The sequence below is a fragment of the Sciurus carolinensis genome, chromosome 3 (assembly GCF_902686445.1).
Source record: "Sciurus carolinensis chromosome 3, mSciCar1.2, whole genome shotgun sequence".
Classification (NCBI taxonomy): Eukaryota; Metazoa; Chordata; class Mammalia; order Rodentia; family Sciuridae; genus Sciurus; species Sciurus carolinensis.
The window spans coordinates 31,624,276-31,761,248 of NC_062215.1; the positions used below are offsets into that span (position 1 = coordinate 31,624,276).

A 136,973-nucleotide genomic window follows, 5' to 3' on the forward strand; every position below is an offset into this window, starting at 1 on the left:
ACTTAGCTCAGCTGGTAGAGTGCTTGCCTCACATGCACAAGGCCCTGGGTTCAATCCCCAGCACCAAAAAAAAAAAAAAAAAAAAAAAAAAAAAAAAAAAATCCACTCACTCCATCCCCAAGACACACCAAAGATCTTATCCAATCCTGTGCTGAGCTACAAATCCAGGATCCCATGATCTGCATCAGACCTTGCTGATGCTTTTCTTGATTGGATAAGGACGTAAAGTTGAAAAGACAAGTTGTTTTCTCATCTATGCCCGGCAATGTTGGCACACGGACAGATCGCTGCAAAAACACTCCTATCTGAAAAGGGGAAAGAACAGGAAGCAAGTCGCACTTGCTGACTCGCTGGCTGGCAGCAGTTTTGATCTTCTGCTGGGGATTTTTCCAGGTCCCTAACCTGGTAGTGGAGGCTGTCCCTGAGGTGGTCCCTGTGCTGCACCCTGAGAGTAGCTCCCCCATCGCTCTTCCCAGGGCTCTTGGCTCTGCCCCCTGGGAAGCCTTTCCTTCCCATCAGCCTCGGCCACTTTGGAAGAGCACATGGAGATGACAATGGCATCCACGTCCTGCTTGCAGAAAGGTGGGAACCCAGGAATATGTCTACATGCCCAAAAGCCTCATTTTCTTTACTTTTTGGGGTTTTTTAGGGGTTTTTTGGGGGGTTGTTGTTTCCTTTAAGACAGGTCTCACTAAGCTGCTGAGGATGGCCTTGTACTTGCAATCCTCCTGTGTTGGCCTCCGGAGCTGGGATGCCAAACCCAAGCAGCCTCATTTTCTTTTAGATCAGTCTCATGGAAGTTCTGACAATGAGCTCTCTCAAAAATTCTGTTGATTTTCTGTGAATCTGGTTCCATTCAACTCCATGCACTGCCGCCATATACACAATTCCTTTGGAGATTTCTCTCTCTCTCTCTCTCCAGAATCACACCCTTAATTTTTCTGGGAGTCCTTTTGTTCAGCTGAAAGGATGCACCAGACTCTCCCTACCCACAGGGGAGCTGCAGATTGGTGGAGGTCAGAATCAAAAGGCTTAAACTAAGGAAAACTAATAAAACCGAGCAAAAATAAAAAGTTCCACAGAGTTTCCTGGTGCCCAAGGCAGAAAAATATAATGAGGTATACAACAAAAAGATGTTATGTTAGTTCGTTAGAGGAGTTATCTTCTTTCCTATGGAGCATCCCACAAAATAAGCAGGGTAAAATTCAGATGGAGGAAACGTCCTATGGTAATACAACTTCCCACAGGCCCAAGAACTCAAATAATGACCTTGGGGTTAAAAAGAAAGGGCTGTGAGAGCTCATGTGGACCTCCAACTGGAAGATACCCTATCCCAAAGGCAGCTTCCTGTTTCCTGGGAGAGAAAGGAAGTCAGGGTGCTGAACAGACGGAAGGTGTTTAAAGCAACTTCCGAGAGAAAGAAACTCAGGATTGATCCAACTCTATTTTAGTTTGTCTTTCAAGTTGCAGAAAACTGATGGGAATCGAAATTAATTCTCTCCTTTAACTGGAGAGCCACAGGGAAATGCATTATTTCAGAGGTTTCTTGACCTTTTCATCTGCCTGTTTCCTTATCTGTACTCTGGTGATTTGGGGGTGGTGTTTGGTCCGCGAGCTGAAGGCCAAGGTGGGACCTTGTTTTTTTTGTTTGGTTTGGCTTGGGTTTTGTTGTTGTTGTTGTTTTGTTTGTTTGTTTGTTTTTTTAGTGTGGGGGGGAGCTGAGATCCCGGGTGCTCCCATTTGAGTTTAGGGGAAGGTCCTCCACTGCAGCCCACGGGCTCTATGAGCAAGAGGCTGTCTTGGCCCCTCTGGTGTGGAGAGACAGGGCGAAGCCACAGAAAGAGAGCTGTGTTGTTAATAAGAGAGTGTAAAGAGAGAGACTTCTCGTGTTGAAAATCTCTTTTACCATATGGAGTGAGATTTGGTTCCTGCGACAATCCATTTCTATATTCATTGGTTATTCATGGCCTGTGTAAAACAGTGTCGACCCCCCCCGCCCCCCGGGCCAGTAGTTTAGATCATTACGTTTTGTTCTAGAAGCCAGGCTTTGAAGCTCTGCAGCCTGCTGTCAGAGGAGAACAGAGAGAGGCAGACAGGGTATTTCTAGTGTATCCCTCATTAGGAATTCCAGGAAAGCAAGCTGTCCTCTGGGTTCAGAGCTACTTGAATTCAACACCACTCTCCTCAATTTGGCCTGTGGGGCTTGAGGTAGAAGTAGGGGCTTAGGGAAAGGAAAACAGAACGGCTTACTGGATCCCCAAGGTGGAACTGTAAAAGCACCTTGGAGCTGACACCACCAATACAAGAGGCCGTTTTGTCTCCTCAGCCTGTGACCTGGTCTGCTTCGTGGCCCAGTGCCGAAGCCAAAATTTGGTCAAACTCTTTCCCGGATTCCCAGCTGGGTCTCTCCTGTCCGGAGTTACTGGCATCTCCTCTACTTACTAAATGTGCTTTGCAATCTCGGTTAGTGGGAGGCAGAAAACCCATGGCTAAACAGGGAAGCAACTGGAAACCCAAAATGCCCACATGGCTAGTCTGGTACGCGGCAATGCGCGGTCCCATTCATCTGTCCATCTCTCCATTCACAGGTAGGTATGGTCTGTCCACTCCAGAGCCAGGGCTTTCAGGATCAAGAGTTTCATTCCAAACTGGAAAGGATAACCAACGGTGGTCAGAGTGGTGGGAATGGGGGATATATCTTGGGTCTCCGATGTTCCACTGAGCACAGCCTGGAGACAGAGTCTCTGATCCGAGATCCCTCTCCAGCTGGGGTGAACTGAAGAGCGGCGTGAGACATGAGGAGCCTGGTGGGTTCGTAAAGCAATTAAAAAACAAAATGAAGCCCACTCTCAGCACCGGCCCTGAGGAGGGTTAACGTTTGGGATGTAGCGCAGCGAGCCTCAGCTGAACCTGGCCTCAGAGACCATGCCGGCCATGCTGCGGAACTCCAGCGGCCTCCCTGCTGGGGGGCAAGCATCCTTGGCAAGCAAGGAAATCATCAAAGGCTCCAGCAGCAGGAATGTTCCAGCTATTAGACAGGGGAAGACAGATTCCCTCTCAAATGTGCCTTTAAAGGCAGCTCATTTGCCCTCCTGGGCCCCAGGAAAGCCTGAGATAGGTGTCATCCAGGAAACCCCAACACTTTAAGATCAACACGGTTTAATGCAGCACAAGAGCCTTAGGTCAGACCCAGAAACGACTTCCTGACTGTAAGGGCTTATTGGACCATGAAAGAGGACTCCTAGAGAGACTGTGAAATGGCCTTCGCGCCAGGAGTTTAGATTACCTTTCTTTGGGGCAGTGGATGGAGGCCCAGCCCTGGGGGGGTGCGGGCGGCAGAGGGAGTTGATGAACCTTCAAGCCCCTTCCTCCCACCCCAGGGGGCCGTTCCAGCCAAAGAACCAGATTTTTTACCCCCATTCTGGGTGGAAAATCGGGTCCAGAAAATGGAGGAGGGCAGTAAATACTCAATTCTGCCTCGATTGCTCCCAGGTATGTGAAGGCGAGGGGCCAGAACACAACCTTCTAGTTTCTCTCCTTCATTTCACTTTCCAGAGAGGGACTGGCTGGGTAGCAGGCGCCAGAGTTTTTCAAACACCGAATAAGAAATAGTCTCAGCCTGGAAGCCATTTGCCTATTTTTAATATGTGGGGTTTCTCCAGCTTTGCGACACGGACGGCCGTAGGATGTGAGATAAAATGCATTTCTCTCCTCTCCCTGGGCAACTCTAAAGCACCAAATGGGTAGTGGGAGGTGGGAACCCAGGTGGGGCGTGGGGGCGAGGGTGGGCCCTGGAGGGCGTTTTCTTTGTGTTAAAGCACCTTTTTTCTTTAAATATCAAATCTGAGCCCTCAGAGTTCCTGGGGAGCTTTAGATTTTCAATCTGCAGAGTGTTTGAGAGCTTTGGAAACGATCCCCCGAAATTTGAATACAAACTCCCTAGGTGACACGGTCAGATGCCAACAGGTTACGTAGCCCAGCAGCTGGACACTGACATACCCTGGTTCCAAGAAGGAAGAAGGGGTGGAAGCGTTGGGGCACGAGGGAGCCCTTCCATCTGAGCCTCTCGAGGCTGATTCTTCCTGGGCGTGCAAGCACAATAGTCACCAAGGGCAGCAGCCGCAAGCCTACGTGGTTAAATGAGTTCACGTATTTAATGGATGTTTACTGGGCCCTCACATGGCTCCAGGAATTGGCTGTGATGTTGGTGCTGGGTCCTGATGATGGATTGTCACAGTGGCCCTGACCTTGCCTGACCTTCGCTCCCTGCTTGATTCTTATCCTCAGAACTTTTGAGTACAGACGTATCCACTCCCAGGTGTCCATTCGTTCCTCAGCCAACACATCCAACAAATGCTCACCGCGCTCTTCCCCCAAAACTTAAAACTCACCGGGCACCGTGGCACACGACTGTAATCCCAGCGACTCAGGAGGCTGAGGCAGGAGGATCTCGAGTTCAAAGCCAGCCTCAGCAATTCATTGAGGCCTTAAGCAACTCAGAGAGACCCTGTCTCTAATAAAATACAAAATAGGGCTGGGGATGTGGCTCAGTGGTTGAGTGCCCCTGAGTTCAATCCTCAGTACAAAAAAAAAAAAACCTTAAAACTCAGCAACAAATAAAGCAGCCACCGCTACACTCCCATGCAGGCCTCGTATTCTGGTGATGGGAGACCCAGGCTCCATTCACGGTGATTGATGATGGAGAGAGACAGACAGATGATAGAATGCTTACCTTCATTATCGATGGAAAGATTTTAAATTTATTTAAATCGTATAAGTTTTCTAAATATAATTTTGAATGTTGATGAGTGCCGTGAAGGAAATTTACCAGGCCTCAATGACAGAGACTGGGGCGGGACTCAGCGTTTGCTCAGGTGGACAGGAAAGTCCTCTCTGTGACACTTCAACTGAAACTACATGACAGGAGTCTGCCTACCCCCTGAAAATCAGGGTGAGATATTCAGGCAGAGGGCCAAGGCCCTGGGGCACTGAGAAGCTTAGTTTAAGGGACAGAAAGGAGGGCAGAGCAGCCGGGGTATGAGGAAGGCCAGAGCCCCAGAGAACTACACAGACCCAGTGGGACTTACCTCAGAATGAACAGCAGGTAGAACTGTACCCGTGGTGGGGTTGGATTCCTTATTTATGGTTGGAAACTCTGAGGCCCTCAGAGAAAACCTGACACATACAGAGTAACGCAGCAACGGAAAGAAGCCAGTGTCCCTGTGCCTGGACCCTCTTAACCTGTGTTGGACCTGCTGTGTCAGAGCTGACCTGTGTGCAGCTCAGACCCTGCGGAAGGTGCCTGCACATCTAGTGCTAGAGAGACCAACGTGGCTCTTTGGGGAGGGGGGAAAAGAACAACAGGGGGTGGTAAAAAAGAGCCACAAGAGAAGCCCAGATTTTAGGGTTAGCCAGTGCTGGCCGCAAGTTCAGCTGGCTCCTCACCAGAGCTCTGACTTTGCGGATGCCATTTAATGACTCTGAGTCTCAACCCTGCCATCTACAAAGTGAGACAACACAATCCCATCCCAGGGGACGGCGTGCCATGGTGCACTTAGGGGACAGGCACATACAAGGAACTCCCATTACATGTTCATTGTTATGTGATGATCACACCGTCTTGGACCTGGAGGCGCATCTCTCATTGTGATGGAGAGGACAGCCATGCACAGACACTGCCCACACCGCATCCTTGTTCATACACATATTTGTGGAGCAACTATTCCGTGACAGGCACTTCTCTCATTCCTGGGAATCCCACAGGGTCCTGCTAATGCAGGAGACAGGCAACCCCACCAAGCCGTGCGAAGTTGCAGTTGCAAGGAATTCTAGACCAAGGAGGTCTGCAGGACTTCGAGAGACCATCGGGGACAGGGTGGCCTGGCTGAGGAGGTCAGCATGGACCTCCCCGAGGAAGTCAAGCTTGGGAGGCAACGTGAACCATATGCTGAGGGGAACGCAGGCCTTCACAAGAGGGAGGAACCAGCAAGTGCCAACCAAGCCCTAGGGTGGCAGGGCCAAGGTGGAAGTGAGTGACTGAAAGAAGCCAGAGGGACTGCTGGAGGATGAGGGCTCCTCAGGAGAAAAGGACAGAGTAGGACAGAGTGGGACCACTGAGGGCCGTGCACTGAGCTGAGAAGTTTGAGAGTAGAAAGTATTAGAGGAGGTGTATGCAGGGATGCTGGGAACCCAATCTTATCAGGCTCTCAAAGGTGACGATTCGGGCTGGGACTATAAGGGAATATAGCTCAGTCAGTAGAGCGCTTGCCTCACATGCACAAGGCCCTAGGTTCAATCCCCAGCACCACAAAAAAAAAAAAAAAGGTGAGGATTCATTCAACAAACATTTACTGGGTGCCTTGTGTGTGCAGAATGCTTTTCCTGGTACTGTAAAGATAGGAAAGTTGCCCCAACCTCCAAGGCTGTTGTAGAACAGTGAGCAGACAGACATATTAGCAATCGTTTATGGTAGAAGACAGAACCCTGGACTTGAAGGCCTGGATTCAAGTTCCAGCTCTGCCCTTTACTGAGCAACCCAGAGCCCCTCCTGATCAGCGATGGAGCTGATCATCTCTGGGTCTCTGCATTCGGCATACAGAGACCCTGACACATTTACAGTGGTCATGTAACCTTGGGTAAATCAGTAAGACCTCATAGTTGTGTAGTGCTTTATCATTTTAAAGACCTTTCTCTGGTTTATTTTTTTCTTGTACATTATTTTATCCTCACAACATCCCTATCAGGTGGATTCAGGACTGGCAAGGTAATTTGTGGAGCCTGGTCCAAAATGAAAAATGGAGCTCTTGTTCAAATATTAACAAGAATTTCAAGACGGCAACAGCGGAGCATTAAGCCAAGTGCAGCATGCCTGTAAGCAAGGGGTCCTGTGTCACTGCATAGGCAGCAAGATCGGGAGGCCAAGCCCGAGCCAGAGAAAATTGAAGCACCAGGTAAATGGCTACCAGGGTCCCTCAGCTTGCAACGGAAAGAAAGAGGCTTCACAATAAGTCCAGGTCTTCTGCATCCAGGGCCAGGGCTCTTCCTGCCAACACAGAGCTGGCCTGCTTTCTGCTCTGCCTTGTGGTGTTGCTGGCAGGGCAGTTCTAAGCATCTGTTCACAAAGCCACATAGACAGAGACATGGAAGGCAAATGTTCCAGGATTTTGCCCTGCATGAAACCTTTCTCCAGTTCCCTTTGCTCACGGAACAAAATCCAAAGGCTTAGAGTGATGCACGGACTCCTTTTGTGGTCTGACCCCAGATTAAAATTCTCCAGCTGCACTGCCTACTTCTTCCCCCGCCCTCGAAATGTCCTTTCCAACCACACACATCTTCTTGCCATTTCCCACTGGGTCTTGCTCCTTCTGGCCTCCAGGCCCTTGCTTGTTCTGCTCCCTCTGTCTCCCATGATGTGTGATGAAGGGAACTACAAGTTATGCAGCCGAAGAAGAGGGCAGGATGGGGAGGCAGAGGGAAAATCATGACCAAGGTCTCAGAATTCCCATCCACCCTTCCATTCACTCATCCTTCCAACCACTCTTCATTCTTCCATCTATCCTTCCTCCCATCCATCTACCCTTCCATCCATCTGTCCATCCACCCATCGACCTATCCAGTTATCCATCCATCCATCCAACAGGAATACCCTGAGCCCCACAAGCTTTATGCCAGGTACTCTTAGGTGCTGGGGATCCATAGATGATAACCCCAGGACAGCAGTGGTCCCCAGAATCTGTTGGCTATAACGGTTCACACTAGGTCCACATATAAGGAGAGGACTACATCACTGGGGGTGGTGAGCACTCCAACAGAAGCAGTGCAAAGGTTGGGACATCCACACAGAGTGGCATAGGAAAGAGGAACCTGACCTAGCCCAGCATTCACAGAAGGACCTCTGGGAAGGGTTCCCAGATAAAGAGGGGAGGCAGGAAGAGAGTAGAATAAATGACAAGGTAGGGGAGTCAGAGAGGACTTATTGCACAAGGGGGTATGAAGGTGTGCTCCAGTCTAACTGGAGACCCCCAGGAGGAGGAGCAGCAAGAGAGGGAGTCAGGGTCTAAGTCATGGGACATCAGGCAGGCCATGCCAAGGACTAGAGACTTCAAGCTATAGCAGCAGAGCAGCTACAGAGCAGTCTTTTTTTATATATATGTTTATTAGCTGTTGATGAACCTTTATTTATTTGTATGCAGTGCTGAGAATCAAACCCAGTGCCTCACACATGCTAGGCAAGCACTCTACCACTGAGCCACAATCCCAGCCCTACAAAGTAGTCTTAAACCTAGACGTGACATGATCACAAGATTTTAGGAAGATTGTAGGAGCTGGGATATGAGGTCCCTCAACCCTAACCTCAAGGCTGTGGATGTCTCAAGTTTAGGACCAAAACTATTGTAAGGCAGGAGACAGTTCCCTTCCCAGGAAGTAGGTATGAGGCAGAGCAATCCTGGAGGTTAAGGCCCTGTGATACAGACAGCCAGCCAGAGCACCAGGGTGGCTGTCCTTGTTTCTAGGGAGGTGACCTGATGCCCACTCATCTCCAACAACTTTTCTTGACTGTTTATCAGACTGAAAACTAAGGCTGCAAGATTCAGGGACATCAGGACCTGGTAGAAGAATACATAGTCATTTTCAAATGTCTGCAGGTCAGCAAAACCTCAAATGCACTTTTTCCAGAGCTCTTTCCTCCTCTCCACACCCTCGCTACCACCCTGCCGCTGCTTAATTCTAAAAGCCACAGGGATTTCAAAGGAAATGGAATCAGTCTGGTCCTGGTTCGTTCACACTTGAATCCTCAAACAGGCTGTTTTGTAAGAGCCCGTGGACTTGCAAGACACCCTCGCAGGCGCCCTTAGACAGCGTCTTGTTTTGAATCAGGAAGTTGTAATTTGCCAGAACTTTATGTTCAAGCTCCATATTAATGTCAGAACCCACGAAATGTGAGTGGGTTCTAAATTTGGAAAAACAAGTTCCCCAATCTCTCCCCAAAGCATTCCTTCAGCTATTGACTTTGGAAGCGACTTCTCTATACCGTGTGGTTGTCGGTTGTTTGCTGGGAATGACACACAGCGCCTTCAAAGGGGTGAGGTGCCTACTCAGCAGATCAATATATCACCATCCCCAGCGATCTGCTTTGGTGGTGCTCCGCAGAGGGAGCCCAAGAGATACGCAGCTTCCTCTCTTGGCAAAGTGGCTGGGTCAAGTCTTGTTTCCACGCAACCCGACTGCCCTCACGTAAACTTTGACTTGCTACCAGTGTCCTTTCTGAGCTATTTGCACTGTGAACATAGCGCCTAAGAGGATTTATTAAAAAAATAAAATAAAATAAAATAAAAAAAGAGTCCGAGTGTCATTTTTAGAAAGGCGAGACACCCAGCACATCCTACCCTGAGTAGATTTCTTTGACAGCTTGTGATGTTGCCTGAATGGTAAATATACCCTCAGACTCCAAGTAAATAGTCCATGGCATGTAACCTGGGTATGAAAGAGGAAATTTTACACAACATGGCCACAGACGCCTTGTCATTTCCCAGAAAATTAAAGGGTCTTCCAGTGACCCCGTAAATTTATCACATGAGTATTCTGCCACGACTTCAGCAATAGATGGAGTCTGTTTTGATAGGGTTTTCGGATTCCCTTAGATAACATGCTTGGGGTGGAGGGAGCAGGGGAGAGGCGTAGGACAGCCCACCACGGCTCGCAGAAACGGAGACCAGAGTTCCCGGCCTCTGAGCATCTGAAAGACACTTTGTTAGCACTGAGCATATCTCTGGTTGCTGAAGGGGATTAGCAAGGAGACTGGATGAATGCTAATTTCTTTACTGGGTGGCCCTCTGACTAAGGCATGAAGATATTAAAGGATTGGCTGAAAATACAAACGCTCACATCCCAGAGGATGCTGGAATCATAGGCAGGCTGAAAGGGGTATCCTTCCGCCCGCACCTCTACCACCAGGGTACCACCCATACCCGCCTTAGCAACTCTTTCTAGCATCTAGGCAGAAATGAAGAAATACAGATCAATTTCGTCCCCGTAGTAGCTACTGGTTCACTTGAAACCAGGTCCTTCCACCACTAATAATAATAGCTAATAGAGACTGAGTCTTGATCACCTGACGCATTAAATGAAAGACAGCATTTAATCCGCATCCCCCAATCCCCCCACACACACTCCGCAGAATGTCAATGAAGCTCATTCAGAGGATTCACAGGCTCACCCAGAGGTAGCAGCTGGTAAGGACAGGGCTGGGGTAGTGGCCCAAGCCAGGCTCAGCCTCTAGGGCTCTCTATACCTTGGTCTTCTCATCTGTAAAGTGAACAGAATAGCAGCGGAATGACGGACATTTGTTTGCTTGCTCTTTGGACAGAGTTGGCACGCTTTATGTCAGCATTTCCAACTCTTATCACTTATTTGTCTACTCAATAAATGTTACTGAGCATTTACAGCTCATGTCACTGCCACTTTATTAGGGTCTTTTTGGTTAGTCAATCCACCACCTTGTCACAGCAGGATTTACACTTCTTATTGTGCCTTCCACAGCATCTCTTTAACACCAGTCTGTTTTGCAAAAGCATCTGTTTTGTACTTTGTGATTCACAAAATCCTTTTATATAGACTTAGGCAGTGTGATCCTTTGACAACCTGGCCAAAAAAGGGAGAAAAGAAAACAGACATGATGTTATTATTTATTGTGAAGATTATTGTCTTCCCATTTTACACATGACTAAAGTGAAGCCCAGGCATTTTAAGGGAGTCAGAATTCAAACTCAGGTCTTGGGATGATTTTTAGTCAACTTTTTCACTACTCTGACCAAAAGACCTGATGAGAACAATTTTAGAGGAGGAAAAGTTCATATGGCTCATGGTTTCAGAGGTCTCAGTTGATAGATGGCCAACTCCATTGCTCAAGTGAGGCAGCACATCATGATGGAAGGGTGTGGTGGAGGAAAGCAGTTCAGGATACCTCAATGAGGAAGCAGAGAGAGCGCTGCTCACTGGGGACAACATATAAACCCCAAAGGCACACCCGAGTGATCTGCTTCTTCTAGTCACCATCTCCCTGCCTGTAGTTACCACCTAGTTAATCCATTCAGGTGGATTAATGCATTGATTAGGTTAAGGTTCTCACTACCTAATCATTTCACCTCTAAACTTTGTTGCATTTTCTCACATATGAGTTTTGGGGTACTCTCATATCTAAACCATAAAGGATGCCTAAATCCAATCCTTCTCACTACAACACAGGACCTTCATGTAGACAGCACCCTCAGGAGCTCTATCCAACTGGTAGAAGGTTATCAGCACAGAGGCAGGGTCGCCTGGTGATTAGACCCACAGACCCCTAAGCCAGACGGTGTAGGTTCTAAATATTGCCTCTGCCACCAACAAGCAGGATGACCTTGGAAGTGGCTCTACCTCTTGTTGCCTCAATTTCCATATAGAAGATAATAATAAAAGTGTCTATCTTGTAGGATTGTTGTGAAGATCGATAATTAGTGTATACAAAGTTCTTAGGACAGGGTCTTGACTTAATAAATGCCATCTAATTATCAATTGCTTTGACATTACAGAGACCCTGAAAGCAACCAGAGACTGTGAAGGGAAGGACAGAAGGTGCAAAATTCCTAGCTGGAGATCCAGGAGGAAGAAAATTAACTGGAATTAACAGGAGAGATGGCAGGCTCCCATTCTGCTGCTTACGCTCTGTGTGACCTTGATCAGATCTCCGCTTCCCTTGCCCTTTGGTTTGTTTCCTCGTGGGTCAGGTGAGGAGTTCAACCAGACTGAGCTGGGACACTGGGCAAAGACCAGGGACCCCCCACCCCTTATATGGACTAATGCCCCTGGAGACTCAGAAGTCACCCAGCAACACAACCTGGACTAAGGCTGGTGAAGATAACCAGTTAGTTTCACTTAGGACAGGGCTGACCAGCTCATCCCAGATTGCCTGGGGCTTCCCGCATTCTAAGCTTGTAAGTTCTACATTCCCAGATCACAATTGCAGGACAACCAGGATGGTATATCACCTTGATCAGGCCAACCCCTTTCAAAAATTCTATAATCTAGTTCATCATTTTCCAAGCTTTGCTGTTCACATTATCATCTTCATATATTTTGCCACAGCTGTGTGGAACTGTAAAATTACTCAAATACATCTTTTTCAAAAGAATATTTTGCATCATTAGTGAAACAATCAGGACAAGTCAGGTCAGCTGAGGTAACGAGTAATCCCATAAAACAGATAGCTGGACTACACACGGAACAGCACTACAACTATAAAAGCCAATCAGCACCTCTGGTCATAAAGAGAAGAAAATCAATGAAAAACAAATAATTGTTACTAGATAGAGGTGCTGGTTGAGGACATCTGGTCTTGGGAGGACTTTTGCTCACTCTTTGTTGAAAGGGGAGATTAGTAAGTATTAAAATCACCAGGAAATGTTTTTCTTTCCATAGAAGGACTGAAAATGTAGTAAGTTTATCACTCTGTGATTTCAGGTAATTTAATGTCACGTCCGTCTACTATGTAGAATCATCTCCCCAGTATCCTCAGGGTACATGACACACATTCCAAAAGACCAAATCAGGACAAGGTCAAGGTGAGAGGGCAAAGGCCAGTTTGTGCATTTAAATTATCAGCTCTTAGAGGGCACCACTCCCTCTAGGACCGCTCTGACCACTAGTTGATCCCCAATCAGACAGACCACCAGCTGTGATGTCCCTCCTGCAGCCATGCTGTCTTCAAGAATCCCCACCTTGTCACAAAGGCTATTCTACAATAGACCAAGAGGCAGAGCAGAACACCCAAGAGAGGTCTTTGTTCCAACAGGATCAGGTGGGCAGAATTTCAGGAGAGCAACAGCAAAGGACCTGTGACTTTTGGACCTCAACAGCAATCCACCAGCACCCCAAAGCAGGTTAGGAATGACTGAGAAGATCCCTTGTGTGGCTGAAATTTCAAGGGCCTTTGTCAGCACTATTTCTTCCAAAAACTTAAAAGTGCAAAAAAATGGTTTGCCACCTGAGATTGGCTACCCAGACAAAGGCCAATCTGTCTTGCAGGAGAGCCGGCCACTGGTCTTTCATCTTCCCTTATCCAACTCCCCACTTTCTCCACTCTGGGGCTCAGCTGCTCCCTGTCAGGCCACCTCATCCCCTCCATGGCCATCTGTGAGCCAGTGACTCCTAATCTATACCACCAGCCCAGCCTGTCTGTCGCCCTCCAGATCCCGCCCAATTTGGACGTCAAGTCGGCACATTTGAAGTTGAACACAGGCTCTGTCCCAAAGCCACACCTCTTCCACTCTCCACTTCTTTGTTCAAACCCAAACCTGTGAGTCCTTGGTGACTCCGCTTCCTCCTTTATCCCCACATTCAACCCTATCAGCTCTATCACTTAAAGGTCTGCAGAATCTAGCCATGGGCCCCTCCCACCTCCTCCAGACCACCCTCATCTTTCCCGGCCTTCGACAGAGGTTTCCAATCGATCCCTCGCGGCCACCTTTGCTTCTTCCTAATCCTCTCCAATTCATGGTGCAGATGCCACAAGTGATGTGCTTTTTAATATAAATTTCATTTTACCTTCTTGGACGTCCTCCAGCTGCATCCTGTTACCTGATCCTCAAGTCCTTACCACAGCCACCAAGGCTCTGGATGACCCACCACCCCCTGCCTCTGCATGCCCACCTCAACTGGATATCTCTCTCTCTCTCTCTCTCTCTCTCTCTCTCTCTCTCTCTGTCTCTCTGTCCTGTTTGTTCTCTCCCTTCCAACCCTACAGATCAGACTTTTCTCAAATCTTCCATGGCTTCAAGTTCAGGGTCTTGTACATGACTGAACAGGCTCTCTCCTCCCTTCGCCAAGCTAGCTCCTGGTCATTCCTCAGCACTCAGCTTAGACAGCACTCCACTAATCCCCAGGACAAGATAGGACCCCCTGGTCCCCATACCAACTCCATCACACCCTGAACACTCCAGCCTTTTCCTTCACAACAGTCAGCTCCATGATGGCTCCTGTCCATTAGCCGTACCCCATCAGGCTGCGTGAAATTGGGGACCCACTCAATCCTTCACCTCGTATCGTGCCCAAGGGAATAGCAAGCACCCCATAAAGATTCAGAGATAAACTAAAAACAGTAACTATGAGAATCACTCCCAAGCCATCTGAGTCCACTACACACATGCACACAAAGAGAGCTGCCTCCTTCTCTCCACCCACCTTCTGAAGAAAATGCAATAGCATTCATTCTGGCTGTAGACAACGAGGTATCTGGTAACACCACTGGGAACACTGACAAAAATGTGGCCATGGTGGGTTCACCCAGCTCTCAGGAAGGGATAAGTGTCAGTCACGCTGCATCACACACAGGAAGCGCCTGAGCTGGTGCGACCGCGGCGCGGGATGGCCCAAGTCTTTGGTCTTGGGTTTCTCTTCCTAGTGTATTTATATCCATCCGGAGAAGCCGGCTGGCTTCATTAATGGTGAGGGTATGTCCACCCAAAACAGCCATGCCCTGAATGTATTGAATACCAGGCCTTATATGGGCATCCCCTGCTGCTTTACATGTTGTTGATAAGTGACATACAATGACGGACCGGGGTGAAATGCCCAGTGTTTGTGTTTAAGGGAATGACTACTGTTCGAATGAAAAGGAGGGAGGATGAGGCCCATGGTCATTTTGGTGAAATGTGCAGAGACCATTCAGACGTGGTAGCCAAGAATGTAGATTCTCTGTCCAGTGCCTCAAAATAAGAGCCACTCACACATGATAAGTCTTTGTCCCGTGCACCCTTCCAAGCAAATGCATTAACTCATTTCCTCCTCAAGACAGCTCTATGAAGTGGCTGCTATTATCACCATTTTGCAAATGAAGAGGTTAAATGACTGGCCCAGGCAGAGAGTAGCAGAGCTGAAATGGGAGCCAGGCATCCCTGCTCCAGAGCCCAGGAGGAGTTGGGTCCTATGGAGCATCCTTTCAGGCTATCCCAAAGCCAGACCTAGGGCTTGCTGCCAGAAAACCCAGGCCCTGGCCCTGCTTTGATCCTTTCTCTCTTGAGAGTTACAAAGAGGTTGGAGCCACAACCCTGGCCTCAAGGAGCTTATCTACATCTTTGCAGGGAGATGGCACAAATGGAGCATGAGATGCTGTGAGAGGGACCTAGGTGCAATGGGGTTGGCTATCGGTGAAGGGAGAGTCCTGACACATCAGTGGTCAGATCTGCACCCCTGCCCTGTGCTCACCAGGTTCTGCAGCTGTGGGTGCATCAGCGACCCCCACAGAATCTCATCTTCCCAGTCTATAAAATGAGAATGGGGATGACAACCCGCTCACTCCTATCTCAGGGGTGGCGTAAGGATTAAATGGGAGAAAGCGCGCAGGACACTTAGGGGGTGTGTTCGGTGTTCTTTGGCCATTATCACTTCCAGCAAAGGAGCTCAGGATATCACCCTGTGTTCATTCACAAACACACATCGGGCACCTACTAATAATGTACCAGGCACTGTGCCAGGCGCTAGGGATACAAAGAAGAACGAGACATGGACCGAACTCAAAGAGCTCATTGTTCAGAGAAAGGCTGCCATACAGGTTCAGAAAAAGGGGCGGCGTGGGAGGGGTGCCGCCAGGCAGGTGGGGGTCTTTTGTCCTGGTAGAAGGAATCAGAGAAGGTGTATGGAGGAGGACGAGGATGAGGGAACGAGTGAGCGCACTGCTGGCAAGTGCAAAGTGACTTCCAGGAGGCAGCTTCTGGGCGTCCCATCTGCCGGCTGCGTGGGTTTCAGGAAAGCGGGATGCGCAGATGGGACTCAGGTCTGGATTCCAGGCAGACAGGTCGCTCCGCCGTTGTGAAATCTGCCTCCAGCTCCTGAAGTCTTCTTTATCGCCAGAGTTGACTCCTGACAAGAGAATTAGTGAACACTGAAGCAGGAATCAAAGCAAAGTGGATAATTTGCTATTCATTTTTTATGCAGATTGGGGCTAAAATGGAATTTATGCCTCACCAAAGAGGCACCCAAAAATGAAGTGAAAGAGGGACAATTATGCAAGTTTTTTTTTTTTTTTTTTTTTTTTTTTTTTCTTCCTTCCAAGTGTCTCCTCTGTAGAATCCTCCAGATCTGCCTCCCTGGAGCGGTTCACTCTCCAGAAAATATGACACTATATTTCCTGCTCTTGTTTGTTAACACACCCCATTTCCAATCCATCTCAGTTTCATGTAACTGCCAGCCGGCATTAACGCCCTCCTCCTCGCTGAGGCAGAAAATAGAAAAGGAAGAATTCAGCAGAATTTCCCCGGTGGCACCCTCAGCGGCACCAAGATAACCAGAGCAGAAACCACAATTGGATCCTTATTCCTTCAGCCCAGGAACGCGAAGGACCAGACGGTTTAACCACCTTCTACATTTTCCTGCAAAGAGAGTTGACTTGTTATTTCGGTTGTCTGGGCTCCCTTCTCTGCTACGGAGAAAAATACATTAATTAATTTTTTTTTTTTTTTTTTTTTTTTTTAATGTCAGGCAGGAGATGTCGCAGACTTGGGAACTGTCAGTGGGAGCCTGTGGCAATCAGGTAAGCCGCCCGCGGGTGGCTGCGACGGAGACACACTGACCCCTAGTGGCCGGTCGAGACCTCGCAGCTCTGAGCCCTCTTGGCTCCCGCCGCAGCCGCTCCACAAAATCGCTCCTGCCACAGAGCTGAGTGTGTGCGGGCCGGCGCGGTGTGGCCAACGCCGTGTCTCCACCGCCCGCCCTGGCACACGCACGTCCAGGCAGGGATCTCTTACATGAGGAGTTCGTAGGAAAAGCTGGCAGTGCCCAGCATGACACGGCTGAGGGGGAGGAAGGCAGCTGACATTCGCAAGGACGGCCCTCGCCCCAGGGGCTGCACGCAGTTACCCCACCGGAGCCTCAGAGTAGCCCTGATGGACGGATTTACAAACTGAGGCTCAACTGCTGAATGGCTTGCCCACGTCACCCGCCTAGTGTTTGTTTTGATTTTAATAAACAAATATTTTCATAGGACTTACCTGTCAGGCATTCTTGGAGCATTTGACCCACCTTAAAATGACTTGTGTGCAAACTTCATCACCACCCTATGCGGTAAGAATTACTATGACCTCCATTTCACAGATGAGGCAATTGAGAAGAGGGGGCCATGATTCCAGTTGTCACCCAAGGAGGGAACTCCTTGAAGACCCCGCTGACCTTCAGAACCTGGTGCCTGACACTGGGTGCCCAGCGCAAGCTCAGCTGGATGGGCCTCAAAGAGGGGATCCTCCTGGAGCACCCCCCTGAGTGCCAACACACAGGTCATATTCTCCATGAGCACCAGGGGAAAGCGATTTTCAAACACACCTGTGCTGGACCTTCAGGTGAACCTGAAACTGAGCATCCTTTACCCCACCTGGATGTAATGAGTACCATCTGAAATGTGTGCACCCCTCTTCATTTTATCTGATTTGAGTTCCATGGTACCCCCACGAAGTAGGTTTAACCAGCCTTCATTTTAACATGAGAAAACAGAGGCCTTTTCCAAAGGGGATAAGGGACTTGTCTCAAGTTTCCCAACACATGGGCAGAGACCCACGCCCGGTGGCTTCCTGGCTCCGAAGCTGCTGCCTTCCCACGCTGTCACCAGGACCCTCACACAGGGTAAGCCCAGCCCCTGCCGTCCCCCGCCCCTTCCCTCAGCAGTGCCAGCTGACTGGGCTGGCTCCTGCCCGCAGGCCTTGGCCCGAGCCAGCCCCCTCAGCCCGAAATGCCCTTCCTGTACATGGATCTTCACGCGGTTGGCTCCTTCCTGTCATTCCGGTGTCAGCTCAAGTGTCACCTCCTCCGAAAAGCCTTCCCTGTCCACTCAGCCCAAAATAGCCTTCCAGTCACTCTCTGTTGCCTCACCGTCTTATTTACTTCCCAGCAGTTATTCCTCCCTGGTGAGGTCTTGGTTGGTTACCATTGTTACCTGCCGCCCGTGCATAACAACAACTCAGGCCTACTGGGTGCCAGGCCGAGTTTCCAGTCTCACCCACCCTAAGTCATTTCCTCTTCATGACCACCTTTCACCGCAGACTCTTCGGCTGTCCCTGCTGTACAGAAGAGGAAACTGAGGCAGGACACGTGGGGTGACTTGGTAAGCTGTACTCTGGTCACCACCAAAATATCAGCCCTTCAACTACAAAAAGACAACAAAATTCACATGGGCAAAGGACTTAAGTGGATAGTTCTCCAAAAAAGTTATAGAAGGGGCCAATGTGCACACGCAAAGATGCTCAAACTTGTTCGTTGCAGGAAAATGCAAATGAAAATCACAGGAAGATACCCTTTCCTGTCCACTAGAATGGCTTAATTTCTTTTTTCTTTTTTTTTTTTCCTTGTCTTTTTTCTTTTTTCTTTTTTTAGTGGTTTTGATTTTTTTGTTTGTTAGTTTGGTCCTCAGGAAAAAAAGGTAACAAGAATTGCAGGCATGTACCCTAACAACACATTGGCAAGGATATAAGCGATTGTAACCTTCATGTATTGCTGGTGGGAATGTGACATGGGGCAGCTGCTGTGGGAAACAGTTTAACAGTTCCTCAAAAAGTTAAATAGAGAATTACCATCTGATCCAACAGTTCTTGTCTTGGTCTATACCCAAAGGAACCGAAAACAAGTACTCAAATAAAAACTTGTGCCTATGTGTTCACAGTCATACTACTCTCAAGAGCTAAATGTGGAAACAACCAAAAAGCCCTTCAGCCAAAAAACTGATGAACAAAATATAGTATGTCCACTCAAAGGAATATTAAACAGTCATGAAAATGACTGTAATACTGATACATGCTGCAACTTAATACCCTTACAGACAGAGGCTAAGGGAAAGAAGCCAGATGTAAACAGATAGACACATAGTGTTTCAATTTATATGAAATATCCAAAACAGGCCAATCCACAGACAGAGAAAGTAGATTGGTGTTTCCCAGGGACTATAGAGAGAGGAACGTGGGGAGTAACTAAACCACACACAAAAATGAATTGTCTGTTTTATCAACTGAAAAATCTCTGGAGCAGAGGTTTGCATTGTGTCAGGTGAGTTCGCAGGTGTGGGGGGAGGATCACTGGGCTTTGTGAGCTCCATGGAGTTAGACCTGTGTTCTGATTTGAAGTTGATTTCCCGCCTCCACCCCCATCTGTTTCCCTGGGTCCAAACTCCTTCCCAAGGTCTGCGAGGCCTGTAGAGCTGGCACCTTTCCCCCAGCAGTGACTAGTATTCAGGTGAGGCCATGCTGGCCTTCTAGAAGCTCCTGGAACAAACCAGCTCCTTCCCGCCCCTGGGCCTTTGCTGCCTCAGGGCCTTTGCACTTGCCGCTGCCTCTACCCACAGCAGCTCTTACCAGTGCGTCCTGCACCACCCGGCCTGCGCTCACCCTTGCCTACCCTTCACTCCCAGCCCAGCTCCCTCGTTGAGCTAGCCCCTTCGCACTCACTGGAAATGCCCCTCTAGGAAGTTGTCCCCGGGGAGCCACACAAGGAGGTGTGCTAATGTCCCACCCATCCGTTGTGCTTCCTGACATCCTCCACACAATGTGTCCTTCCACCGCTGGCCCTGCTTCCAGTGGACGTCCCACCAGGGAGGACTGTCCATCTGGTTCACACTGGGTTCCCAGTGCCTGGCCCTCAGGGAGTTAACGCGAGAAAGGACAGATGTCTCCATGAGCTGGACCCAGAAACCAAGACCCCAAATGCCCAGCGTGCGGCATGGGGCACTGTCCCTGATGGAAAGCTGCAGGAGGAGGGTGAGCAGAGGGCTAGACCCAAGTCCAGGTGGCTTGCTAAAGGTCACAGAGCTTCTCCCTGGGCCCCCAGGGCCTTCCCACCTCTCTTCTGCCTGGCAGGCTGCTACCAAACCTCCCCCTCCCCTGGTCAAATGGCACTTCCCCTCCAAGCCTCTCTTCATTAAGCATTTCTTTTTTTTTTTTTTTTTTTTTTTTTTTTTTTTTTTTTTCCTTTGCAGTGCTGGGGATTTGAACCCAGGGCCTTGTGCTTGCAGGTCAAGCACTCTACCAACTGAGCTATCTCCCCAGCCCCCAAGCCTCTCTTCAGAAAAGGAGTTCAGAACTTCCTCTGTGACATCAGGCACCACGCTGCACTTGGAGGCTGGTGCGCGGAATCAGGAGAGAATCCACAGTTCAACAACGTAGATATTCATCGAGTGCCTCCTGTGTGCCTCCTCCAGAGCTGGGCCTGAAGGTTCGATGCCCAGAGGTCATCCAGGCCCAGGCTGCTGCCCCAGCAGAGGAATGCCCCCTGACCAACTCCTGAATGCCAGCCTCTGAGATGGGCATTTTCTCTGAACCCTAGGGAAGCAACACAGCTCCGGGTTAATACCAGGAGTGCTAAGTCAAATCACTTCCTAATTTGGTGACTTTGTGACTCTGGATATGTTACTACACCTCAAGGGGTCCCATCTGTGAAATGGGCTAATAATGATATCTACCATTCAAGGTTATTGTGCAGCTTAAATGAATTAACACAGTGAAGTCCTTTGGTGAGATGCCGGGCACATTTTAAGTGCTCAGTAAAGTGCCAGCAGTTATGTAATAACCCTCACAGTCTGGAGGCCAATATTATTATCACAATAAAGATGGGAAGGTCAACAGACTCAGAGGTTAAGTGACTCACCTAGTCACGTGGCTCAGTACAAGGTTAGGTTGTAATTAGAATCTGAACCTTTCCCCAAAACTCAGTCCTTAAACTACAGCCCACCGGCCAAACCCAGTCACAGACATATGTCTGCTTGCCGTCTGTGACTGCTTTACAGAGACAGCAGCAGAGTGTCAACCACAGAGCCCTGGGGCCTGCGAGACAAAGATACTTACTACCAGGGGTTCCGGGTTCCTGAATCATCAATAAACTGCTTCAAATTCAAGAATCTTGCTGCCCGTTTGTCTCCCGCGCCAAATTGACTCCGCTGGACGGTGTCAAGGACGGTGTCAAGTGGTGGCCGGTATGGGGAACTCTGCATTCGTCTCCCCTCCCGAGAACCCAGACGATTGCTCACTGTCAGGCGCCTATCATCCGCCACTTGCCTGCCTCTCACCTGTCCATCGCCTGCCTTACACCTATCCATCACCCAACGCACGAGATTCACCTCCTGATCGTCCGACAACAGTCAACAAACTGATCGCCAACCGCCAGTGGAGCACCAGCTGCCAGCTGCTGCCTGGAAGTTCACTGTCACAGTACCTGCAGGTTTGACTACACGTGGCTGCCGCCATTTTGAGACAACAGCCAGGCCCCGTAGGACCCCTGGCTGGACTGACTGAGCCCCATCTCCAGGATCCCTCAGCCCGACCTATCACTCCCTGCCTCTGGGACCCTCACATCGACTGACTGCTCCCTGCCGCCAGGACCCCCAGACCAATTGACTGCGCCCTATCACCAGGACCCCAGACAGACTGATACATACTACCAGGGCCTTTGCAGAAACCAGCTGCCAACCCTGACCTGCAATGCAGGCACCCGTTCACACACTTACTCCACAATGAGTTCATGTGAACTGGGGGCTTAGTCATCTTCCAATCCCTGCAAAGAGCAAACACGCTTCCGTGCATGGGACTCAGTGCTGGTTAAACGAAGTAGGAAATGCAATTCCCCCCAAGTCCTCACATCCATCCTTTCTGATCCCAAACCCAGGCCATCAGAGCCAATGGTCTCTGCCGGTTTCCGAAAGCACATGTCAATCAGTCAGGGCTCCAGGGGCCCAGATCCTTCTCCTTCATGTGGCTGAAGACCTGAGGCCCGCCTCCCACTGGAGACGCCTTGGAGAAACTGTTTCTGTTGCACCACAGAAACTTCCCAAGAGGGACACCTCTGGATACAATTGAAATACAAAAAAATAAATAAATAAATAATGGTGTTCCTAAACAGACCAGGATAACCAACGAGAAACATAATTTTTCAAGTCCACCTATAATTTTTAAAATCCTGTAAGGCATGTAGGACTAATGTTAATAAAAGATATGTATCATCTTTATAAAGAAAATTATAAAATGCTAGCTCTGGACATTAGAAATGGCCTACATAAGTGGATAGGCCATGTTCATAGACAGGAAGATTCAATAATGAAAAGGCAAAAACTTCTTTTAAGTAGGGAGGCAAACGCACTTCTCCTCTCTCCTAAATGAAAAGTTTCTAAAAAATAAAAGGAGAGCTGGGCCCAGCAGTGCACACCTGTAATCCTAGAGGCTGAGACAGGAGGAGTTCAAGTTTAAAACCAGGTTCAGCAACTTAGCGAGAACCTGTCTCAAAATATAAAATAAAAAATGGTTGGGGATGTGTCTCGGTGGTTAAGTGCCCCTGGGTTCAATCCCTGGTACCAATCAATCAATGGAGAGAGACAGGCTTTTTCTTGATTCATTAAAAAATGCCCAAGATTTTTTAAATAGTAATAACTAGTTTCATGGAGTCCTTCCTAAATAAAGTAATTTTTATAACATCTATTATTCCGTTTTATAAAAAAAGGGAACTGAGGCCCAGAGAGGTTACTCAGCTTGCCCAAGGACACACAGTGAGTCTGTGGTGGAACCAGGACAGGTATGCAGGATGGTCCTTAACACCATTGCTCTGTCTCCTGCCTTCTGAGAAGCTGCTGTGAGTTAGAGGAAGGTGGGGTTGCAACAAGCACATGGTCAGGGAACTGCAAGGTGCTCCGGGAAGGCACATCTTGTGTCCCCAGGGGAAGGCAGCTGAGAACCAGGTTCCATCCATGTGGCTGGTCAGGGTTCCCCTCTATTCCTCTGGGGAACTTACACCCTGATGCACGAGCCACACCCAGGCTCCCTAGAACCTCAAGGAAGCTTCTTTCTTGGCCTGCATGCTGGTCCCTGGCTCCCTCTCTCCTCTCTTTTGGAATCTGTCTCAATCCTTGCATTCTGACCCACATGCACAATATTCGACCCTTGGTTTTGTAAAACACTATGAGACACAGGCAAGGAGGTGTCCTGAGCCTTCTGTCTGTTGCTGCTTCCTGTACCCTAGCAAGTCCCCGTGTCACATGTCAGAGCCCATGGAGCATGTCTGGCACCCAGCTGATGTTCCTGCTAGGTGAGGGGTGCAGGGAGCCCAGCGAAGACACATCCTCAGTCCTCAGGAGCTTGGCTCGAGAAAAGCACTTAATCAGTGCAGAAAGATCCCAGACTCAGGGCAGAGGCACAGAGAGCTGGAGACAGGGGCGGCTCAGAGGAGGGAAAGGCTTCTTAGGTTCACATTCGAGCTCCAGCACCCTCCAGCTGAATGAACTGTAACAAGCTACTTAACGATAATGACCTCCCCAAAGACATCCATGTCCTAAAGCTGGAACCTGTGAATATGTCACCTTATGGGGCAATGGGAAATGAGAGGTGCAGGTGGAACTGAGGAGTTAGTCGCCCACCCGAAGATGGAGAGATTATCCCGGGCTACCCAAAGGGCCAAATGTGATCACAGTGGTCCTTGAAAGTGGAAGAGGAAGGCAGAAGAGGAAGTCAGAGTGACTCACCTCACCACCGCGGGCCTGGAGCTAAGAAACACAGCCTCTGGAAGCTGGGAAGGCCAGGAAACATTCACCCCCAGAACCTCCAGAAAGGATCATAGCCCACAGACACCCTGATCTTAACCCAGTGATACACACGTTGAACTTCTGACATACAGAATGCAAAATAATGAATTTGTATTGTTTTAAGCCTCTAAGTAATTTGGTCCGATTGAGATAGAAAAACTAATATGCTACCTAAACCTCGGTTTCCTCATCTGTAAATTGGGGATAATAACCCTATCTGGTGCATAGAAAAAGTATGATGTCAAATGAGGTGATGTGTTTTTAAAAATAGATTTTGTTTCCTAGTAAGCGTAAAATAACTGTTGATATGATTCTCGTCAACCTAAATATCAGAGAGAGGTTCTCCAAAGAACAGTGTTATTTATTTGGGAAATGCATGACAAGGGGAATACACATGCCCATGCCCAAGTAAACTCAGCCCTGTTGGGAGAAGTCCAGGCAAGGGAGAGTGTTTAAAGACAAAAAATGAGGAGGGTTACAACAGATATTTTGGAACAGCAACCCTCGGTCACAATGATTAATAACAAGAGTGGTATCCGTCCAAGGTTGAACAGTTTCTGGGTGAATGTTCTTTTTTTTTTTTTAATTGTCAATAGACATTTATAAATTTATTTATTCATTCATTCATTTATATGTGGTGCTGAGATCAAACCTAGTGCCTCACATGTGCTAGGCAAGTGCTCTACCACTGAGCTACAACCCCAGCCTTGCAGAAGTACTTTTTATATAAGCTTTGGTGGCCTCTATGCAAGCTCATGGTCTGGTGGTCTTTTGTGATAATTACTAGCAGGCAACCCTTCCTTCATAACCTCCCAGCTTCATTTACATTTTTTTTTTTTTTTGGCTAGGGTTGACACAAGCAACTCCATCTTTATTCTGACAACTTTCATATTCCTTTCACGTTATTATTAGAGGGTCAGCAACTTTCTCCCTCAACGAACCCACCCAACCTCCCTGTGGACAGGCCCTCCTCTGTGGGCAGGCATCCCTCCTTACCTTTTTCTGAGACTGCCAGATTCTACGTTCCCTGGAACCATTCAGCCCACCTTTCATTGGTCTTTGATTGTCCCTTCCCTGGTCCTGAGGGGGTGAGGTGATGGGACCCAGGAGCAGCACCCCAACTTTCTAAAGGAAATGCCTCCTTTGCTAAAAGACTAGGGTGTGTACCTGGTATTGAGATATGGTCCTATTTTTCAGAGTTGACCTTGAACACATTTTCTCTTTTATTAAAAAAAAAAAATTTTGCAAAATTGTTAGGTGTTCATATATTCATCCATCCCTTCATGTATTCAAATACCAGGAAGTTTTCCAATTCTGTATGTATGAAAATAAACAAGGCAAAATTTTTTTTTAATTTTTTAAAATAAAAATAAAAATAGATACACAAGGGGGGAAATCTCCACTCCTCTTCTTATAGAGAAAGAAAAGTGGCATCCCAGAGAGCAGATTTAACACCGAGGTTTATTAGCACAGAAAAGAGAGGGAGGAAAGGCGACCAAAACCTCAGTGGCCCCCTGTGGTGTGGTCCACTTCTCTGCCCCGGCTCCCCCTCCACAGGACCCACCGGTCGCTCCAGGGACGACCCTGGCTCTGCCCACACTTAAGAACAGACAGGAAGGCCTGCAGAGGCTCTGCACCTCGCGCTGTCAGTTCTGATGGTCTCTGCAGGTTAGTACGGTGAAGCGGGATAGGCACTCGGCGTTCACCCCCAAAGCAACCCTTGGCTTAGCCATGAGGGCCCCGAGTCCATGAGGCGCGAAGACAACCATCTCTGTCGTTCAAAATCAAATGGAAGAGGAGCTTTGCCCAGTTGCAGTCTTATCTAGGTCACTGCTTATCAAAACGCTGGCTGGAGAAGAAGAAAATGATGTTAGGATGATGGTGGTGGAGGAGGGGAGGAGAAGGCTAGGCAGCTGTCACTTCCGGAGCACCTCATCATGGGCCCCGGGCAGCTCAGGTTTGACTTGCACTGACTTTTCTTTTTCTTTTTCTTTCTGGCAGTACTTGGGATTGAACTCAGGAGTGCTCCACCACTGAGCCACATCCCCAGCCCTTTTAATTTTTTACTTTGAGACAATTATCTCTAGGCTGCCCAGGCCAGCCTTGAACTTGCGATCCTCCTGCCTCTGCCTCCCCAATCGCTGGGATTACAGGTGTGCATCACCGGGGTTCATTGACTTTTTATTCTCAGAATCACCACCTGTCCTCACTTTGTAGATGGGGAAACAGAGAGACGCAGGCATTTTTTTCCATTCAGTCAGTGACAAGGGGACTCAAGATCTGAAAACTGTTTGACCCCAGATTGTAAGCTGCCCTCTGCCTCCAGCCACGGCCTCCTCATCTTCCTGTATGTGGTACCTATGTGTGCAGGAGCCAGGACCCTGGCTCCCAGCAGGCTCTGTCCTGCTGAGAGAGGCCTCACTGGCCCTGGGAGGGGCTTCCATGGGTTCACACAGTTCAGAAATCTCTCCCTTCACCTGCCTCACACAACGGAAATAAGTGCTTCCATTTAAAGAGACCCTCACTGAGCACTGGGCTCCATAGGCATCCTTATCCCAATTTACAGAAGCAGAAACGGAGACTCAGAGAAGCGAGGCAACTTGCCCAAGGCCACAGAGCTGGGACACAGGAAGGGGAATCCCACTCTGGCCAGGGCCAGAGTCTGAGCCTCTAACTTTTCCACTCTTCTGATCTGTTTTCTGGAAAAAGCCAAAAGAGAGCTTCCTACGATGGAAGACAAAGGTCCTTGGTGCAGGAGAAGCAGCACCTGGGTGTCAGGAGACATCCCAGGGACACAAGGATGCCCACCCCAGAACAGCTCCCAAGGGTGGGAGGACTGGAAGAGGGATGTCCGCGCAACCCCAACCTCCAAACACGCAGCCTCTATCCCACTCTGAGCAGAGGATCCGCTCCCCTCAAGGATACTTTCCAGGCAGGACCAAGCATTAAGGTCCACGTATGGCTCGCAGGACTTGGAGTTGTCAGAAGACATGGGCCTGCCAGTCCCTGCCTGGCCTGGGACCCTCATCTGCTCAGTTAGCTCCTCCATCCCTACACTGACACCTGGGCTGGGGTGGGGCTAAGAGGGGCAAATGAGAGGACCTTTGTGAGAGCATACTAGAAGTTACAGAGTGGTCCTCTGAGGGAACTGTCCCTGTCCTGATTCACAGTCCCACAAAGTAAACAACAAAGAAACAAGATTGCTCTTAACCACAACCTACCCAGTTACATCCTGTCCTGCTCGGTCCATGAAAATGGCAGAAAGAACAGAATTCTCTGGGCTTCACCTCTGATGGGATTTTGTGATCTCATCTAACAGGATTTGGAAAAGCGGGGGAGGATCTGGGGACAGAAGGACAGTCCAGGAGAAGCAACCTGCCTCATCCAGGACCAGGGGAACAGAGGCGGGGTGCACGGGGCGTGCTGGGAACGCCGCAGGTGGCCTGGGAGAGCCGGCCAGGGGAGAAGGGAGGTGGAGGGCGGCCTGCTGTGGGTAGGCAGCGGGGGCTGGGAGAGTGACCACGGAAGAAGTACTGGTCCTGGCGATGGCAGGAATGGACGTGGTGGAGGCCACAGGTCAAGCCCACAGATGCTGACCCCACCTGGAGACCCCACCTGGAGACACCCGAGTCACAACAGTCCAGACGTGGATTTCAGGATCTCATCCCTCCCACTTTGGGATCTCTTGGTGGCTGAGCAGCCTCCCCTACGTTCCCCAGGGCTCCTCTCGCCTGGCTCCCGCCTATCTCTCCGGCCTAGTTCTGCTTCCCTACAACCCAGAAGCAGCTCCCAGGCTGTTCCATGCTGTCCACAGCCACCCCTCTCCTACAGAAGCCAGGGACATACCAGGCTGGCCTGCGCCCCTTACACGGGGTGGACCCTGTTCCTGTCGCAGTGGGGCTTGCAGTGAGGGTTCAGCCAGTGCTCCAGAAACTGCTCCTCGGCTCGGTGCTCCAGGGCCAGCAGGTGGTGCATGTGCTCCTGGGGGGACACACAGCAGTGAAGGGAGGCGACACCCACAGCATCCATGACCGCTGAACTGCCTGTGTGCACCCGATGGCCGTGCTTCCCGAGGGCACAGCTGGGCCAGGGGAGGGTAGGAGGACAGACAGGGAGGAAAATCCACCTGCCAGACCCACGTCTCTCAGTAGGGAAGACCAGTCAGGCCCACCAACAAAGGGGATGCAATAAAGAAGGTCCCCATTGCTAAGAGGTGCGTCCGCAGGGGACCCAAGCTGGTAGGTGGAGTGCAACCGGGAGCCACCATTCTGGAAGATGCTTGGTGGCCTGCAGTCCAGAAACTTCACTCCTGGTTGGTTACAACTCTACTAGGCATACACAAACTTTTTTCTTGTCATTATTCCCTAAACAACACAAATTTATACAACAGCATTTACATTGTATTAGGGATTGTGAGTAACCTAAGGATAATATAGAATATACCAAAAGACGCACAATAGCTTATATGAAAAGCATAAGCTATTTGACATAAGGGACTTGAGCATCCTCAAATTTTGGTATGTACATGAGATTCTGGAACCAAGCCCTCAGGGATACCTAGAGATGACAGTACTTGTAAGCCAGCAGGTAGGGGCAGCTCCTTGTAGATCTGCCACCTCCCCTCTTTCCTCACATCAGGGAAGCCCCCTCCTTCCCTGTCCATAGCTGTCATTTAGTCTTTGTTAACCTCTGAGTCTCTCTGGAATCACAATTTCTCCCTCAGATGGTTCACATGAAGAAACTGCAAAGAAGGGACCACTCGCAGCCATGTAAGCTGGGTTACCGGTGCCACTGTAGACCATTCCAGCACCCAAGGACCAGCAATAGAGAGAGCCAGGACCACACCTAGACCTGCAGGGCCCAGGATGCAGAAGGGCTAGAGGATCCCAGGAGAGCTGGAGCCATGACCCAGGAGGTGGGTGGCTCTGGTCTTAGAGGGATTCAGTGTCTGCCCAGCAGGGCACAGCAGGGAACAAATACCCCAACCTCTCTCATCTCTTGCCCTCAGGCTTCTACAGAACCCAATCAGAAGCCAGCCAGCTAGGGAACCGGGTGACACCTGCAGCATTCTGGGTGCTTAAATTGTGGGAATCAAGCCATTGCAAAGTATAAATGAAACAGAGCCACATAAACATTATTTAGGTACCCAAAACAGCAAGCCACTAATCAGGAAAGTGACATTCACCTTGGGAGAAAGCAGACACCTGGGTAATATGGTATTTACGACACGATTAAATTATTTTGGTAAGTTTCTACAGCAGAAAAAAATCTTAAATCATGGAAACCCTCCTATGGTTCTGAAAAAGCTTTAAGAAAGGGTCAAATTTAGAACTTTGAGTTTGTGTGTTTCTAGAATGTTCTCAAGGAACTCTGCATTCTCTATTAAATATAGTCATAAGAAAAGAAAAAAGAATGGGCAGCGGAATGAATTAGGAAGTCTCCAACTTTCCTGAGTTTTTTTCTTTCTCCCACGCAGTTTGAATTTGGTTTGGTTATCGTGTTGTTTGTATTTATCTCATCAAAATACACTGGGGGTCTTGGCAGGGAGTCTCTGGGTCAGCTGGGGTGGAGGGCAGATGGTGAGAGAGCTCCTCGTGGGACCCCACAGTGATTCCCCAGCTGATTGCAGGACGTCTGTGAATTTGGGGCTGAGTTCCCACCTGACAAAGACTTGGAAGAGATGAAAGGCAACATGGGTCTTGAGAGGAAAGACTGCCCGGCACTCAACTCTAGTTGTTCAGCTACTCCGTGGACCCAGCACACTGCAGGAAGCCCTGTTCTCTTCTCCTTGCCTGCCCGTTTGCCTGGCGATGTGGTATAGACACTTCGGGGTCTGGGTCTCCTTCAGAAACAAACCCTGCCAATATTGTTTTACCTCTCCAGCCTCAATTTGCCCATCTGCAGAATGGGGGTAGAGTAATGCATTGCTCTATTGGGATTAAATGATTAAATCAGATTAAATGAGAGGACACAAATAAAGTTCAGTGCCAAGTAAATAGCCTGCATTCACCCCTCCAGATCCATTCTCTCTCCCTGTTCAGCTGGCCCTGTGACCTAGATGAATTATCACCAGAGATGGCCTTGTCTTGTGGCTTCCAATTGGATTTGATCAGTGGGAGGCACCAGCAGGAAGCTGGAGGACAGAGGCCGAGGTATTTAATGCTCTGGTCCCTCCAGAGGAGCCACAGCGGTCAGCTGCGTCACTCTCCTCAAGGTCACCACTCCTGGAAACTGCCTTCTCTAGCTCCAGGAACCATCCCCAGTCCTTACCTAGGGGTTCTTAGCCCCAGATCCTTTATCATTCTTGTTGGTTTCCCTGAATGCTATCCACATCTCTGTAAATATCTCTTTATTTAATTTTCCTAAGTTCCCCGGTTTCCTGATTGGGGATCTGATGTTACAGGGCTTTGACACATTCCTGGTGCATAGTTGGAATCCAATACACGTTAGCCATTCGTTTTAGTTACCATCAGATAAGGAAGATCTGAGTCCACTTTGAGGAGAGCATCTTTTTCAGGAAATGGTTTACAGGCAAATTTCAGTCATGGCTTATTGAATTAAAGACAGAGCAGCCTTCCTCACAGTGTGATCTATACTCCCCTGAGGATTCATGAGGCCTAAACTATTTTTAGAATAATACTCAGACCTAATTTGCCTTCTTGCTGTATCAGATCTGAACTGATGTGCCAAAGTAGCGTTGTGTGAAATGCCACAGGAATCTCAGCAATGGTACCTACAGTGCTAATGGCCATTGGATTCTTCGACACCACATCCTGAAAGCACGAGTTCCCCAGAAGAAAGTGACCCATGGAACTAGCTCTGTTGGTGACACCTTGAAAATGAGCCAGCAGTCTGTTACTCAAGGAAAATGATTGACAGTATTTGCTGAGATATAATATAATTTGAGCTCTCTTGAGGAAATGAGAATTTTGAAAACTTGCATCCGCTAACATAAGCTTGATGGTTTCCCAATCTTAATGATCTTACTGATGAGATCACCAGGGATACTAACAAGATCACCAGTAATACACAGACCCTTTTGCAATTAGATGCTCATGTGCATCCTTCTTCATTTAATCCCGTTCTCCTCAGCCAAATATCCAGTGTTTTGTTCTGTTTTGTTTTGATTTGTTTCATATTTTAAGAGATAGGGGTCTTGCTATATTACCTAGACTGGTCTTGAAGTCCTGATCTCAAGTGATCATCACACCTCAGCCACCTGAGTAGCTGGGACTATAGGTGCGTGCCACCTCTTCTGGCCCAGAAATTTTTTTGACGGCAGTAATTGGGGTACACCTAGTGCACGTCTTAGTGACTGACACCAAGTAGGACCTCAGTACAACTCATTAGAGAAATATAGAAGTGAGCAAATTAATAAAAGAAGTGGTTTTTTCTCTGTAGTCTTACTAAATCGCAATTTCCTCAACACCTGTACGAATCTGCTTATTGTACTGGCCCCCACCATAGGTACATAAACAGCATCCAAAAGGAATATCTCTCTCACACTACTAAACAGCAGCCAAAATCATCATTGAAGAAAAACAACCAAAACAGACACACGCAGAGAAAAAGAAAGAAACCAGCATTGGTTTCCATGACATTTCACTATTTATTTAAAATGTTAGGAAAAAGAATATGCCAGAAAGGCCTAAAAGCAGTCATTAGTCAAAAACGAAAAGCCAAACTGCAAATCTGCTAAAAACCACAAATTCAACAATTGCATTGGCTGGGTTAGAAATGACCCAGCATTAATGATAATCTCAAATGTTCCTGGACTGAGAAAGAAAGGGTAGATGGAAAATGGATTTTAATTTCTTCAGATTCCTTTCTGGGGGGGGGGGGCGGTATTAAATGAAACAAAAACCAATATTTGTGTTTCATGTCAAATGCCAATTGTAATAATTTAAGTAAATAATTCCCCAGTAAATTAGAATGGAAATTAGAAGTAGACCCTTGTTATGGCGCTGGAGAACTACGATAATGAAATTAAACACTCGCCGAAACTGGATCTAAGCCGAGAATCATAAAGTGGATAATCTATCAAGGCAGAAATTTTTTCCAAAAGGCAAAATCCTTCCTGTGACATTTGGGCAGAATTAGAAAAGTCCATCAACATTTGGAAAAACTATTTTGCTCATTAGTAAAAGCAAGGTAAGCACAGAGCTGCAGGGTGGCTTGGAACTGAACTGCATGGGACCCACCCCCCCAAGACTCCGCCCACCCTCCCTGCAGGCAGGTCAGGGCAGTGCATTTTACATCCCTGTCACTGCGACCCATCTTTGAGATCATGGGGAACAAAAGGGTAACGGGTTACTCCAAACATTTGTCAAGGGGCTGAACACGAAGGCATATTTTACAAAGACTACTTCTATCAAAGCTCATATGATTTATATTTGCCCAACAAGTACATTCCTTAAAGGAACAGAGGCTGAAATGGCAAGCTTCCTAGGAAGCCGTAACCCCAGAGTATGCAAGTTCTTATGAACGCCATCACAAAAGACATCTCTTTAAAGAATCTTCATGGTTCACCCCAATGACGGGCAGATACTCTCTTCCCTAAAATCTGGGAAGAGTAGGAGAGGTTTAATGAGTTTAAGTGAGGCAATAGAAAAGACTTCTTTGAAATAACCTCCAGGTTCTAGGGGGAGAATCGTGTCCCACAAACACTCCCCCTGGAGAGAAGCAGAGAAAGTGAAAAATAAATAAATAAGTAAATAAGTACTAAGCATTTAGTACTGAGAGTTTGGTGCTGGGGACCCACCCAGAAGTGAAACAAATGGTCCGTCTCTTGGAGCAATTTAGAGCAGTGTATTAGGGGGAGACATAAAATAGTCAAAAAGAGCAATCTTGTGCTGCAAGTGCTTTGCCAGAGTGGTGTTCTGACTCACTGGGGGGAAGACAGGCAGAAGGAATCCCCCTCATTTAAAGTGAGCCCCTCTGGCTGACAAGGGTTAACCAGCGGAGGCGAGCAGGTGCCATGAGAGAGGACTCAGAAACACACCAAAGAGCTGCATCTCTTCCCAGCTGCCCTGGGTCAGTGAATGCACTGTGCTGTCCACACGGAGGAACCCTGCAAGTCTTTTTTCTTCCTGCCCTCCCTCTCTGCACCCTCTACTCCTGCCCCAGCTAGAGCCACTGGTCTCCAATTCAGCACCATGATCTTGTGCCCATCATAGCTTCACCCTAAAATCCCTGCTAGAACATTCTACTGGAGGACAGGAATATAAAGTGTCAGAACTCTTTTGCAAAGTCATTTGATAATAGATACTAAAACCTTTTTGAAGCATCCGTATCCTTGGACTTAACAACCTATCCCCTAGAAATTTATTCATAGCAAAGCATTTTATGTTAAAAAAAAAAAAATGAAGTGTTGTTTATGGTAGAAAAATATTGACAATGAGGGAGTAATAAATGGGAATAAATCAGCAAAATTATGGTTATACATATTCTATAAAAATATGAAGAAATGTGTGTATTAGAGTATTAAGAGAAAAATCAGGAAACAAAACTATAGATGCTCTTCTTAAAAAATATACAAAGAAATACAGACACACACACACACACACACACACACACGTAGAAATATGTTCTCAAGTGCCAATGCCCTTTAGGGAAAGAAAGTAGAACTATAACTGATTTTCCTTTCTTCTTTTGGCTCTTTTCAAATTCCATTTTTCTACAATAAATGTGAGTATTTCAATTTTTTAAATTATACAAATAATACCCAAGCACACTGTTGTTTAAAATTCCCACACCAGATGTGAAGTTCACTAGACCACCACCAGCAGTCCTTCTCAGTGAGGTGATAAGGTTACCAGTCACCTGATCATCTCTCTGGACCTTTTTCTAGAAATATACATGCATGTGAATGCTCCCATATAAATAGTGAATAGCATTGTTTTGAGGCTTAGTACAACACTCCCTCCTTCTCCATGGGAGATACAGTCCAAAACCCAGAGTGGATACCTGAAAACTGTGACTAGTGCTGAGCCCTATATATATTGTTTTTTCCTATACATTCATACCCATGATAAATTTTTAAAAATATTTTTGTTAATGCATTACAGTTATACATAAGAGTGGAGTTCATTTTGATATAATCATATATGCATGGAATATTATTTGTTCCATTTTGGTCCCCAGTACTTCCTCTTCCCCTCCCCTCCCCCCACTCCATTCCCTTCCTCTACTCTGTTGAACTTTCTTCTATTTATTTATTGTCTTTTAATTGGTGCTTTATAGATATACATAAAGGTAGAATTCACTGGATGCATTCACATATGTATATAGCATAATTTGGTCAATTTCATTCTGCAGTTCCTGTGATAAAATTAATTTAATAAAATAAAATTTAATCTGGACCCAGTAGAAAATTAGTTAGTAATAACTAGCAAGTAATTAGTTAGTAATTAGTAATAGATAACAATAAAATAGAACAATTACAATACACAGTAATGAAAGTTAGGTGAAAGTGATCTTTTTCCCTCTCTCAAAAAAAAAAATATTTTTTTTTTACAGTGCTGGGGATGGAACCCAGAGGCTCAGGTATGCCAGGCCACATCCCCATCTCCCAAAATGTGTTATTGTACTGAATTCACCCTTCTTCTTGCTTGTTTTGTTTTTTTTCTGCCCTTTTTTGTGGTGCTGGGGATCAAATCCAGGGCCTCCCACTGCCCTAGCCCTACCCTTCTGGTGATGAGGAAACAAAACTCTAGATGATCCAATGCCTACCTGAGGAGATGAGGGAGGGAAAGGACATAGCATGGTGACATAACGCTAGGCTACTACCTAAGTCTTAGGTGAAGACCAACGAGCACTGCGCACCACAGCCGCGTCTGCGGTCCTTTGTTACAGCAGCTTTAGGAAACTAATACCCTGAGTGATAGATGTGGAAAATGAAAAATCCCCAGGATACTACGGCCTGGGAAAGGGGAGCGAAATGAAGGCCCTGGACTGACAGCCTTCATCTCCCAAGATGCCCCCTGTAGTCAGGGAGGTGTTTTATCACCCCTGGAGTAACCCCTCTAGGAGGTGGCATCTCCTTCAAAGCAAATCCTCTCCAGACCCTGCCCACGGACCCCCACACCCAAAAAAGTTCAGATTCCCAGGTACCCAAGGAAACTGATATGCTCACTAGACCACCCCTCAAAATAACCTGTATAAACCCAGTTCCTTTCTTTATCTGCTGGCTCACTTTCCACCAGGAAAGTGGGTCCACAGGCACCATTTCATCCCTGCATCCCCTGATCCAGTGTAAAACCTTGTTCCTGAGTAAACAGCTGAGATGACCCATGAGGTTTGCGTCCAGCCCGGACTTTCTGTGCTAACAGTAAATGTCTTAGACTACCTTGTAGGCGCTACTATTTATGGGGCACCTACTGTGTCTATTCTCTCCTAAAATCCTTATAAACCTACAAGACAGTGTCATTAGGTCCATTCTACAGAGGAGGGTTACATACTTTTGCAAAGCAGGGCTGGGATCCTAGGTCAGGACTGCTGAGCTCAACACTCTTAACTGCTGGTTCCACTGATTCTTGTCATGTAGGCTCCTACAGCACCCTTACCCCACTTACTCTTTTTTTTTTTTTTAGTTGTAGATGGACACCATACCTTAATTTTATTATTCATATGTGGTGCTGTAGATGGAACCCAGTGCCTCACACATGGTTGGCAAGCGCTTCACCACTGAGCCACAACCCCAGCCCCCTCTTACTCTTGATCATACTTGATCTTGTCTGCATGCAGAAGAGGAAGATAGGAGACCAGCCTGGTCCACAGAGACACTTCCCAGGCATCCTGACCTGGCTGAGTCACTGCGACTTACCTTCTGGGACAGAAATACCAAGATTGTCTGGACTGCTTCATCCAGGGGAGGCACCCAGCCAGGCCAGAACTGGACTGGGAAGAGCAAGACAGAGCCTAACAGTAGTCACTAAATTCACAAAAGAAAGCAAGAAAGCGTGGACCAGAAAGCCTAGGCAGGTGGACACTGTGAAGCCACAGAGAAGAGCTGAGGCCGAAGACCAAAATCAGAGGGACAGGTCAGGGCAGAATCCCACGGACAGCTGTGACTCGGATTCTGCCTGCCTGGACAGACCATCATGGGCCAAGGATGCTGGTCCAGTCTGCCTGGGGCCCATGAAGAAGAAGGTGCCGTTGGAGTCAGTGAAAAGGAAGAGTTCCTAGCAACACGTCGGGGTAACACTCCACAGCCCACTCAGCTTCCCGGGGCTCCGCGGTCAGCCCCTCCATCTCTATTTCAAATGCCCTGTTCACAATAGGCAAGTGGAGCGGGCACCTCGTAAAAGATTGAGAATGCACCTGTACTATACTTGGGACGGTAACAGAAATTCCACCCTGCAGGCCACACCAGGACCAGCACCCCGTTTAGTTTCCGAGGGAATGAGCATCCAGCAGATAGCATTTTCTTCAAAATTAACCAGGGCCAACACTCACCCGCATGGGCTCATCAGGGAATCCAGGTTTGCTTGGCCTGTCCTGTCGCCGGGATCTCAGGAGCTGCTTGGCCTGTTTTTCAGTCAGAATCGGGGAGGCCTCTGAAAATGTCAAGAAGGTGCCTGAGGGACTCTCAGGAGTTCATGCTCCAGGTCCACAGTCCCAGGCAAAGTGTTTGCAAGTTTAACTTTGGTTAAAATACAAAACTTCTCTCTGAGGAACCTGTCCCAAAGGACATGGTGTTCCAGAAGGCCCAGAAAAGAATTTTAAATTGTTTCTCATTAACGATTTAAGTCAGAGAAAAAGCTGGACGATTTGAAACTACCTATTTCAATGGTCCATTCCTTTAAAAATGAGTATTAACTGAATAAATATATTTTAAGACATTTTTTAAAGACATTTTCTCCAGTTCTCTGGTCTGTGTTTCTCTTAAGTTCCTTCTGGTAGAATTTTCTTTTTTTAAATCCTTAATAGACAAAAATCAAGTTGAAAGTTGTTACTGAACAATTCCCAGTGACAATAAGACTATGTTAAACTCAGTCATCACACATGCCCCTCAAAGATACTGTGTTAAAAAAAAAAAAAATCATATTGTCTGGGTAATCACATGCAAGCAGGAAAAGATATTACCAGAATCCAAGTGTATCAGATTTGGATGCTCTCATGTGAATTCTCAAAGAATTTAAAAATTTATCAGCATTTTCTGAGAATGAATTCTCAAATACATGAAGACTTTAGAAAATATCTTTTTGTTATGAAAGTGATTCTAGAAGCCTGATCTTATAGGAAAAAGAGGAAAGAAAGAGAAGAGAAGAGAAAGAAAGAAAGAAGAGAAAGAAAGAGAAAGAGAGAAAGAAAGAGAGAGAGAGAGAAAGAAAGAAAGAAAGAAAGAAAGAAAGAAAGAAAGAAAGAAAGAAAGAAAGAAAGAAAGAAAGAAAGAAAGAAAGAAAAGAGGGAGGGAGGGAGGGAGGAGGGAGGGAAAGAATTGAAATATCTATACCATGTACACTAATATACTACTTGAAATGAAACAATATTTCAAAAGTACCCAAACACACTGTTATTCCAGGTTATTATGGTGTGCCCACCTGCCAAGAAAGCCAGTATGGTGATTGCAAGCAGGAACACTGCTGGGTTCCTCATCCTGCCGGACTTCTCTCCTGCGGCTGAATGAATCCTCCTGAGCCGGGTCAGCCTACTTGTAGGCTCAAGTCAGTCGGTCTCAATGCTTGTTGATGCTCCCACTAATAAGACTTGCCACGTGACGCTAAATGGGTCTGACTCTCAGTTTGTAAAACCAACCGACCGCTAAAATGTTTTCCTCTGAATTCCGGTGATTTTTCATCCTGAGGAAGGAAATTATCCCTCTGTCATGTGACTTCCAGACCTTGTCCCGTAGAAGAAGTTACCCACGATATTCATTTCAACAAACTGTCCAGTACGTTCTATAGTCGTTTACGATTATTTATCTGTAGATTTGGTATGTGTTCATGTTTCCCTGAGTATTAATCACCTCTTACATTTGCATATTTTAGGATATTTTTCCAAAGTCCATTTACCAATCTGAAAAGTTGTTTTGTTTTCTTTTTTCAACTGATTTTGGAACCAGAGAGTCCAGGGCTCAAGTCCTGGCTTCAGCTCTTTCTAGCACTGTCACTTTAGGTAAGCCACATCCCCTCTCTGAACTTCTGTTTTCTCCTCTGTAAAAAGGAGATGACAGTCACTTCCTTGTGGGCTGTGGTGAAGGGTGAGGGATAAGCTGGGACTATACCCATCTCCTGTCACCCATCTCCTTTTTACAAATGGGGAAAGTGAGTTCCAGAGATGGAAAATCAAGTCCAGGTTCACCCATTAAGATACGGTCCAAGTCTTCTGTCCTCAAAACTGCGATGTGTGTTCTTGCCATCCTGCCCCATGCTATGGTTTGAAAGTTAAATGTCCCCTGAGACCCATGTGTTAAAGGCCTTTAGTCCCCAGGTGGCTCTGTCAGAGACAGAGGAACCTTTAAGAGGTGGGACCCAGTGGGAAGCCCTAAAGTCATTCCAGGCATGCTCTCCAAGGGGATTGGAGAGCCCCTTCCTCCTCTTTTCTTCTGGGCTCCTGATGTAATTAGTTTTGCCCCACCCAGGGCTCCCGCTGTGATGTGCTTCCTCGCCACAAGCCCAAAACAATGGCGCCAATTGATCACAGACTGGGACCTCCAAAACAGTGAACTAAAATAAATCTTTTCTCTCTTTTTTTATTATATATATTATGGGTTCATTATAATTATACATAATAATGGAATTCATTATGCTATATCTGTACATGCATGTAACATAATTTGATCAGTCTCATTCCCTAGTATCTTTCTTTTCCCTTCCCTCCTTCCTCCTTCATTAGTTGTATTCAACTAATCTAACTTTTTCTCTTTATAAGTTAATTGTCTCAGGTTTTTTCACTATAGTAATAGAAAGTTGACTCTCACATCCCATGATCGCAGGGGTGGCCCTTCATCTTTTACAGGGCCTTATACAATATGCCATCAGTAAGACCTTAAGCAGTCTTACACCAGAATCAAGGTATTTTCTCTTTTTTTAAAATATTTTTTAGTAGTTGATGGACCTTTTATTTTATTTATTTATTTATTTATTTATTTATTTATTTATTTTATTTATATGCAGTGCTGAGAATCAAACCCAGTGCCTCACACATGCTAGGCAAGTGCTCTACCACTGAGCCACACAACCCCAACCCATCAGGGTTATTTTCATAAAGATAAGAAAATCTCAGTATGCTGAAGTTCTCTTATATTCATTTATAAATATCACATGAAGAAATTATTAAATATATTACAAAATATTCTAGACAGGATGTGTCATCTTTTTGGATAAAAGTCTCTATTCAGAGAAATAGTCTGATGTTTCTGCGGTCACTTTGCCAGTTCAAAAGAAAACAAAACCTGTTCTGTAGTTGTCAGAGTTTATGCTAATCTGTGTAACTGATATTAAACCAAAATATTCTGCCCACTTGGTTGGCATAATGACATTCTGAGCAGATTGTAAACAAGAAAAAAAAATCATGCAAGCATTGTTAGCAAAGTTGCCTCATATAACAATTTGCTCAAAAGTTGGTATTTGGTTTTGTGTACTCTGCAACTATTAACATCCTTCTGTTTTCATACAATTTCCAAAACTTCAGGAATTTTATGAGCATTATTTCAGAAATATACATATTTGTCACATTAAATATCTTGGATCTTTTATATGCATATTCAAACGCTTCATTCTTTTTACTCTTTGTGGTTGAAGAGAATACTAACCATGCTGTTTTGTTATATTAAATAAACATCTTCCGTGGACCAGAAAATAAATTATACCCAGCTAGAAATTTCTAATGTGCACATGATAAATATAATCAAAGCATTTTTTAAATTTAGTACTCTTTGTCTATATCAGAGCTATGCAATAAAAACCATAATGTGAGTCCCAGAGACAGGCCACATAGACAATTCAAATTTCCTAGTGGGCACAGTTTGTTTGTTTTGTTTAGTTTTGGTTTGGTTTGGTTTTATTACTGGGGATTGAACCCAAGGGCACTTTACCTCTGAACTGCATTCCCTTTTTATAATTTATTTTGGGACAGTGTCTCACTAAGTTGCTCAGGCTGACCTAGAACTCACAATCCTCCTGCCTCAACCATCAGCGTTACTGGGTCGACAGACACAAGCCACCAGGCCCAGCATAGCCACCATTTTTGAAGGTAAAATACAAGTTAAATTTTAATATTTTATTTAACACAATGAAATATTTAAAATATCATTTCAACATATAATCAACATATACAATTTGTTAATGGGATATTTTAACCTCCATGTGGCTAAACAACCACTGTACTGGACAGCCTGGGTCTAAATTCTTCCATCTCCGTCACCACTACACAAGTCTAGGCCACCAATACCTCTCGACCAGTTTTTGCACCAGGTTCCCTCCTGTTCCCTTCCATTCATCCCCACGAAGCAAGAATGATGATCTTCACAAAATGGAAACAGAGAATAGAAGTTGGACCTCATCATTCCCCTACAGGGGACGCTTCATGGTAAGCTGGGTATGGTGGTGCACACCTATAGTCCCAGTAACTGGGGAACCTGAAGCAGCAGAATCACAAGTTCAAGGTCAGCTTGAGAAAGTTAACAAGACCCTGTCTCAAAATTTTTAAAATTATTTAAAGGACTATGGATGTAACTTAGTGGCAGAGCCCCTTGGGTTCAATATCCCCAGTACAAAAAAAAAAAAAAATTATATTCCCACTGGAATCAGAACAAAATCAGAGTCCTTACTATGCACTATAGGACCCAGGTTATCTATACATACTGTTTTTTCCAACTCCACTCCCTAAAGTTCACTGCAATCACTGCAAGTTACTTTCAACTTAACAAGTTCTTTGCCACCTCAGGACATTTGCACATGCTGTTTTCACAAACACATTTTTCTAATCATTTGGGCTTCAAATTGAAATTTCTCCTGCTCAGGCAAGCCTGCCCTTACTAGTCTACTTAATAAAATCCCCTGTCGCCCCCCACCACCATTACTGTTCATCTCCAAGTACTTACCAGAATTTACAAGTATTTACTTTTAAAATCTGTCTCCTCCCCTGGGTCGTAAGTCTAAGTAAACTTGTATTGTTTTTATAAGGAACTAAAGAGGTGATTCCAGAGAGTCAGGCCTGTATCACACCCTGGGATGCTGGTACAAGGTCTCAGATGGAGAGAGAGCTGGTCAGGAATGATTCTGGCAGGGCCATTCAAATGCTCTTCAGCTGGCCTCTGGGGATATTGCCCCAAAGGGGGGAGGTGCTACAGGAAGACTGTAAGAGCAAGGTCCCTGTTGTGAGTGTCACTGAGGTGAGGGGAATTCTCTTCTACTCCTCTATCCTGATCCTGTGAAAGCAAAAGTCAGATACCTGAATCAGGTTCTCCAGAGAAGGTGCAATTCCCAATAAATCCACAAGGTGGCAGAGTAGAGAGGGGGATTAGGAACGACCAAGGTCAAGGGAAAGAAACTCAAGGCCACCAAGGTTAACTACTCAAGAGGTCGCCAGTGGCCCAGCATATCACCAGAGGTGGAGAGAGATGGTGCTACAGTGCCCAAGACTATTTCCCTACTATCTTAGCTAATGCACTAATTGAAAATCTTCATCAGATTACGAGGGCTAAAACAGCTATATTTCCAAGATGATAATATTTAACAATATATGAAGAAGGCTACCACCCATATTCACAGCACCCTAACATAACTAATAGTTTCATTTGTGTAGGTTTCCTATTACTTTCTTGAAAGGACTCCTAAGTTAAACCGATATCTAAGGATCAATAATAAAGTAAATACCATAGAATTCTCAACATTGTCATGCTAAATACAGTTTTAATAGGAAGAAACCATGATTTCAAATTCTATTAGCTAAAGAAATTTCTGAGATATGGGAACATCATATATATCTATGTCTTAACACAGAGAATTATGATTTTTTTTTTTTTTTTGGTGCCAGGGATTGAACCTAGGGATGCTTTACACATCCCCAGTCCTTTCTTATATTTGATTTAGAGACAGGGTCTTGCTGAGTTGCTTAAGGCCTCACTAAGATGCTGAGGCTGACTTTGAACTCACAACCCTCCTACCTTGGCTTCCAGAGTCGCTGGGATTAGTGTTTTCATCTTTTTATTGTCTACCTTGGCAACCAGACTATAGGCTCTTTATTTTTACAATATGCACATAATTCTTTCATAATTTTTAAGTAGTCATCGTAACTCCATAAGGGACACGTGCATACCTAACAAGCACAGTAATTGGGAGGTAGGCAATGCGGGCAGATGTTAGTTTGGGGCAGGTATGGTAGATGGAATTATTAGCATCAATCCTTCACCATCTCCTACCTATTTTGGGCTCGACCAAGTAACTTGCTTCAGGGCAACAGGATGATAGCAGACATGACAGGAACAAAGAAATGTAATTTGCTGCTGAAGGTCACCCACCCAAGCCAACTGACCCAGCTCAGCCTGGCACCACAGCCTGAAGCAGAATCACCATCAGGCTGCAGACCTTGAGAATGAATGGTGGTTACTGAAAGCCACTGAGTCTTGGAACGGTTTGTTATGCAGCATTATCCTGACAGTAGCTAACAGACACAGGAGATTTTAATGGGATGGGTTAGCATTTCTGAATCTTGGTGCTCCTGGACCTAAGGTATTTAAAACAATGGAATCCTTCCAGAATGTCCATTCAAAAGCAAATAAATACCTACCGTGAAAGCAGTGTGGTGAAATGGTGGAGACTGTGGACTGGAGAGGCATTGATAGACCTGGGCTGGAATCTGGCTTTGACACTTACTGCCTGTGGTACTGCTCAATCTTGGGCAAAGTTCTAAGCTTTCCAACTCACTGCTCCCTCGTTTATTCAAACCAAGAAGAATTATAAAAAGTTTACCTCACAAAGTTGTCTTGAGATTTGAAAGAGGCGGTACACATAGAGGTCTCTACTTGGAGCCTAATACTTGAAAACCGTTATCAGGATAATTGCTCCCATCATGGCTGTTACACCTAGAAATCATTCTGACCATCGTTGCTATCGCTGCTCCTCCTCCGTGGGAATCGCCCCGATTTCTATCTTCATACTGGCCCCCTTCTCCAGACACAAGATCTAGAATGTCTGTAAGAACATTCTGAAGTGCTCGCACAGAAAGACCCGGCAGGACGCACACCTCACGAATCATCTCAGCCATTTATTCAGGAACGAAGTTTCACACAGGAACAGGGGAGGCAGGGGTGAAAGGGCATTGGTGGACCCCTTTTCCTGGTGGAAAATGAGCCACTGATCAAAGAAAGGGACTGGGTTTACATAGGTTATTTTTGAGGGGTGGTCTAGTGAGCATATCAGTTTGGGCACTCAGGAAATGGGTTTGTGAGAATTTAAAAATTAGTTTTTACGGGGCAATAGTTTTACTTGAAGAAGAATGGAGTGTCTGGGGTCAATGTTCAGTGTTTATCCCCTTCCCTTTAGGGTCCCATTGCGCTGTCACTGGGAAAGGATGTATTTGGGGAAGGGTCGATGCTTTGGCTTCCTTCCTAGGGATTGTTCCATCATTGGGAAGGAAGGCACTGGGAAAGCTACCAATGGCTTCCTTTTTCCGCTCCCTTTTCTCAGACTTCACTGTTTGGGGGTTTTTCATTTTCCATATCTAATATGAAGGACCAAAGATTCAGAGATTTATCACACTTTCAGAGATTAATACCAAACTTTATATACTACTGAATTTTTAAAAATATATGTCTTTATTAGAAAAGAAAACCTGGCCCTTTCTCACTGCGTGCCCCCAGGCCGCCCTTCCCTTCTCCTCAGGACTCGGCACACACACCCCTTCCTGTTTGGAGCAGCAGCACAATGTGAGCTGCTTTGGCCTTGGACAGCCTTTCCAGCCTGCCACCACCGGCTTCCACAAATAGGCCTAATTCCTCCTCTGCATCCAGGATCGGCTTCCCCTGGGGTCCGGCCACAGGTGAGGACAGCTAAGGTCAGCACTGGGTTCCTGACAGCCAGAGCCAGGTTGCCGTCCAACCTAAACAGGAATGGGAGGAGGGCCAGCAGAGAGGCAGGAATGTAGGACGGGGACAGATGATCCCAGGAGGGGAGCAGAGCCTGAGCGGAATAGTTGGTGGAGCCACCTGGAAGGTTGCTGTCCTATTCCATTTCAGTCAGGAAAAGCACTCGGGCCTGTAACTGGAAGAGAAAGAGCTCGTTCTGGGGGAAAATACTGAAATGCAAGTTGTTTTCCTCTGCGGGATCTCAGTTGGACTGATAATCAAACCTGCGTGATCACCTGGAGGGAGGATCACCAGACATCTGAGAAGCTTCTGACGTGGAAGATAAAACATAAGAAAACAAAGCAAAACAAAGCAGAACTGAGAGGCCGTCAGAGTCTATGAAAGGAGAGAAAAATAAATAATATTAACATTTTTCTAAGACATCAGAGAAACGTTTTGCCTCCATGAAATATGAACAGGATGCTTGGGGGGGGCGCGAATATTTGGAAAATAAATCAATGAAAAATAAATTCTGAGCCAGGTGTAGTGGCACATGCTTGTAGTCCCAGCCCTCAGGAAGCTGGGGTAGGAAGCTGACTGGAGCCCAGGAGTTCAAGGGCCACCCTGGACAAAATAGCAAGACCCTGTCTCAAAAGAAATCATTGGAAACCAAAGCGCCAACAGGGAAAAATACAAAACTCAATAAATAGATTTAAGGACAAAACTAAAAATTTTTTAGCAAAATAAAGCAAGAATGAGAGATTGTAAAAAAAAAAAAAAAAGAAAGAAAGAAAAAAAAAATTTAAAAGAAGACATTTACCCAAATGAGTTGAAAACCTATGTCCACATGAAAACCCCCACACAGATCTCATAGAAACTTTATTCACAATTGCCAAAACTTGGAAGCAACCAAGATATCCTTCCAGGGGTGAAAAGAGAAATGGCAGCACATTCAGACAATGGAATACTATTCAGCACTGAAAAGAAATGAGCTATCAAGACTTAGAAAGAGCTCTCTCTGCTTCCTGACTGCCATGTCCTGAGCTGCTTTCCTCCAGCACACCCTTCCACCATGATGTTCTGCCTCACTTGAGCCCAGAGCTTTGGGGTCAGCCAACCATGGACTGAACTTCTGAAACTGTAAGCCAAAATAAACTTTTCCTCCATTAAAAAAATAAAGACATAAAGAGATACCAAATCATGCTATGTCCGTGTATGAAAATACATAATGAATCCTGCTTATATATAATTATAATGCATTAATTAAAATAATAATAATAATAATAAAAGGCAGATCAGTGGAGTATAGAAAGCAGATCAAAGCAGTGGAGGGAGAAGAGGGGAAGGGAAGGCACTGAGGAGGAAGACTGATCTGGTTATGGTATATGCATATGTGAATAGGACATAATGAACCCCCTACTTCATATAATTATAATGCATCAATAACTTTTTTTAAAAAAAGAGAGAGAGACATGGGAAAACCAGAAGAGGCTTAAATGCTTATTAGAAAGTGAAAGAGTCAGGCACAGTCACGAACACCTATAATCCCAGTGACTTGGGAGGCTCAGAAGGGAGGATCACAAGTTTGAGGCCAGCTTCAGTGATTTAGCAAGATCCTGTCTCACAAATAGATAGTAGGGGCTGGGGATATAGCTCAGTTGGTAGAGTGCTGGTCTCGCAAGCACAAGGCCCTGGGTTCAATCCCTAGCACCGAAAAAAAAAAAAAATAGATAGTAAAAAGGGCTGGAAAAGGGGTTCTGTGATAAAATGCTCCAGGGTTCAATCCCTAGGACCAGTGGGGGGAAAAAGTGAAAGAAGACAGTCTGAAAGAATAATAAAATTATGGCATTTGCAGGCAAATGGATGAAATTGGAGAATATCATGTGAAGTGAGATAAGCCAATCTCAAAAAACTAAAGGGTGAATGATCTCGCTGATAAGCCGATGATGATACATAATGGGGGGTGGGAGGGGGGCAAGAATGGAGGAAGGAGGGACTGTATAGAGGGAAAAGAGGGGTGGGAGGGCTGGGGGGGAGGGAAAAATAACAGAATGAATCAAACACCATTACCCTATGTAAACGTATGATTACGCAAATGGTACGCCTCTACTTCATGTTCAAACAGAGAAACAAGTTGTATCCCATATGTTTACAATAAAAAAAAAAATAAAAATAAATAAATAAATAAATAAGACAGTCTGAAGCCAGATTGCCTGGTGGGCCTCCTCCACATGCATATTTGATCTTTGTTTCTCTTAAAGACCAGCAGCTGGTAAGGTCCCCGCTCTCCTACTTCCTGTCCCCACATCCTATTACCTGGATCTGTGGAAGTCCCTCATTTCTCTCTGAGAATGTTCACATTACCTTCTGAGACACTGACCGAGGCCCTAATGAGATGAAATGCAAACCTGGAAAGCAGCCTCTTCCCTCTTCAGCCGTATTTTTGCCAGCTGTTCAAATGATAGCCCTGCTCAGATGTCCCCTCTCTGATGAGCAATCTTCCTGAGACCTAGTCCACTGACTTCCCCAGGTGGGATCTTCTCAGGGAAACGGAATCCACTCTGTTCCTGAGATGCTCGGCTTAAGTTCTCCCGGGAACCTTCACATATCCATGGCTTCCTGGTTTGGGCGTGCTGATGGGTCTTTAGAGACAAAACTGCTCACAAGTCTGTTGCAACTGAGGAAACTAAGACCACAGACATTAGGACGGAGGTTTCCTCAGATGGGGGAAGAGGGGTAGCAATCAGACCAGCCACAGGAGAGCTCCCAATGTTTAATATGTCGCCTGGGCGGTGGGTACACAGGTGTTTTATCATTCTTTTTTTTAAAGTGTGTATGTATTTTGTAAACTCTTGTGTAGATGATGCATTTCACAATTTCAACCAAAAAGAGTTTGAACAAATAGAAGAACAACCTGGGGACCTTGGGAAGAAGACTGATTCCTGGCTCCACTGCAATTTTGATTCAGGAGAGCCGATCAGGACCTGGGAGGCCATGTTTTTAAATGCCACTGATGCAGGTGGTCCAAAACCACACCTGAGACACCCTACCTGGGTTAACAGCATCACAACCTGGCATGACACAAACCTGGGGTCAAAGCCCCCATTCAGTTGACCCAGGGTTGCGTAATGCCCACCAAGCTTTCTTCATATGTAAAATATGGATGATAAATTTAGCACAGCATCTAGTACCTACAAAGCAGTCAACACAGGTGGACTGTAATAATAACAATCAGGAAGTGGAAGTGTAGCTCAGTGGTAGAGAGTGTGCTCAGCAGGCTGAGCCCCAGCACCAAGCTATTATTATTCCACCTTCAGTGGAATAAGAGTTCCTTTCTTTCTTTCTTTCTTTCTTTCTTTCTTTCTTTCTTTCTTTCTTTCTTTCTTTCTTTTTTTCTTTCTTTCCTTCCTTCCTTCCTTCCTTCTTTTGTTCCTTCCTCCCTTCCTTCCTTCCTTTCTTCCTTTTAGTCAAGGCCTCCTGCTAAGCACACACTTTACCACTGAGCTACACCCCCAACCCAGAGGTGGTAATTTCTATGACTCTGTCCCTACACAGGTAATTCTTCCATATGATTTTCAGTTAGCAAACGAAGACTGTTATTATCAAAAACTTTTTCATAGGCCTTAAACTTTTCATATCTTTTAGCTAAATGTGAGAATCTAAGGAAATCATCCTCATCAGAGGAGCTGTTTATGACAGCAAAATACTAGAAGAAACTTAAAAAGCCAAAGAGGTAAGTTTACGTAAATTGTAATTTGCATTCTTCCTTCCTAGAATGGAATATTATACAGCCACTACACATGATTTTTAAAAACAAATAAGAGTTACTTTGTAATACTAAAATAACCAGATAGAAAATATGTCTACCACATAATCATGGATGTATACAAAAAAGCAAACCATGGTTTCCTTTAAAAATAATGGAAGAAAATAGAATAAGAAGTTCAAACACAGGTTGTCTTTGAGATAACGGGTTTGTGATTATTTTTTTTCTTCCCTTCTACTCTTCTATGTATTTTTCAAATATTCTACAATAGGGATTTTTTAAAGTCAGTTTGGGTTTTTTTCGGCGGGGGTGTGGTATCAGGGATTGAACTCAGGGTGACTTGACCACTGAGTTACATCCCCAGCCCTGTTGTGTATTTTATTTAGAGGCAGGGTCTTACTGAGTTGCTTGGGGCCTTGCTTCGCTGAGGCTGGCTTCTCCTGAGTCGCTGGGATTATAGGCATGCACCATGGCACCCACAAAAGTCAGTTTTCAAAAGCATATTTTGTTAACTTTCAAATCTAAACTATTTGAAGGGCTCTGCATCCAGTGGGATTTATAAAAGAGGATGACATTTGCACACCCAGTGCCTGTGCTTTCCCTATACAGGCCACAAGAAAGAAGAGGGTGAGGAGGAGGAAAAGGAGGAGGAGCAAGAGCAGGAGGAGGGGGAGAGGGAGAGGGAGGCGATGCTTTAGCAATCTCACCCAACACTGTCTGTTATAGATGAGGCATCTAAGGCCCAGAGAGGTGAACTGACAAGCCCAGGACATAGATCCAGGTGTGAGAGCTGGAATCTATTCCCACTCTACCCTGCCCCTCACGGTCTTCTTAATCCAAACTGTTAAACACTTCAGCTTCCATACGCATAGTGTGGTCCTGGTACAAGTCACATGAAAAATGCAGGCTTTCTGCCCAGTTTGGTGGCAAACGCTACTGGAGACGCTGAGGCAGGAGGATCCCAAGTTCAAAACCAGCCTCAGCAATTCAGTGAGGCCCTAAGCAACTTAGCAAGACCCTGTCATAAAATAAAAAATGTAATGGGCTAAGGATGTGGCTCAGTGGTTAAGCACCCCTGAATTCAATCTCCAGTACAAAAAAAAAAAAAAAAAAAAAGCAGTTTCTCAGGCCTCTTCCCAGAGAAAAGGAATCATAATGCATTCTAGCAAGAGCCCCAGGATAAAGTCCTCCCGCAAGTAACAATATAAGAGAATCTCTCTCTGATCGTTCAATTTGGACCTGACCTGAAAAGTGATCTCAGTCCCAACATAAGCTGCATGACATGAAGCATGTCACAACTTCTCAGTGCCTCTGTTTTCCTCGCAATAAAATGGGTATGATAAAACTAGCATGGCACCTGGAGAGCATAGAGGAAGCAGCTGGGGTGCAGTTGAGCCATTATAAATGGGGAGGGGGCGCATAAACACGGCTTCTCATTGGGCCTGCTTCAACAGGCCAGGCACTCTGTGAGAGTTGGGAGTTCCTGTGGAGTGCTGGACACACAGCAGCCAGCCTGTGTTCAACAGACACGAGCACAGGTGGCATTTACCAATATTTGACTTGGACTGTCCCATTCTCTAATATTTAGCACTCTCAAGAACTGCCAGTTTTCACTGGGCATGGAGGCACAGCCCTGTCATCCCAGCTACTGGGAAGGCTGAGGCCGGAGGATTATGAGTTCCAGGTCATTCTGTGCCATTCAACCAGACACTGCCTCAAATTTTTGAAAAGACTTAATACCATTCCTATTAAAATTCCAATGACATTGTTCATAGAAATAGAAAACGCAGTAGAATTTCATTAATTCATTTGGAAAAATGAGAGACCCAGAGTAGTCAAAGCGATCCTTAGCAAGAAAAATGAAACAGAAGGTATCACGCTACCAGAGCTTATTATACTACAAAGCAATAGTAACAAAAACAGCATGGTATTGGCACCAAAACAGACATGAAGACCAATAGTACAGAATAGAAGACACAGAGACAAACCCACATAAATACAGTTATCTCATACTGGACTAAGACGCCATAAACATACATTGGAGAAAAGAGTCTCTTCAACAAATGGTGCTGGGAAAACTGGAAATCCATATGTAGCAAAAGGAAATTAAACCTCTATCTCTCACCCTGCACAAAACTCAACTCAAAGTGGATCAAGAACCTAAGCATTAGACCAGAGAGCCTGCACTGACTAGAAGCAAAAGTAGGCCCAAATCTCCATCATGTCGGCTTAGGAATGGAATTCCTCAGCAAGACTCCTAAAGGGCAAGAAGTAAAAATCAAAAATCAATAAATGGGGGCTGGGGTTGTGGCTCAATGGTAAAAGTGTTCATCTAGCAACCGGTGAGGCCCTGAGTTCAATCCTCAGCATCACATGAAAATAAATAAAGGTAATTGTGTTCACCTACAACTAAAAAAAAAAAAAGATTAAAAAAGAATAAATAAATGGGATGGTATTAAACTAAAAAGCTTCTTCACAGCAAATGAAACAACAAAGAACATGAACAGAAAGCCTACAGAATGGGAGAAAATCTTTGTCACCTGCACCTCAGATACAGCACTAATCTCCAGGATATATAAAGAACTCGAAAACAACCAAAAAAAAAAAAAAAAAAAAAAAATCAAAAAAACTAATCAATAAATAAGCAAAGGAATGAACAAACACCTCACAGAAGAAATACAATCCGTCAAAAAATATAGGAAAAATGTTCAACACCTCTAGCAATTAGAGAAAAGCAAATGCAAATTAAGACTACACAGTCTGGCACCATGGAGCATGCCTGTAATCCCTGCAGGCTGAGGCAAGAGGATCACAAATTCAAAGCCAGACTCAGCAATTTAGCGAGGCCCTAAGCAACTCAGCAAGACCCTGTTTCTAGATAAAACATATTAAAAAGGGCTGGGAATGTGACTCAGTGGTTAAGTTCCCCTGGGTTCAATTCCTGGTACCAAAAAATTTTTTAAATAAAAAAAGACTACACTGAGATATCATCTCACTTGAGTCAGAATGGCAATTATCAAGAATACAAGCAACGTGCAGGGTGCGATGGCCCACGTCTGTAATCCCAGCAGCTGGGGAGGCTGAGGCAGGAGGACTGTGAATTCAAAGTCAGCCTCAGCAACTTAGCAAGGCTCTAAGCAACTTATGGAGACCCTGTCTCTAAATAAAATATAAAAAGGACTGGGAATTTGGCTCAGTGCTTGAATGACCCCAGGTTCAATTTCCAGTACCAAAAAAAAAAAAAAAGAAAGAAAGAAAGAAAACAATAAATGTTGGCGAGGATGTCGGGGAAAAGATATGCTCATGCATTGCTGTTAGGACTGCAAATTGAAAATTGGTGCAGCCACTCTGGAAGGCAGTGTGGAGATTCCTCAGAAAACTTGGAATGGAACCACCATTTGACCCAGTTATCCCACTCCTTGGTCTATACCCAAAGGACTTAAAATCAGCATACCACAGTGTTATAGTTTGGATGCGAGGTGTCCCCCAAAAGCTCACATGTGAGAAAATGCAAGAAGATTCAGAGGAGAAATCGGCTGTGGGAGTCTTAACCTGATCAGTGATTTAATCCCTAATGGGGATCCCTAACTGTGTGATAACTGGAGGCAGATAGGGTGTGGCTGGAGGGAGTGGTTCATTGGGGCATGGCTATAAGGTACACATTTTGTATCTGGAGAGTGGAGTCTCTCTCTCTCTCTCTTTCTGCTTCCTGATGATGTGAGCCGCCTCCCTCTGCCACTCTTCTCCGCCATGATGTCCTGCCTCACCTAGAGCCCCGAGGAATGGAGCTTGCTGTCTTTGGATTGAGACCTCTGAAACCGTGAGTCCTCAAATAAACCTTTTCTTCTCTACAGTTTTGCTGGTCAGATCCTTTTAGTCACAGCAGCGAAAAAGATGACTAAAACATAGTGACACAGCCACAACAATGTTTATAGCAGCTCAATTCACAATAGCTAAGTTATGGAACCAACCTAGATGCCCTTCAACAGAGGGGTGGATAAAGAAAATGTGGTATATATACACAATGGAATATTACTCAGTCATAAAGAAGAATGAGATTATGGCATTTGCTGGTAAATGGTTGGAGCTAGAGACTAATGTGCTAAGTGAAATAAGCCATTCCCAAAAAACTAAAGGCCACATGTTCTCTCTGATATGCAGATGTTAATACACAATAAGGGGGGAAGGGCAGAATAGAAGTTCATTGGCATAGACAAAAGGGAATGAAGGAAAGGGAGGGGGATAGAAATAGGAAGGACGGTAGAATGAATCAGATGCAACATTTCTATATGCATACATGAATACACGACCAGTGTGACTCCACATCATGTACAAAAATACATTCTACTGTCATATACATCTAAGAACAACACATTTTTTTAAATATTTTAAATTTTTTTAAAAATAATTATTTTTTTTTTTTTATTTTTTAGAGCTGGAGATGCAGCTCAGTGGTAAAGCACCCTTGGATTCAATTTCCAATAGGGCAAAAAATAAAAACTGTCCCCTCCATTCTAATAGTGCCAGCTCTCACTTCTGCCAATGAGAAGTTGGGCAAGTTGAAGGTCATTATTCATAAAAAATTTACACTAACGTTTTCTGTAATTACCAATGTGTAGCACACCACCCATCCTAACGCCTCCCGTTGTAACTCCGCCCCATTTCCCCTAAGCCACGCCCCGATTCCGCGCTGCCCCGCCCCTACCATGGTCTCCGCCCTCTTCTGTGGCTCTCAAGCCTATCCGCCTCCCCCACCCACCTCAAGCCTCCGCCCCGCCTCCCAGCTCTGGCCCCGCCCAGTCTCGGGGCGCGCCGCCGCTGGCTCCGCCCAGTCCGCGCCGGGGCCGCCGCCGGCGTGCGTGCCCGCAGCGCTGGTGCGCTTGGCGCGCGGCCTCCTACCCACTTGGAGGCCCTGCGTTTGCCCCGGCATCGCGAGCGCAGGACAGCGACCGGAGTCCTGGGCTGGAGGTAGGGGGCCGGGGATGGCACGGGAGGAGGCGAGGGTCTCCGGAAGCCTAGCGAGAGGGGCGAGGGCGGTGGGGTCGGCCGGGCCCTGAAGAAGGCCGCGCGCCGGCACCGAACGGCTGGGTGCGAGGGGAGCGCGGTGCCAGGTCCGGCGGTTACCGACGCGGTCAGCAGCCCCGCTTGCCAGTGAAGGGAACCTGTGAATGCGTATCGCGCCCCCTGGGGAGCCTGGCCTGCGCTAGGCATGGCGAGGTGAGGCGTCCTCGGCGCCAGGCTTCCGACTCCAGAAACAGGCCGGGCGCAGAGGGCTGGACGCGACTGCCGGCGGCCGGCGGGCGAGCCCGCCTTCGCCCGGGAGAAGCCCGACGAGGACTGGGAGGGGAAGGCGACCCCCCACCGACCCCGCCTGCTCTCTTCTAGTCAGACTCCGGCCTTGGAGAAGATGGAAGGGGAGAGAAGGCCGGTGCCGGGCCCGCCCGCCGAGGGCCTACTTGCAGACGGGCACCTGATCCTGTGGACGCTGTGCTCGGTGCTGCTGCCGGTGTTCATCACCTTCTGGTGTAGCCTGCAGAGGTCGCGCCGGCAACTGCACCGCCGGGACATCTTCCGCAAGAGCAAGCACGGGTGGCGCGACACGGACCTGTTCAGCCAGCCCACCTACTGCTGCGTGTGCGCTCAGCACATTCTGCAGGGTGCCTTCTGCGACTGCTGCGGGCTCCGAGTGGACGAGGGCTGCCTCAAGAAGGCCGACAAACGCTTCCAGTGCAAGGAGATCATGCTCAAGAATGAGGGCAAGGCCTCGGACGCCATGCCCCACCACTGGATCCGAGGCAACGTCCCCCTATGCAGTTACTGTGTGATTTGCAAGCAGCAGTGCGGCAATCAGCCCAAGCTCTGCGACTACAGGTATGGCCTTTGTGGGAACTGTCCATGCCAGAGGGTCCTGTAGGTTTTCTTGAGAGTGTGTAGAGGCCTCCTTTAATCACAGCAGCTGGCCCGCCCGAACTGCTCAGTACAAACACCTCTGATGTGGAAAACAGCCTTTGTAGTAGTACTAACTGAGATGAGGTGTCTCGCCTCCTCTCCTTTGTCAGCCTGCCCTTTCAGGTAATAAAACTTGACTCTTATCTTTCATCCAGAAGTCTCTAAGTGCTGCCTGCATCTTGACCACTGGATGTTTCCCCATTTTGCATAAGGTAAAGTGAAGTATGGTCACATTTTTTCCTTTCAGTCACAAAACTGAGTCATCCTCAGTTTTGCATAACAAGTGTCATTCCAAGGCAGCACTCTATCTTTTGCTGTTGATGCCGTAGTGAAATACATTTTTTAAAAAACCAACACTGAAATGAAAATTGCTCTTGACAGATTGTCTTTCAAGACTGTAGTATCTTAGATACATGACCTTGATTAAGCCAAGAATATTTTAATGGCTTTACATACAACCTGGACAACATTTGTGTTGTTAAATATTGTCTGAAACATATGAAAGTATAGTTTCTCATGTTTGAGATTGGTAGAAGGGAGTGGTGCCTTGCAGGTCATCTGTTTAACTTATTTCACAGTTGAGAAAATTAAAGGTAAATAGGACTGGCTTACAAAGGATTTCTAACCCCCAGAACAGGATTAGGAATGCTGATACCTAGCCTCTCATGAGCCTTAAGTCTGGACATCTTCATTGTAATGGGTTTTTATTTCTGATAGTATAAAGGCCCCTGAACATACTTACAAGCTGAAGTAGAAAGCTGGGACTAAATAGGATAAGCCACTTTTTTATTTTTTGTAGAAAACTTTTTTCGTTTTGTTTTTTGGCATGAGCACTGGTATGGCAATACCTGTTTTTAAATCTTACCCTAAATAATTTTACACATTATCAGACTTAGACTTAATAAATTTTCAAGATAATATATTTTAGACAACCTCAGAGTTTTTTAATTGCTCATTTGTATTTTGTATCTTTAGAATTTAGATGTTGTTCTATCTATCCTGTCTTTTGTCCTAATCAGTGAGTGCCAAGTTACCAGTGACTTAAAATAAATTTCACAGTGAAATGAGTTTTGTTGTGCTTCCTCCCATTCTCTGTGCACAAAATTAAATCTCCTGTTTTTGCCTCTACAAACCCTCGCCTGATTTACTGCACTTCCGCTTCACTAATTTTTCCTTTTTTTTTTTTTTTTTGGTGCTGAGTTGAACCCAGGTCATTGTGCATGCGAGGCAAGCACTCTACCTCCTGAGCTATATCTCCAGCCCAAATTATTCCTTCTTGATTATGACATATCCTTTATCTCAGGGTTCTCAAGTAAGGTCCCTAAACCAGCAGCATCAGTATCACTTCAAAATCTATTATAATGCAAATACTAGATTGCCAGGTTTGACAAAAATGTAATATTTGGGAATTATACCAAAAACATTGTAGTTTATCTGAAATTATCATTTACCTGAACATCTTCTGTTTTTTATCTGGCAACCCTAGCCCCACCCAGACCTACTGAATTGGAAACCTGTGCTGGGGATCAGCAGTCTTTGTTTGAATAGCCCCTACAGGTAATTCTGAAGTTGGAGAATCACAACTAAGTTTTTTTGTTTTGTTTTGGTACCGGGAATTAAACTGAGGGGCATTTGACCACTGAGCCACATCCCCAGCCCTATTTTGTATTTTATTTAGAGACAGGGTCTCACCGAGTTGCTTAGCACCTGGCTTTTGCTGAGGCTGGCTTTGAACTCATGATCCTTCTGCCTCAGCCTCCCAAGCCGCTGGGAGTAGCTCTTAAAACATGAGCCTCTGTGCTTAATTTTGTGTCCCTAATGAGTGCAGTGAGTGTTTGTAATAATAGATCTCCTTCTCATTAGCTTATTCCTAGGCTTACCGAGCAGTCTGTTCACAGAATGCTGTACCCCTCACCCATGGTAGAAATGGTCTCTATGTAATTTAGGAAGTATTATTCTTAGAAGGAAAAAGCAGTATCCTGAAGTTGTATGGATTCTACAATGTTCTCAAGTGATTTATTTTAGCCAATAATTTTATGCAGGATTACAGTCCGCTGTGACCTGTAGGAATGAGAGATTTTGGAAGGAGAAACAAACATCCCTATTAAAACATTCAGACACAAACCAGGTCCCTCCCTGGATCTTATCCATCCTTGGAGGGGCCTGCTTTCCTTTCTGCATCACATTCTTAGAGAAACTGGTGAGCTGAGACTGATCATGTGAAAGGGGGTAATAACAGGTACTGACTGATTTTAAACCTGCAGCCCTGTTGAACTCTGCAAAATAAGTGAAAGGACCTTTAATGTATACTCCTTTAAGTCTTTATCCATATTTATTTATCTATTTTGTGCCAAGTACTGTGCTAGAATCTGTTTTCCCTATAGACTTTTTTTCTTTTCGTGTATTCCTGCCTCTACCCCAACCACTACAATGTATGTCTGCACCTGGTCTCTTAATATCACTGCTTCTCTATCCTTTCGTTCTTCTCAGTTCTGACCAAATTAGGGAATTAGGTTATATTTAAGTGTTCGTTGTATTCATTAACTAAACCTTTGTTCCCTTTAATATTCTCTCTCAAGAAAAAAGGAACTTAGTGGGTTTTTTTATAAGGCTTTTTTTCTTCATTATTCTCTCTCTTCTCTTCCCACATACTATGATTAGTAAAACAAAGCTTCTGACTCTTACATCACCCACTTTAGTCACAGCTTTGATTTTAAATTTTATATTTCTGTTTCTATTTGTATGTGTTTTGTTTCATTAATTATCTGAAACAATAAAAGATACCAAGCCATCTTCTAAGGCGGAGGTGAAACTGGATACGGTGGTACACACCTGTAATCTTAACAAGTTCAAGTTCAGCCTGGGCAACTTAGGGATCTCCTATCTCAAAATAAAAAATAAAAAGGACCAGAAATAGCTTGGTGGTAGAGCGCCCCATGGTTCAATCCCCAGTACTACCAAAACAAAGCAGATGAGTGTATGTATATTACGATACATAAGGAGCCAAAACTAAACAATTTAGGCTTTGGGAAGCATTTGGTCTGTTGTAATTACTTAACTCTGCCTAGTACAAAACCAGCAATGGACCATATGTAAATGAATAGGCATAGCTGTGTTCCATTAAAACTTTATCCACAAGATCAGATAGCAGACATAGTTTGCCAAACCCTGTTCTAGTATGAGTCTCATAAATGACCATCACAACTTCAAGTGTAATGCAGCTGCCTCCTCCAGCATACCAAAAAGCTACTGGGAACAAGTAACTATTTTTAAAGAAAGCAATAAACAATTTTGTCAGCAGAATTTTTTCCTTGCTAAACTTAAAAAGAACAAAGGCATCATGGTGTGTGTCTGTAGTCCCAGACACTCAAGAGGTTGAGGCAGGAGGATGGCATGAACCCATGAGTTAGAGGTCCGCGTGGGTGCTCTGCCTGAAGTCCCAGCTACAGGAGAGGCTGAGGCTAGAAGACTGCAAGTTAGAAGCCAGCCTCAGTAACTTAGCAAGACCCTGTTTCAAAGTAAATTTTAAAAGTGCTGGGGATATAGCTCAGTGGCAGAGTGACCCTGAGTTCGATCTCTGGTACCACCAAAAAAAATAAAGGTCAGCTTGGGCAATATAACAAAACTGTGTCTCTAAAATAATTTGATTTAACAGAAGTAAAGCAGTTATACTCCTGAACAAAAATAATGCAAATTTGTAAAACATTCCATATTTTCTTATGAAGGAATAGTGTATATAATGTTCTGTGTCTTGATATGGGCTTTAGTATGAAAGTGTACATTTCTCCAATTTTAGTAAATGTAGCTATTTTGTACATTTCGTTGTATATAAATTTTATATCAAAAGAGAAATACCTGGACTAGGGCTATAGCTCAGTGGTAGAGCACTTGCCTCACACATGTGAGGCACTGGGTTTAATCCTCAGCACCACATAAAAACAAACACATAAAAATATACTGTGTCCACTTACAACTAAAAAAAATTTTTTTTAAAAAAAGAAAAACCTATAAACAAATAATTAACTCTAGAAAATGATAAACCTACTGGCTGAGTTATTTAGGAGGTATTGTTATATTTGCCATTTATTTGAAATGCACCAAAAATAGGAGAATCAATGGACGCATGGAAGTGTTTCAAAGCAATTAACAGTAAGATGTTTAATGTTAGAATGCTAGGCATACCAGTGTTTAATGTAAAAAAAAATTAAAAAGCAAAATATTTTACCTTTTTTAAATTTTTCTTTTCTTTTTGCAGTGCTGAGGATTGAACCCAGGACCTTGTGAATGCTAGGCAAGTGCAAAAAAGAGTAAAACATTTTAAAAACAAGTTATTCTTGTTTTTAGGAAATACTTGTGGAAATATTGAAGAGTGGAATTTCAATGTTTGAAATGTATTTTGAGATGATTCAGCATTGTACGAGTTTGTATTCAAAGAGAGAAAGCAAATCATAGGAAAAATGTTAAGACTTAAATCAGGATTTGAGGGGTGTGACTCAGTGACAGAGCACTTGCCTGGCATTCCAGAGGACTTCTGTTCCATCCCCATCACTGCAAAAAGGAGGAGAGAGGGGAAGGATGAGAGTGAAGGGTGAGCCTGTGGGTGTTCATTTTGCTATCCTTCTGATTTCTCTGAAAGTTTAAAATTTCAAAGTAAAAAGAGGAAAAAAAAATAACCTCATAAGCAATTATCCAGTGACATTGTGCTTAAACTAAGATACCAGGATAGTATTAATGTTGTATTTTTCCCATTGGCTTTGAAATCCAGGCTAGGGTAAAATAAGGTACAAGAGGCTGAGGCAAGAGGATTTCAAGTTCAAAGCCAGGCTCAGCAAAGCAAGTGTCAGGTCCTATGTTCAATCCTCAGCACTTCAATAACAACCACAGAATCTTTTCTGAAATTAATTGGAATTTAGTAAATGATAAATGTGACAAATCAGTGGAACTAGAAAATGAATTGTGCTAGGACAAGTGCTTATTGGGGAGAAAATAGCTATAGATGAATATATAATTTGGAAATGGTAAAAGATTTTAAGCATAACAGTATTTAAACAAATTACAAAGACAAATACAAATCTGTAAGACAGTTTAGTGGGGAGAAAGTCAGTCTGCTTTGCCTTTTGACCTTGCATACATACAGCAAACCAGCTCATTTATTGATTTTTTTTCTTTTATAAGGAGATTATCTTGATGCAGTGTTATGTGTCTCAGTTTTCATTTTGTAATAGTTACTAGGGGAAAAGAAAAAAATAAAATAAAAATGAAAAACAACAGAAGTACTTTAAAAAAGTAAATTTAAGAGGAAATTAGCCTGGATCAGTGGCACACACCTATATCCCAACAACTTGGGAGCCTGAGGCAGGAGAATCACAAATTTGAGCCCAGCCTGGGCACTTTAGCAAGACCCTGTCTCAAAATGTTAAAAGGGGCTTGGGAAGATAGAGTGGTAGAGCATTTGCCTGACACACGTGAGGCACTAGGTTCTATTCTTATCACCACACAAAAATAAATAAAATAAAAGTACTAAAAAATAATAAATAAAACCTAGTGAAAGATGAATATAGGACATAAATGAATTCACAAAGCAAAAGACAGTTCAATTTCACCTAGTGACGAGAGACCTTCAAATAAAACCTTGATAACGTTTGCCCTTTGATTCAGAAACTTCTAGATTATAAGGAAATTATCCCATTTATGTTTGAGGTTGTTCAGCACATGGTGTATACTTACAAGAACAAACTAATGTTCTTCAAAGAACAGGTAAGGGTTTAAATAAATTGTTATATCCTCATGATTCATTAATATTATATATCGTTTACAAACCATGTTTTTAAAAGATATTTAATAACATATAAAATTACTCATGATACAACAGAAGAAAAGCAGTATCCATAGATTGATCGATAGAGATATCATGTTCCTAACCTATAAAACAAATATATATGCATTGTAAAACTGAAAATAAGTATGTCAAAGGAATTAGGAATATGGGTAGATAATTTTTATTTTATACCTTTCTGTAAATAAATTCTCAAGCATAAGCTAGTATTATGAAATAATTCCGTGGGCATTCTTTTTAGATTAATATACAACAAAACCATTCATGTAGATGAAAAATTTTACATATTTGTAACCTTTCCAGTTTCTTTGAATTATACTACCCTGTTTTTAGAGCACAATCCCCTTTCCTGAGGCCACCATCATGTAGCCCATGGGAGGGGGCTAGAGCAGTGCTCTGCGTTGGTTCTCCTGAGCACTGGTTTTCTGATAACTAGGGCAGCACTTCCTGAGTGGGAAGCCACGTCACTCCTCAGAAGTGTCCCTCTGCCTGATGCTCACTGTGTGATCCTCACATGCATGTCTGGTTACCCATGCAGTTATGAATTCCCAGAAGTTAGCAGATCATTGTTTCTGTCCTACCCAGTTTTAAAGTTCATGGTAAGATTTGACCCTGTCTCCCACAAATGAGTGTATTGATGTTGATTTGGGAAAATCAACAAAAAATATTACTATTTTTAAATTGATGAGAAACCAATAGATAGGGGTATCATACTTTAGCTGTGTATCCATCTATTATAGTTTTATAGATTGCATGTAACTGTTTTTAGCAGTCAATAGGACTCTTGGGTAAATAGCAGTAATTGTTTGACAAATCCGAACATCTAAAGGGAAAAGACACCCTTAAAATAGAATACAAGAGAATTGACATATGACAGAAAATTGTTTACCCTCTTTTTTATTATTAATTTAACTGTAACCATTCTTTTCTGGTGGCCTCCTTTGTCCAGCCCAATCTACTTTATCTGTGAATGGATTAAATGCTTAGCAGATTAAAAATAGAAACCTGAGACCTTACCAGCATTGGTGCCTGCCTGTTGGCATACATTAGTACTGAACACAGAGGCAAATCTGAATACACATGTTCTGTATGTATTTCAAAAGCAAACATAACTTGTGTATCAGTTGCCAAAAAGAAATTGACTATTTTCCTTACATTTACAAGTTTAAATTTCCAAGTTAGACCTGAGAACGTCTTTATAGCTCAGTCAGTGGCATATCTAGGCAACAAAAACTATAGTCCTCTTGAACCTATTTCAAAAGCACAAATAACTAACATAATAGTTGCTGTTCTGGATTGACTTTTGTTTATGTGGATTATAGCTATTCATTTTTACCATGTTATAAATTAGAATTAAGAAATCACTAAAATATGTGTTTATTTTTAAAATAATGACAACAATGTATTTTTATGAAAATGTTTGTATTCAGTCTGTTGTTGTAGCACATTGTATATCTTTTGGAAAACTACACTTTTTTTTTTTTGCTGTGCTGGGGATTGAACCCAGGGCCTTGTGCTTGCGAGGCAGGCACTCTACCAACTGAGCTATCTCCCCAACCCAACTCTACACTTTTGAGAAAATGAGGATAAAATAATTTCTTAGTATAATTATTAAAACAGTTTTCATATCATAGATGCCCTGAAAGGATCTTGGGGCTCCAGATCACAGTTTGAAAACTATTGTTATAACTCTATTCATAACCATGTAACAGTCAAACTTTATAACTCTATTTTTACAGTGCAGGCATAGTTAATATCTTACATGGCCAGATTTTATATTCAATAGTGATGAAATTATTCTTCAAATTTTTTGACAAATTATTCTTCAAACTGATTTGTAGCTCAGTAAGATTATACTTTAAAATTAATTAATGTCTTTGTTTCTTCCTTCCCTCAGGTGTATTTGGTGTCAGAAAACAGTACATGATGAGTGCATGAAAAATAGCTTGAAGAATGAAAAGTGTGATTTTGGAGAATTCAAAAATATCATCATTCCACCAAGTTATTTAACTTCCATTAACCAGATGCGTAAAGACAAAAAAACAGATTATGAAGTGGTAATTAGAGATTATTTTTTCTTTATTTCTATTTCTATAAAGTTATTTGAGTCAATGTATTGAGATAGTTATTTCTGTATATGTGAGAAGAATCAGAACCAGAAATAAAATAATCAGCCATATTATTTTGTTATATTGTATTGTATACAGATAATGTAACAATAAAATCCCATCATTATGTACAAATATAATGCACCTATAAAAAAGTGGGGAAAAAAATAAAAGGTCAAGACCAAGAAGGGGTATAAAATGCCATTATGGAACCCTACTAGTTCCTAGAGATGTGTCACAGATTTTGGCTCTTGAGTTCTTCCATGCCTAGAGGGAGATCAGAAATGTACTAGTGATTTCTAAATCACTGCATTTGAATCAAGCTTTTTAAAACTAGATTCCTAAAGCCAGGCACAGTGGCACATGCCTGTAATCCCAGCAACTCAGGAGGCTAAAGCAGGAGGATCACAAGTTCAAGTCCAGTTTCAGCAACTTATCAAGGCCCTAAGCAATTTAGCAAGACCCAGTCTCAAAAGAAAAAGTAAGAACTGGGAATATACTTGGTAAAGTGCTCTACCCAAAAAAAAGGATTCCCTTGTCCACCTCCATTGCCATGTGTGATTTAATAAGTCTAGGTAAAACCCAGAAATCCATATTTTTTAAGGTCTTCAGGTAATTCTGATGAACAGCTAAATTTGAAATTCATTACTGTCAGTGAAAAGAAAACACGGATTTTCCTCACACTTTGTTCTAAAAGAATTTTCCATGTGGAACTTTACATTATGTCTCTGTACAAGTTTATATTGCACATTGGATGCTCCAACAAATAATGCCAGACATTTGAAGCTGTTGGTAAAGGATTTGTAGTATATATGTATGTGAATGTATGAAAATTAGTATAAAAATATCTGTCTTTATGTAGCTCTTAAAGAAACTTATAAAAATTTACATAATATTTTCTACTCAAATATGGCAATTCAACTGTATTGTTTTACAATTAAATGGTACTTTTTTTAAGTTAAGAATTTACATCTTAAATGTCACCTTTGTCAATATTCCTGCAAGGAAAAGTGCACTTTAAATTTTTTAAACCTTAATGTTGTTATGATATACTTTTTAAAAAGTATACAGTCCCTTATCTGAATTTAATCTGAAATCATAAGAGGTGTAAGAATCACAGTAAAAACCACAGAACAACTTCATTAATGTTGACATCTACAAGGAAAGAGAAAGAGAAGAAATGGTTAGATTAAAAAAGGACTAATTTTATTTGACTTGACTGTTACAAATCTGGATTTTTGAATCTACTTCTACTTCTAAGTACTCCATTTAAAAAAAAAAAAAATGTAATCAACTAGGACACAACCAAAAAAGGAAAATTAAGCTAGAGATCAAAGAAAAATCATTATCAGTATCCATTAAATGAATGGTTGAAAGGATTTGAAATGTATTGCCTAGAGACAAACTCGTGTTACAGTGGTGTAGCATCCCTAATCCAAAAATACAAAATACAAAATGTTATGAGTGCCAACATGATACCACAAATAGAAGCTTCTAAACTTGGTGGGTTGTGATCAAAATGTAGGCACACTAAAAACATTGTGTAAAAATTACCTTTGTGCTATTGTGTAAGAGATGTATGTGAAACAAAAATTTCATGTTTACACTTGGGTCTTATCCCATATGTATATGCAGAATATTTTCTGATTCCAGCCATTTCTGAAAAGGACTATTCAACCTGTACAGTGCTTCAGATGGTTAAGCACAACAGTGTGGAAGAATAGGTGATTCTACTAGCGTTAGAAGCAAAATTAAAATGATGAATGAATTGTTGAAAGACAATGATGAAAGTTGTTGAGAGACAGATTTTCAGCTCAGTTTAAGCCAGAACGTGGTACTATTTTAACAGTGAATGGGCTGCTTGTTAGTTCCTTCCTAATATATCTGATCATGTGCTGGATGACTTACCACAGAGGAAAATTCTATATTAAGTTGGAAGGCTAATCTCTCAAGGTCCTCTTTCATTCTTAAAATTACTTGATTATAAGTAATTATTGATACTGTAATGATAGTACTGGTATCATTGTTTTTTCAGCAAATTACAGCACCATTGTTATCAAGGAATGAAAAATGTTATATTTGTCATTGTTGAGATTCTAAACTCTTTTTACTCATTTTAATATTTTTAGCTAGCCTCTAAGTTTGGAAAACAGTGGACCCCAGTAATAATCCTGGCCAACTCTCGTAGTGGAACTAACATGGGAGAAGGACTATTGGGAGAATTTAGGATCCTGTTAAATCCAGTCCAGGTAATTAAACAGATCACCTTCCTTTCTTTATTAATCTTTGTATTTTTAGCTTTTCAGTTTCCCTTGAATTCAGCAGTTACTAATGTTTATATCACTAATCATGTAGAATAATAATTATAAAAGTATCAAACCATTCAGATGTATGGAAAAATAAAATCCATATCATGTAACAATTCCACTTCCAATAAATCTACCCAAGGGAAATGAAAACATATCCCCTAAAAACTTGTGTGCAAATGTTCCTAGTACATTAAATGAAGCAGTTCAACTGTCTGTCAGTCGGTGAGCAGACGCACAAAACGTGTGCCCTCAAATAAAATAGAATACTCTTCAGTGATACAAAGGAATAATCTATTACAGTAAATAAGCTTCAAAAAACATTATGCTAAGTGAAAGAAGCCAGACTCAGGCAACCACATATTAACAATTTTATTTTTTTGACCTGTCCAGAAAAGGCAAATCAGTAGAGACAGAGATTGTCCTTGGCCTGAGGCTAAGGCTGGAAATGAAGAGAGACTGAGGGATCTTATTAAAGCAACAGATTTCTAAACTGGATTATAGGGGCAGTTGCACAACTCAATAAATGATACTAAAAATGATAGACTTGTTTAGGTGAATTTTATGATATGTAAATTATAACTTCATTTTTAAAAATAAGTTAAAAAAAAAAAAGGGTCATGCCATTAAGATTGTACCACATACCGACAACTTTTGCTTTAGAAAATTAAACAACCTATTATATTTCACTTTCAATATTATACAACTTAAAAGTATTTAAAACAGGAAAGAGAAAAATCACCTTCAATTTCTCTGCATAATTACATCAGTGCTCATTGTCTACATTCTTTCCATTATCTATGCATCATCTACCTGTTAAAAATACTATAACAAGGGGCTGGGGAGATAGCTCAGTCGGTAGAGTGCTTGCCTTGTAAGCACAAGGCCCTGGGTTCGATCCCCAGCACCCAAAAAAAAAAAAAAATACTATAACAATCATAGGTACAGATTTGCATTCCATTTTCTTCCTGGTTTAAATGTTTTTCCTTATTGCAACATAGTCCCCATAATTGTATACCCGATGACTAAAATATTGAACAGATACATCATAATCTATATACCCAGATATTGGAGGTTGAGATTATCCCCAGGGTTGTACTATTACAAGTAACACCACAGACAACATCTATACCCAGGGCCTTTTCATCTCCTGAGATATTTTCCTAGAATCATTTACAGATTTATGAATATCAAGGGTCCTTGCATTATTATATTACTTTGTGTATTTTGCACAATTATTTTCCAGACATCTGTAGGAACTTGCATTAGTGATAATCTTTGTACACACATGCATGCACATATTTGGCTTAGAGTGTAGCTCAGTAGTAGAGCACTTGCCCAGAACATTTGAGGCCCTCAGTTCCACCCCCAAAACCACACACACAAAAAAAGTAGAAATAAAGAAATATGAAACACTGGTTGAAGGTAAACACAGAACATTGTGGTTGTGGTTTCATATGAATGGAAACTAGGCAATGTGATATCATAAATAGACGCAAGCATTTATTTATCTACAGATTCATAGGCAAGAGATTTATCCTTCCTGTGTGCCTCAGTTTCCTGGCCAGTAGAATAAGATGAACTTCTACTTTGTCAGTGTGGAGCATAAGCCACAGTGAATATGTAAAGTGCCTGACTTGGTACCTGACATATTATTAAAGATAAATACAGAGCAGCCAGTATTATTTAACCATGTTTCTACTTATCTACAGGGAAATCATCTCTCAGATGAGAAGGACAGTATTGGATAAAAATAATTTTTTTCTTGTTCTTTCATTCCTAGGTTTTTGATGTAACTAAAACTCCTCCTATCAAAGCCCTACAACTTTGTACTCTTCTTCCCTATTACTCAACTCGAGTGCTTGTTTGTGGAGGAGATGGGACTGTGGGCTGGGTCCTGGATGCAGTTGATGAAATGAAGATTAAGGTATTCATCTTTAAGAACTGCTATAATGGTGTCTTGGGATGTAGCTCAATGGTAGAGCGCTTGCCTAGTATGTGCAAGGCCCTGGGTTCCATCCCCAGCACCAAAGCAAAAGAAAAAGAAAGAAAAAACAAATCACTGCTACAAAAGCACTTCTAAGATAAATTATACAGTATTTTTTTAATTATGTAGGTTAAATATTAAAAGACATTGCCAATTCAAATGGCAGGAATAAGAATGAGATATTGTGATAACAGTGCGACCTAGAGTTGTTATATTTGTATCTTTATTGCTTTGGTCTTCAAATTTTATGAAATATTATTATGTAACACATCATTTAAAGAGAAAATCTGAAGTATATCTTCCATGTTCTAGGGACAAGAAAAATACATTCCACAGGTTGCAGTCTTGCCTCTTGGGACAGGCAATGATCTGTCCAATACACTGGGTTGGGGTACAGGTTATGCTGGAGAAATCCCAGTTGCACAGGTCCTAAGAAATGTAATGGAAGCAGATGGAATCAAACTAGATCGGTAAGTTATGCTTTGCCAAAAAGTGTATTATTTCTTGAGCTTTGGGAATAATATTTGGTTTGTAAATGAAGACTTGTGTAACCATGAAGTTAAGTGTAATTTAAATGTAAAGAACTATATTAGTTGTACTTATAAGTAGATACTGATATCTTTGTTTCTATGTAAGGTCCAAAGTCAAATTATGCTGAGTACTTTCTCAAAATTTGCATTCTTATTTAGATGTGGTTACTTTCTCAAATGCTATTTTAATAGTAAAATCTCATCTATCAGGCAATCAAAGTACTGGTTTTTTGGTTTAAAAGTTCTGATTTTTTTTTCTACTTCTATTTTTTTAGATGGAAAGTTCAGATAACAAATAAAGGATACTACAACTTAAGGAAACCCAAGGTATATTTTTAGTGCTTCTGTTGTAAAGTTTTAGCAAACAGACATGGAGTGTCCACATTGCATGAGTCTCAGCACTCTAGTAGGATACAGAGGCCTGGTGCTTATCTGGAGGGAACCAGTTATGGAAAGAAGAGAAACCCATGTGCCCACCTCACTGACTAGACTGTAAAAAGTGCTATGGGAGAGAACAGGGTGCAGGCATACCTCGTTTGGCACCAGCAGATAAGGCTGACAAAATTACAGAGGAAGTGATGTGGGAGTTGGTCCTTAAAAGGTAAATACAGTTTAGATCAAACAGAGAAAGGAACAAAGGACTTTCCACAGAGGGAACAGATAACAATGTGAGGCATGGTTAGCAAATAGCAAATAGTACAGAGATAACAGATTTGTGTTTTTGTTTTTATTTGCAGTGCTGGGGCTCAAACCCAGGACCTTGCTCATACTAAGCAAACACTCTTCCACTGAGCTACAGTCCCAACAACCCAAATCTATATTTTAAAAAAATATTCTGGAGATTGTATGAAAATAACTTAGAAGCCTGCATGAGAACAGAAACCAGGAGAATCTTAGGATGAGGACAATTCAGAGACATTTTAAAGTTGGAATTGATCAAACCTTGGCAATTGATTGGTATAAGAAGGAAGAGAGAAAATGCATATTACTACTAGAGTTCTGATTTTTACGATTCGATATATGGAAATGACATTAACCAAGATAAGAAAAATAGGAAGTTTCTGAATTGGGTAGAAAGAAAATGAATTACACTTGGGGTATATCAACCCAAATAGCCGTGGAATGTTGAAGTTGGAAGTTTTGGGCTTGTTACTTAGGAACAAGAACAGAGCTAGACACAGATTGAGGAGTCCAGGCTGGGTCAGGAAATAAGATAAACTAAGAGTACTGATAGCCTGATTGAGAGTGATAGAAACAGAGCCTCAGAGATGCAAAGGACATATGAAGCAAATACATTGGGATCGTTGAAGTGAAACCTGGGGTGCATAAAACAGAGCCTTTCTAGATGGCTGCGGTATGAGTGTGGCGTACTAAACAGAAAGTGGAATTCATATGCATAGTTACCAGCCTAGAACTGAAGTTCGTTTCTGGTAACTTTACCAGAGAATATAAAATAACTCTGTGAAAAATAAAAACAGAAAGTACTCAATTTTCAAAAAAAACAAAAGACAAGATTTACATATCTAAGTATGACCCCAGCTTGTCGGAAGCAGTCTGTTGCTCATCTTTACCCTTTCTCACAGGAATTCACAATGAACAACTATTTTTCTATTGGACCTGATGCTCTCATGGCGCTCAATTTTCATGCTCATCGTGAGAAGGCACCATCTCTGTTTTCTAGCAGAATTCTTAATAAGGTGTGTTGGATAAAATAACATTTCCTGCTTATCACTGAAGGTACAGTAAAAATCAATAGTTCAATTATATTTAACACTTTTAGATCTCTTAGATTCTAATTGAACTAACTTATGGAAACATTTACCTGCTCTATTATGTTGAACTGTCGATTTTTAAATGTATTTTATTAACTGGAACAGATTTTTGAAAATTCAAAGTTGTAATGTTTTTCAATATATTTTGTTTAGGTGGAAACTTAATATATGATAACTTACATAAATGGTAACTGAACTTGGAAAGGCAGTTTTAGGCAGAGTAAAATTCTGGTTAAGTCATTAATGAAAAAATGGAAAACCATTGGCTTGGAAAACTACATAAGGGAGATGAGGCAAGGAAGAGAACACTTGTTTACTGTGGCTCTTAGCTAAGGTTATCACTCCGGTTTCTGGCACAGTCAGTTCCTTCAATGGAAATTTTGTTTCCAGAATTTTTTTAAATGACTTCAATGATTGAACAAAAGGATGTGAAAAATAAATACAACCAGGTGCAGGTGGCGTACACCTGTAATCTCTGTGACTCAGGAGGCTGAGGCAGGAAGAGCCCAAGTTCAAGGGCAGCCTCAGCAACTTAGCAAGACCCTGTCTCAAAAAGTAAAACGAAAAGGTTGTATTCCTGGTCCTATTTTACAAATATTTCAAATTTTAAAATAGTTCCCTTTTTTTCATTTGTAATATTCCCTTTTATTAACATAGTTACTAAAATAGTAAATATTGCTATTTATATAATTGATAACATTTCTGTACTTCTCTAAACCTTTCTGTATTCAGTATTTCTGTATTCAAAATGGATCATTAAATGTTTGCTAAGTTTATCTGCATTTTCCTTAAGTAATCTGGAGTATATGGAAAAGGTAGAATTTCCCAATTTTAATATAATATTTTTTTTATAAAGTGCAGGTTTGGGATAAATCAGGAGAAAAGCATCATTTAAACACAAACCACCCCTACCTCACATTCCTTCTGAAAGTCAGACTTAATTTTAAAGTAATAACCCATAATCCCAGCTACTCTGGAGGCCGAGACAGGAGGATCACAAGTTCAAGGCCAGTCTGGGAAACTTTAACAAGACCCTGTCTCAAAAAACTTATAAGGGCAACAGCTGTAACTCAGTGATAAGAGTACTCTGGGTTCAATCCCTAGTACCACCAAAAAAAAAAAGTAATGGCCTTTATTGTCACCTTCTAAAAAGAGAGATGAACATTTCCTCTGTTGTTCCACAGTTCAACTCTTTTCAGTTTTCAGAAAATGCATAATTTAATAAATATTGTATAATTGGAATCTTGACCTCAAACAGTGTGTAGTCCATTTGGGGAGATAATGCTCACAGGGAACAAATTTTTTAAATGACAGTATAATATGCTGTCAACATCAATGTCAGAATTGTCTAGGAAAGAGAGAGGTGGGAAAGTTTCCAAGGAAGCTCAGATGCAAAGGCCATACTTGAGTTTCTGAAGAATGAGCAGTGTGCCTAGGAAGAGAGACCATGGGACTCATCCTAAACTGGGGCTATTGTTCTTATTTCTTTTTTTTTTTTTTTTTTTTTTTTTCCTTACCAGGGATTGAACTTAGGGACACTCTACCACTGAACCACACCCCCAACCCTTTTTACTTTTTATTTTGAGACAGTATCTCACCGAGTGGCTAGGACCCGATAAGTTGCTTATGTTCCTCCTCCCTCAGCCTCCCACGCTGCTGAGACTATAGGCATGCTCTCACCTAGAACTCACCTAGAACTCTTAAACCAAGAGTAGCATAATAGAATGAAAAGGCTGCTAAAAGGGAATTGCATACCAAAAGCATCCCTTTGGGGTGCCCTTTTGTCCTTCAGTGTTCAGTCTACTCCAAGAAAACACTGTTCAACAAGGCAGAGAGGGGAACTTTGGTACAGTGTCTTTTTCTTAACATTTGCAGGACTTGTGAGATTTGTTTTAATGTCATATTTTTGTTCATTTTTCATAGGCTGTGTATTTATTCTATGGAACCAAAGATTGTTTAGTGCAAGAATGTAAAGATTTGAATAAAAAAGTTGAGGTAAGCCACAAACACCTTTTCCAAAGTTTTAGATGTTTTCAGGATTATGAAGATTTTTTTTTTAATAGAAATGCTGAGTTTTCTTTTAAGTTCCTTTGCTAACATATATGGGGTATTTGTATGCCAAGCACTTTGCTAAATTGTTACCACAGACTATAAGGCAAGTTGTAGTATATTCCTATTATGCAGAAGAAAAAGCTGAACTTAAGTAATTTGCTTATTTTCATACAGTTGGTGCTCCCAGGCATCGGTAGTGAGGTTTGGAACCCAGGTTTATCTAACACCAGAATCTGTTTAACTGATAGGCTAAATGATTCACAATTTAAATTATCTACTATAGTGCCTAATTTATCCTGAATGTTCAGAAGTAGTTTAAATCCATAGTTCAATTCATATTGCTTTTATGAGATCTCTCTTATATACCAAAACAAAATAAAACTGAACATAGTGGCACATTCCTCTAATCCCAGCTACTCAGGAGACTGAGGCAGGAGAATTGCAAATTTGAGGCCAGTCTGGGCAACTTAGACCTTGTCTCAAAATAAAAGGAATTAGGGCTGGGGAGATAGCTCAGCTGGTAGAGTGCTCGCCTTGCAAGCACAAGGCCGAGTTCGATCCCCAGTACTGCAAAAAAATAAAAAATTAAAAATAAATAAATAAATAAAAGGAATTAGGGATGTAGCTGAGAGGTACAGCACCCAGTACCATAAAAAGAGAGGGAGAAAAGAGTGATGGTAAGGGCTAGAGATGTAGCTCAGTAATAGAGTGCTTGCCTAGCATGCTCAAATCCCTGGTTCAGTCCCCACTGCCAAAACAAAAATGTATAAACAATAAAAATAGAATTCTAGTGATTGATTATTGCTGTAATATACCTGACAACATGAGATTGCAAACCTTGTGTATATTTCTTGCTCACTTGCAAAAATAATCTAATGGTTGTAGCAATAACAGAGATGCTATTGGAGAGACCCGAAACTAGTAAAATAAGTAAGATGGGAAGAGATGATAAGTGAGCAGGAAGTGAGAGGCCAAATTTACATTAACCAAGGCAAACTGTGCCATTAGCAAACAGTCTGCTTAGAGCCTCTGGGAGCCACACCACACAAAATAGCCAGATTCTCCATAAAGAAGGTCTCATGTATCCCAGTAGCTCAGGAAGCCAAGGCAGGAGAATCATGAATTCAAAGCCAGCCTCAGCAACTTAGCGAGGTACTAAGCAACTCAGTGAGACCCTGTCTCTAAATAAAATACAGAAAAGGGCTAGGGATGTGGCTCAGTGGTTGAGTGCCTCTGGATTCACTCCCCAGTACCAAAAAATAAAAGTCTCATGCTACTTATTATATTTCCTTTCTGGGCTTTGATAATATTGGTAGAGCATATAAGACAGCACTTTATTTTGTTGTCTGATGTTTAATTTGTACAGAGATGTTTGTGAAGCCACCTACAAAATGCCAGGTACTATCCTAGGTACTAGAGATGCAACAACAAATCCCTTACTCTAAGCTTATAGCCCAGGGAAAAGAAAGATGCTTAAACCACATTGCAACATAATTTGAGATGTAATATAAAAAAGTATGTGGTCTTACACAAGTAGGGGTCTTCAGAGACTTGTCTAGGGAAAGTGACAGTAACAAGGAACTCTTTCAAGAAGAAATAACAAGCTGAAATCTAAAAATTAAGAGTTAGCTAAGTGAAGAAGGTGGAGAAGATGTAGGGTAGGAACAGCATGAGAACATGGCCCAAAAGTCAAGGGAGAACATGGTATGTTAGCATTCAAACAGAAGCATAGTAGCAGAAGCTAAGGATGGGGGCTGCAGTGGGATCATGCTTGTCTCGCATGTGAGAGGCACTGGGTCCCATCCTCAGCACCACATAAAGAAAATAAACGTATGTGTCCATCTACAATTAAAAAAGAAAAAAGATAAGGATGGAGAGGTGGACAGAAACCAAGTCACAGAGGGTTGTATTGACCTATTAGTAGGAACTTAGATTTTGTCATGAACATAGAGTCAAGCCACTGAAGGACTGTAACCAGGGGATGAGGTGCACTTTAAGTGTTAATCCAGCTGCTCTGTGAGGGGTGCATAGGAGAGGAGTAAAGCTAGTAATAAAAAGTTAGGAACAGTCAGGGAAGGAGATGATGGTTTTGCACTAAGGTACTGTCCCAAATGATAGAAAAGTAGCACCAACCAGGTGCAGTGATGCACGCCTCTGTAATCCCAGCAGCTTGGGAGGCTGAGGCAGAAGGATCACAAATTCAAGGGCAGCCTCAGCAACTTACCAAGGCCCTAAGCAAATTAGTGAGACCCTGTCTAGAAAAACAAAAAGGGATAGGGATGTGCACTAAGCCACAACCCCAACCCAGTAAAAATGTTTTGTAGGTGGTTGAACATGGGGATCTAGCCCAGCTTGCTTTCCAGTGCCAGTGAAGTAGAACTGTCAACACAGAGGTGGCTAAGACTGCCCCCAGAGCTTGCGGCATGAGAAGAGAAGGGGACTAGTGTGCAACCAGGAGGAATGCCATCAACTAGAGGCAGGATGGGAACCTCTCTGGAGTGGCTGAGAAGGAACATGAGGCCACAGAGGTAGAGTCTGTGGTCCCCAGCAAGCAGAGGAGAGTTTTCAGGTGGGAGGGAGTCTTCACCAGTGTCAGGTCAAAGGTAAGCTGTGAGTTAGACAAGGCCTGAAAAGAATGATGGAATTTAACAAAAAGGACATTACTAATGTCTTGATTAAAAACAATTCCACTACTATTCTGAAGGTTGAGGCAGAAGGATTACAAGCTTGAGGCCAGCCTGGGCAATTTAGTGAGACCCTGTCTCAAGATAAACTTAAAAAACAGTTTCAAAAAAAAAAAATAGTTTCGGGTTGGGGATATAGCTTAATTGGTAGAATGCTTGCCTTGCAAGCACAAGGCCCTGGGTTCAATCCCCAGCACTGCAAAAAAAAAAAAAAATAGTTTCACTGAGGAGGTGGGAAAGCCCAGACCATCTCTGTGAGAAGTAGGAGGTAGTCTTCTACACCTGCATCTTTCACATCTTCTGTGTGATTCCAGGTGGGTGTGTGTGGAAGTCATGTGCCCTGTGGTGACTAACTACTCTTATTTCTTTAAAGCTAGAACTGGATGGTGAGCAAGTACAGCTGCCTAATTTGGAAGGTATCATCGTTCTGAACATCGGCTACTGGGGTGGTGGCTGCAGACTGTGGGAAGGGATGGGAGATGAGACTTACCCCCTAGCCAGGTATGTGTTTGCACAGTCTATTTTACATCACCATTTTCTTTAAAACATTCTATTATTCTTTATAGACTTTCACATTTTCTTTTTTCAGATTTTCTCTTTTGCATGCCTCACTAACACAAACATTTAAAAAGCTGGAGGCCCCACTTTTATTAGAAAGTAACTGCCCTTCCTTGGCTGATTTTATTGCATTGTATCATGTGATCCATATTTCCCTCTTCCATTGTCAGGCATGATGACGGTTTACTGGAAGTCGTTGGAGTGTATGGGTCTTTCCACTGTGCTCAGATTCAAGTGAAACTGGCAAACCCTTTTCGAATAGGACAAGCACATACAGTTCGGGTAGGTAAAATAGTGCTGTCAGACTGTTTCCAGGCCATTAGTCAGTTGAAGAAAGTGTGCATGCTGTTGTTTTCTGTAAACAGGTTTATGGCCCAGGCTGTTGGTAACCTTACTCCAGAGACTTGAGTGGGTGGGAAGGAAACAGGAAACATGGCCCTTAATCCAGTCGAAGAAATAAAGCATTCCCTGAAAATGAATCCCTGAACAATCCATGAATAAAGATATATTCAGTTTAGTTTTCTAGAAATGAGATACAGAAGGGTTAAGGGACCATAGGTGGTATTAGTAAGGAAGATCTTTCTGAACTTCTTGGGACTGACTTAATTCTAATTATTCATTTCCTAATTTCAGCTGATTCTGAAGTGTTCGATGATGCCGATGCAGGTAGATGGGGAGCCGTGGGCCCAGGGGCCCTGCACTGTCACCATAACTCACAAGACGCATGCTTCAGTGCTGTATTTCTCTGGAGAACAGACAGATGATGACATCTCTAGTGCTTCAGATCAAGAGGACATAAAGGAAACGGAGTAGACAAATGAGAAAATGAAAACTTAGTATAGCATCTGCACAAGCATGTAGATGCGTGTTTATCCAAAAGCAGAAATTCTCTATCAGCTATTCAGTCTTAATTTCACTCATAGTATAAATGGGTACACTTGTAAGGGCTGGACTCTAGGTCTGTGGTACAGCATTAGCCTAACGCAGGCCCTAGGTTCAATCCCAAGCACTGCAAAAAAAAAAAAAAATACGGTATTTTAATGGGATGACATTTATGTAAATAGCATTCCCAAAACAGCCATCTTCCAGTTCTTTTTTCAGCTAGATACTTTGACCATGTATTACTAACTTTGGAAAAAATCACTAAAGATTACATGAAGATGAAATGTTTTTTATGACTGTGTGTTTTGAGAGTAAACCTTACTCTGAAATATGCACTCTCATTCCTTATTCTTAAATAAAACATTTGATGGACAGGATGTGGGTGGAAAGACTATTTCCATCTTAATTTTCAATGTGGTGACACCATATCATTTTAAAAATTAACTTGCTGTTTTGAACGGAAATGGTTTGTGTCAAACTGGCATGATTAATGCTGAGCAATCTCCTACAGCATGCCTCTTCAGATTTCCTGCACCCCGAGCCAGAAGGATCCAAACTATTTATTAATTTCCTGGAAACTCTTAAATTTAAGGAAAAATGGAAAAGAAAGACAATACTTAAAACTCACTTAAAGTGTTATGATTTTTATTGTATGTTCATTTTTAGACCTCTAGATACTGTTTATTATTTGATATTAAGCCTGTCAATGACCAGGTTGAGCCAAAGTTCAGGATTTTTTTCATTTTATTTTTGTTTTTGTTTTGCAATGCTGGGGATTAAACCCAAGTGCCCACGGATTCTAGGCAAGCTCTCTACCACTGAGCTATACCCACCAATCCAAGGATTTTTTTTTTTTATATCAAGAGAACCAGATAGGTGAATTAATCTAGAATAAGATTTAGAAGGGCTGGGGAGATAGCTCAGCTGGTAGAGTGCTTGCCTCGAAAGCACAAGGCCCTGAGTTCGATCCCCAGTACCGCAAAAAAAAAAAAAGATTTAGAGCATTTTGGATTAAAAGTTACAGGTTCCAACAATTCAAAAAAAGAAAACGGCTAAAAGAAACTTTCCAGTCAGATTAATTGCTCAAAAGAAGTTCAAGACTGATTCATGTTTTCAATATTCAGTGGTCTTTATAGGATTTTTGAAACACAGTAGTCTTTTATATTTAAAACTCTTAAAGAATTTCCTCTTGGGAAGGTGAGTGGACAGAAACCTCTGCTAAAATGTTTATTTTCTATTTATTTTAAAATAAGACATATATATATATATTTTAACTTATTTATTATTTACCGTGTTGTGTGATACTTGTGTTTAATGTTTATACTGTATTATATAGTTTTATTTAAGAAGTTAAATTGGTTGCATAAATTCTCCTAGTTATAATTAGATTAAAATCCAAAGTCAGGTGCAGTGGCATACACCTGTAATCCCAGAGAATTAGGAGGCTGAACAGGAGGATCACAAATTCAAGGCCAACCTCAGCAACTTAGTGAGACCCTATCTCAAAATTTTAAAACGGGACTGAAGATGTAGCTCAGTGGTAAAGTAACCCTGGGTTCAATCCCCAGTACCAAAAATAAAAAAGATATGTGATAAAATCCTAATTTAATTCTCCTCCCAGAAATATTACCTTTTAAATGTTCTCATGCCTCCATGGGCATGAAAAGCACTGGCAAACTACTTTTGGGTAACTACAGGCAGTGATTTCATTGCTGTTTGTCCCTCAATGCCAAAAACTTATTGAGGGGCAGTTCCATGACTGCCCATTAGAGGGTGCTCTTCTGCCATTGTAGCCAGCCCAACCCTAAGGGTCTGCAGTTAGGCACACCCAGTGGGCCTCCAGTCTGGTGTTTTTCTGACAAATAGCCTCTTTGTGGGCTTGCTGGTCTTTCATGACATTAATTTCAGAAAAACTAGAATGTATCCCCCAAAATCCTATTAGCTCCCAACAAGGCTCTGTTATGACCCATATGAATCATAAACTTTAATTTGAGTCACCTCAGGCCCAGACCACACACGTTTTGAGAGAACAACTTGGTTATGTATACAGTAATCAGTATGTTATATAAAATACTTTTACATTGCCAAATTAACCTCTTCCAGATGTCCTCATGTGATGCTAAGTTCTAGTATTGAAAGATTTTGTACACAAGTCTGTTTTCAACTTATTCAGACACCTTTCACATCGGGTAACCATGGCAGAGGTAGTAGGAGAGTATCGTAGATTTTCTTTTATGGGCTGATCATGTTTTGAGTATAATTAAGTTTATCCTTGAATTCATGATCAAAGTTGTTACAGTTTCCACATTTTATTAATACATTGTTATATTCACTTTGTTGTAGGTTATACCTATAATTCATAGTGTTAATTGTAATAGGAGCAAAGTAAATAGTTTGGAATATCAGAATTCGAATAAGCAAAATAACTATAATTTTTGATTGTTGAAACGACTCTTAACCATAATGTTACACTGGATTTAGGTTTATGTACAATGCCTTTATTTATTTAAACAAATTGTTTTTTCAATTGTAATCTAGTGAGGTTTTTTTTTTCCTGCTGACCCTTCATGAAATTTTTCTGCTGCCTTATTCATTCATTCAGATTTAATTTTTATTTAGGAAAGTTATTTCGGAATACTATATCATAAAACATATTGCTATTTTATTTTAGCAAAATTCACTTAATTTTTTAAGCACTAGTTTGCCCAGCACTTCAGATAAATGTATAGGCATGTGCCTTGTTTAAATAAAAACAGTTTGTAAGAATTCATGTTTGCAAGTTATATATTAGGGTAATAATTGTTTATATTACCAGGGATTCTACACTTTATGAAACAATTCACTGTAAGACTTTTCTGTTCCATTTAAAATTGTCCTGATATTAAAAAATAACTTCTACATTCTCAGGAAGAAATATGTGAAGTAAATCATATTTCCATATCCGTTTTCACATTTCTCTCATCTTTGACTACCCTAATACATTCCTAACTACTCATAAACTTAGTGGCTTAAATACTGAATACCTGGCAGCTCTTATAGATCCTGAGGTAGACGATAATTTTCAGTGCTTTGTTATATTTAATAGAAGTCAAACACACTTGTGTTTTAGAATACAGGTTGTGTAGTAGTAAGATTACATGATTTAAATTATTTAAGTTTTCTGCAACAATTAGATGTGAACCTTTATTGTAATGCTAATGTTTGTAAAATTTTTATAGTCAAAATTATTTATTTTTATTTTTTTAGGATATGTCAAGAACGTGTAGTATTACTTTCTGAAATGTATTTGCCTAGAGTTGTAAAATATACTGTGACTTAGAAATTGCAGTCTGTTTTGCACTGTAAAAATTAATATTACCAGCATGTCAAAAGAAAAATAATTTGCATTTGTAATCTAAAGTAAAATTGTAAACACTGTATGTTATGGGGATTTTAATTTGCACTAATTAGAAAACTTTAAAGGCTGTGTTAAAATACAAATTGGTGTGGACCTTGATTTGACCATTCAATAGAATGGTTGATAGTTTTCTGCAATTTTCCTTCAAAATAATATTAAAGCAAGAACCAGCACTTTATATTCAGAAATGTTGTTTGAGATTTTATTTTCTTCCTATTTCTACCCAGTTTAGGACAGTGAAATGTTAAGTAGATTTGTTTTTTAAATCTAGAAATGTAAAAAGAAAACATAATTTTGTTACTGCATCCCAATCCAAATGAAGGTACATGCTTTAGCAACAAGACAGAAAAGGTTGTTTTATTTTGCTTTTAAAAAGTATGCCACTGCTGGGCACAGTGGCGGGCAGTGTGACCACTTGGCTAGTTCACATGCTTTCAAAGGCCTTCCATTGCATAGTAAAGCACTGAACTTAGCTTCTGTTCTTTGTGTTTCTAATTTGACTATAGAAATTACCTGTGTATTTGATTAATTTTAGGTATGTAAGTGCACACATCTATTTACATCTATGGCCCTGACTATGTAGTCAGTGCACAAGGCTTGCGGGTCTCAAGAGGTGCATTCTGCAGCACCTCGGGAGGCTGAGGAGGATGCAGGTTAGAGGCCAACCTGGGCAACCCTGTCTCAAAAGAAAAAGGATTGAGGAGGTAGCTCAGTAGTAGAGCATTTTGCCTAACGTGTGAAACCCTGCGTTCAGTCTCCAGAGGCGGGGAAATGGGTGTATTTCAAGATTCTGGGCAAAGAATTTTAAAAAGTCACCCTATTATAACCATGTTGCTGGTACTAGACAAAGGACTAGCTCTCAAACGAAGGTGCTGATGCAAAATGCAGTCAACAGGAGAACCATAATCAAGACCGTCTTCCTCGGATACTTTTTGGTGACTGACATGGAATGTTGAAAAGGGAGAGCTGGAATGGTCTGTTTTCCTTGTTCCTCTGGCATTGTCCAGGCAAGAAGGCATGCTGATCAGAGAAGCAGAGGGGCTGCTTGAGAAACTGATGGGGACTCAGAAGAGCTTTTGTTCTTAACTCCAGTTCTGGGCTCTGCTGGCAGTTCTTGCAATTTGACCTGCTTGAGTGAACACTGCAGATAGAGTGGCACTGTGGTTCATGATTCTGTTCTGTGCAAGTTTAAAGCAGCCTAGCTGAGTCCTTGGCCCCATCCCTCTTCTGAGGGAACTGACTCCTTCATATCTCAAAACCACAGAGCTCAGGACACTCGTGGTGACACCACATGAACCACCAACTAGCCTTTGGTACTTCTTCCCAGTCTGAGCACAGCACTGGTACCTACCACTTCATTACCCTGTATTGATCGTTTTTATTATATTGGGTCTATATTGTGGCCAGTGCCTACACACAGAAATGTAAATTGAAGCATCTGATATGTTAAAGATGTTTGTTTTTTTATTAAAAAGTAGAGCACAGCACTAGCCAAGCATGGGTGCACACCTGTAATCCCAGCAGCTCGGGAGGCTGACAGGAGGCTCGCAAATTCAAAGCCAGCCTCAGCAACTTAGTGAAACCCTGTCTCAAAATTACAAGGGCTGGAATTACAGCTCAGTGGTAAAGCACCCCTCAGCTTAATTCCCAGTACCCCCCAAAACTGAAAATAATAAAGTGCAGCACTTAAAAAGTACGGTCCTGTGTTGTTTCTGACCCAAAAATGAGACAAATTAAGAAACTTGTGAATTCGTTTCCAGAAAACAGTCCTGGGTCTTCATCAGGGCAAACATGACTATGGCAAGTTGTGAGTCAGATACTTTTGAGTGGAAAGAACAGAAAACTCACATTGTGTGGCCTTTGTAGCTCGGGTAGTCTGGAGGCACAGAGCGCGCACATACACAATTAGGAGAAAGATCTTGCTTGTAGACGGGCTCCCAGCAGAGTGGAGCCATAAACGAATGGAGTGAAACGCGAGATGAAAACGTGACTGTTAGAGTGCGCATGCGTGTAGAACGCACTTGGAATACGTGGAACTGTGCCTCCACACTGTTTAACTCTAGGTTTAACTTGGTTTTCTTCCACCACTGAGCTGTATCCCTAGCCTTTTTTATTTTTTATTGACAGTCTCACTAAGTTGACGAGGCAGGTCTTGAACTCAGCTATCTTCCCACCTCAGCCTCCCAAGTTTCTGGATGACAGGCGTGCATCACCACTCCTGGCCACAGACATCCTATTTTACAAAAATTCTTGAAATAAAACTCACTGATCACTTGTATGCTTTAAAAAAAAAAAAAAAAAAAAAAAGACAAGCATGTTACACTGATTTTCTTGATGGATAATTTTAAACATGAATTATACATAGATGTCATAACCACTGAACTTCACAAGGAAAGCTTTCTTATTAACTAAATAATTCCTGACAATTCCATGTTTGGACTCCTCAAATAGCTTCAGCAAACGCTTGGATATTTGCAAGATGTCTTACATTGCCTGTGACAACCTACATAATTCTGAGGTAGACATTAAATCCATTTTACAGAGCTAGAGGTTGATCCCCCACCATCCTATCCGCTGATTTGGGGGGGGGGGGTTTGGTACCAGGCTTGAACCCAGGGTTGCTTAAACACTGAGCCACATCCCCAGCCCTTTTTTATTTTCTGTTTTAAGACAGAGTCTCACTAAATTGCTGAGGCTGGCCTCAAATCTGCAGTCCTCCTCCCTCAGCCTCCCCAGCCACTGGGATTACAGGCATGTGTCACCACGCCCACCCAGCCCCCACGGCTCTTTCATCATCAACACAAACACCACCAACAGTAACTTTAAAAACTCTTGAGTGGACTGGGGATGTAGCTCAGTTGGTAGAGTGCTTACTTCAAAAGCACAAGACCACCCTGGGTTCAATCCCCAGCACAGCAAAAAAAAAAAAAAAAAAAAAAAAAAAAAACTGTTGAGTATTGGTAGACTTGTCATTGTGCTTTCCACTAAAATGCTAGATGAGTCGATGACAGCCTCAAAGGGACTACCATGCAAGGAAACACTCTATACGAAGACATTATAATGGTGGGCTGGGGACGTAGTTAGTGGTAAAGTGATACCTCACCTGTGTGAAGTTCTGGGGTCAGTCCCCAGCACCAGAAAAGAGAAAAGGAGGACAGGAATTTGAAGGTTTTGATGAGCTGAAAGTGTTACACCTTATTATAAAGAAGAATTGAATTTTTGGCGGGGAGGGATTCAGAACTAAGAAACAAAAATAGCATTTTTCTCATGTAACTAAATAGAAAAAAATGTAAATTCATGAGAAACAGAATAAGTTGTCTGAAGACAGAGTTTACCTTGGTCATCTCTGGATTCAAATTAATAACTATTTGCTTCAATTCTTTGGGGGATGGGGCAGGGGGTAGTGGGGGGCTGTACCACTAAGCACATCTCCAGCCCTTTTTATAGATGTTTTTGTTTTTGTTTTTGTTTTGCAGGGGGTGCTGGGGATTGAACCTAGGACCTTGTGCTTGACAGGTAAGCACTCTATGAACTGAGCTATATCCCCAGCCCTTTTTATAGAATTTTAATCTTTAGACAGTCTAAGTTGCTGAGGGCCTTGTTGAATTGCTGAGTTTGGGGCTGGGGATGTCGCTCAGTTGGTAGAGTGCTTGCCTTGCAAGCACTAAGGCCCTGGGTTCAATCCCCCGCCCCCCCGCCCAAAAAAAAAAAAAAAAAAAAATAGCTGTTTGGCCTCAAACTTGCCGTCCTCCTGCCTCAGCCTCCCGAATCCCCCCCAACACCAATCTTTTAAAAGATTCCGCTCTGTGTGTTACAAAACTCTTACTCTGCAGAACAGAGCTCGTTCCCAACTGAGGCTGCTTTCAAAGGGCACCCCTGATAAACAGCAAGCTCTATGCTCCTATTGCATGCCCGCATGTATCTCTTACCCCTTCTCTCTGCCCAGTCGCTCCCAACCAAAGCCTCTGCCAACTAGCGGCATTTATACCATGTGATCGCTCTTCCCTTGAAGCTGATTGGACTAGAAGCCCATCCATTGACCATCAACCAATCAGATTCTCCACTGGATTTCACTTTCGTGAAATGCCTTTGTAGCCTTTAAAACTGTGCTATTTGGCAACTGCCTGCTTCCAAATTCACCAGGAAATAAGCCCAGAAATTACAAGTAAGAGTCTATAGACATTTTTGTAGTTATTTTGTCAATTCTCTAAGGAATCTAATAATTTTTAAAACGCATTGCATCATTTATGTCTGTTTCTTGTCATTTTTCTCATAATTTTCTGGAAGATATTAATACATGATGTTTCAGAACCTAAGACTTTAGTCCTTCACCACAGATAACCTTATCCATGGTGCTTTAAATAACATATTCACTTCCTTTTGGAGAGACCAGAGCTCAGCTGCAGTGAGTTTCTTTTCCTCATTAACAAGCTCTAAAATGATGGAGGAGCCTTGCTATAATTTGATCAACGGAGCTGGCTGTCAGTGTCTGATATCAAAACTTTGCTTGTGGCCATGATTCAGATAATGGCAATGGACTCTGGACCAACGAAGCACCCAGACAACCAGAGAGGCAACATAAGATAAATATGAATCTAGTATTTTGAGATAAGCAAACCAGAACATAGGGCACAGAACGACGTGGCCTGGAATTAAGTGACCTAATAACATTTGTGGAGCATTTGATCATCTCTAAAGCAATTTTATGTGAAGTAGTTTATTTATTTCTCTTAGAAAGTCAATTGAGTAAGCAGAGCGGATATCATTTCTGTTTTCCAAATGAGTACACTGTGATTCAGAAAGGTTAATGATATGCCAGTTTGGCACAGAACTGAGATACCAATCCAGTCTTGTAACTCCAACTGCAAGGGGTTTGTTCTTTGCTTACATCAGGGGTTTCTGTCCTTCCTGGGGTCCAGGCAGCCCTCTGTACCGAGTTGGTTACGATTACAGACACTTCTTCCCTCCCTCCTCCACCCCACAGCTAGACACAGCAGAATTCTATGACCACTTTCAGAGGCCTCCTGCACTCCTGTTTTCAGCAGGAGTGTGGTGTGGTGGCGTGGTGGCACATGCCTGTAATCCCAGCAACTCAGGAGGCTGAGGCTGGAGGATCACAAGTTTGAGGCCAGCCTTAGCAATTTAGCAAGGTCCTAAACAACTTAGTGAGACCCTGTCTCAAAATCAAAATAAGGGGCTGGGGATATAGCTCAGTTGGTAGAATGCTTGCCTCCCAAGTTCAAGGCCCTGGGTTCAATCCCAGCACCACAAAAATAAAAAATAAAAAGGAACTGGGGATATGGCTCAGTGGTGAAGAACTCCTGGGTTCAATCCTTGATAACAAAAAAAGAAAGAAAAAAAAAAAAACCTGTGAACTAAGGACACCAGTCCTAGCTGGGGTGACTCAGACATATTTCGTATCAACTGACGACAAATTTGTTCTTGCTAGATATCTTCTGCTGTCTCCAGTCTTTTTTTTTTTTTTGGCACTGGAGGAGTGAACCCAGGAGCACTTAACCACTGAACCACATCCCAGCCCTTTTTATTTTTTTTTAGAGACAGGATCTGGCTAAATTGCTTAGGGTCTCACTAAGTTGCTGAGACTGGCTTTGAACTTGCAATCCTCCTGCTTCAGACCCCAAGCCATTGGGATTACGGGGTATGTCACCATGCCAATCTTCTCATTTTCTTTTCTTTTCTTTTTTTTTTTTACAGACTGCATTTTGATTCATTGTACATAAACGGGGTACATCATTTCATTTCTATGGTTGTGCACCAGGCAGACTCACACCATTTGTATAATCATACATGTACATGCGAATTGGTGCGGCCACTCTGGAAAGCAGTGTGGGGAATCCTCAGAAAGCTTGGGAGGGAAAAGAGGGGTGTGAGGGGTGGGGGGGAAGGGAAAAAATAACAGAATGAATCAAACAACATTACCCTATGTAAATTTATGATAACACAAATGGTATGCCTTTACGCCATGTACAAACAGAGAAACAACATGTATCCCATTTGTTTACAATAAAAAAAAAAAAAAAGAAAGCTTGGAATGGACCCACCTTTTGACCCAGTTATTCCCCTCCTCGGTTTATACCCAAAGGACTTAAAATCAGCATACTACAGTGATGCAGCCACAGCAATGTTCATAGCAGCTCAATTCACAATAGCCAGATTGTGGAACCAACTGAGATGCCCTGGAGTCATTTTCTATTCCCACTCATCTGTAAGCCCACAGAGAATTCAGGCCCCCGCAGGTTCAGAAGAATTCAGGGTGGAGAAACATCTCAGGGAAAAAGAAAGTGATACTTAGCCCAGGCCTTCCAGGAAATGCCAATCTTGCAAATTCAAAGACCCACATGTCGGACAAGATCGCAAGCAGAAAAGAATAGACGCAGAGGATTCTCGGGAGAGCAATTTGGAGAAGTAGCAAATGACCAAGTTGTTCAACTCTTGAAACAAGAAGCGAAAGCATGTCAGCCTGCAGGGTACACCCCGGCATTCTAAGGTTGCTCCAGGAGTGGTGGGGTTGGAAGGGAAGGATGGGAAACAAGAAATGCAATTCAACAGAGCAGAAGTAGAAGCGGAAATAAAACCCGCCTGGAGGAGGAGTCGGCAGGCAAGATGCCTAAGGACGCGCAGAAGAGATCCTCAGCCTGGAGAGCAGATGTGAGGACGTGCAGCGTGTGGAGTTCACGCGTGGGGCAAGGTCATGTCCTGACCCGGTGAATCGGTGAGGTTACAAGGAGCCATTTTCAAACTTAGATCATTTATTTCAGCAAACAGAATAATTTAGGTATAATTTATAGACAGAAGAAGCCAAAGATGCCAGGTCCCTGTGACTTCTGTCTCACGCACCAAGACGTACGCTACCAAAACAAAGGGACCATGCGTGCAGTATGGCAGGAGGGCTTCCCAAGGGAAAGAAGGTGGCCCCACAGCAGCTCCCTACATGTCCAAGGTGTTCTGCCAAAACTCAGATAAGCTGCTGTTCGAGTCTTTGCCGAAGCAGATAATGTGCAGGGTCACCATGGCACCATGACAAAGCTGGTCCCCCACACATGGGAGAGCTGGCTGGGCTTTGAGGAGAGCGGAGGAGCTTGATTTTATGACTTCATTTATTTTTATTTTTTATTTTTTCTGTACCAGGGATCGAACCCAGAGGGGCACTTAACCCCTGAGCCACATCCCCAACCCCCTTTTTTTTTTTTTTTTTTTTTGCGGTGCTAGGGATTTGAACCCAGGGCCTTGTGCTTGCAAAGCACTGTACCAATTGAGCTATATCCCCAACCCCCCAGCCCTTATTATGTTTTTATTTTGAGAAAGGATCCCTCAGAATGCTTAGGGGCTCACTAAATCGCTGAGGCTGGCCTCGAATGGCGATCCTCCTGCCTCAGGCTCACGGGTTGCTGGGTTTGCGGGTGTGGACCACCTTGCCCGGCCACAAATATGATTCTCAAATTCCACCCAAGACTGGTTGAATCAGACGCCCTCTGGGTGGACCCCCCAAGACTGTTTCAATCCTCCAGGTGATTCAGAGGTCTCTACAATCTGAGCATCCCCTAGACTCAATAACCTGAACATTGGGGACTTTGCTCTAAAGGACAACTGTCTTTGTGATTACTCTGTGGGGTGGAAAGAACTATATCCTCGAGCAAATTCAAACCCTATGGCTGGGCGGTGAAGACGCTGGAGATGGGAATGGATCTTCTCCAGGCAAGACTGAAGGCAGGGCTTTGCCGGGTAGAGAAGTGAGGGTAAGATCTAGAATATGTCCTTAAGGCAACCTCTGTGAGTTTTAACATATTTTCTCCCTTTTTCCCTGCTTTTTTTTGAGGATAGTCATATTAGCCTCAGATTTTGTTCTGTTTCGTTGGTACTGGGGATTGAACCCAGGGGCACTCTACCACTGAGCTACACCCCCAGCCCTTTCTACATTTATTCATTTATTTGGTACCAGGAATTGAATTCAGGAACGATTTAACCATTGAGTCACATCCCAGCCCCTTTATTTTTTATTTTGAGACTGAGTCTCACTAAACTGCTGAGGCTGGCTTTGAACTTGTGATTCTCCTACCTCAGCCTCCCAAATCTCTGGGATTACAGGCATGTGCCACCACGCCTAGCTTCCTTTCTACTTTACAGAGACAGGATCTCACTAATTTGCCCAAGGTGGCCTTGATCTTGCGATCCTCCTGCCTTGGCCGCCACAGCCACTGAGATTACAGGTGTACACCAACACACCCAGCTAGCCTCAGGTTTTAAATTACACTTTTCCTTCTGTTACAAATATCTCCGGGTGACCCCACCTATAGAGCCATCGTCTGCTGCACACGCTGGTGTCCTGCTCTCGACATTCACTTCTGTTCACTTACACACTAACCCAGCATGTGAATGGCAAGTCTCCCAAGGCCCAAGCATTGCCCTGCATATTTAGGAAACAGCAGTGCAAGAACAGAATTCCCACGCTGGGAACTAACCTAGATGCCCTTCAATTGATGAATGGATAAATAAACTGTGGTATATATATATATATATATATGTATATATATATATATATATATATATATATATACACAATGGAATATTACCCAACTATAAAGAGTAATAAAATTATGGCATTTGCAGGCAAATGTATGAAATTGGAGAATATCATGCGAAGTGAGATAAGCCAATCTCAAAAAACCAAAGGACGAATGATCTCGCTGATAAGCAGATGATGACACATAATGGGGGGTGGGAGGGGGCAAGAGTGGAGGAAGGAGGGACTATATAGAGGGAAAAGAGGGGTGGGAGGGGTGGGGGGGAAGGAAAAAATAACAATGAATCAAACAACATTACCCTATGTAAATGTATGATTACGCAAATGGTATGCCTTTACTTCATGTACAAACAGAAGCAACATGTATCCCATTTGTTTACAGTAAAAATAAATTAAAAAAAAAAAAAAGAATTCCCGCCCTGGGGAGCTAACTTCTAGTGGGAGCCCCAGAGGATGGAGAAGGGGAGTGTGGTCCCTCCCAGCACCTCTGGCTCAGAATAAAATCATAAGCTGAGCCCCACTGTCCTCCAACAGACACAGGCTACGCAGGGCCTCTGCTCTCTCCCAGAGCTTCCCATGATCTAACCCCGTCCTTCCAGGCACTGAGCAAATGTCACCCCACCAGAGGAGTCTCCCCTGAATGTCGAGGCTAGACCAGCACACAGATGTATCTGTCACCCTAAAACCTCACTGGCTTTAGTTTTTCATTCTGTTTTGTTTTTGTGTTTTGTTTGTTTGGTTGGCGTGTGTGTGTGTGTGTGTGTGTATGTGGTGCTGAGGATTGAACCCAAGGGTGCTCTACCACTGAGCATGTGCCCAGACTTTCTTATTTTTTATTTTGAGACTGGGTCTCACTAAGTTGCAAAGGTCGGCCTCCAACCTCCTACCTTCCTGCCTCCCCCTCCCAGGTACCTCACGTGATTTTTTTTTCCTATCCCTTTCCCCCAATTAACATTTATCTATGTGCTGTCTGTTCCCTCTATAGAATGTAGAGCCCACCGAGGCCGGGATCTGGGTTTGTGTGTCCACAGCTGCCTCTCCCACAGGAGAACAATGCCTGGTGTCCACTCAGTCCTCAAGATGTATTTCCTGCATGAGTAACTCAGTGGAGGCCCCTGGGGCAACCAGAGCCCTGTTTGGGACCCACAGAGGCAGAAGAGCAGCTGTCCTAAAGAGGGCAGCCCCAAATGACCAGTGACTCAGGAGGGCCATTCTTGGACGACACCATGTTCATCAAGTTGGTCTCCACTGATCAGTGTTGCTTGGTTAAGGAATACGGACGGGGGCGTAATTAGCAGCCTGGGAAGCAACTACCCAGTGGGAAGGAAGAGACCCAAAATGAAAAGGTGTAGTGACAGCTGCAGATTAGAACCCTGGCACCCATCTGGATCTTTCCATCCCCAGCTTGCATCAAGTCCGGGAGTTATCACTTCCGGGATCCTCCCTTTTTCCAGCATCCAGGCTGCTGGTTCCTCAAAGTGGGCAGCAGCTGGAGGTCCTTGACTACCTTCCAGACAGGTGAGGGATGAAAGGGTGCTGCACGTCATTGTTTTAAAGAAATGCGGCTTGATACACCACAATGGATCCTGCTGATTTGTATAATTACAATGCACTCACTGAAATAATAATAGTAATAATAATAAAGGAGATCAGTAGAGCAGAGCAAGCAGATGGGCGGGGAGCCAGGAGGGGAGAAAAAGGGGAGTTCCTGCAGAATGCGACTGATGGAATTATGTGCATGTGAGAATAGGGCATAAGGAGCCAGGAGCAGTAGCACACGCCTGTAACCCCAGCAGCTGCGGAGGCTGAGGCAGGAGGATCCTGAGTTCAAAGCCAGCCTCAGCAAAAGCGAGGTGCCAAGCAACTCATTGAGACCCTGTCTCTAAATAAAATACAAAAAAATAGGGCTGGAGATGTGGCTCAGTAATCGAGTGCCCCTGAGTTCAATCGATCCCCAGTACCAAAAAAAAAAAAAAGAAAAAGAATAAGGAATAAGGCATAACGAACCCCACTATTATGTATAATTATGAGGCACCAATTAAAAAATTTAAAAAGAAATCTGACTTGAGGCATATTAAACAGTTAGACATAAAAAGTAGTTGTTTCAGCGGAGTTGTGGGTACACACCCATAATCCCTGAGGCAGGAGGATCACAAGTTCAAGGCCAGCCCAGGCAACTTGGAGACCTTGGGTAGCCTCTAAAACATAAAAAGGGCTGGGGGTGTAGCTGAGTGGCAGAGTATCCCTGGATTCGATCCCCAGAGTGTGTGTCTATTAATAATACTGTATTATTAATCGCCTTTACTGGGACAATCAGATGCAATATTCTTAGAAGTGTTTAAAGCACTGAAACTAAATTATTTTCTTTTTCTTTTTTTTAACTGTGGTACTGGTGTGACCGTGGTCCGCTTTATGCTTTAAATGTAGCCCTTGCTGCTCAGCCACTGCAACTTATTTTTTAAATGGACATGTTTCTTTCCTCTCTCCCTGCTCCTCCCTAATTTCACCCCCTCCCTAATCTCAGGAGAAACAGGATTACTTTTCTTCTCCATTTTAGGCAGACTTTTCTGTCCCTGAGCACATACCCACCATAGGAACGAAGCAATCCAGACTCTGGGGATGGCACCAGAAGATCTCAGAAGTGACTATCAGGCTGGGGAGATAGTTCAGTCAGTAGAATGCTTGCCTCAGGAGCACAAGGCCCTGGGTTCAATCCCCAGCACTGGGGGAAAAAAAAGACTGTCTTCCAAATTAACAAGTGAATTACAACTCCAACAGAGGACACCTGGAATGTAGGCTTTTAATCACCTTTAAAAGCCCCCTATTCCTGCTGATGGGGATCACAGCCTCTGAGACAGGAGTCCCCTGGGTTTCTCCTTTGCTAGCAAATAAAACTTCTTTTTCCTTTGTGTCAAAACTGCGTCCTCATTATTGGATTGGATTGAGGACAAGGACAGAGCGTTCAGTAACAAATTTGGCACCTGAGAACAGCCCCGCTCCGACTTCCTTGGGCAGGCCTGGCTCTCCAAGGAACCCCACTTCCGTGCTGAGGTCGGTGGGTGAACTTGAGAGCCAACTGCGGGAGTTAGGAGACGGGTGTGTTTGCCCCAGGTTGGACCAAGAGGAGCTGTTCCTGTGAGTAAAAGGAGGGCTGAGGGACTGTCCCCGCAGCTGCTGAAACCCCCTTTGCTTTGGAGAACTTCCGCCTCCTCTTCCTGAAGGGTACAGTGGCTCCACTGTGGTCTACTGTAAGAAAAAGGAAACTGAATTCAGTCAAGTCGCAACACCGTTGGCCATCTGGTAAGTCCTCCTGTGCACACCAAGACCCTGATTTCACACATCTGGTTCCGCTTTGTGGGGACATCTCTGGCACCACTGGTATAAGAGAGTCATGGTTAAAGGAACTTGAGAATCTAGGGATATTTGCTCCTATTTGTTCCATTCTAGGTTCTCATCTGTTTGTTGGCCTTGGGCTTGGGAATTCCCTCTGGTTGTCTGTTTCGTTTGACTCTGTTACTGACCCTTTTAAGACATGGCCAGCACTGCTTTGACCCTAAAGGTAGTCTCTTTGGAAAGATCTTGGCTAGTCGATTTAAAGGTTCCCCTTTAAATCAGCCATGGTTTGGGGGTTCCTCTCTGTGGTTGTCTCTCTGTTTCTTTTTTGTACAATCTTGCAATTGAAGTTGGTCTGACGGAAGTAAAGTAAGTTGAAGAAAGGGCCACCTATGGGGATAAGCCTGTCTAGAATAATGTTTTACTGTAACGATCTGGCTTTTGAATAGCTTCTGGATCAGGATATAATCTTGCAGTTGGAGTTGGTCTGTCAAAAGCAATGTAAGTGGAAGAAATTTGAACCTGCAGGCCTGTCTGTCTTAAAGGTTCCCCTCTGTCAGCCCTGGTTTCTGTGATCCTCTCGTCTATTTTTTTTTTTTTTTTTTTTTGTACCTGTAGCTGTCCCTTTACCATTGGGACCATGCTGCTTGGGCCACGCTACATTGATCTTACAGGTACTCTCTAGAGCAGAGCGATCTTGGCTGAATGGGTCACCTATAGGCATAAGCCTGTTTAAGAGAAAGAAGTTCACTGTAACACAGACTGGCCTTGGAATGGCTTTTCTTTTAAACCAGTTCTGGCACTCCCAGCACTGTTTCTCAGCCTGGCCCCAGGCAGCCACGATCATGTCACTGTGGACAAGGACACTAGCCCTAAACTGGGGGAGGGGAATCCCAGAAAAGCTGCCTGGGCTGTAGAAAAGTGGCCAAAGAGGACCTGGCCTCTTCCTGGCCTTCCAGCCCCTTTTAGCCAAGGAGGGTGTGTTGAGAACAAGGTGACATCTGTGCAGCCATGTTGTATGAACAAGCCATTTTGGGAACTGGCCTGTAAAACCTCCCCCCACGAAAGGGCGCACAGGTACTACCCTCAAGAGCCAATACAGGACAAACAGGACGTACTGGGCCCCCAGGGTTTATCAAGGCTGTTAAGAGATACCTGTCCGAGAAATGGGCAGCTGCCCGGAAACCTTATCTATCAAGGACAGGGGAGGGGGCCTAGCCCTGACTCATCTGCATAGTTCACCCCCTCCCTCCTCCCTTCTTCCTCCAGGACCATTCAGTTTTGGCGGGACCCAATGAGATTCAAGTAAATTGGCAGGACCCAACCAAAAGAGAACAAATGTTCAGCTGTTCCAATGTTAACCAATAACGTACAGGTCTTTGTATGTGAATGATTGGAGATTTCTTAAGTAGAGTGCTTTCTCATCCCTCAGGGCCGCTCCCCACTCAGCCGTGGTAGTGGTCTGAGAGGCTGGTTGCCGTCCAGGCTCGAGCTTGCAAAAAAACCTCCTTGTGTGATTTGCATTTGTGTGCATTTTGACTTTCTGGGGATCGGTTGATATTGAGCCCCAATAGGTGGAGTCTGCTGGCCACAAAGGATGTGGCAGGAAGTTTCAGCACTGCTAGTTTATGACCTGGGGACAGACATAGTCTCCCCTTTGAAGGTCTGACAGGACACCACTTGGCCAGGGGCTATCCATCCCTGGGGCAGAGCAGTTCTTGCTACCAAGGTGTCCCAACAAGCTAGATGCCTGGGAGACTGGCAGAATTCACAACCGCACCCAGAAAAGAAAGAGACAGACACTAAGGCCAACCTGTGTTTTGCAGGCAGTCTCTGCAAAGGGATCTTCAAGGAAGCCTCAAGAAAAGGATGGAAAGGGCCCCCTCCATTGCAGATCAGTATAAGAAAAAGGCTCAAAAGGAACCTCTGGGTACCACTGACAGTGGGGAAATCCCTTAAAGTCGATGACATTGTGATAATGATAATGGAGACAGGTCAGGCTCAAAAATATCCTGGGCTCCAACCCCTTGAATGCAACCCGGGAGAAAAAAATTAAGCCACAGTTTTTGTGTATGCCAAACTGTCTGATCCCTCTCCTGACATGAAATTTGTTGTGCAAATTACATGCACAGGTAGCATTCATAAAGTTTGTTTCAGAATATGAATTTAAGAAAGGGTCTGAAACTAAAGAAGATAAAAGAAAGTTACAGATATGGAAGTATATTTTACTATGGAAAATTAGAAGGTAAAAGAAATGTTTCTGGATGAGAAATATTATGTCTGGTAAAGTAATATTCTTGGATTAAAGTCCAAGTTGTAAGAAGACAAAACTAAAGGATGTAAAGATGTTGTGAATGCGTCAGTGTGTCGCAGAAGGTTTGTGGAAGGTAACTCTCAAAAAGTTTGTGTTTGTGATTAAATTGGCTATAATTAGCACAGTCAAAATTATTTGACCATTAATGTACTGATATGAAAGTCGGAAACATTGGTTTGCTCTTAGCCATCAAGATAATTTTCTTATATTTGTTAGATTTTATTACTTGATGAAACTAAGTCTTAAAGGAATTAGAGTTTGTACCTGTTTTAAAGTCATATGCAGTTGGTTAAACAAACAACTGTTATATAGGTTATAACAATATAGTTGACACCCTAAATATGTGTGACTAGGTATATGTATGCATCTGAGAATAATCTCTAAATTTTGTCTAAGTGTCATGTAAAAGTTTATAAAATGAAAGTTTATGTAAGTTTACCAGCAAAATAGGCAATCAGGTACATTGTACCTGGCATAGAAGGGCCACACTGTCATCTGAAGACCTGTCTTATGTTTGTTTGCTTTGACTAAGTCTATTTCTGATCATTAACACTGTTTCCTAAATGTATAAGAGATTTAAGGCTATCCTTTGATTTCTGCTAGTCCTGCTAACCCAAGCAGACCTGTGACTGTTACCACACACCGTGGGTTCTAATTTGTACTTTAAAAGTTAGAGTTGGCTAACCAAAGAGGTGAAAAATCTCTACAATGAAATCTACAGAACATTAAAGAAAGAAATTGAAGAAGACTTTAGAAGATGGAAAGATCTCTCATGTTCTCGGACAGGCAGAATTAATATTATCAAAATAGCCATACTTCCAAAGGTGCTATACAGATTTAACACAATTCCAATTAAAATCCCTATGACATTTCTCGCAGAAAGAGAGAAAACAATCGTGAAATTCATCTGGAAGAACAAAAGACCCAGAATAGCCAAAGCAATCCTGGGCAGGAAGAGTGATGCAGGAGGTATCACAATACCAGACCTTAAATTCTATTATAGAGCAATAGTAACAAAAACAGCATGGTACTGGCACCAAAATAGACAGGTCAATGGTACAGGATAGAAGACACAGAGACATACCCACATAAGCACAGTAATCTCATACTAGACAAAGGTGCCAAAAACTTACAATGGAGAAAAGATAGCCTCTTCAACAAATGGTGCTGGGAAAACTGGAAATCCATATGCAGTAAAATGAAATTAAACCCCTATCTCTCACCCTGTTGAGTTTTCTCAACTCAAAATGGATCAAGGATCTAGGAATTAGACCTGAGATCCTTCACCAAATAGAAGAAAAAGTAGGCCCGAATCTCCATCATGTTGGCTTAGGACCAGACTTCCTTAACAAGACCCCATAGCGCAAGAAATAAGAGCAAGAATCAATAAATGGGATGGACTCAAACTAAAAAGCTTTTTCTCAGCACAGTGTCAGGGACCAAGAAGTTCTCATTCTGAGAACATTCTGACCTTTACAATAAGCAGCAGCGCCCCTCCCCACCTCCTGGCTGATAATTCTGACAGTATGGCACCATCCCTGCTTCTCTTCCAGGACTACACCTTCCCGCTGGCGCGAACTTCACCTTCCCGCCAGCGCAAACTTGCACCCTATCAGGAGCCCAATAGAAGAACACAGCCAACCAGCCTGCACCTCATAAATACCTGTGAGAGCAATAAAAATTTGCAGCTTGATCAGAATTCCTGTCTTGCTGTCACTCCCTGCGTCTCTTGTCCCTTTCATTCCTTCTCTCTTAGGTTTGCCGACCTGCGTTGATGTCCCACAGGCCGGGACAGTTGGCGCCCAACGTGGTTGATTGGAACCTTTGTCTGAGAAGTGAACGCCGCCCTCCGGGGAAGCCTTGGCCAAGCGGTTTTCGGGATCACCTTGGTAAACGCGACCGGGAGTCAGATCCAGGAGGAGAGTGAGGCCGGCGCAAGGTGAGTGACACACCATGGGACAAGCAGTTTCGTCACATGATTTGTTTCTGATGGGTCTCAAGGAGGCCCTCAAGACTCAGGGAGCGCATGTTAAGAAAAAGTATTTAAGATCATTCTTTTCATACATAGAGGATTTGTGTCCTTGGTTTCCCCTCGAGGGGTTGATTGATGGTAAAAGGTGGCTCAGAGTAGGAGACTGCCTCAAAGATTATTATGAGACTTTTGGTCCTCAAAAGGTGCCCGTCACTGCCTTTTCTTATTGGAATTTAATTAATGAGATTCTTAAAAGTTCACCCTTTGACAGTGGTACTTTAAAACTTGTAAAAATTGGGGAGCAGGCAATGCAATCCACCTCTCGCCCCCCCTCGGCATGCCCTTCAGTTAGTATTCAAATGCCCCCTACTCAGCCTTCTCAGGACCCTGGGACCCTCCCAGACCCCAGGAACCTCCCAGACCCCACCTTACCAAAGGAGTCCCCTAAAAATCCCGCTAAGATTTATCCGGTTTTAAATCCCCATGATGAGATGAGTTGACCCCAGAGGATGAGGCTACCCTGGAGGAGGCAGCAGCTCGATACCATTCTCCAGACCTGCCACCTCTTAAAAATCCACCTCCCTCTTATATACCCCCTGTCTTTTGTGCTCCAGCCCTTCAGGGACCTACTGCCCCCCAGACATTTTTTCCCTGCTTCCCTTGCCTAATCTAACCCCTTTACGCAAGTCTCTCCAACATAGGCAGGAACAAATCCAACTTTTAAAAGAACTAAAAGCCCTTGATGCCGAACTTCGCTCACTGGCCTTGGGCACGGAGTTAACCCAAACTGGCCCAAAACCCCTTAATACTCGTAAGGTGAAGTCACGTGGTCAGCCTGTTCTTGCCTTTCCAGTCACTCGCAGTCAAGCAGATCAGTCCGCCCAAACTGAGGCAGAGAATTTAAAAGGAAGTCAGGAAGAGGAATCAGGGGAGGAACAAGAGGTAGAACCAGAGGGAGAACAAGAGGAGGACCAGGAATCAGGGGATGAGGAGGAGCCCACCTCTGGACAGAGTGGAGCCCTTTGTTCTTATAAAAGGCTGAGCCTCTGCTTTCTTGAAAGACTTAAAAAGGCTTGTACGCAGTATGGCCCCACTGCACCTTATACACTGGCCTTGCTAGAGAACCATAGTACACAATGGCTCACCCCTAATGATTGGAAATTTTTGGCCCGAGCCACCCTCAGTGCGGGTGACTTCCTGTTGTGGAACGCAGACTTTAGGGAATACTGTCGGGAAACTGCCCAAAAAAATTCAACCAAGGCTTCCTCTAAATCCTGGACCTATGTTAAACTAGTGGGTAATGCGCCATTTGATACTAACCCTAAACAGGCACGCTTTCCTACTGGGCTCCTAGCACAGGTTCAAACTGCTGGTTTGCATGCTTGGAGATGGCTCCCTCAAAAGGGCTCGGCCACCACCTCCCTAGCAAAAATTCGTCAGGGTCCTGACGAGCCTTACAGTGACTTTGTTGCCCAGCTTAATCTAACTGCGGAGCGCTTACTTGGACCAAGCGAAAACGAGAGCTCCTTTGTAAAATATCTTGCCTTTGAAAATGCCAACCCGATATGTCAAGATATTCTTCGGCCCCACAAAGATAAAGGGGACCTTTCTGACTTCATTAGGCTGTGTGCCGGGGTAGGAACGGCCCATGCCATGGGTCTCGCCATTGGCACCGCCTTCACCAAGGCCCTTCACAACCTTGGCCCACGTACTTGCTTTACTTGCAAACAACCTGGCCATTTTGCACGAGACTGCCCAACAGGGAGACTGGGTCAAGGACCCATATCTCCTCAAACAGGGGCTAAACCACCGCCGCTCACCCTTTGCCCTAAATGTGGTAAAGGTCGCCACTGGGCCAAGGAGTGTAGATCCAAGACCAATGCCCTTGGACAGCCTATTCCCTCTAACTTCTCGGGAAACTCCTCTCAGGGCCAGCCCCTGGCCCCGATCGCCTCCAGAACAAACCCAGGGGCAATAAGGTTTGTTCCCTCTCAGACTCCCAACCCAATCCAGGCCCTCTGTCCTTCTCCACAATCACCTCCCTCCAATGCGCTACCCCAGGCAGCGCAGGATTGGACCTCTGTGCCTCCACCGATACAATATTAGACTCTATGCAAGGACCCCAAATAATACCCACTGGGGTTGTAGGCCCCCCTCCACCTCATATGTGTGCTCTTATTCTTGGGAGAGCTTCTACCACCTTACAAGGTGTTCAGGTCTTCCCTGGCATCATTGATGATGATTACACTGGAGAAATTAAAATACTGGCCACAGCTATTAACGGAGTAGCGGCCATCCCTGCAGGAACAAGAATTGCACAATTAATACTCCTTCCCCTCAATTCAGGAAACACTCCCGCCGCCCAAAATTCACCACGAAACACAGCCTCTTTAGGTTCCTCTGATGTGTATTGGGTCCAAACTATCTCCCACAAAAGACCCACTCTTACCTTATTTATTGAAGGAAAGAAATTCCAAGGGATCCTAGATACTGGTGCGGACGCCACAGTTATTTCTCAAAAATATTGGCCATCAGAATGGCCCCTCACCTCATCACTAACTGACCTTAAAGGAATAGGGCAATCAAAAAACCCCTTAGTTAGCTCCAGGGTGCTCAATTGGACTGACACAAAAGATAACACAGGAAATAAAGGAACTGTTACCCCCTTCGTTGTTCCTGATCTCCCTGTCAACCTTTGAGGACGAGACATTCTAAGCCAAATGAAAGTTATTCTTGCTAGTCCCGACTCTTTAGTCACTCATCAAATGCTTCGTATGGGCTTTATCCCTGGTATGGGCCTTGGGAGACTAGGACAAGGACAGGTTGAGCCTGTACAGCCCATACAAAAAACAGACAAATTTGGACTTGGGTATTTGGATTTTTAGTGTCGGTCCCTGACCCTCCTGTACCCCATGCAGACAAAATTATTTGGGAAACTCAAACTCCTGTGTGGGTGGATCAGTGGCCCCTTACCCAAGAAAAATTAGAGGCTGCCTCCATGTTAGTACAGGAACAGTTGACAGCCGGCCATGTGGAACCCTCAACCTCACCCTGGAACACTCCTATTTTCGTTATTAAGAAGAAATCAGGCAAATGGCACCTTTTACAGGATTTGTGCACTATCAATAAGGTTATGCGCCCGATGGGGGCACTACAGCCAGGCATCCCTACACCGGTAGCTATTCCTAGGGACTATTATAAAATGGTCATCAACTTAAAAGATTGCTTTTTTACTATTCCTTTACATCCTGAGGACAGACCCTATTTTGCTTTCAGCCTCCCCCGCATCAATTTTCAGGACCCTATGCAAAGATTTCAATGGAAGGTCCTTCCCCAGGATATGGCTAATAGCCCTAGTCTTTGCCAAAAATATGTTGCTCAAGCAGTAGACCCTGTGAGAGAGCGGTGGCCACAAGTTTATATGTTACATTATATGGATGATTTGTTAATCGCTGCACCTAATACCTATGATCTTAACAATTGTTATTTGGATCTCTATAAAGCCCTCACTGCCTTGGAACTTCAGATAGCCCCTGATAAGGTTCAGACACAGGACCCCTACACCTACTTGGGCCTCAAACTTCAAACTAATCAAATTCAAATCCCTAATATACAATTGTGTGTGGACCATCTCCACACTCTTAACGATTTCCAAAAATTACTAGGGGATATCCAATGGCTAAGACCATATTTAAAACTACCCACCTATGTGCTTTTGCCTCTTAGTGATATTTTAAGGGGAGATTCTGACCCTTCTTCTCCTCGAGAGCTTACTCCTGAGGCGCGGCAAGCATTAATTCAAGTCACAGAAGCCATTGCTCAACAATTTGTTACACAAATATCTTATAACCTTCCTTTGGTTTTGGTTATATTACACACCCCTCATACACCCACGGGACTATTCTGGCAGCGGGATCCATATTTTAAAAATAAAGGTTGCCCCTGGCTTTGGGTTCATTTGCCCACGACAACCTCTAAAGTTATTGCTGTCTATCCTGCTCAGGTAGCTTCTATCATATCCAGACAATTGATTTCTGATGTACAGATACTCTCAAGCACCATGCAAGATCTTCAAGATCAGGTGGATTCCTTAGCAGAAGTGGTCCTACAAAATAGGAGAGGTTTAGATCTTCTAACTGCCGAACAGGGAGGCATTTGTCTGGCTTTGCAGGAAAAATGCTGTTTCTATGCCAACAAGTCAGGAATTGTTAAGGACAAGATCAAACAGCTGCAGGAAGACTTAGAAAAGCGCCGACAAGTACTGGCTGATAATCCACTATGGACTGGATTCAGTGGACTCCTTCCCTATCTCCTTCCCCTCCTAGGTCCCCTCCTTTGCTTGCTGCTTATTGTATCTATAGGTCCTTTGATATTCAACAAGATCATGGCTTTTCTTAGAGCTCAAATTGAGGCTATACAGGCGAAACCTATTCAGGTCCATTACCATCGACTGGAGATGATGGATCACGATGGTGATCTTAATAGACCATCACCCCCGTGAGCTGAACTGGACAGCCAATGACGGGTAAGATTCGTGAGAGCTCATACCAACCTAAGACAGGAAATGAGGGCTAGAGCCTCATTATCCAATGACGGGTAAGGATGTTGCTCTGCCACAGACAACCTAAGACAGGCGCAGTTCCCGAGGGATTGTCACTCCAGCTCTGTACCTGTTCAGGCAAGCCGCACCCCCACCTCGCCACATAGCCTCTATCACCCCCTTAAAATATGGCTATCAAAATATGGTATATAATTTTAAATAAGAAAGGGGGAAATGTCAGGGACCAAGAAGTTCTCATTCTGAGAAGTCCTGACCTTTCCAATAAGCAGCAGCGCCCCCCCCTTCCTGGCTGATAATTCTGACAGTATGGCGCCTATGGCGCCATCCCTGCTTCTCTTCCGGGACTACACCTTCCTGCCGGCGCGAACTTTACCTTCCCGCCAGCGCAAACTTGCAGCCTATCAGGAGCCCAATAGAAGAACACAGCCAACCAGCCTGCACCTCGTCATACCCCTCATTCCCTCAGCATAAATACCCGTGAGAACAATAAAAATTTGCAGCTTGATCAGAATTCCTGTCTTGCTGTCACTCCCTGCGTCTCTTGTCCCTTTCATTCCTTCTCTCTTAGGTTCGCCGTCCTCGTTGATGTCCCACAGGCCGGGACAGCACAGGAAACAATAATGTGAAAAGAGAGCCTACAGAGTGGGAGAAAATCTTTTCCACACATACTTCAGACAGAGCACTCATCTCCAAAGTTTATAAAGAACTTAAAAAACTTTACACCCAAAATACAAAGAACCCAATCAATAAATGGGCTAAGGAAATGGGCAGACACTTCACAGAAGAAGATATACAGGTGATCAACAAATATATGAAAAAATGCTCATCATCCCTGGTAATTAGAGAAATGCAAATTAAAACCACCCTAAGATTTTATCTAACTCCAGTTAGAATGGCTATTATCAAGAACACAAACAATAATTGTTGATGTGGATGTGGGGAAAAAGGCACACTCATACATTGCTAGTGGAGTTGCAAATTGATGCAGTCACTCTGGAAAGCAGTGTGGAGATTCCTCAGAAAACATGAAAGGGACCCACCATTTGACCCAGTTATCCCACTCCTCAGTTTATACCCAAAGGACTTAAAATCCTTTGATGCAGCCACATCAATATTCACAGCAGCTAGATTGTGGAACCAACCTAGATGCCCTTCAACTGATGAATGGATAAAGAAACTGTGGTATATATACACAATGGAATATTACTCAGTCATAAAGAAGAATAAAATTATGGCATTTGCTGATAAATGGATGAAGTTGGAAAATATCATGCTAAGTGAAATAGGCCAAGCCCAAAAAACCAAAGGCTGAATGTTTTCTCTGATAAGTGGATGATGGTATATAACGAGGGGGGATAGCAGGGGGAAGAGAAGAATGAAGGAACTTTGGATGGTGTAAAGGAAAAGGGGGTGGGAGGAGGTGGGGGACGGAAAGATAGTAGAATGAAACAGTATTACCCTATGTATATGTGTGATTACGTGAATGGTGTGAATCTACAGCATGCATAACCATAGAAATGAAAAGTTGTACTCCATTTCTGTATAATGAATCAAAATGCAGTCTGTAAAAATTTTTTTAATTTTTTTAATTAAAAAAAAAAGTTAAACTTGGTTAAATGTAATGCTTAGGAGAATACTTTGCCAAGCTTGTTCTCCAAACTAAAATTATCTATAGCAATAGTCTCAGATTTGTATAGCGATAACAAATTTGGTTGGTATTTATTCATGTCATTTGATGTTTTATAGCTGGATATATCCTGCTGTCAATAAATTATAGATACAATTTTGTGTTATTCTTCACACAGGAATTGGAATTTAAATGCATTTTTGGAAGATAATAAGGACAGCCTGATTTGTTTAAAGGTGACATTGTAAAACATGGAAGCATTCTACCACTTTTTCCACAAAAAGAAAGTGAAAAGCTCTCTCAGCCTTACTTCTATTCACGTTTCAGATGGGATGTCGTATTGTGTTATTTGTCAGGAGCCCCGCCTACCTGAGACAAGGCTATACCTCCCACCTTACTCCATGCTAGAATGGCTCCAAAAGAGTCTACACTTCCGCTCATTTAAAGTTGTGTTCAAAAGATTGATTTTTGTTGCAAAGATGACTGTGATCTCAAGCAGGGGATATAATGTATAAGTAAGTAAAGGTTTAAGATTATACAAATATTTTTTCTTGATTCATAGTTATTACACAAACTGATTTTTTTTGCAATGTTAATTTAATTTTGTGTTTTCCTTATAAACTTTATAACCATTGCCCGTTCGTGTTTTGCAGAGGGACTGCTTTCTGAAAAACCAACCTGGTTGATTTGAGACAAAAAGCCATCACCCGCAGGACAGATAGTGTGTAATGCTGATTCTAGTACTAACACTAACCCCAATTAAATGAAAGCAGTAACTGTAAAATCACAGATATTGAAGTTATAACTTGTTATTCCCTCTTTAAGAATGGTGAAACTGGGCTGGGGAGATAGCTCAGTTGGTAAAGTGTTTGCCTTGCAAGCACAGGGCCCTGGGTTCGATCCCCAGCAAAAAAAAAAAAAAAAAAAATGGTGAAACTGAGGAATCTCCATACTGCTTCCCAGAGTGGTTGCACAAATTTGCAGTCCCACCAGCAATGTATGAGTGTGTCTTTTTCCCCACATTCACGCCAACACCTATTATTGCTTGCTTTTTTTTTTTTTTTTTTTTCCTGCGGTGCTGGGGATCAAACCCAGGGCCTTATGCTTGCAAGGCAAGCACTCTACCAACTGAGCTATACCTCTAGCCCCTTGCTTGCATTCTTGATCATTGCCATTCTGACTGGAGTGAGATGATATCTTAGAGTAGTTTCAATTTGCATTTCTCTAATTGCTAGAGATGATGAGCATTTTTTCAGTATTTGTTGATTGATTTCATTTCTTCTGTGAAGTGCTCAGTTTTTTAGACCACCTATTGATTGGGTTATTTGATTTTTTTCATGTGTGTGTTTTTTTGTGTTCTTTATATATCCTGGAGATTAGTGCTCTATCTGAGGTGCAGGTGCAAAGATTTTCTCCCACTCTGTAGGCTCTCTCTTCACATTCTTGATTGTTTCCTTTGCTGAGAAGAAGCTTTTTAGTTTGATACCATCCCATTTATTGATTCTTGATTTTACTTCTTGAGCTTTTAGGAGTCTTGTTAAGGAAGTCACATCCTGAGCCAACATGATGAAGATTTGGGGCTACTTGTTCTTCTATTAGGCGCAGAGTCTCTGTTCCAGTGCCTATTTGATCCACTTTGAGTTGAGTTTTGTGCAGGGTGAGAGATAGAGGTTTAATTTCATTTTGCTACATATGGATTTCCAGTTTTGCCAGCACCATTTGTTGAATAGGCTATCTTTTCTCCAATGTATGTTTTTGGCACCCTTGTCTCATATGTGGGTTTGTCTCTGTGTCCTGTATTTTGTACCATTGGTCTACAGACCCAGCTATCCCACTCCTCAGTTTATACCCAAAGGACTTAAAACCAGCATACTACAGTGACGCAGCCACATCAATGTTTATAGCAGCTCAATTCATAGCTAAACAATCTAACCAACATGGATGCCCTTCAGCAGATGAATGCATAAAGAAAATGTGGTACATATACACAATGTATATTGAAGAAGAATGAAATTATAGCATTTGCAGGTAAATGGAACTAGAGAATATCATGCTAAATTAAATAAGCCAAACCCAAACATCAAAGGCTGAATGTTTTCTCTGATAAGTGTATGCTGATCCATAGTGGGAGATGGAGACAGGGAAGAATGAAGGAACTTTGGATTGTGCAGAGGTGAGTGAGGGGAGTGGAGGGGTGTGGGAATGGGAAGGACGATGGAATGAGACAGACAATATTACCCTATACACATGTATGATTACACTACAGGTGTGAATCTGCACCATGTTCAGCCAGAGGAAGAAGTTATGCTCCATTTGAGTACAATGTGTCAAAATGGGTTCTACTGTCATATATAACCGATTAGAACAAATTTAAAATAAAAAAATTCAAACAAATTAAAACAAATTTAAAATTAAAAAAATTTAACAAAAAAAAAAAAAAAAGACTGGTGAAACTGGCTTGCTATGTCTTTAAAACCAAAAACATGGAGATCAAAGTCAAGGAAGTAAAAAGGCCAAGGAAAAAACAGCCAACATTTTGGCCCTTGCCCTGTAAGATCAGCCAGGACCAAGAGAATGACAGGACCCCTCTCTGGGCCCTGCAACTCCAGTGAGTCACCCCACCTACTGATCAGGGAGATCAAGAGGTCCCTAGAGAACAGGAAACCAACCAGTGCACATTCTGCAAAGAGGAGGTTCATTGGAGATGGAAATGTCCCTGGTGCTTCCAAGAGAAGCTGTGTATGTTCAGCAAGACCCCAACCCATCCTGGCAGATGGCACCACTGTAGAGGAAAGCTACAGGAGCCTGGAGACTTTGCATACATCCCAAGCATGATCTCTCAGAAATCTCAGCTGACTCTTAAGAACAGATAGGGACGAGGTCAGTTTTGACCAACTTGGTCTTAAACACCTGGCAGGAGAGTATAGCCTAGCACATTCCTACATGGACATTTAAAAGGAAAAACAATGTTTTTTTTCTTTTAATGCAACTTAAGATGTACACTTGTGTCGGTCCTACCAAAAGTAAGTGAAGCTGAAGGCTCTAAAGGAAGGGTCCTTGTGTGGGAGGCCTAATAAGTATCACTAAGGGCTCTTGAGCTGCAGGTTTGTCCTGAGTTGATTTGAGCCTGAACTCATAGAACTAACTTCAAATCTTCCTAACCTCCTACATTAAACTCAATCTCTTTTTCACTGATATGAGTTCCTGGTTTTCACAGACTGGCTGAAATACTAAATGATTTTGTGTTAATCGCTTACAAAAAGGTAATGCTCTGCTGTCTTGTTTATTGTTGTCTTAGCATGATCCCTGCCCTGTGTATGCCTTATCCAGTCACCTGCCATCTGCCACTGTGGACCTCTGAACTGCTCTGATGCTGAATGTCTTAACTGTCCACACCCCACCTGATAGAGAACGAGGACTTTGGGTTCCTTCCCCCAACTTCACCCTCTTTCAGCAGGAAGCAACACCCAATTTTCCTTAGAAATGGAGTGTAGAAATTGACATTGGGGACATGTAACCGTGGTCTACTTTTTGCTTTGAATGCAGCCCTTGCTGCTCTGCCACTGCAACTTATTTTTTAAATGGACATGTTTCTTTCCCTTCCTCTCCCCCTGTTCCTCCCTAATTTCACCCCCTCCCTAATCTGGGGGGGCGGGGGAACAGGATTACTTTTCTTCTCCATTTTAGGCAGACTTTTCTGTCCCTGAGCACACACCCACCATAGGAACAAAGTAATCCAGACTTTGGGGATGGTACCAGAAGATCTCAGAAATGAGTATCTCCCAAATTAACAAGTGAATCACAACCGCAACAGAGGCTTTGAATCACCTCTTTAAAAGCCCCCTGTTCCTGCTGATGGGGAATCACAGCCTCTGGGGTGGGAGCCCCCTGTGTTTCTCCTTTGCTAGCAAAACAATAAAACTTTTTTTCCTTTGTCTCAAAACTGTGTCCTCATTATTGGATTGGACTGGGGACAAGGACCAAGCTTTTTTTTTTTTTTTTTTTTTTTTTTTTTGCTGTGCTGGAGGTTGAACCCAGGGCCTTGTGCACTGAGCTATCTCCCCAGCCCTAGGACCAAGATTTTGATAACACTGGGAATTAAACCCAAGGGTACTTTACCACTGAGCTATACCCCAAGCCCTTTTTAAGCTTTTATTTTGAGATATAGTCTCACTAAGTTGCTAAGGCTGGCCTCATACCTGTAATCCTCCTGACTGAGCCTCCAGAATCCCTAGGATTACAGGCATGTGTTAGTGTGCCTGGCCAGACTAAATTCATCTGTAAAGTGCTAAACAAAATCAATGCTTATATAAAAGAAATGACTTCTTTAAACTAAAAAAAAAAAAGAAGGAAAGAAAGAAAAGAGCTTAGAAGCTTACTACTCCCATTTTATAAAGCCCTCACCCACTTATTTGCAAGAAAAGGCTATTATTGTTACCTCTTCCCACAATACGAGGCCAAGAGCAACTTGTGCTGTTTCCTTTTTTCGATATTTTTTAGAAATCCAAATCCAAATTTACTAATGACGTAGGATGTGCCAACTCTCATTAGTCAGAAATATATGTTGTGGATATAATCTTTAAAAATCGTATGAAAATAAAGAAGCTTCCATAGGCGGGGATTGTTGCACAACTTTGAACTTTGTCCTGTTCCTAGGCGTCCCATCTGCTGGGTGGGGCTGTTTGCTTTTTCTTTCCTATTCCTAATGACTCATTACAGAATAACTCTGTGTTTTTCTCCCTGGTGCTGGGTTTTAATCCAGGAAGGAAAAAAATTGAACCCTCCCACCTCAGCTTCCTGAGTGGCTGGGATTACAGGCGTGCGCTACCCCACCTGGTACATAGCTGGTCCTCCTTGTACGTAGTTGGTCCCCTCCAAAAACTCATGTTGAAACATTACCTGTTACGAGGGTGGAAACTGAAACCATGGTGTTTAGAGGGGATTTGGTTCTGTAAACCTAGGTCATCAGGGTGCTACCCCCTCCCACGAGAAGGTCCCTGGGGGCTGGGGGTGGGACTCAGGACAACAGGATTCTTGACATATTTATGTTGCAGAAAAGAACTTCCAAGATAGAGTCACAACTGTCAGATAGAGGCACAAGAAGAGATTTATTCTGGAAAGCAAGGAGTACACCTTCAAGAGGGAACATGCATTGTCTGAGAGCGAGACATGCCTTTGGAATCTCGGGTCCTCCTTTTATATATTTATATAAATTTATATTTATATATATATATATATATATACACACACACACACACACACACACACACATAAATTTGTTTATTGGTACTGAGGAATGAACCCAGGGGTGTATGACCACTGAGCCACATGCCCAGGCCTTTTACTTTTTATTTTGAGAGAGGGTGGTCTCATGAAGTTGCTTAGGGGCCTCACTAAGTTGCCAAGGCTGACTTTGAGCTTGCCAACCTCCTGCCTCAGCCCCCTTAGCCGTTGGGATTACAAGTATCTGCCACCACACCCGGCTCAGTCCTCCCTTTAAAGGAAACTTTGCAAGGGACGGGCATTGAAGGTCCGTAGGGAGGACATCAGTCTGGTGATGACGAGAGGGTTTGCAGTGGTCCGGCGGCTCTCGAGATCTTGGACGCTGCCTCCATTACCTGATTGACAGAGCATGCTTGCAACATACCCTATATGATAGGCTTCTTAAACTATCGTATCTCCATCTATTCTAAAAATACATCTATTAGTACATGGCACAGGGCAATTTTCCTAAGTGAATTTCTAGTAACTTCAAGATTGTAAGGATGTGCAGATTTCCCGGAAATTTGGGAGTGAAAAGAAAAACTGACTTGGGCAATTACAGACCTGGGAGGAATACTGGCTGGGAAGTGAAGGTCAAGGTCTGAGGAAGGGCCAGGCTTTCAGAATAAAGTTGCATTCTCCTTTTCCCTCCTTTTGTCTTTTTTCTACCTTTTTATTTCTCCTCTCCTGTCTCAGCCTTGTAAGAAGAGGGAGAGAGAACAGAAGACGCACATGCAATCCCCTGTCCATGGCTTTGTGATGCCTTGTGCCACCTAGGGACCCTGCCAGCAAGAAGGCTATCACCAGAGGCAGCCCCAAGGCCCCACACCTCCAGAACCAGGTGCCAAAATAAACCTTTTTTCTTTATAACTTCATCCACTCTATGGCTTGTATCATTAGCAACAGATAACAGACTAAGAGAACTTCCCATCCTCCATTAACTTAACAACTAGCCCAATGGCTTTCAAATGATGTGACCACAGACCACAGCACTGATGCTGCTTTTTAAGGGAATTAACATTAATGTAGCACTTACTGTATACCATGGTCTAAAGCCTACATAGAATAATGATCATTTTAACCTCCACTACAAGCATTTATTGAACATTTACTATGTATCAAAGAAGTATTATATCTCATTTTATTGTGATAAATGCTAAAATGTCATTTCACCCATTTTACTGGTGAGGAAACTGAGGCTCAGGGAAGTTCATTAACATGCCAAGTTTGAGGGACTAGTAAAGTTGGGATCCATACATGTTCTTTTCCTCATACCACACTTCTTTGCCCTGATATTATAGTGCTGGTCTGTTTTTAATCCACGGGAAAAGGAAGTAAAAAATAGCCAGTAGAAATTTGTCAAATGAAGTTTTTCTCTCAAATTTTTAGAACTTTTGCATTTCTAGAGAGAAAGTGCCAGTTGATAACTGGGCACATTAACAAGTAACAAATAAATATATATTCATGGAAAAAATCACAGAAGCTAGTTTGCTCAGTTTAATAGTTTGTGGGTGGGTGTGGTATGTGTCAAAATATTGCATGAATGTTTTATCTTCTGCTGCTAAATGTTTCCATTCATATACCTGCAGTGGATACACAAATATCACCAATGATTCTTGTGACAGAATCTTCTCATGAATCCCCTGACACTGTGTGCCAAGTTGTGTGTGTGTGTGTGTGTGTGTGTGTGTGTGTACATGCGTGTGCACATACCTTATTCTGGTAAAAGAAATCTGAGGTCTAGCTGTAGCCAGATTCTCAAAGAGGTCTGTGAGCCCAGAAGGATTTCAGAACCATTGACTGCCTATCATTCCATCTGCCTGCCATCTCTCTGTGTCCCAGCTGTTATTTATGCACAAGTCTGTTAATCCACTCGGAGACAGATTTCTTTCCAGATGGTAGCATCTGAGATAACGTCTTTGTCATTTTCTATCCTGCCTTAATTCTTCCTAATGACCATGTGTCGCTGTGAAAAATAATGAAGTAATTTGAGAGGAGAAAAGTGGGCAGCAGATCAGGGTATGCTACCAACCTACTTCATTTTCTTTCCTTTAAATTTTTTCGTTGTGCTGGGGACCGAACCCAGGACCTCACAGCTGCCAGGCAAGTGTACTACCACTGAGTCGCATCTCCAGCCCACCGAGCCTCTCTTACACCTCCATGGATAGTAAACTCCATTCCTGAGGGGTCTAGTCTGTGGTAATCCATCCCAAAGCATCAACATTTCTTCCACATATTGGATTTATGTTTGCATAAAGAACAAATTAATGAAGATCCATGGAGCCAAAGAACAGAAGTGATTCTTGGGGTGAAAGAGCAGGGAGGAGGGAGTGGCCCGCGGCTGATTCTTAGAAGCCATCATCGGAGGAAGCCTGCCTACTTGGCTAGACCGAGTCAGAGATGAAGTTCAAGGACAGCGAACAAGACTCAGCACAGCCTGGGGATGCAAAGGTCTTGTCTGTGGTTTGGAAAGTGGAATGTGGAGGCAGGAATACAGTGAGGCAGGAAGAAGGGCCAAGTTCAAACACAAGGAGAGGGACCAGGGGGGACTCTCCTCTGCCAGGAGCCCTCGGAAGCAGGAGTGTTGTGTCGGGTGCGAGTCCGGGAAGGGAACTCCCAACACCAATATGCCACAGTGGAACAAACTAGCCTTTTGTCTGCACTTTGTCCCAGTTTCTAAAGCAGCCTCCAGCCGAATTTCCCTCAAAGTTCAAGTGGAGGCCAGGGTGGGCAGAGAAGGCAGAGGAATCATCGCCTGCTCGATGCTTTACTTTCTGACCCACTTTTAGCTCTAAAATTTCATCTGGTTCGGCAAGTTCAAAGCCAGGCTGGGCAACTTAGCAATACTCTTGTCTCAAAATTTAAAAAATAAATAAATAAAAAGGGGCTTGGGGGATGTAGTTCAGTGGCCGAGCAGCCCTGGGTTCAATCCTCAGTAGTGCAAAAATTAGTAAATAGATAAAAGCTTGGTATGTGCCTTAGCCATCCCCGTACACAAAGCTTCAGCGCCCAGGTGCATCATGAGGGCCAGGATGCGGTTGCCATGACTACAAGAACAAACAACATAAAGGATAAACACTGCTGAGGATCCACCAGAAGAGCAAATTCCCCGGGGCCCTTGACATCGTACTCACTGTGGCTTGTGTTCTCTTAACTGCCGCGGCAACTCATCCTTACGCAGGCGGAGATGTTTATACAGGATGCAGCAGGAGATGCGCAGCTGAAGCATAAAGAGCCCTCACAGGAAGAGGGACTCAACCTTTGATATAAACCTAAAATTAAGAACACTAACCCTTAGCCCCTGCCTCTGCGGCAAACAGCCTGTTCTAAGGGATAAAACTAACTCTCTTCCTCTACTGAGGGGTCAGTCTGACATACCAGCCAGTGCTGTCTCTCTTTCTTTTTTTTATTTCTTGTGGTGCTGGGGATCGAACCCAGGGCCTTGTGCTCGCAAGGCAAGCACTCTACCAACTGAGCTATCTCCCCAACCCCTGTCTCTCTCTTTGTCTTTAAAAATATTTTTAGTTGTAGATGTGGAGCTGAGGATCAAACCCAGTGCCTCACACATGCTAGGCAAGCGCTCTACCACTGAGCCATAGCCCAGACCTGGGTTTCCTTTTTTCAGGGAAAGATTTACCTGTGTGTTTGCTCAACTAAATTGCTCTTTTCTATTGTCTGCCCACCATTACCGTCTGAAGTCTCTCATGGTTGCTACCAATGAGCTGCCAGTTCTTCTTTGGTTATGGAGATGAGGCACTGTGGCCCCCCCGGGATCAGTGCGTGAATCTGTACTTCTAGGGAAGATGGGCAGGTAAGAAAGTCCCTTGGTCCCTGAATTCAGAAAGAATTGGCTTAGGGGGCTGGGGATATAGCTCAGGTGGTAGAATGCTTGACTCACATGTACAAGGCCCTGGGTTTAATCCCCAGCACCACAAAAAAAAAAAAAAAAAAAAAAAAAAAAAATTGGTTCAGGAGAAAAAGAGGGACAAAACACAGAGACGACCTGTTTTGTTTTTTTTTTTTTTTTTTTTTTTTTTTTTGGTACCAGGGATTGAAGACAGGAGGCAAGCTTTGAACTTGCAATCCTCCCACCTCAGCCTCCGGAGGTGCTGGGATTTCAGGAGCGCACCACTGCACCCAGTTAGAAGCAAGCATTTCTTAATGGTCCCTTATGAACTGTCTGTGTTAGGGGACAGGTAGATGTGAATGGTAGGAACACGAGGTTAAGAGAATAATCCTATAAAATGGGCCCACTGTGCTGACCCCCATATGCTTTCTTTGCCCAAAAGCAATTCACCTGCAGCCCTGCCTGGCCTAAGTGGACAGGATAGGTCACATTCCTCAACAAACTGAGGCAGGGGCAAAGGTCAGGAGAGACCACTGGTTATCAGAGAACAATGGGTTGTGAACAGTTAACCTTTGCACTCCTGATCCCAGCCTGTATGCAGGGAAGATAAAGAAGACGAGGGGAGTTCTGGGGTTCTAGAAGAAAGCAAGTCACACCCCCTCCCATGGACACCCTGCCCTGGGGCCCCTTCTCTAGGGAGAAGTCTGTCTCTATCCCTTTCTTAATAAAACTTGCTCTCTATGCTTGCCTTGGTTTCCATACCACCGGTATTTTATTCTTCAACACCCGGGATAGAGAACGCCTGTCTCGGTTCTTCCCAGCATGGCCATGTTGAAAATCTTTCCTGGGCTGAGCCGGGGAGGTAGCTCAGTGGTAGAGCACTTGCCTTGTATGTTGCAAGACCCTGGGTCCCAACCCCAGCACTCCAGCACTGAAAGAAAGAGAGAGAGAAAGAGGAAGGAAGGAACGAAGGAAGGAAAGGAAGGAAAGGAAGGAGGGAGGGAGGGAGAAAGGAAGGAAGGAAGGAAGGGAGGGAGGAAGATCTACATTCCCAGTAGCACCCGTATTCATCCTGCTCCATCTCTGTCGTTAGCTCCACCCTCTGCTAGAAAAACAGCCTAAAGAGGTTCAGTCATTCCCAGAGCTAGTGAGAAGACCCAGGTCTCCCATCCAAGCTCACCAGGCTCCAGAGTTCTTGTGCTCTATTGAAATTCCCACACTCACGCCGCCACAGGTGGAGCAGAGTCAGCCTTAAGAAGCTCGGGGTGGCGTCTAACAACGCTGTGCTTTGCTTTAGTTTTCTGGTACTGGGAATTAAACCCAGGGCGCTCTACCCCTGAGCTACAACCCAGATCCTTTTTAAGTTTTATTTTGAGCCTGGGTCTTGCTCACTTGCCCAGGCTGGTCTTGAACTTGCGATCCTCCTGCCTCAGCCTCTTGAGTCACTGGGATTACAGGGCTGTGCCACTGCACCCAGCCTGTGCTTGCACTTCATGTGTTTGTTTCTAAAGTAAACATGTGAACATAGCAGAAGCACATCAAGATGATTTTAGTCAGCTGTTAAGATCCAAAGCAAGGGACACTTCAAGCTCACGAGGATCAGGGATCGCCCTGCGGTTCCAGGAGGAGGACCTACCCAACATGTGTCCTCCAAGCTGGAATTCCCTTCAGGTCACAGTCCAAGAATGGAGAGGCAGAGAACGGGGAGTCACCTGGAGAAGGAAGGAACTCGGGGGGAATATCAGGATGCCATTCCACCCAAATCAGTTCTACACACGGCTGTGTGAAACTCAGCACCATCACAGAGACGGCAAAAGCTGCAATCAAGCATTGCTACTGGAGGCCTTGGGCAAAGGCACTGGCCCTGGTGGAGTCGAGACAAACTTGACCATTTGTCCCAATATGCCAATCAAAGAAATGAGCAGTGGTGAAGGGCAAGAAAGGGAGGACTTTTTCCTTTTCTTCCTCTTTCTTTCTTCCTTCTTTTTTCTTTCCTTCCTTTCTTCTTTCCTTCTTTTCTTCCATCTTTCCTCCTTTCTTCCTCCTTCCTTCCTTCTTTCCTTCCTTCCTTCCTTCCTTCCTTCCTTCCTTCCTCTTTCTCTCTCTCTTTCTTTCAGTGCTGGAGTGCTGGGGTTGGGACCCAGGGTCTTGCAACATACAAGGCAAGTGCTCTACCACTGAGCTACCTCCCCGGCTCAGCCCAGGAAAGATTTTCAACATGGCCATGCTGGGAAGAACCAAGACAGGGGTTCACAGTGACCAGAGATCTGTCTTCAAGGGATTGACAGAAATTCCAAGGTTTCACAGAAAAGGGCAATGAAGGTAGGGACTGGGGACGTGCCTGACGGGGAGGTTTGCATACCTGGCTGTGTGGTTGATCATTATCTCAGGACTGGTTTTCTGTGGGTCTGGAAATGTCATCATCGCTTGGGGGTGGTTCTGTTGTGATCATGAAATGATCGCTCCTGCTGAGGAAGCAACCTCGGTTCTGATATGGCTTAATTGCTCCCGCTCAGGGAGCTGTCTCATCATGGGGTGATCTGTTCCTCCAGGTTGTTGCTTGGAGGGAGTTTCAGTCCTTTGTCACAAAGATGCTTATCAATCAGGACTATGCCTGGAATCCAAGATAATTGCAAAAGGAAGTGGATCAGAGAAAAAAACATTGAAGAGGCCATGGAATCAGAGGGACAAGATGGAGTCGGTCAGATCCGTGACTAGGCCCTCCTTCAGCATCAGCCGAGGGAAGCCAATTTTAGTCTTTCATGCATTCGTGCCACATTCTCCCTTTCCACACACCTTCCTCAGTGCCTCCCTTCCCCTCCCCTTCACTCTTAGACCTGCTGTGTTCAGGCTCCCCTAAGTAAATGTATTGGAATTGGAGCCAACATACAATGCAGCTAGCCTAGCACTCTGAGGTCAGTAACAGTTGGGGCTTATCCATTATTCAGGATGTTATGGCATTTCAAGACCACCTGGGGCCAGGCGTGGTGGCTCACGCCTGTAATCCCAGAAGCTCAGGAGGCTGAGGCAGGAGGATCGCCAAGTTCAGAGCCAGCCTCAGCAACTTAGCTAGGCTCTAAGCCACTCAGCAAGAACCTGTCTCAAAACATTAAAAAAAAAAAAAAAAAGAAATATTTTAAGGACTGGGGATGGGGATGTGGCTCAGTGGTTAAGGATCGTTGGGTTCAATTCCCCACACCAAAAAAGGAAAAGAAAAAAAAAAAGAAAAAAGTTGAGGTAGGAGGATGGCGAGTTCAAAGCCAGCCTCAGCAAAATCGAGTTGCTAAGCAACTCAGTGAGACCCTGTCTCTGAATAAGATAAAATAGAGGGCTGGGGGTGTGGTTCAGTGGTCAAGAGTCCCTGAGGTCATCCCCTGGTACCAAAAAAAAAAAAAAAAGGATGGAAGGAAAGACCACCTGGGAACTGTGAGAAAACATGTAAGACCCAATGAGAGAATGAGTTCAACCCTGGCTAGTGCGCCACTCCAAGAGACCACAGGGGACTTTGAAATAGCCCCCTGCCCACACACATGCACTCCCAGCTTGGCTCTGTTTGACTGAGGAGTCACAGATCACTACCTGGAACTTTTTATTAGAACAAGTGTCCCATGCACTTGAAGTCTCATGTCTGAATGGGAAGGCTATTCTGTCACTGACGTTCTTTTGTGGTTACAGGCAGTGAGGAGAAAAAGCTGCAAGAGGAGGTGGGGATGAGAGAGAAGAAAACGTGGGACATTAGAGAACAGCATGCACTCCTGTAGTCCCAGTGACTCAGGAGGCTGAGGCAGGCGGATGCCAAGTCCCAGACCAGCCTCAGCAAATTAGCAAGAACCTGTCTCAACATAAAACAAAGAGGACGGGGATGTAGCTCGGTGGTAAGGTGACTCGGTCCTGTTGTAGTCAGCTTTTTCACTGCTGCCACTGAAAGACCCAGCTGGAACAACTGTAGAGGAGGAAAGCTTATTTGACAGCTCAGGGTTTCAGAGGTCTTAGTCCATAGAAGGCTGGCTCCATTCCTTAGGGCTCAAGGTGAGGCAGATCATCATGAGAGAAGGAGGCAGTTCACGTGATGATCAGGAAGCTGAGAGTCTCCACTCTCCATTCTATACCCATAGCCATGCCCCCGATGAATCACTTCCTCCAACCACATCCCACTTGCCTCCAGTTACCACTCAGTTAATCCCATCAGGGATTAATTCACCAATTAGGTTAAGGATATGACCCGATCATTTCTCCTCCAAACCTTCTTTCATTGTCTCACACGTGAGCTTTTGGGGGATACCACATCTAAAGCATAGCAGGCCCAGCCCCAGTACTAAACACACACACAAACACACACACACACACACACACACAGACCTCTCTGTTCTGACACCAGTACGTGTACTGCAATGCAATACAGTGGGGACAATAACCACCCAGAGTTAGATCAGATGCCACAGGAGAGAGATGGAGCCCAACAAGACTGTCCTCATTTCAGACATCAGCCCTACTCTGGGAGTCCCACGTCACCCACTGGCTACAAATCCAGGAGGTTACTGTGACCTCCCTCAGATTCAGTCATTCACTAGAGAGGAGTGTCACCAATATTTGATCCTAAACTGGGTCCTTTTTCCCCTCTGGGGATGCACAGTGAGCCTCAGGAAAGGTTTATTCCTGGTCAAGTAGTAGTGGGGGATCAGGAGGTTGCAGACGGAAGGTTATAGACCTGAGGAGAGGAATAAATGGAAGAATATTCACGTATGTTCTGGGGATGGCTGGGGACTATCTGGGAATTCCAGCACCTCCTCTTGTCCAGCCGTTCATAGTTTTGTTTTTGTTTTTGTTTTTTTCTCGGTGCTGGGGATTGAACCCAGGGCCTTGAGCTACATCCCCAGCCCCCTTCTTAGCTCTTTGCAGTCATCCTCATGGCAGTTGGCACAGTCGACTGTCATGGTGTTGCGGGGGGAGGGGGAGTGTCATTTAGCCTGCAAATGGGACTATAATGCAGTTAGAGGTTGTCTGGGATCATTCTAGCAGCTGTCTTAGATTCCCCCCAGTTTTGGCAAGCCCACCCGAAGAGGGACAGACGTCTAGCCTGCAGGCATCCTGTCCTCAAAGACAAACAAGATTAAAGAGGGGCAGAAATTCAGCTGGGTCACCTAGGCAGTACAAGATTAGGGTCAGGTACCAACAGAAGCAGGAAAGCATTCTATTGATTATAATTTTATTAGAAAGGACACAATCAGAACCAGACCAAAAATAGAGGGCAGAGTCTGGGAGCGTCTCAAATGCAAAACTCCTCTGCCATGTCCGCATGGAATCAGGGCCCCTGGTCCTCCCAGGCCAGCCAGGAGCTCCACCGGGAAGCCGCACTGGGCCTCCATGACCAGGTGGCTTACTGCAATTCCATTACCTAGGTAGGACTGACTGAATCATCGGCCACACCATTGAATTGGATCCCCAGAGCCCCTGGCCTGTCCTCCTCTCTCTTCCCCTCCCAGAGGTCAGCTGGCTCAAGGCCCCAAGCCTCTCATCACATCCCAAGCCATCTTATCTCTTAGCACAAACTCAGGTGTGATCCAAGGGACTCGGGAATAACAAAGTCACTCCTACTACTCAGAAAATTCCAAAGATTTCAAACCCCTCCTCCGAGAAACCAAGGAGAAAAATCAGTTAAATTCTTTAATATACAGCAACTTGCCTACCCAAAGATAAAACCCACTGGAACAGGGCTCACTACTGACCTGGCTGTTTTCCATTTCACTTTTCATTATAGATTTTTTTTTTTTTTTTTTTTTTTGGCTGCTGGGGATCGAACCCAGGGCCTTGTGCTTGCGAGGCAAGCACTCTACCGACTGAGCTATCTCCCCAGCCCTCATTATAGATTTTTTTAAATGTAGGCAACAGTAGAAAGAGGACAACCATGAGCCCTCCATTTCTGTCACCGTTCACCCATGATTCCTATGTGGCTTATTCCTTCACTGATCCTCCACCCTGGCATTGTCCTGAAGCCGAGACTCAGGCCTATCAGTCTGAGAACTCTTTATCCAGGCCTCAGAGGTGCTACAGGTTTGGGAGTGGTTGGGTGGAATCTGGGCAAACGGGCCACCTGGCAGTAGCGTTCAGTGGAGGGCACATCGTCTGTGGACTCCAGCATGATGGACAAGGATCAGTTTCTACCTGCACCCAGGTGTAATAAAGTACAAACACCACTCTATTGCATTCAAAATTTCTAAGGCACATCAGCCAATCTCAGCCCTGGTTATAGCTGTATTTTCTTAAAGAATCAAATAAAGCTGGGCATGGTGGCATTGTTGTGGAAATGACAAGACCGCACTCGGAAAATAGGAGAAGTCAAACTTTATTGTACAACAGCAGGCCCAGAGATGAGCATTCCAAAATTCTGAGCCTCTCTGACTAATTTTTCATAACATTTAGAGGCTGTCTAGTGTCATAGATTTTCTAGTCTAAAACGGTACAGAATTGGACACAAGATTTCAAAAGGCAACATATGATTGTGTATAAGGGTCTTAGAGCGGGAACTGTTTACAAACGCAGGCAGTGATAAACGAAGCTGGCTTACAAGGTCTTCTGTATCATGCATTTATACTTCAAAGGGCCATGGTTAGGTCCCAGGGAAAGTTCTTTACATTCGCAAAGGAAGGAGTAAATGGAGCTGATTAGCTTTCCTGAAGCCCAGCTGGGGGGAACAGGGGGAGGGGAACTCTCACTGCCCCCCACCACAACATCCTGTTTCCTTTACATCCAGGCCTGGGTCAGTTACCCCACTACCGCACAAGCCTTCCAGAGACAAGGAAGCTGAGGCCAGAAGATCGCATGTTCAAGACCAGCCTTAGCAACTTAGCAAGACTCTATCCCATAATTAAAAATAAAAAGGGCTGGGGATGTGGCTCAGTGGTTAAGTGCCCCTTAACCACTAGCACACCCCCACCCCCGCCAAAAAATAAAAGAATCAACTAAAACATTTTTCAAAAAATATCAGCTCAACTACTCCTGATTAATTAAAATCAATAGTCAGGGGAAGAATCAGGTAAAAGATAATGTATCAGTATTAGATTCAGATCACAGATTGATTGCGGAGTACTTCAGACATAACTGGTCAGCCAGTATTGAATAACACAAAGACCTGATCTTGACCTTTGGTTTATCATGCCAGCAAGGCTGAGGCCAGGTCCCAGTATCTGGGACTAAGACAGGATTTTATGTTAGTGTTTCTGGGAATTTCTGGTACTGAGCAGGATACCAGGGTTTCCCGTCACACAGGTTAGGCATGATTTCCTCCATGATGGAATGGTAAGAGTGGAGAAGAGTCATCCTCTACCTTCTCATCTGCCTTATTCTGAGAAATGAGAAGGCAGATGGATAGAAAAGTTCCTTCCACTCTAGGGCCTCCAGGGCCTCTAGTGGCCCTGCAAGGCTGGATCATGTAAGGACAGGAGGGGATCAGGAAAACACTCAAGTCACACCTCCAACGACCTTGCACAGAGCTAAGCACCAGTCACCTAGTTGGTTCTTATAAACAGAGGGACTCATGCTACCTGGTGTCTGTCAGGGAAGAGTTCCCCCCTGCTGCCCTCATTTCTGTAGAAGAGAGCCCCAGCAGGAGTCCTGGATAACTCGTGGACTTTTATATACTCCTCTGAGCCCAGCTGTTTCCCAAATGTGACTTGGTGTCAGACAATGCTTGTTTCAAATCAACAAAGATGCTTGTGGACATCTTTGAAGTAGAGAAGTATCACCAAAGAAATTTTCTTCTATGTAGCAAGGAAGAAAACTTCTTTGTTTTAGGAGAAGGGTACTGGGGATTGAATCCAGAGGTGCTCTACCACCGAGTTTCATCCCAGCCCTGTTCATTTACTTTGAGACAGGGTCTTGCTAAGTTACTGAGGCTCTCATTAAGTAGCTAAGGTTAGCCTCAAACTTGCAATCCTCCTTCCTCAGCCTCCCAAATCACTGGGATTATGGGCTTGTGCCACTATGCCCAGCCATGAAGAAAACTTTCAAAGTTTACACATACCAGCTGTGGCGAGGAGGTCTTCCCTGATTATCTTTCTCCCAAGGAATAGCGAGTTCTTCCTGGGAGATGATGGATCGCACATCTGTCAGGAATCTCAAGTGATCAAAGCTCCCAGGAATTCCAGTACAAGGCCTGAGTTGTGTTAAATTCTCAAATATCCAGATGATGAGGTCTGGGGTCCCTATTTTCCCCAATGGTGATTTCTTTTCTTAAGAAGCCAGACTTAGGAAACTCCCCCCATACTTTTGAGGTAGGAATTTCCATCCTGACGTCGGGATATAAGCAGTTTGGGGAAATTCTGCAATCTGTTCACTCCTGCCCTTAATGGACTGGGTTATTTTCACTGCATGAAACACTACAGGGAAAATAGCCACTTCTCTGATCCTCTTTAGCTCATTCCTTCCCTGATCCTTTAAAAAAAAAAAAAAAAAGTAAAAAGTCGTCGGGCTGGGGATATAGCTCAGTAGAGCGCTTGCCTCGCAAGCACAAGGCCCTGGGTTCGATCCCCAGCACCGCCAAAAAAAACCCAAAGTCTTCCTGACGTCTAACCTGGTCAATTTAAGTATCTGGAATGGGCTCCTATGAGGAAGATAGCAGAAGGGACCAGGGCCAGCAACAGGACTTAGAAGACAGAGGGTCAGAGCTGTGTCTGTAGCCTGTGGCCAGGGATAAATGGGAGTGTTGCTGTCTCCCACTGGGCCTGCTAGAAGGCCCTTTTGGCCACGACCTCCTCAGGTGACTAAGCCTGCTCCCTACAGCAGCCACAAATGGCTTGAACGATGCAGACTTCGGATGCCTCCCCTGGCTGGGTACTTGGCTGAGCAAGCAACAGTGGCATCTGCAGCTACCAGTCCAATGTCTACACTGTCGGGGAGAGAACACTACTGCCGAGGACAGTGAGCAAAGCAAGGCACTGTAGTGACAGCAAACCCACCTGGCTTCTGTTAACCCGGGCCAGGGTTCGTCTTGCCATGTAGCCTAGCCCATGGGAGACAAGGCTCTGCAGTAGCAGCCAAAACCTTTGACTAGATGTCCCTTGTTCACGCTGGGAGGAGGAAGCCATTTCCATTCCAAGTGGATCTGGGTCACCTCCACCCCCCACCCCCCCCTCAAACACAAATTCAACACAGGTTGTTCAGATGAACTTTTTTTTTGGTGCTGGTAAGTCAAATCAGGGCCTCCCGCATGCTAGGCAAGTGGTGTCCTGCTGAGCCCCACCCCCAGCCCTCGAATGAACATTCTGAAATCATCGAGGGGGTAATGGAGTGAACATGATGAGGAGGGAGGCAGGGCTGCTTTCCAGGGGAGGGCAAGTCCACTCTTTCTCTGGGAAACCCTGGTCCAGGTGGAGAACTGCCACCAAAGATTTCCCTCAGCACAGAGAGCAGCCCCGGGACTGAGCCCAACGTGCAGAAAGTTGAGGGAGTGTAATGTTGAAATTCAGCCTGGGTGTGCGGCGCAGTGACAGAGCGTGGGCTTATCATGTGCAAGGGTCTGGGTTTAACTCCCTAGCACCGAAAAGAGAGAGAGAAAAAAAAAAAAAAAATATATATATATATATATATATAGAGAGAGAGAGAGAGAGAGAGAGAGAGAGAGAGATTCAATGACTCTAAAAGATAGAAGGCTACCCATCCCAGAGAGCAAAAGGGCAGTCAGTCCCTGGCCAAAGAAGGAAACTGCTATGAGTACATATTTTCTGCAAGAGAAAGTGGGCACTCATGACTTTACTCCCCGAAACTCTGCCCAGGTTACCTAGCAGCCTGGAGATTTCCTGGAACCCTCGGGAGGAGGTCGCCCTGCCCAGACGGGCACCAGGAGGTAGAAAAGCGTCCTATCCACAACTCGATCCTCCCCACCGGGCCCCTTTCCCTGGTTAACCCCCTCCTCTTCTCCCATCTCCCACCCTGCCACCAACTCCCTCCCTTCCCATCCTCCCAACCCCTGGGAAGTTCTCCAAGGAGTCCCACCCGCAGCATTTTTCACCAATCCCGGGCGCCGCGGGCAGCCAGCCCACGTGCCTGTCTACTTCGGGGAGCAAATGGAGAGGGTGGCGCCCGCGGAGAACACCCAGAAGGCGGGGTACACAGCCTCGGTGAAGTTCACGACGTATTTGTACATCAGGTGGAACTTATCAAGGACGGCAAAGAAAATGACGAAGCCGTGGTCACAGTTGAGGAGCACGCCCACCCGCGTGGCCTTGGTGGGGGGCAGCGTCTTCTCGGTGTTGTCGTGCCAGGCGGAGATCTTGTTGTTGAACCACTCCACACACCAGGAGGCTCTGTTGCGGCCCAGCCGGCTCTCGGGGCCCTGGCGGTCCATGCTGCCGTAGCAGATGCCGACCCCACAGAAGTTGTTCTTCTGCAGCTCCACCTCCCAGTAGTGGATCCCCTTCTTGTAGCAGTGCAGGCCCAGCACCTGAGAGCAGTACGTGAACCTCTGCGGATGCGGCCGGTACATCTGAGGCACGTCCGCCACGGAAGCGGTGGTGTAGTTTGCTGTCAGAGCCACTTTGTAATGAGCGGTGTTGTAATCCAAGATGACTTTAACGAAATCTGAGAAAACATCACCCCAAGCTCTGAATGACAGGGGGTCCTCCAAGCTCTCACTTTTAGATCTTCCCTGATACTACTATTTTTTTTGGGGGGGGGGGGTGTGAGGTCAGGGGAGTAGCAGGGATTAAACTCAGGGGTACTGAACCACTGAGTCACATTCTCAGCCCTATTTTGTATTTTATTTAGAGACAGAGTCTCACTGAGTTGCTCAGCGCCACGCTTTTGCTGAGGCTGGCTTTGAACTCATGATCCTCTGGTCTCAGCCTCCGGAGCTGCTGGGGTAACAGGCGGAGCACCACCCGCCTGGCTGATTCTACTTATTTATTTGTTCGCTCCACCCACCCACCCACCGCTCCATTCACGCCATCAAGCTACTCACAGTCTAAGAGCTGGGTTCTGGTCTTGGCTAAGAAGGTTTCCAGCACCTTGGTCTTGATAGTCATGGCGTTTGGCGAGGTGGTGTCTTTGGCTGCATCTGGGAGAAGAAACACAGCCGTTTTCAGGGCAAGTTCAGAGCAGACACCCCACTCGCCCTTGCTCACGATAACGCACCATCCGGGGGTGATTTCAATTCCACTGACTGTCTAGGGACTCTGGGGCCAGGTGAGGCAGTGGCAGCAACTAGGGGTGAGGGAGGAGAAACGTGAGTTGGTGACACGATCTGGAAAAATAGGATGACCTCTCCTCCCTTCCAAGCTGAAAGTCAAGATCCACTTCCACAGAGACAGGCTGGAGATATAGCTTGGTTGGTAGAGCGCCTGCCTTGCAAGCGTAAGGCCCCGGGTTCAATCCCCAGTCACCACCAAAAAAAAAAAAAAAAAAAAAAAAAAGATTCCTGAACAGTCACAGGCTACCAGATGAGTCCGGATAAACCTACATTCTGATCCTACTCACTTACACTGGGCCTCAATTCCAACTTCCGGCCTGCCCACCCTTACAGAGAACAGTGTAAGACCTAGCCCATCACAGAACCCGGATAAGATGAGCCAACCGTTGCCGCCAGCTCTTAGTTCTAGGCTCAAACAAGTCGGGGGGGGGGGGACACAAAAATCAGAAATGCACAACTTACCGTTTTTCTTGGCTTTCTTTTCTTCTAAAGAGAAAATTTTCAGAATTGATATCTTAAGGCACAATGCCGTAATACTTTCAAACACCATAATGATACTCATTTGTGACTCTGACTCATACACATAAAGCTGGGATGTTTGAATTGATAGGGGCTCAGCAGGCAAAATGAATCTACAGGGATAGCAACCAGCATGGGGGGAGGGTGATGACTAATAAGGAGCAAGAGGAGTTTTCTTTTTTCCTCGAATTTCAGGAAGAAGTTTGCTAGAGCAATGGAGGGTCTTTCTGCTGCCCTGGGTAATGGTAATGTAGACGTCATTTGTCAAAGATTTGTCTAACTGTATTTGTAAGATGTGGGCACAGCAAATGTTTTCTCTGATAAGTGGATGCTGTTCCATAATGGGGAGGGGGCAAGGGAAGAATGGAGGAACTTTGGATAGAGTAGAGGGGAGGGAGAGAAGGGGAGAACCAAGAAAAAAAAAAATCTGGGCACAGTGGTGCACCCTGTAATTCCAATGGTTCGGGAGGCTGAGGCAGGAGGATCTTGAGTTCAAAGCCAGCCTCAGCAACTTAGCAAGACTCTGCCTCAAAATAAAAAATGGCTGGGGATGTGGTTCAATGGTAAAGTGCCCCTGGGTTCAATCCCCAGTACCAAAAGTAAAAATAAAAATAAAATAAAGGGCTGGGGAGATAGCTCAGTCGGTAGAGTGCCTGCCTTGCAAGCACGAGGCCCTGGGATCGATCCCCAGTGCCAAAAAAATAAAATAAAAAGGGCCGGGGGTGTAGTTTGGGGGTAGAGTACCACTGGGTTCAACCCCCAGTTCTGCAAAAACAAAACAAAAATTAAGAGTCAGTCCCCTCCAAAAAAAATCTTATCAAGTATCACAACAGTCTTTTAAAAATATTTGGAGTGTATGCCTATGGGAAATGAGTTGGACTAAAATGCTGGTTCTCCATGTATGGTTCCCAAACCAGCAGTATCTGTGTCACCCAGTATCATGTAAGAAATGCAAAATCTTGGGCCCCACCAAGAGAGTGCAAGGGTGGGACCCAGCCACCTGTGGCATGCAAGCCCTGAGTGATTCCAGAGCACACTGAAGTGGGTTAGAAGGATCCCATCCCTCTGTCACCTTGCCCATCATGGAATGAAAAATACAGATAGGGATCTTATCCCTCCCACCGCAGGATACTTTACAGACAGGCTGTGCTTTTCCTGATGGCTTCCATTTCCCCTCCAGATCCCCTGGGCCCCACATGGCTCCAGGCCCCCCGCCCCACACTTAGCCCCATTTCCTCACCTCCAACCCTCCCCCTCCAGCACCCGGGGACACAGCCTAAGGCACAGGCTCCTTCCTGACCATCACCTCTCTTAGGTGTTTCTACACACAGCGACAGGTCTGCCCTCTCCCTCCCTATTCCCCCAACTCAGCCAGTTTATTCTGAGCTGCTCTCAACATAGAAGAACCTCAATTGAACTTCCAGGGCTCTGACAATTTTCCAGCATGTCATTCTGTCATTTTTCTAAATTGGCTCAGTGGAGCAGGAGAAGGGCAAGAATGAAAAGAATGAGACATGCAGAAACAGCAGAAGCACCTTACAGGTTAAAGACAGAGGCACGGCTGCCTCTGCCCATGAGGACCACTGACCATCGGGACCACAGTCCATCTCCTCCAGGGCTCTGCCCAAAGGCCAGGACTTAGGTGCAGCCACCGGCTTTGGTAACTTTCCATTCCAGACAGCCCAAATATCCAATGCCGGTGGACGAGCCCAGGGTTCCTGCCCCAATAGAGCACCTGCAGCAGAGCGGCCCTGCACTGCCCTGCCTCTGGGTCTGTAGCCAAACTTGTACCCAACAGAGGCCTCAGGCCCTATGGTGGTGTGGATTGAGCTACGTCCCACTGGAAGGAGCAATGATCCCTGTGAGTGTCAGCCAAAGCACCTCTCAGTCACAGCCATGCAGACGCCAGGAACAAGGTGGGGCTACTTACGTGGAGCCTTCTTCACAGTGCGCGAGGATTTGCTTGTAGTGTGGGTGCCATGGTCTCCGGAATCATCTGTGCCAGAGAAGAGCTGAATGTATGTGGCTCCTCCCCACAACCCCAACCTCAGAAGCCAACTTCGCCATGGAGAGAAAATAGAGCATTTATACAGCCAGCCAGCCAATCCGTCCTTCCCTCCCTCCTTTCCTTCCTTTCTCTCCCTCTTTCTTGGTACTAGGGATGGAACCCAGGGACACTTAACCACTGAGCCACATCCCAGCCCTTTTTTAAAATATTTTATCTAGAGACAAGGGTCTCGCTGAGTTGCTCAGTGCCTTGCTGAGTTGCTGAGGCTGGGTTTGAACTCGTGATCCTCCTGCCTCAGCCTCCTGAGCTGCAGGAATTACAGGCGTGCACCACTGTGCCCTTGTTAATTTTGAGACAGGGCCTTGCTGAGGCTGATCTGGAACTTGCGATATTCCTGCCTCATCCTCCCCAGTTGCCGGGAAACAGGTGTGCACAACTAGCCATTTCTACTGACTTCCCCATCTAATTATCTGCAAGAGACAGTAAAAAATAATAATAATAAAAAGGTAACAGAAGGAGCAGTTCGGTGTGTTCCCTCTTTTCTCTGCTTAAAACGTAGCTGAGGGTGAAGACTCTTCTCCAGCAGCACCCAGCTTATGACCTGAGACTTCACTGAGCTTTGGGCTCCCTCGTGGTTTCCTGATCCCTTGAATGAGCTCACTGCTCCCAGCCTGTAGTGAAGACTCTGGCAGCATTAGCTCCTTACCTGCTGGTTCTTCTCTCTCCCTCCCTCCTCCTGCAGACCAGGCACGAACAGCTTGGTCCCCACAAAACCCTCCACAAAGGAGCCTGGACACCACCCGTTTCATAAACTCCTCTGTAAGGATGCTCGGCTGCTCAAGCCGGAGCTCACCCAAGCCCAGATTATATGGCAGAGATTTACTAGGTACCGGGCTCTGCCCTGGGCACTGCGAGGCTATCTCTAAATAAAGAATTCCTGATTTCAATCCCCAGTACCTAAGCATACACACCGAAAAGAAAAGAGTAAGGAGTTAGTTGGTAAAGATGGGGGAGTTTCAGTCTTCTGGGCAGAGCATAAACAAAGGCCCTGTGGCAGGAAGCTTAGCAGATTTGAGACTGAATGCAGAGAGATGTGGGAGGGGTGGGGGCTATTGGGTTGGAGACATGGATGGGATCTGATCTGACTTGTAGGCCGGGGTCAAGGGCCTGGTCTGTAATTTAAGAGCAACAGAAAGCCCCTCAAGGGCCAGGTGTGGTGGCACACACCTATAATCCCAGCAGCTCGGGAGGCTGAAGAGGACAATTGTTGAGTTCAAAGCCAGCCTCAGCAGCTTAGTGAAGTGCTAAGCAACTCAGTGAGACCCTGTCTCCAAAGAAAATACAAAAAAGGGCTGGGGATGTGGCTCAGTGGTTGAGGGTACCTGGGTTCAATCCCAGGTACCAAAAAACAGAAAACAAAACAAAACAATAAAAGGTCCCTGAAGGGGTAAGGAAGAAAAGGACGGGAGGTGAGATCTACCTCTTGACAAGCTCTTTCCGGCTACAGTAGTAGATGCAGAGAGTTTTTACTATTATTTTAATTTTACTTATTTTTATTATTTTTGGTGACCCTAGGGATTGAATCCAGGGAAGCTCTACCACTGACCTTACCCCAGCCCCCCCCACTTTTTAAAAATTTTTTGTAGTTGTAGATGGGCAGCATGCCTTTATTTTGTTTGTTCATTTATATGTGGTGCTGAGGATCGAACCCAGTGCCTCACACATGCCAAGCAAGTGCTCTGCCACTGAGCTACGGCCCCAGCCCTTTTCATTTTTTATTTTGAGACAGGGTCCCATGAAGTTACCAGTGCTGGCCTTCAATCTGCAATCCTCCTGCCTCAGCCTCCAGAGTTGCTGAGATTACAGGCCTGCACCATCACACCTGGCCAGGGGGACGGTTTGGAAAGCTGCCACAGCCATGGGGCACAGGTGATGGTAACAGAGAGAAGGCAGATGTTGCCCGCACTGGGGTCACAGAACAGGGTCAGAAGGAATTAAAGAAGTGAAATCTAGGGATGGATTGGATAGGAGGGAAGGAAAGGCGTGTCGAGGAGGAATTCCAGGTTCTCTGATCCCCAAACTAGCCATTTCCCCACCAAAGGCATGGACGACCCAGCATCCATTCAAAACCGACTGGAGTTGGCCTCAAGATCAGACAAAAGGACCCCATTCAAAAAGTCCCATCATAACCCAGATTTCCCCCAAAATGTTTCAGAAAGAATGGCTGTGATGTCAGGTGAAGCAGAGACTCCGCTAATGGCAGGCAGTTGTTTCGGGACCTCTGAAATTCACGCCCCAGCTCTAGACCACGCCCCGCTCCCCGCTCCAGGCCGCAGAGACCCACCGCTCCAGGGCTCTGCCTGGTTGCTGCAGGTGTTACCTGAGCTGGTGGGCTCCTCAGGCTTCTTCTCCTGGGACTGAGCCAGCGACTGCCTTAGCTGGTTTTTGAGCTCCAAGGTGCCTTCGTAGACACCCTTGATCAGCTCGTGGTCCAGCTCCACCTTGGGGATGTAGACTGGCTTCGTGGCGACCATCTGCAGTTTTGATGCTTTCTGGAATGAGCCAAGGGGTTAAAGGCAGGTAGCTCTAGGGAAGCCAGTGCCTGAGCTCAGGCCTCAGCAATCCCTTGAGCAGCTTCCTAGGACTGCAGGTGCTAAGTCCAACCAGTCTGCTCAAATTTCAGGTTCAAGGTCACCAGACTTAAGTACCCCTTTAAAGTCCAGAGCTAGAAGAGATCTCAGAAGTCGCTCCTATTACAGATGGGGAAACTGAGGTCTAGACATGACACGTGGCCTGCCAGTCACATCCCCAGTGTGTGACTGGGTGACGCAGACTCAGTTGGGACAGAGGTCTCCTGAGGCATGCCCACTCTGCCATTTATGGCTGCAAGAGCACAGGAGACACAGGACCTCCCCTCCCTAGAGAAGCAGCCCTCATCCCAGACCTGATGATGGACAGGGACAATTTACTGCACATGGTACGGAGCCAGGGTACATCATATGGGAAGGGAGAGTCTCACTGAAGGTCCCAAACTTCAGACTAACTTGGGTCCGATAATATCAAGAAGACCAGATGTGGACTTGAGAGTCTTTCTCAGATAGCCCAGGCAGCTGCTCTAGGAACAAGCATGTAGAAGGACACATAACGCCATTTGTCCTAGGGTGGGTGGGCACCATGAGCAGAGGGGAAATGGTTCCATCACTCCTGTACTGAACGAGAAATCGGGGCGTTTCCACTCTCTGCCCAGTGTATCTGGCGGTGTTCGGGGGGTTCTGTTTTACATTTGGGAACTGATTAGTGTCTCACTATGGTTTGAGCACAAGACAAGGCAGGCAGAGAGTGGGATAGGAGATGACTGGCAAGAGATAAGTCTGCTGGCAAAGACCAAATCCAGGCACCAGAGACTTTGTGGGCCATGTTAGAGAGAATGTGACCAGGAAGTACAGGGAGAAATGCTTTAGAAAGACACTGCCAGGGGCCGTGTACACGACCCTACATAATCCCTGTCCTTCAGCACAGGCAGGACAGTGGAGGTGATAGGATATCACTCCACGATTGGCTTACGTTATAAGGGAAAGGGAAGGGAATACTGCAGGTGTAATTAAGACCTCCAAATCAGTCAGGCACAAGGTGACTTGGGAGGTTAAGGCAGGAGGATAACAAGTTCAAGGCCAGCCTCAGCAACTTAGCAAGGCCCTAAGCAATTCAGCAAGACCCTGTCTCCAAAAAATAAACAAATAAATAAATGTGAAAAAAGGACCTACCCGGTGGTAGAGCAACCCTGGGTTCAATCCCCAGTACTGAGAGCAAAAAAAAAAAAAAAAAAAACACAAGACCCCAAATCACCTGAGTTCATAAAAAGTGTGATCATCCTGGGTGGGCCAGACTTAAGCAGATAAAAGCCCTTAAAAGAGGAAACACACCTCCCCTAGATGGAGAAATTCTCCTGCTGACCTGACAAAGTAAACTGCCAAGGTAAGAGAAGTCCTCAGCTGATAGCCAGCAAGAAAGTAGGGACCTAGTAGGTACCGTGGCTCATGCCTGTAATCCCAGCAGCTGGGGAGGCTGAGCCAGGAGGATCACTAGTATAAAGCCAGTCTCAGCAATTTAGCAAGGACTGTCTAAAGAAAATACAAAAAGAGGTTGGGGATGTGGCTCAGTGTTTAAGTGCCCTTGGGTTCAATTCCTGGTACAAAAAGAAAAAAAAAAAAAAGAAAGAAAAGAAAAAGAAACAAGGTAGGAACCTAAATCCTACAACCCCAAGGAAGTAAATTCTGCCAGCAACAGGTGAGCCTGGAAGACAACTCTGAGCTCCAAATCAATGTAGTCCAGCCAACACCCAGACTGCAGCCTTGAAAGACCCTAAGCAGAACACTCAAAAGCCATACCCAGATCTTGGGCCAGGGAAACCCAAAGAACCAATATATGTCCTTCCAAACTTCTAAGTTTGGGATAAGTTGTTGCTTAGCAAGAAAATTAGCACAGCGTGTCTCGGGGATGCTTCCAATGCTCCAAGTGCACCTGTCATCAGTATCTGAATGTGAGGCAGAAAGAGTTCTGGGCAGCGCCCTCATCGCCACCCACCTCGAGAAACTCAAACTCGTCCTCCTTCAGCAGGCTGTTCTCTATCTCCTCCTTCAGGGTCTGGATCTCGCTTTTCTTCTTGAGGAGAACCTGGTAAATGGAGTCATATTTGCTGACGATCCTCTTCTCTTCTTCCTTTATCTTGCGTGTGGCGTTGGCCTCAGAGGTATCGATGAGAACCTTCATTTCCAGGTATTCCTGTCTCAGCTGCTCCATCTTCCTGTTGGCAGCCTCCTAAGAGGCCCAAGGCAAGAGGACTCTCATCAGATTGGCAAAAAAGGCTAAGGCTGCAATCCCAAGTGTCAGCAAGATGGGGGCGCTACACACCCATGCCTGCACACACTGGCATGACAGCCTTGGACAGCCACTGGGCAACACCTAGTCAATATGGAGGTGCTCACAACACCCTCCCCAGCTTGGAGCCTAGGTATGTACTCGAGAAAAATTCTTGGACACCTGCTTCAGAGACACACACTAGAATGTTCATTCATAAGCTGGACGCAGCGGTGCACGCCTGCTAATCCCAGCGGCTCAGGAAGCTGAGGCAGGAGGATCACAAGTTCAAAGCCAGCCTCAGCAACTTAGCAAGACCCTGTCTCTAAATAAAATATTGACAAGGGTTAGAGATGTGGTTCAGTGGTTAGACACCCCTGGGTTTAATCCTCAGTACCAAAAAATAAAGAATGTTCATAAATAGCTTTGTTTGAAAACCACAAAACCTGAGCATAGTGCAGCAATATATACCTATGGTCCCAGCAACTCAGGAGGGTCAGGTAGGAGGACTGCTTGAGCCCAGGATTTCAAGGCCAGACTAGGCAACATAACAAGACCCCAGCACAGGAAAAAAAAAAAAAAAAAAAAAAATGAAATATGAGTAGTCCAAGTTGAGAAGGGTTGTAAGTTTGAAATACACATCAGATATCAAAGACTTAGTACCCAAAACAGGAATGCAAAATATCTCACTAATACAATTTATCTATTTATTCATGGTACCAGGGACTAAACCCAAGGGTACTTAACCACTGGCCACATCCCTAGCCCCCTGCCACTTTTTTTTTTATTTAGAGACAGGGTCTCACCGAGTTGCTTAGGGCCTCCCTAAAGTACTGAGGCTGGCTTTGAACTCATGATCCTCCTGCCCCAGCCTCCCCAGCCACTGGGATTACAGGTGTGCACCTTTGTGCCCAGCATGAATCGTATTCTTAAAAATAATTTCAGGGCCGGGCATGGTGACGCACACCGGTAATCCCAGCAACTTTGGAGGCTGAGGAAGGAGGATTGAGAGTTCAAAGCCAGCCTCAGCAATTTAGCAAGGCGCTAAGCAACTCAGTGAGACCCTATTTCTAAATAAAATACAAATTAGGGCTGAGGATGTGGCTCAGGGACTGAGTGCTCCTGAGGTCACCTGGTACCCTCCTAAATAAATAAGTAAATAAATTCAGGGCCTGGGAGTGTAGTTCAGTGGCAAAGTGCTTGCCTAACACATATGAGGTCCTGGGTTTGATTCTCAGTGCTACAAAAAAATAAAAATTAAATAATTTCACATGTTATTCATATTAATTCAAAATTATGTGGAAGGTTTCCCTTGTATTATTATAGCTGCTTTAGCAGCTGCAGCTGTATTTAACATCTTGGGTAACTTCAATAGCAGAGCATCAACATGACAAAAACAAGAGAGGGACAGTCGACTGGGAAGACGGAATTCTACTATTTCTGTATCTGACCCTTTACTCTGTCCCTTACAAAGTGACTATTACCAGTGCCCTCTGCTTTTCGCTCTCACCTTTACCTTTCCTAAGAGAATACCCTCGGAGTCTCAGTTGGGCCCGCAGCTGCCCAGACTACATTTCCCAGACTCCCGGGCAGCTAGGCTTCGCAATGTGACTAAGCTCCTGCCCATGAGGTATGGCCAGAAGTTACACGTGCAACACTGTGTCTCTTGCTTAAAAGGAAACTACTTATAATCTTCCTGTTTCCCTTTTCCAAGCTAGAACAAAGAAGTAATGGGGACCCAGTGTAGGGATCCAGCTTGATGTGACTTCTGTTATCTTGGACATAAATGCCAGTTTGGCACACATCCCAAACCCTATGGGTCAAAGTCATTAAGGTAGTCAGCCGGGCATGCTGTGCTGGCCACTAATGCCTAGATTGTTTCTTAACTGATGTGGGGCATGGTAATAGTTTCTAAGAAAGGCCAGGTGCATTCCAGGTGGCTACAGGCCACTTCTGCCTGATTTAGTCTTAACCCATTCCTCTGGCCTTGCTGCCTGCCACCCACGACACACTTCTATCCCCAAGTCCTAACAAATTGCACTGGATCTTTTGTGAAGCTGTGATTCCCTTGATCAGAAGGGAAAACTAAGGCTCAGAGATCTGCCTCAGTGACCAAAGTCACGTAGGCTAGTGCACAATAGAGGTGGTATCATAACCAGGCCTCACCCAACTAACAGCTGCCGAAATAAAGTGGGGGGCTCAGGTACAGAGTGTGAAAATCTAATCTTTGTTTTTACTTGTTTAAAAAATGTTTTTGTTAGGGTTGGGGAGACAGCTTAGCTGGTAGAGTGCTTGCCTCACAAGCACACGGCCCTGAGTTTGATCCCCGGTACCGCAAAAAAAAAAAAAAAAAAAAGTTTCTGTTGTACTGGGCATTGAACCCAGTAGGCTGAGGCATGCTAGGCAAATCCTCTACCAGTGAGCTACGTCCCTAACACTAACCCTAATGTAATCACTCCTGCGAGGTTGGTTGGGCGTATAGGTAGTTTTCAATATGGGTTTGTGAGGGATTTCTCTTGGGCACATAGCTTTTCATGTTTTGAAGGTTGCTGCTTCATGCTGACACTTGTGAGTACAACCAGCCGTGTCCAGGTGAGAGCCAAGACTACACTTCCTGGAGGCCAAAGAAGGTGTCAGGGCTGGGTTGCAGGTAGAGGGAAGGACAGCTGCCACTCACCCGCAAGCTCTGCTGCCTGGTTCTTACGTCCTCCAGTGCTCTTGTGGCCCCACTGACATGACCATACATGACGGTTAGTTTATGCCTCAGTTTGTTCTGCGGAAGAAACAATGAGGAGGGTGAGAGAGGTCCTCTTCAGCCCCTTCCAGCCCCCACACCAGGACCCATCCCCTAACCATCCCCTGAATCTCTCCCACTGCGTTTCTGCCACCCACCACAAATCATTCCTGTCTGGAGCTCTTTGAAGCATCTATTTATTGCCTCCCTTGGTCTTTTTAGGGGGAGAGTACAGTCAATAAAGAAGTTAGGATTTGAATCCAGATAAAACAGGTTCAAGTCCTCACTCCCAGCTGTGCAAGTCTCCCACCTCAGTTTACTTGGCCATGAAACAGATACAACTGTTGCAGCCTTACAGGGCTCCTGGAGGGTCCCCCACCTGCCAAGAGCTCAGTCAAGACATTCTAAGGACCAGCAAAGGACTTCCTCACCACTACCCAATACACAGCTGATGAAATCAAGGCAGGAGGCGGTGAGGCAGCCAGGCTCACACGGAGCCAGCAAGCTGGTGCGGCTGCTTCAGCAATGGCGGATGAAGTCATTCAGACCACCTTCCCATTCAAACAACCAGAAGAGCAGACAGGTATTGCAGAAGAGAAATCTGCTAAAAGATGTTGGAAAGCAGGGGAAGATTATTGAACCAAGATCCTGCAGAAGGGAACCCAGAGATGTAAGCTTGACCTCTGGGGTTGTCCTCCCTAGACACATCTGTCAATTCTAAAAGGAAGCTAGGGCAACCTTTGTCAACCTCAGAGAGGCAGGGGAACAAAGAGAGTCCAGACTTCACCTGGCCACCCTAGGCCGGGACCACCAAGACCAGGAATATGGATGAGCCAGCTCACAGGGTCTACAGCCCAGCTGCCCATCGCTCAGGCCCTGAGGTTGAGTTAAGCTAGTTCAGAATTGCTTGGCTCTAGCCAACTCCAGAAACAACCAGAAGCAAGTCAATTACACAAGAAAAAGTTAATGCCATCCTTATTTATTTCTGTTAAGTCTCCTACCTCAACATCAATATCCGAGTCTCCCACATTCCTGCTCAGACAAAATGTTTGGGCACAGAAATGGGAAAGAAAAATCACCACTGCCCCCACCCTAATAAGGGCAGCAAGCAGTTATGGGGTGCTCACTGAAGGCCAGGCTGTCTTCTAGTGCTTGATACACGTCAACTCATTTAAAGTTAAGAACAATGCTCTGGAGGTTGGGTAGGAATCACCCGACCTTCACAGACAAGGACACTGAGACACAGAGCAATCGGGCAAGACAACATTACTAGTAATTGGCACAGCTAGGTTTCTGGTATTAAAATTATAGACACGTTACCACACTGAGCAAGCTGGAAACTTCCAGAAAAAGAAAAATCATTTCCCTCCTCCAACAAGCTGGCTCAACATATTTTGCCCTTTCTTCCACTTCTCCCACTCCACCAGAGATATTCAGGGCTGAACCCGACCTTGAATCTACAGTTGAACAACCCAGTGACAGTCACATGTAATGGCTGGAAGCAGAGACCAAGGTCACACGAACATAACCCAGAAAGCCCAAGCCACTGAGATGTTTCAGTCGTGACCTTTGTTACACTGCTCTTCCACCTGCCCATGACCAGTAACTGAGATAGGTTAGGGTCAAAGGCCAAATCCAGGCAGATCTGGCTTCACCGAGCTAGAGAAGACCTCAGAACACCCAGGGGCTAGAAATTGTTTCACTTCCAAAAGCGGTTCTTAGCACTGCACCCTAAGCCCCGTTCATCCACCATTAACCAAACACACACGACAGTCCCCTCATCATGGTCAGGGGCCCACATGACTTCAGACCAAAGGGAAGTCACCCAGGAACATCGGTAGCCAAAACAATGGGTAAAGAACTTTAGGAAGGTCTAAGGATTGGGGCCTCCATCAAGAACTTGGGTTCCTCTGCATGGGAGGATCAGAGTCCCGAGTCCACCCCACACCAAGTCAGCCACCCAAGGGTCAGAACAATGCCCAGCTGGGGACTGGCACTGAAACAGTGGTGAGCAGCAGCAGGGCAGTAAGAGACACTTGGGCCGTGAGCAACATATGCCTGTGATCCCAGTAGCTCCGGAGGCTGACACAGGAGGGTTGTGAATTCAAAGCCAGACTCAGCAACTTAGCAAGGTCCTAAGCAACTTGGTGAGACCTTGTCTCAAAATAAAATGAATAAAAAAGGAGACTATCTGGAGGTGGGAAATGGTGGGGAATCCTGCTTTAGGGATTAAAAAGCCAAGCATATATGTATGGCCCATAAAGCTGAGTGCAGATGCCAACTCAAGGCCATGAAGGCTGAAGGGAACAGCAGCTATGGCCAGGCCGAGAAGCCCTCCTGCCCCTACTTGCTTTCTGCCTCCATGGATAAGGACTCCTAAAAGTGCCTCTCTTCAGAACCAGGCTGCTCCAGCAGGCCCATGAACCTTGGAAAGACTACTTGGGGCAACCTGCATGTAGGGGTTTCCCTGTCCACCCAGCATGTTCCCCTCTACCCAGTCCTGAGTAATAGAAATGGTAAGAATATGTAGGGAGTTTCTGCAGGATATCCCTTTTTAAGGATTGCCTCCCTCCCGATAACTTTCTGAGCCAAGCACTTGCAGTTCTCTTTTTATCATCTCCCAGCTGGGGAGTCTGAAGCTCCCCTCGAGGTGGGGAGGGAATGCTATCAATTCCATTTGGCAGATGAGGAAAGCAAAGTTCAGATCTGCAGTGACTTGCCCCAAATTGCTCAGCGCTGGAGCAAAACAGGGCTCCTGGCTCCAAAGGCTGGGCGGGTCCTTTCCTAGAACAGGTGGAGACGAGGGATCTATAACTTGAATGGGTGGTACCAGAAAGGAGATCAGTTCAAAAGACATGCCTTCAGGTCCAGCTGCGGAGACCCAGGGAAAAAGCCCTAAGGAGCCCCATTCAGACTCCGGGGCGACAGGCAAGGTCAGGACTGTGGCCAGAGGGAGCAAGGACTGCACCCTAGTCCTGGCCCAGCACACGTCCTCAGCTTCACCCAAGTTCATATCCTTTGACAATTCAGGACAGGCCTTGTTCTCCCTGACAATGCTGTGAGATTCAAATGAAATCAGGCCACAATTTGGGGCTTAGTAAAATATAACAAGGTTGTTTACACCTTTTCAGCTTCTGCTTTGAGTCCACAGGGGAAACCTATGATTTCTCAAACCAGTAAAAACATCACAGTCCCCAAGTTCCCCTTCCCTTTACCAAGGAGGTGGGAGGTCCAGGGGGCAAATCCCATGCTCAAAGTCACAGACCAGGATGGAAGACACCATGGTGCAAGCCACTCTCCAAGTGGCTCAAATCTGAGACTTCCTGGGACACTGTCCACCCTCCGTGACCATCAGAACTCTCCAGCCCAATAAAACTTTTGCTTACATGACTTCAAGCCTCCCAGAATATTCCATACTCTAGAGACTGGAATTCCAAGTCTAGTCCACTGGGGAAAACTGCAAACTCTAAGTCAACCTAATCTGGGTCCCAGACGGCTTGGCAACTTGTTGCACCACCTTTGCTAAGTTAACTTCTCTGGACTTCGGTTTCCCCATCTGCGAAATGGACCTAATAACACACACCTCCTAGGCTGACAGCATTGATGGTGGGAACCCCCAGCGTTCCTGTTTGACATTCAAAACCCTCACTAAAAACCATCGGATAAGCACAGGCCATCTCACCTGTGCCTTCAGTTGGTCCGTCTGTAAAACCATTCTGTGGAGAATAACAGGGGGATGGCCGAAATGGCTACATGATTTCCCAGCTCCCTCAGCTCCATCATTGGGGATACCCACCTGCCCCCACTCCCGCGCCCCCCAGCCCAGCTGCCTAGGTGGCCTGCCACCCAGGTGGCTGAGAACCAACGAGCCCACCTCCTCAGACGATCCATGGCATGGCAGAGATGCCCGCCATGGCCCCTCTGCACAACTCAGCAGGCCCAGGTTGACCTCTGCACCCTTCCCGACCGTACCCTACCTCCAGATCGGTGCTGGCTTGGCTCACGGACACCGGAGAGCAGGCCTTGTGGTCCACCAGGCACATGTGGCAGATACACTCGCCATGTGTGGGGCAAAACAAGTCTCGCAGGCGGTTGTGCTGAGAACACTTGCGGCGCATCAGGTTTCGAACCGGCAGCTGCAACGGGTGGTCCTGGAAGGCAGGGCTCTCGAGGTGCGGCCGCAAGTGCTCCTGACAGAAGGAGGCCATGCACACCAGGCAAGTCTTCACGGCTTCTGCCTTCAGGCAGTGGTCACAGGCTACCTGCGGAGCGGGACCGGGGGCGGCGGAACGCGAGGGCGGCGTCCAGTCGGTGGCGGGCACCTGCTCCAGCTCGGCCTGGAGGTACTGGTCCACCACGGCGCACAGCACCGTGTTCTTCCGCAGCTCGGGGAGCGCCGGGGAGTCGGCGCGGCACTGTGGGCACCGGTACGGCTTGCCCTGGACGGCCCACGTCTCGTCCAGGCACGACCGGCAGAAGTTGTGGCCACAGGGGGTGGTGACCGGCTCCTTGAAGAGTTCCAAGCAGATGGAGCACGACAGCTCCTCCGACAGCAGGAAGAGCTCCGCCATGGCGCTCCTGGGGACACCCGACGCGACGCGCAGGCACAGCGGGAGACCTACACTCGACCGTCCCCAGGCTGCCGAGGAAACGAAACTGAGCGGAGAAAGGCGGTGCCCCAGGCTTTCAGGAAGTCACGTGGGGCGCAAGGGCCGGGCCAGCAGGGGTCCCCTCGGAGAGCGGGAGGTGGCCGCTGTGGAAGTCGCCGTCCAGCCGACTCCGAGGCGGTGGGCGAGGCTGGACGTCCTGCTGACTCCGGCGGGGTGAGGGCGGAGCTCTGGGTTGGCGCTTAGTTCTTGAGGTCTGGGGACATCCTGACGACCGCCAGGTGCTTTCTTGTGGCCCCTCTGGATGAACCCACGTGAGGGGTGGAGAATCCCAGACCCGTGGACTCAGGGCGGAGAGATCCAGGCCGAGTGCCCTCAACCTCGCGCTGGGAGCGAGTCCCCCCCTGTGAGAACCCGCAGGCCACCTGAGGTGTCCCCACCCGCGCCCCCACCCTCGAGAGCAAGCCTGGTCTTTTCCAGGCAGGCCTTAAAGAATAGTAATTGTAGGAGCTGCGAAACGACCCCTTTTCTTTCTTTCCTTTAGTTTTTATTTGTTTAGTTTCATCCTTCCCCTTTCCTCACCCCAGCCTCTGAACCCTCACACACTGAGACTTGTGCTTCATTCCGCTGACATTCCCATTTTTGTTCTCTTGGGATTTGGAGACACCCACCTCTAATAAATGTTTTGTCTTACCGCATGCACACACACTGGAATTTAAATATATTTTCTCACGATTGTTAAGACTTATTTCCTTTAATTTTTTAGCTGTCCCCTCCCCTGCCTTGCCTGGGTGTAGGAATTGGGGACAAACAGGAAGAAGAAACAAGTGTTCAAGAGGAGTTGGAGCCAAGACAAAGTGTTTGGGGAAGAGTTAGTTGGTGTTTTAAGTGGACCGAAGGGTAAATAGAAAAAAAAAAAAAAAAATAGTAAATAATAGATACGGAGAATGAAAAATTCCCAAAATAATGAGACCTGAGGAAAGGGGGTGAAAAAGAAGGCCCTGGACTGACAGCCTTCATCTCCCAAGATGCCCCCTGTAGTCAGGGAGGTGTTTTATCACCCCTGGAGTAACCCCTCTAGGAGGTGGCATCTCCTTCAAAGCAAATCCTCTCCAGACCCTGCCCACGGACCCCCACAACCCAAAAAAGTTCAGATTCCCAGGTACCCAAGGAAACTGATATGCTCACTAGACCACCCCTCAAAATAACCTGTATAAACCCAGTCCCTTTCTTTATCTGCTGGCTCGCTTTCCACCAGGAAAGTGGGTCCACAGGCACCATTTCATCCCTGCATCCCCTGATCCAGTGTAAAACCTTGTTCCTGAGTAAACAGCTGAGATGACCCATGAGGTTTGCGTCCAGCCCGGTCTTTCTGTGCTAACAGTAAATGTCTTAGACTACCTTGTAGGCGCTACTATTTATGGGGCACCTACTGTGTCTCTTCTCTCCTAAAATCCTTAAAAACTGACGAGACAGTGTCATTAGGTCCATTCTACAGAGGAGGGTTACATACTTTCACAAAGCAGGGCTGGGATCCTAGGTCAGGACTGCTGAGCTCATCACTCAACTGCTGTTTCCACTAATTCTTGTCACGTAGGCTCCTACAGCACCCTTACCCCACTTACTCTTTTTTTTTTTTTTTATATATCTTTAGTTGTAGATGGACACCATACCTTAATTTTATTATTCATATGTGGTGCTGTAGATGGAACCCAGTGCCTCACACGTGGTTGGCAAGCGCTTCACCACTGAGCCACAACCCCAGCCCCCTCTTACTCTTGATCATACTTCCTTGTTGATCTTGTCTGCATGCAGAAGAGGAAGATAGGAGTATGAGGGAATAGGAAATTAAGATAAAAGCACAATAACTCATTTAAGTCTCATAATAAATCTAAGGCGGTAAAACTATCTCATGATGAAGCTGGGGTTTTGAGATGAAATTTGACTCCTCTCTACACATTCTGAAGATCAAAATCCACAATCACAGAAGGGAAGAGTAAACAGCAGGATTTATTTAGGTGAGAAGAGACAGAACTTCCACTATGCAAGAAGGGACCAGATAGCAGAAGAAGCCATTTTGGAGTGCCAGCTTAGGAGCTTATATATGGTTCGGGCAGAGCATGGATGTAATGAGACAAGGAAATAATAGGAATTGCTATAGCTGAGTGTTTTGTAGTAATAATAAGTTGTATTTGGTATTT

General features: G+C 44.7%; 3 protein-coding genes across 6 annotated transcripts; 1 reads left to right on the plus strand and 2 right to left on the minus strand.

Moving 5' to 3' along the window:
• Positions 1 to 15,592: 15,592 nt before the first annotated feature.
• C3H17orf67 (chromosome 3 C17orf67 homolog) lies at positions 15,593 to 37,321 on the minus strand. Of its 2 annotated transcripts, XM_047547582.1 has the most exons (4): positions 37,114 to 37,321; positions 36,026 to 36,126; positions 27,416 to 27,550; positions 25,102 to 25,418 (listed from the first exon to the last, which is right to left on the minus strand). In XM_047547582.1, exons 1-3 carry the CDS (start codon positions 37,166 to 37,168, stop codon positions 27,434 to 27,436), a joined length of 273 nt encoding a protein of 90 aa, XP_047403538.1. In that variant the 5' UTR covers positions 37,169 to 37,321; the 3' UTR covers positions 25,102 to 25,418; positions 27,416 to 27,433. The 2 variants fall into 2 exon arrangements, with proteins under 2 accessions (XP_047403539.1, XP_047403538.1); XM_047547583.1 differs by lacking the exons at positions 25,102 to 25,418; positions 27,416 to 27,550 and adding an exon at positions 15,593 to 15,894.
• A 14,869-nt stretch (positions 37,322 to 52,190) lies between these two features.
• Positions 52,191 to 74,191, plus strand: Dgke (diacylglycerol kinase epsilon). 2 transcript variants are annotated; one of them, XM_047546660.1, is made up of 12 exons: positions 52,191 to 52,314; positions 52,732 to 53,217; positions 61,029 to 61,188; positions 63,369 to 63,488; positions 65,329 to 65,472; positions 65,845 to 66,002; positions 66,338 to 66,389; positions 67,646 to 67,759; positions 69,758 to 69,829; positions 72,944 to 73,071; positions 73,299 to 73,410; positions 73,762 to 74,191. In XM_047546660.1, the coding sequence occupies exons 2-12, from the start codon at positions 52,754 to 52,756 to the stop codon at positions 73,939 to 73,941; spliced, it is 1,704 nt and encodes a 567-aa protein (XP_047402616.1). In that variant the 5' UTR covers positions 52,191 to 52,314; positions 52,732 to 52,753; the 3' UTR covers positions 73,942 to 74,191. The 2 variants fall into 2 exon arrangements, with proteins under 2 accessions (XP_047402616.1, XP_047402617.1); XM_047546661.1 differs by having other exon boundaries at positions 52,220 to 52,314; positions 52,736 to 53,217.
• A 44,636-nt stretch (positions 74,192 to 118,827) lies between these two features.
• Positions 118,828 to 134,926, minus strand: Trim25 (tripartite motif containing 25). 2 transcript variants are annotated; one of them, XM_047542727.1, is made up of 9 exons: positions 134,143 to 134,926; positions 130,109 to 130,204; positions 127,159 to 127,392; positions 124,955 to 125,126; positions 122,497 to 122,562; positions 120,510 to 120,533; positions 119,993 to 120,061; positions 119,820 to 119,915; positions 118,828 to 119,440 (listed from the first exon to the last, which is right to left on the minus strand). In XM_047542727.1, the coding sequence occupies exons 1-9, from the start codon at positions 134,734 to 134,736 to the stop codon at positions 118,911 to 118,913; spliced, it is 1,881 nt and encodes a 626-aa protein (XP_047398683.1). In that variant the 5' UTR covers positions 134,737 to 134,926; the 3' UTR covers positions 118,828 to 118,910. The 2 variants fall into 2 exon arrangements, with proteins under 2 accessions (XP_047398683.1, XP_047398684.1); XM_047542728.1 differs by lacking the exon at positions 119,993 to 120,061.
• Between the last annotated feature and the right edge of the window lie 2,047 nt (positions 134,927 to 136,973).

Coding starts and splice junctions, on each gene's coding strand:
- Trim25 (XM_047542727.1), bottom strand. CDS start 134,736: ATGGCGGAGCTCTTCCTGCTGTCGGAGGAGCTGTCGTGCTCCATCTGC. Junction 130,205..134,142: donor AAGCCAGCACCGATCTGGAG/GTAGGGTACGGT, acceptor TTTCTTCCGCAG/AACAAACTGAGGCATAAACT. Junction 127,393..130,108: donor CCAGGCAGCAGAGCTTGCGG/GTGAGTGGCAGC, acceptor TGGGCCTCTTAG/GAGGCTGCCAACAGGAAGAT.
- C3H17orf67 (XM_047547582.1), bottom strand. CDS start 37,168: ATGAGGAACCCAGCAGTGTTCCTGCTTGCAATCACCATACTGGCTTTC. Junction 36,127..37,113: donor CATACTGGCTTTCTTGGCAG/GTGGGCACACCA, acceptor TGACATTTTCAG/AGGCCTCCCCGATTCTGACT. Junction 27,551..36,025: donor TCCCTGATGAGCCCATGCGG/GTGAGTGTTGGC, acceptor GTGTCCCCCCAG/GAGCACATGCACCACCTGCT.
- Dgke (XM_047546660.1), top strand. CDS start 52,754: ATGGAAGGGGAGAGAAGGCCGGTGCCGGGCCCGCCCGCCGAGGGCCTA. Junction 66,390..67,645: donor ACAACTTAAGGAAACCCAAG/GTATATTTTTAG, acceptor CCTTTCTCACAG/GAATTCACAATGAACAACTA. Junction 73,072..73,298: donor GAGACTTACCCCCTAGCCAG/GTATGTGTTTGC, acceptor TTCCATTGTCAG/GCATGATGACGGTTTACTGG.